This window comes from Clytia hemisphaerica, unplaced genomic scaffold (genome assembly GCF_902728285.1).
Source record: "Clytia hemisphaerica strain Z4C2 unplaced genomic scaffold, Clytia hemisphaerica genome assembly, whole genome shotgun sequence".
In the NCBI taxonomy this organism is placed as follows: Eukaryota; Metazoa; Cnidaria; class Hydrozoa; order Leptothecata; family Clytiidae; genus Clytia; species Clytia hemisphaerica.
Genome location: NW_027104406.1, coordinates 167,183 through 286,201, shown reverse-complemented (window position 1 = coordinate 286,201; position 119,019 = coordinate 167,183). Strand labels below are relative to the sequence as shown.

General features: G+C 35.2%; 6 protein-coding genes and 1 long non-coding RNA gene across 7 annotated transcripts; 2 read left to right on the top strand and 5 right to left on the bottom strand.

Moving 5' to 3' along the window:
- Positions 1-6,321: 6,321 nt before the first annotated feature.
- On the bottom strand, positions 6,322-10,600 carry LOC136820052 (uncharacterized). Its single transcript, XR_010848522.1, has 3 exons — positions 10,494-10,600; positions 8,800-8,911; positions 6,322-7,101 (listed from the first exon to the last, which is right to left on the bottom strand). It is a non-coding gene; the product is annotated as an uncharacterized lncRNA (long non-coding RNA).
- Positions 10,601-14,944: 4,344 nt separating this feature from the next.
- Positions 14,945-17,204, bottom strand: LOC136820029 (chromatin target of PRMT1 protein-like). The gene is made up of 2 exons (XM_067076267.1): positions 17,094-17,204; positions 14,945-16,632 (listed from the first exon to the last, which is right to left on the bottom strand). Exons 1-2 carry the CDS (start codon positions 17,153-17,155, stop codon positions 16,035-16,037), a joined length of 660 nt encoding a protein of 219 aa, XP_066932368.1. The 5' UTR covers positions 17,156-17,204; the 3' UTR covers positions 14,945-16,034.
- A 12,900-nt stretch (positions 17,205-30,104) lies between these two features.
- Positions 30,105-80,608, bottom strand: LOC136820094 (autophagy-related protein 2 homolog B-like). The gene is made up of 36 exons (XM_067076333.1): positions 80,354-80,608; positions 78,521-78,686; positions 78,059-78,220; positions 77,569-77,671; positions 77,221-77,373; positions 76,743-76,971; positions 73,555-73,651; positions 72,507-72,962; positions 71,997-72,053; positions 71,265-71,577; positions 70,442-70,583; positions 70,098-70,208; positions 67,137-67,334; positions 66,769-66,872; positions 66,169-66,347; positions 65,165-65,261; positions 63,445-63,613; positions 57,934-58,076; positions 57,230-57,420; positions 47,832-47,980; positions 47,263-47,631; positions 46,630-46,710; positions 45,911-46,017; positions 45,351-45,443; positions 44,422-44,713; positions 43,614-43,763; positions 42,585-42,704; positions 42,193-42,267; positions 41,741-41,868; positions 36,574-36,724; positions 36,222-36,389; positions 35,090-35,191; positions 33,512-33,925; positions 31,811-32,170; positions 31,294-31,428; positions 30,105-30,950 (listed from the first exon to the last, which is right to left on the bottom strand). The coding sequence occupies exons 1-36, from the start codon at positions 80,519-80,521 to the stop codon at positions 30,708-30,710; spliced, it is 6,375 nt and encodes a 2,124-aa protein (XP_066932434.1). The 5' UTR covers positions 80,522-80,608; the 3' UTR covers positions 30,105-30,707.
- LOC136820095 (uncharacterized) lies at positions 49,533-53,829 on the bottom strand. The gene is made up of 2 exons (XM_067076334.1): positions 52,229-53,829; positions 49,533-51,808 (listed from the first exon to the last, which is right to left on the bottom strand). Exons 1-2 carry the CDS (start codon positions 53,774-53,776, stop codon positions 49,703-49,705), a joined length of 3,654 nt encoding a protein of 1,217 aa, XP_066932435.1. The 5' UTR covers positions 53,777-53,829; the 3' UTR covers positions 49,533-49,702.
- A 4,524-nt stretch (positions 80,609-85,132) lies between the features above and the next one.
- Positions 85,133-86,329, bottom strand: LOC136820070 (uncharacterized). The gene has a single exon (XM_067076309.1). The coding sequence runs from the start codon at positions 86,327-86,329 to the stop codon at positions 85,133-85,135; it is 1,197 nt and encodes a 398-aa protein (XP_066932410.1).
- Positions 86,330-95,097: 8,768 nt separating this feature from the next.
- On the top strand, positions 95,098-100,415 carry LOC136820027 (uncharacterized). Its single transcript, XM_067076266.1, has 8 exons — positions 95,098-95,362; positions 95,696-95,756; positions 96,016-96,076; positions 96,356-96,433; positions 97,856-97,963; positions 99,287-99,352; positions 99,508-99,555; positions 99,798-100,415. The coding sequence occupies exons 1-8, from the start codon at positions 95,245-95,247 to the stop codon at positions 99,954-99,956; spliced, it is 699 nt and encodes a 232-aa protein (XP_066932367.1). The 5' UTR covers positions 95,098-95,244; the 3' UTR covers positions 99,957-100,415.
- Positions 100,416-110,238: 9,823 nt separating this feature from the next.
- LOC136820092 (AN1-type zinc finger protein 6-like) lies at positions 110,239-113,351 on the top strand. The gene is made up of 3 exons (XM_067076331.1): positions 110,239-110,592; positions 111,524-111,814; positions 113,111-113,351. The coding sequence occupies exons 1-3, from the start codon at positions 110,433-110,435 to the stop codon at positions 113,257-113,259; spliced, it is 600 nt and encodes a 199-aa protein (XP_066932432.1). The 5' UTR covers positions 110,239-110,432; the 3' UTR covers positions 113,260-113,351.
- The last annotated feature ends 5,668 nt before the right edge of the window (positions 113,352-119,019 follow it).

The window sequence follows — 119,019 nt, the reverse complement described above, 5'->3', positions numbered from 1 at the left end:
AGAGTGTGGGATTCAAATTATGATGTTCTCAACGCACAGGCTCTCTACACGCAGTTGAAATTTTGCATTTCAGTGTTGGAAAATGTTGATGAAATACAATGCAACTTATGAAAAGTTCGAGAATAATTCTTATTGTGAATTACGAGTGATGTTAAAACTGGCACAGCTCCGTCATTCCTTTTAACTAAGTAATTTAAAAAAATAAAATTGTGACTATATAAGTATTATCGGATGTTTTATAACAATTTTGAAATACAGGCGGTAACGAAGCTCAGTCGTTTGTATGTTCATGTTAACATGTTTTAATAGACGGAAGAAAATTTTAGAGAGTATTGAACTTTTGAAAAAATTGCTTGACGAGTTTAAATAGCCATGAATATTAAAACCTGATTTTTTGAAGAAAAAAAGTTTTTTAATTGCAGAAAATCTTATTCTTATTCGACGATCTCCTAATAGGAAAAATTTAAATAACTGCGTGGGGTGATTTAACCTATAATTAGCCCCTAGGGAAATAGAAATCGCTTCAAATAACTGAAAGTTCGAATAAGTGAAGTTCGAATAAACGAAAGTATTTTTGCCTAAGTTGGACAGATCCAAGGGGAACGCCATCTCACTTCAAATAACCGAATTATTTGAAAACATGCAGGTTCAGGTTGACCGGGAGTCTACTGTATTAAAAAGGGAAAATCAAATAGTTTGAGATATTTGGCCTGTAGAAGAGGCCCCCCCAGCGGACCCAAATTTCACGCATTCACGCAAATTTTTTTCGCAATTCACGCATTCACGCAAGTTTTTCTCGAAATTCACGCAAACCCAATTTTTTGGGAAATCGGGGAGATTTTCGGAAAAAATCGGGGAAAATGTCAAAATAGAGGTCTTGCACATTTCGCTAAGTTACGTAATTTACGTAATTTCCGCCATTATGGAGTAAAACGTTCCATTTGCATAAAAAAGTATGACAAGGCTGTACTCGAGATATTATTCGACCGGATCTGGTCATGCACTTGAGAAAAACTTAACTCAGTAGTGATTTTTTCCTGTAGACCTGACTATAAAACACCGTGTTTAGTAGGGTCATAAGAAGCCCCCAAATATAAAGCGTTACGTAATTTTTCAGCTTTAATCACATGCCATCACGCAAAATATTTGATTCTTCTAACTTGTCACGATCGTTTAGAAAAGGTGAAGCTTCTGCAGTTAATGTATCGCGATAGTAAGTGAAAAGATATGCGCCGCAGGCGAATTTTTGTACAAAAAATTGCTTAAACATTATCAAAAATAGGTCAAACAAACTCGAGTATGACACCGTGATGCTTAGCTCAGGGGTAAGGAGGCGCAACCATGGTTTACGCAGAGAGGAAATTTTTGCATTTCTGTCACTCGCGTTTGGCTAAAAATGCTCTCTTTAACACCATTGAAAAAGAATGTAGTCTAAATTCGTTAGAGGCAAGGTACGATCGCTTGATAGCTTGTAAAATGGGGTGAATGAACATTTGTTGCGAGCGAAGCGATCAAAAAAAATTAAAAAGAAAGGTTTTAATCAGGGCTCGCGAATTAATTTCCTAACGTGGAGGGGCCGAAAACATAGTGACTAAGGAGGCGCAACCATGTTTTGCGCCGACAGGAGAAAATTTCTATTTTAATCCTCTGATGTGCTTAAATACGACCAGGGTTTGATACGACTCCATTTCAGACTAATTTTGCCAAGATATCAGGTTATCGAAAGTCCACATCATGGGTAAAAATTTCTTTGAAATAAGTTTCTTTTTATTTGCAAAAACGTGGTGAAGTCATGGCCGCCTCCTGCCCCCAGTGACTCTGGCCCTGGCTGGCCCTGGCCCTGGCCCTGGATCACTCATCATGCATAACCATGGTTTTATCTTAAACAAACACTTTCAAGGGGGCAAATTAGAGTTATTTAAGATTCGAGGGCCAATACATGTTTGGCCCGAGCGAAAAAATCTGGAAATTTAAGGTGTCTAGATTGCTAGAAAGCGCATCTAAATCATGAATCGTCTTATAAAATAGAGAATTTGAAAGTTGCTGATTTTTTTTGTACACCTTCACCTGGCATCCCTTGAATTTGGAATAGGTGCGCACCTTTGTGAAAAGGAAAAATTCACGCGTTCAGGAAAAAAACAGGGCAGATTCACGCATTCACGCAATAGAAATATGGATTTTCACGTTCACGCAAGTTTTTTCAATTCACGCATTCACGCAATTTTTTTTCGATTTTCACGCATTCACGCAACCAAAACAGCCCATTCACGCATTCACGCAAACCGCTGGGGGGGGCCCGTAGAAACCTTCTGTAATCCTTAGTAAAACCTCCAAGGATTTTGGTCTAACTATTTTCCAAAACCGAAATATCACGATTTGAAATTACTAAAAATGGGTTCTTATTACAACGGTTCTTTCGTTGTAATTCTTAGCTAAAAGTAAGAAAACTTGTAACTTAAATATCTCGACTTAGGAAGATTGTAGGCAAAAATATTTTGAGGTTTCGTTCTTGGAAATAGAAGGAACCCATATGCCAAATATATCAAACCATCTGATTATCCTATATAAGTTTAGGTATTCAGTCGTTTTGTGGAGGGTTTGGTAAAACACGAGGTCCAATATTTCATACCCTCAAGAAGTCACCACCATCCGCCCCCCGCCACTCTTTTCACAAAAACATAGTTAAAAATTACCTGTATGACGAATTCTATACAGTTATACATTTTTGAGTCTGCTAAATCGCGTGCCACGCGTGCCAGCGTGCTATGCGTGCCTACGTGCCATGCGTGCCAACGTGCCTTGGCGTGCCAACGTGCCAGCGTGCCATTGGCGTGCCAACGTGCCAGCGTGCCATCCAATTTTGGCGTGCCATCCGAATTTCGGCGTGCCATCCGAATTTCGGCGTGCCATCCGAATTTCGGCGTGCAATCCGAATTTCGGCGTGCCATCCGAATTTCGGCGTGCCATCTGAATTTCGGCGTGCCATCCGAATTTCGGCGTGCCATCCGAATTTTGGCGTGCCATCCGAATTTCGGCGTGCCATCCGAATTTTGGCGTGCCATTCAAATTTAGGCGTGCTCGTCCGAATTTTTACCGAAATTTCGATAAATCTTGGGGGAGAAGATGACACAACTTGGACCCCATTGTGGACCCCAATATGGACTCCCTCAAAATTAGTGGGAAAGCATTTTCAAGGTTATTTTATGTAAATAATGGCATTATCACAAAATATGAGGTGTATACACCAATTTACAACAAGATGTTTTCTCATGCTCAATAGGATGCTGGCGGTGCAAATGGATATAGATTGTCATGCAATGAAAACATTAAATGCTCCAAGAGAGCTGTTTTAGAGATATGAAAATTGTAGTACTTTTATTATTATTTTATTAATTTCATTTTTATATGAACAGAGCATTACATAACTTTAAAAGTTTTGAAGGAGATACACGTGTAAGGCAGTAGTCTACCTGTCATTTTCTTGACAAAGCAAAATCTCATTTTCAGCTTTATATATATTATATGTTTAGATACTTAGCGTTATGCTTTTTTCTTGAGCATATGGTAATTTAAGCTGAGGCTGGACATATGCTTAATATGCTTAATTTTCTATTGTTATAAAACAATAAATCCATTGTATTCGAGCCAGAATCCCAGCTTTGTTATGCTTATACGCGTTATGCTTATAAATAAAAAACGTGTAGTGTACTTTTGGATGACGGTCAAGTATTCTTAAGAAATTGCCAAAATTGAGGGTGAATTATTCTTAACATGTTCTTACTTTTTTGGACTTGACTATTTTACAAACATGAGAAGTAATCATATTGAGAGTTTTGGACTTTTGAGTTTCACCCTGATATTTTTTATAGAAGATATTCTTATATAAAAAAGCGTTTATCTTAAATGCTCCAAACAACGTTAAACTACCTCCAGATGTTATGTCATTTTCAGTCGTTTTGAGCAGTTTGGAGTCTTGTACAGTAAAGTAAATAAAAAAAGTTTTACATATATGACATATATATATATATAGAAATGTAAAAACAAAAATGGGTTTGACAATAACTGATCTAAGAGAGAAAAAAAAACTCTTTACGATATATGCTACATGAGTAAGCAAACTCTGTGTTTCCCGAAATATACACCTTGGTCAATAAAAGTTCTATGTTTCAAAAAGTATATGGATACTTGACCTTTTCAACAATTTCGCAGCCCCCATTTATAGCACCTTAAGTGGATTAATTGGCAAACTTAGTGAATTTCAACTAAATTGAAGGTTTTTGATAAAATCAAAATTGAAGATAATGGATGAAAAATGAAGAATTCAATTTGGTTTGAAAATCTTATAACATGACATTTTGAGTATGTGTTCAGATTTCACTCAAAAATGTTCAAATTTTGAGTTCTTTCTTAATGAGAATGAAGGTTTTCTTCTGATGATTTCCTTAATTTGGATCCTGAGTAACCCCTTAAAGAGCTAAAAACGTAGCAACACGAAAACTTAGTGGCTAGAAGGATTTTTGCCTAAAAGGGCCCTAAAGTTTAAAAATTTCTAAAACGAGAGTGAAGAGTTTCAAGTATTTCGAATATTCTTATGACTCGTTCGTTATGTTTATGCTACAGCGGAGATTCCATAATTCGAACACGCAGGGGGAACAAAAATTTGTTCGAGTTAAGGAAATTTCGAGTTATGGAGTAAGGTTTATAAGGCATTATTAAACAAAGGGACAAGAAAAGTTATTTGAGTTAAGGAAGCATTCGAGTTATAGAGGTATTCGAGATAAAGAAACATTACTGTATATTTCTTTTTAGCTGGTATTAAATAATGCTTGAAATACATAGACACATCCTTCTCACAGACCCAGTAGGATTTTTTTCAGCCAGTTGGGGTGAAATTACCGGACCAAAACTCAATGGGGATTGATATTTCCATGTTTTTTATGGCTGGGAATTTGAATTCCATTGTTTTCGGGCCAGAAAATTCAGTGAGGACGGAAAAAAAGGGCAATATTTTGAAGTGAGGATTTGGTTATCTGATAATTTTCAGTGGGGACAAATAAAATTAGAGTATAATTTCCCACTGGGGACGATATTTTGGCCAATATTTCCAGTGGGAAAGGTTCCCAATGGATATGAGAAGGGAGTGTACATAGTTTACATAACATTTCATTCCAACCATTCTCTATTGGTTAAAGGTTACTTAACTGTAATCTAATAAAGCTATTTCCCCTTTAAAAATAATGTAGATACCATTGATCAAGGTAATAAAAGCATCAGCACTCATGCAATAAAATATGCCCAACCATAACCAGATTGTTTAAGAAACACATCATTTCTATCACCGTTTCATCCTTCCTTCAACCCTGCAAAAATAATAAATGATACAAGCGACACCAAATACAAAAGAAAATGCCAAAACTACTCCAATGATTTTTGGCGAGATGACATCTTTCAGTGGACGAATTAAATTCAGTAAACAGGCTGCAACGTTGACCAGCACTGAAATGATCATCAATGCTTGGACAAATTTGTGCCTGTTACTTGGATCACTGAAAAAAAAACAACACACCTTAGTAGCTTTAACCAGCAAATCTGCTCCAACATCCAAAATTTCTGAAGCCTTCGGATGTTCTTCATTTTTCAAGTTTTAATTTTCACCATTTTTTGAGTATTTTTGCCCATTTTCCTAAGAAATTTGGTGTTTTTGGGTCTGCAAAGCCTTAAAATTTTCTTAATTTGTTACCTATAAATAAATTGTGTTCAAATTTTCACCTTATCATTCTCCCGAATTGATACGCAATGTGCAATGTATTAGCGCTTATTTCCGTAAGACGGAGCATATAATTGGCTGTAGTAATTTAACATACGGAACTAAGTCAATGGCGGTCGTCGTGTTCTTGGGGCGTCCAAAATATGTTCAAAAATTCATTAACCGGGAAAGACGGTTTTTACAGGATCTTAGAGTAACGAAGAGAGGAATCAAAGCTTTTATGTGAAAATTAAATACAGTATAAAACTCGTGGTGTGTTTCACACTTTACCCTTACTAAACTGCTGAGTAAGCATTCGGCCGAAATATTGCAATGGTTAGCAGGCATTTTTGCTAGAAGGAGTTTGATTAAAATGCTATATTGTACATGGTATTGTAGTCATTTCTAGTAGTTGAATTTCTGTCAAAGAGATATTAAAAACTAAATGATATAAGCTGAGAATATTTTTTTGCCTTTGGTTTTAGAAGGTTTTGGTGAATGGTTCAAAAACTTGAAAAGATTCTAGCAGGGGGCGACACACCCCACGGGATGGAGAGCGTTAAAGAAATAAAAAATTTTGTGTTGTGAACGGTCAAGAATATTTAAAAGTGAATTTCTTGAAAAATAACTAACACAAGAAAATATTAGAAAAGTGCTCTATAAATACTACAGATAAAATCGATTCATATGGTTTCGGATATTGCCACCCAGATGTTACAAACATCTAAAACATTGTCCATTTTAACGGCCACCACGCCCAAAGCGTTAGGGCGGACTTAACGCGGAAACAAAGTTAAACAGTTTATCAACAGGGGATAAAATATGTGCTAATTATAATGTTAGAAATACCTAGAATGATAAATATTAGATATTTTGATCGAAAATTTCGATTCTGGGATAACATGAAGCTTACAGTATATAATTGTTCAAGATTTCTTTGGATTTTAAGTTTGAATCACCGTTAAATCACGACGAACGAAACAGTACAAAGACTAATACACCAACAATAAGGGCGGCTAGGGCGCCAAACCATCCCAATCCATAAGCCCATCCGTAATCAGCACTAGAGGCCAGGTCCTCTTTATTTGCAGTGAAGATTGCCAGACCAATCAATGCCAGAACGAAAATAACGACCATGAGCAAAGAGATCAGCTTAACAGGGATTTTGTCAGTGACCATATGTAAGATAGCAAAAACAACAGCTGCAATGGATGTTAACACAGACAAGATCATGAATGCTTGAACCGCTTTATCCTTGTCAGAAAGCTGGTCACTTGCTAAATCTGCACAATTGCTCGCACCGCCACTTTTTCTACATTTTCTAAACAAGCCACTACTACTTTCAATGCCAAAATCTAAAACAAAAAAAGAAGCATGATGAGTAAAAGAACTCCAACCGTCTAAAAGTAATTATCTAACTTTCAATCTGTAATGTTACTTTAATCGATAGATTATCAGAATACACGTTTTTTATAAGAATATCCAAGACTTTGGATGTTCTTAACTAACTTTTTTAACTTTTAAGCCTAAAAATATTTTTTGAGTATTTTTGTCTATTTTTCTAAGAAATTCGGTATTTTAGAGTCTGCAAAGCCTTAAAATGTTTTTGACTTAGTCTCAATATTTTGGTCATCTAAGCCTCATGTTCTTATATAGTTTGTTCTTATAAAAAAATACGTGAAATATGATATTCTCATTCTTACAGATAGGCTTACAGATCCATATTGGGCATGTCAATCTCTAGGCTGCATGCATCCCTAAATTAGTTTTGATATATCAAAACTTATCAGAGGGGATGTGTGCAGCCTAGTCAATCTCGCCTTTTTATCAAATATTATGATCGAATTTTATAATGGGTTCTGTACCGCGAGTTCCCTGTACATTTTAAAAACCTTAGTATCTTAGGATTCAAAATCTTAATTTTTTTTTCAATAAAGCTGAGAATATGACCTATCAGCCACTGAATCCCTCAGAATTCGAAATGTCCAATGAAAAAAAATTTGAAGTGCTGGAATCGCCATTCTTGCCCAAAACTTAAAATTCTAAAATATTACACGTTTTTTTCATAAGAAAATCCAAAATTTTTGAAGCCTTTGAATTTTCTTAACTTTTTGAGATTTAAGCCTAAAAATATTCTTAACATGTTCTTATTTTCACCACTTCGTGGGTATTTTTGTCTGTTTTCCTAAGAAATCGGGTGTTTCAGAGTCCCCAAAGCCTTAAAATGTTCTTAACTTGTTCTTAACATTTTGACTATCGAAGCCTTATGGTCTTAAAAATTTTGTTCATCTCGGGTAAGTTATGGCATGTCTCAAAAACTGAAAATTACCATAATTTTTAGATCGCATTAGTCGACAGAAAATGACCATACGATTGACTGAACATGAAGGGTATTATGATGTAGTTTCTAACCTGATGTGTAACCTAATTGTTTTTTCGCTGATTTTCGCGAAAAACCGCAAAAACTGATTATTACGTAATAATCGATGACGTCATCAAAACTAAAAATTGAATTTCTCAAGAATGGTTAATTCAATTGTCTTCAAACTTTCACCAAAGATGTATCTTACTAAAGTCGATCATTTGAAAAAAAAACTATTTCGAAATTTTGATGACGTCAGCAGAAATTAGTGAAAAACGAAAAATCCTATTTTCTGCTGACGTCATCAAAATTTTGAAAAAATCATTTTATTAAATGATCGACTTTAGTACGATACATCTTTGGTGAAAGTTTGAAGACGATTGGATAAACCATTCTTGAGAAATTCAATTTTTAGTTTTGATGACGTCATCGATTACTACGTAATAATCAGTTTTTGCGGTTTTTCGCGAAAATCAGAGAAAAAACAATTAGGTTACACATCAGGCTAGAAACTACATCATACTACCCTTCATGTTCAGTCATTTGTTTGGTCATTTTCTGTCGACTAATGTGATCTAAAAATTATGGTAATTTTAAGACATGCCATAAACTTACCCGAGCTTATAAAAAACAAAAATTATTAATATATTTTCAATTTCAATGTAAAGAAAGAATTTTATTTTTAACTTACTTTCAGATGTGACCCATCCCACGCCACCAGTTGACGCAGAAAGAAGGATAAAGACGAATGCACATGCAGCTACTACTCCAATTTTTTTCACATCCACCATATTGACAAAAATCTGAAAAAAAAACAGCATTAAATCAAATCAAATCAAAGTTGGCTTATGCAAGTTTTTTATTAAATCCCTTTAATATTTCTAGTTATAGTCCTTATCCAGTTAATATATTTAGCATATAAAGTTCATAACAAATTCTGAATAGGTGTATCTTTAAATTTGAAATTTGAGCATTCAAATCAATGTCATGTAAAATAGATGTCGATTTTCGATGACCTTACTGAATCATTTTCAAAACGATATTAAATATTGCAAATCTTCAAGGCAGTTTAAATTAAAACTAGCAAGTAGCTGTCACTAAGAATGCCCCGCAGAGCTTCCTTTCGAAATATCCCTAAGTAAGCAACATAACGCATGTGTAGATTTTAAATTCGTTTTATCGATAAAATTTAAGTCGGAGGAAGAAAGCTTGGTTTCAACTTTACTTTTGAGATGACATGCGATGGACGGTCGTTCACATCTCAAAAAGAGAAGGTATCGCTCATATGTTATCACAGTGGAAACGCCAAAAATTCTGAAAATTGATTTGATGCTTATAAAGTAGACACTTAAAAAGATGAGCACATCCTTTCTTTACTTTCTAATAACTAATTACCGAAAGGCATATTGCCCTCAATCAAGAGTTATTGATTTGATTCTTATAAAGTAGATGCTTATAATAAAAGAATATGCTCATCTTTTTGGCCATCCTTTGTTTACTTTCTAATAACTAATTACCGAAAGGCATGTTGGCTTCAATCAAGAGTTATTGATTTGATTCTTATAAAGTAGATGCTTATAATAAAAATAAATATGCTCATCTTTTTGACCATCCTTTGTTTACTTTCTAATAACTAATTACCGAAAGATATATTGCCTTCAATCAAGAGATATTGATTTGATTCTTATAAAGTAGATGCTTATAATAAAAATAAACATGCTCATCTTTTTCGCCATCCTTTGTTTACTTTGTAAGAACTTATTACCGAAAGGCATATTACCTTCAATCAAGAGATATTGATTTGATTCTTATAAAGTAGATGCTTATAATAAAAATAAATATGCTCATTTTTTTCGCCATCCTTTGTTTACTTTCTAAGAACTAATTACCGAAAGGTATATGGCCTTCAATCAAGAGTTATTGATTTGATTCCTATAAAGTACCAAGTAGCAACAAAAGAGATATAATATTAGGTGCGCGCAAACATTTTTAACCGCGGCGGCCCGCTCAGAATCGGAAGAAACAACATGAATCTGCTGAGCATGAATATTTTTCTGGCGAGCAAGTCCGCTACGTGAAACAACAAAGAAAAGACAAAGACAACGTACTTCAAAACAACATTAATAATGTAAAATTTGCCATAGGATACGGCTACTCAGAAGGCGTTAATGTCGTTAAAGATGTTAACGTTTTCGTCTTTACTGTCTCAAATGATTTGAAAAAAAAATTATTCATTGAGTTTATTGCCCGCGAAGAGCTAGAAAGGAATCTTCAAACTTTCTCAAGTAAAATAAAATGAATCTCTCGGGGGAAGAAGGGTTTTGAGCTGACGGGTGGTATTTAAATTCAAATAAACATAAGGAAAATAGCTGAAAAAAAACTTACCTGAATCAAGCTTAAATTACAACAAAACCAATGTGAAAGGTTGAATCACTGCTTGTTGATGCTCAAAATATGAACTGACGATCCCACAATTTAGAAATTCTATTTTATCACTTCAAGCATAACAAAAGAAAATTTAGATTAATTTAAAAGTATGCCTTTGATAATGAACATTTTTTTTCCATTTCTTTGTTACACACCCATTTTAATCGGATTCATATGGTAAAAAGTTGTTTTTTATTTCTTTCATGAGCTTATTGCATTTTTTTCATAGAAGCGATGAGCTGGCTCTATGACTGTTATCAGTTGTAATAGCGTACACTGTTAGAAAATGCTTTAATTAAAACAGTAGCACAGTACCTTGATAGTTCAGACACAAATCTTTTCTAATACATTGTATTCGATATATCTCACACCTCAAACCAGTGTAAAGTAATAGAATAGGGAAAAATGTAGAGTCTGCTAAATCGCGTGCCACGCGTGCCAGCGTGCCATCGGTTTTTAGGCGTGCCATGCGTGCCATGCGTGCCTTCGTGCCAACTGTCTTGGCGTGCCAGCGTGCCAGCGTGCCAACTGTCTTGGCGTGCCAACGTGCTAGCGTGCCAACGTGTCTTGGCGTGCCAGCGTGCCTACGTGCCATCCAAATTCCGGCGTGCCATCCAAATTTTGGCGTGCCATCCAAATTTTGGCGTGCCATCCAAATTTTGGCGTGCCATCCAAATTTTGGCGTGCCATCCAAATTTTTGGCGTTGCCATCCAAATTTTGGCGTGCCATCCAAATTTTGGCGTGCCATCCAAATTTTGGCGTGCCATCCAAATTTTGGCGTGTCAACCAACTTTTGGCGTGGCATCCTTATTCCGGCGTGCCATCCCCAAGTTTTGGCGTGCCATCCAAATTTTGGCGTGCCATCCTTATTTCGGCGTACCATCCAAGTTTTGGCGTGCCAACCAAATTCCGGCGTGACAACCAAATTTTGCGTACTTTTTCAAATTTTCAGAGTCTTTATTTTAAGCTCCTTATTTTTGGCTACAGCTCCTGACCACTTGATTTAAAAAGGCAAAAACGGTAACCGTAAACTCATGAGCTTTTTGGCTATTTTGAAGTTTTAGGTTTTCAAAAAAAAAAATTCCAGAAAAAAACTTTTTCAAAAGGTTTCAGAATGAAAAGCTTTTTCAATTTTTTAGAACAGTAGCGTAGACAGGGGTGAAGAAAGATCTGCGTATGAGAGTAAATTTTAACGTCAAAGCAGTTACCTATTCGTGACATAGAAACATCATTACTATGTCGTTTAATCTACTCTCGGATACCTAAAAGCCGGGGCGCTATAATTAATTTTTCGAAAATTTTCCATCCAGGATATTTTTATTCCACCCGCCCTCGTATATTAAGTTTTGACATCTTTTCCAACCCCCGGTAGGTACCTGAAAGTAAGCCAATATTGCTTCATCCTTGTTAAATATTTCCCGTTTTCCAAAAGGGAAATATTTGTTAAAACGGGTTTTCTCCATCATAATTTTCCGTGTAAAAACGCCTTTCGTACGCCCTGACTGACGCCCGTTTTTAATTTCACAGAGAAAAATGCATCAAGTGAAGTATAAGTAATGTATCATGATTCAAGTCGACTGATAAACTATATATATAATATATGTTACAAGTTCCCTACGGATTCTCAAGCCCGGTTATAATAAAACTATTACATGTTAGTAGCAGACCCGACTGGCAATTGTTATGTAGCAGGTTGAAACAGGTTTCATTTTTTGCTAGAAAGATGCAGCTTGTTTTCAAGTTGAATCTTTAAAATAAATAAAACTGTGTGGGTTTCTTTACTTCCAAACAACCTACCAATAGTTTTGGAACACTCCATAATAAAGGAAGATGGCTGTTCTTGTGGATTGACTTTCTGGTTACCCCATATAAACACGATGCGACATGAAAGTGAAGAGACATGATTTGTTGGGGGCCGTCGACAAACGACTTTCCTTTTTTTTAACGGCCTGAGGCCGTTAAGGTTCAGACCCCCCCCTACATCTTAGCGGCCAAGAAAATTCTTCAAAAGTAAATACTTTCACTGGTCCATGACCACCATGTTCTTTCAATTCGTAATCCTCAAAGTTCTTCTTTTCGCACGGAAAAAACATGTGGTTTTGAGCCGTGACCTTTCAATTTTGAAACTCCAAGCCCCGCAGCAAACCAGGGCGGGATGGGTGGAGCAAGGAGTCAACTGAGGCGGAGGGAAAAATTGCCGACTTTCGTCACGTGACCAGTCATTTTTCTCGTCGAAGCATTAATAGCATACCGCAGTGAATCTAAAAATAGACTTTAATTTTTCTGTTTGACCGAAATTCAATCCCATCACCCTTCGTGTTAACTACGCCTGCATGCAAATTACACTCAACTACAAAGAAAAAGTAATGACTTTCACGACTTTTTAATTAAGACGAAAAGGATTGTGGGATTGATTTTCGGTCAAGTGTTAAAAGTAATAATTATGACGTTTGCATAACGGTGTGCTATTGGTGACCGGGAATAAGGTGAATGTCGTGTGGTTGCTTTGGTCTTAGCCTTTCTTCACATGTTTCTATTTTTTGGACTGATGAAATTTGTAAGTGAGACTTTCCTTTTTTTCTAAACTTTTTTAACGGCATTGCAGTGACCCCCTCCCACCCCTTACGGCCCGGGGGGGTTACTTAGGCAAAATGGGTTCCGGGTATGTGCGAGCCATAAGGGTACCTTTTTTCATTCCTCAAAAGTCTCTCAAAGGGGTACAAATTCAAACGATAGTCTCTGAAAGGGTCCCAAAATCACGAAAATCAAAAATTTCTCTCTGAAAGGGTCACGATTTCCAAAGATTTTGACCAAAATTTGGTGAAAATCAAACCAAAATCTGGAAAAAATGGACCAAAATTTAGGAAAAAGTCTCTCAAAGGGTCCCAAAATCACCAAAATTTTGTCTCTCAAAGGGTCGATTTTCGATTTTCGGCTCGGACATACCCGTCACCTCGCAAACCTAGTACCCCCCCCGGGCCTTACGGCCAGAAGCCGTTAAAAAAAAGGAAAATCGTTTGTCGACGGCCCCTTGGTTTTTGTTTGATTTCTTGACTCGTATATCTCATGGCAAATGGGATAGCAAATGACTTTTCATGTATTGCTTGGCTCTACATATGATACCTCTAACTTTGAACACCTCCAGAATGTTGAAAAAAGCATTTTATGAGATAAGTTTCGATTGTAATTTTCATGGAAATTTTTAATCGACAGATTTGACTTGGCGTCAGTTTTGTTTGGTTGATAAATCTTTAGCTTCACCATGACTGTGGGATGATTTTCAATAAACTTTTGTTGTTATACACAGTCACTCTACACATGATGACTCCAGCCATGATTGGTATCAGACAGTCAGAATGTTGGAAAAAAAACATTTTACGAGAAATTGTTGATAGAAATTATATTGACTTATTTTTACAATTTTGGTGGTGTGGGTTTTGTTGGTTATAATGTTTACACCGTGGGGGGATCCTGTTAGGGTATATTGATTGTTGTTTGTTGGAAGACACCGTTTAACAGTCTCGCCATCTCCATACTGTGGTTAGAGAAATGTAAACATTGCCATTTTTTTTCCTTCCTTTAAAGAGAATGTTTTAGATGTTTGAACATGATATTAATGACAATTTTATGTATCTCTCCTGAAAATTTCACAAAAATTCACCAAGAGGAAAAGAAGTTATGATGAAAAGGAGTTCTTTACCTACCATTTCTCTGCTGGGTTTTCTTATGAGAACCGGCTGTTTACCTACCATTTTTTACGGGGGAGAGTGAAGTTTCTCGTGGTTGCCATCTTCCTAAGTAACTTCAAAATTTAGCTTCAAAATAAATTAGTTTTTGACACCTTGGCTTTTGACACATTTGTGACGGTAAAGTGTCATAAAAATTGACACATTTCTGATACAAATTTATTTTTATGTCAAATATATCACTCTAACCGGAATTTATTGAATATTTAGGATGAAATAAGCATTTTGGACTCAGAGAACTTTTTTTAAAGCTTCTGTTAAAATACAATAGCTATTTAATAGAACAAAGTAAATTTTTGTTTTTTTTGGTAATTTTTTTTGGACCGACTAGATCAAAAGTTAAGGGGTGGTACAGCAAAAGCCCTCCCTCCTTAGTTCTGAGCCGCCCCTGAAAGCCTAGTATGAATAGGTTTAACAACGTCTGTGGCCAGTTTTATTATTCTATGTCGCCAATTGGTTAGGGAAACGAAGGTTTTGGCCATTTCGTGCAAATAATTTGGCCACTGAACTCAATTCTAATTAAGATTAACGGAATGGATTGTAAAATTACTTTTTACAGTTGAAAAGTGGACGGAGTAAACTATTTATTGCCTCGGTCATATAAAAATTAATCCATCTAATGTGGCTACAGTAAAAGCAGTAAAAATAAAACCACAATGAGATTGTGTGTCATGATAAAGATGTCATTTTTATCTGTATTCTCGTAGGTAATTTAAATGTTATAATGCTATTATAAAGTTATACAATCTACCTCAACCTATTCAATAAAAAACTCAAAGTCAATAAAGATAGATGCAGAAATAATATATACGTTTTAAAACCCTTTTGCTAAAAGTTTATATACAAAGATCAAAATCTGCCGAAAATCTAAAATCTGTCCCAATATGATTTGCAGCGGAGATAAAAAATGGCTATAACTTTTGATAGAATTCTAATTAGATATTATGTGCTATTTGAATATTCAAAAAAGAACAAAATTATAAAAAATGGAAAAACGAAGATAAAAATTGAAGAAGAAGAAGATCAACTTCTTGTAGAATAATGCTATGCATATGATCTTAATTTTTATGTCAGAAATTCTTTAATCAAAATCAAAAAAAATTCGTTCAGTCAAAAAATACAGCTTAAAGCTTTGCCCTGGTTGACTTAAAAAGGGCTCTTTTGTGATGTTTTTGGATTGTTTTTTAAAGTCAATCAGTGATAAAATTTAGACTAAATCTTTCGATGGAAGAAATTTCTTTGAAAATTTTTTTCAATTCATATGAATGATGTATCAAAGAATCACTCGTGTGAAAATGATAATTTTAGCACATGCTATTTTCAATTCAATTTTCAGGGGAAAAAATGCACAAATATGTGCAGATCTCCCTTCAAGAAAGAAGTCGTCATCATTCAGTTGACGCTGCAAATTATATTGAGACAGAACTAAACTGATTTTCGATAAGGAAGTTTGCGGACTAAGTATTGTATGCTACAAGTATTATATTCTTTCAAAAACTAAATTTTAGTTAACCCCATTTCACTTGAATGGTTACAGATTACTCGAATCTTGCGAAAAAACGAAATCAAACGCAATTTATTGACATCCTTGCACAAGATTACTTAGCGAAATAACATGTGCATTAAGCAGCTTTCAAAACATAATGAAAGTCGCATCTGTGAGATGGTAAATATACAAAAATAAACAACGGAGCATAAGAGTTAAATAAAACGCACTTTTACGTAAACAAAAGTGATGAACAAAATACATGATCAGCTTTTTGAACCAGTCATATAACTATCGATTTCATTGTCTAATGCATCAGCATTTGGGGCGCCTTTTCTTCCACGCCCTCTACCTCCACCGCGTCCTCCAGCTACACGCCCTCCACGGCCTCTACCACGCCCACCACGACCTCGAGTACCACTATTTCCACCAGATTGACGACGATCATTTTGAGACGTTGTTGACGTTTTACCAGCACGACCACCGATTCGAGATAAAACGCCCCGTCCGCCTCCGCGACCACCTCTCGTTTGTCCACCGCGACCACGCGTACCACCACGTTGACCTAGGCGATTTTGAATACTACTGCCTCCTCTGTTATTATTACCAGAGCCGAGTCTATCTTTAACATTTGATTTGATTTTTGAACGATCTATCCTGTTTCGAATGTTTCCTTTTCGAGGGCTTCGGCTCTCTTTATCCATGGCGGCGGATGAGGGTACTTTTGAGGACCCACCGATACCAGTCCGACGACTCATTTGTTCGGCCAGACGTCGATTTTTAGCACTGGCACGTTGTGTGGTTCGGGAATCTTCACGTGCTTCTTGTCGCGCGGGCGCTTTATTGCGCATCAACTCAGTGAATCTAAGTAAGAAGAAAAGTGGTACGTTTATTAAAACATTCTAAATATTCAATCCAACGAAACAAACTATATAAGAACATAAGGCTTCGATCGCAAAAATGTTAAGAACAAGCTAAGAACATATTAAGGCTTTGCAGACTCTAAAAACGGCGAAAATAAGGACATGTTAAGAACTTTTTAGGCTTAAAACTAAAAAAAAGTTAAGAATCAGGCATCCACAGGCTTCAAAAAAATTAATGTTCTTATAAAAAAAAGAAAGACGTCTAGATGTAGCAGAAGAAAAAGGAAAATTCATACATATGGAAAAGAAACTTATCGCACTTGAAAAATAAGAAAATTAGGCGGAATTTTCGAACTAAAAAGAAGATATCTGGCAAAAGTATTAGTAGGGTAAATTTGCTTTCCATGAAAATTTCTATCTATGCAGATCTATGTAAAAATTCATTCCATAAAGAAACCATACCTGTCATTCAAAGTTTTAGTGGTTGTACTTTTGAGTACCACCTTGACTGGTGCCAAAGCCATTTTTATTGAGTTGTTTTTAGTATTTCTAACTTTAATGTTTTATTTACGTCTGAAAATAGAGAAAGAAAGCACATCAGAAATCATCACAATTCAACATTTTAAAGATGTAAGATGAGAGAAAAAGCCATAGACAGGAACAGAGCAATATCAACATGGTATTGAATAATTGAATTTACAGGAATATTTCTGAATTACAATGATATCTAAACTCCGATGAAAACGAGTATCGAATTCAAATTGTTATCTTTCCAAGTCAAAACCTGATATAAAACAACAGAAATCTCCTGAATCTGAATCATTAGATAGATGATAGATGAAAAGTTTGAACTAGAAGATTTTCCGTTCCTTTCCCCATTAAATCAAAATTTAACTATTTATCTAACTATTTGAAAATTATGTTCAAGTTAACAGTATTTAATTACTTCAATTAGTGCTCATCATCAAAATTTGCCACTAGGTGAGAAAGAATTCTCTCAGGTAAATTATGTGTAATTAAAACAGGTTGATAAGAGCTTAGAAATTAAATATAATTTGAAGCTGTTTGAAGAGTAATCTTTGAACTTATAAGTAACACATCAAAAAATCACCAAATACGCCATGATTTATTACTTTCCACTATTTAATAAAATATGGTACAGTATTGTGAACTTTCTATCTTAATAATAGTTACATTTTGATAAAATTTGAATTAGATATTATAAAAAGGACACTTAGGGTGCATAGCGTCAGCCTGGGTTTAGGTCCCAGGCAAAAATTAAATTCCCCTCTGAGTCCCCCCAAAGATTTATGAATTTTTTGTTAGCCCCCAGGACTTTTGACCCTAGACACTTTCAAAAAATTGAACCAGTAAAAAAGGGTTTTCCAATGTAAATTGCGTTCAGTTCTAAGTTTAAGATAAAATATTTTGCACACTTTCTATAAAAATATTGCGTCGCAGGCGAAAATTTTTCAGATTCATGAGCTTCAATTTGAGTAATTGATGCCAACTATTAAGCTGAATTATTTTAGCCCCCACGATAACTGATGAGATTTTAGCTCCCACCATATACATAGGTCACCCCAAAATAGTGGTGTACTTCCAACTCCCTCCTGTTTTGGGAAAAATTTAGGGTGTACCCCCAACCAGCAGGGGGGCTGACGCTATGGGGTGCAATGGTAATGCAAAGAATAGTAACCTTAAAAATCTATGAATAATTTTTTAACAGTGATCCTTGAAGCACATTAATAGCTTTATTGCTTCTTCTTTTTATACTTCATTGCATTAAAAATGTTGAAAATGTTTAAAATTTTGATACAAACCAAAACATGGCAAATGTTTTATATTTTTCAGCTCGTTACCTTTGGGTTTCCTTGTGATAAAACTCTTCAAATTTACATTTATATATATATACTCATAATTAATGAAAAACCTTGAGATGTATATCAAACTTAGCTGTCCTGGCGTCATCTGAGGCGACTCTTTACCATGACAATTAAGCTCGCTTCGCTCGCTGTCACGTGAGAAATATGTAAATAATTTCTTGTACAGTATTTTCTTGTATATTGAATGTATTTTTCATGGAAAATTTTGTATGTCTTGTATTTTCAAAGGAAAAACACCGTCAACAATTTGTTGTATTTTCCAAAGAAAATTAGACAGGACACTTTTTTTGTTTTTGGTAATTCTTGTATTTTCAAGGGAAATCGACCAAAACAATTTCTTGTATTTTTCAAGGAAAAGATAAGATTTTTTTTTTCTATAAGAATATCAGGGTGAAAATTGGCCAAATCGTAAGAATACCCTAAGTATACCCTCAAGGGTGAGTTCCACATAGTTTGATAAGAATACAGTCATTTTGTATTTGGTTAACAGAAAAAACTGCTTCTTTTGTTAGAATTATATTAAATTGAAACTTTCAGGCAATTAAAATGTAATTTTAGCTCCCAAAGTGCATTTAAAGTCCCTAACTCTCAAATTGATTATTTCTTTCTTTGTATAAAAGTTAATTCCAAAAAGTAAGAATATGTCATGAATATTCTTGATTTTTTGGTAATTTCTTTAGAATATTTGACCCTCATCCAAAGTACACTTATTCTTATAAAAAAGCGTGTATTTCGGAAGCAAATTGAATCGTAACTGCCATTTTTTTATCTAGTGGCAAGGAAATGCACGGAAAGTAGATTGCATTGCTGAATCTACCATAATCAAAATTATCTTGTAAAACTATTCTTATGCTAGGAGTTGTTCAGCCGTTGGGGCTAGCCATCGCAGATGGACATTTGAATAGCTATTGAAAATTTGAAAACTAGATACTTTAAAAGAAAAAGAAAAAGAGAGTGAGTAATCAAATTTCAAATATGTTCAAAAAAAGAAGATTAGAAAAAAGGAAAAAAAACATGTTTTCACAGTTTTCATTTTAAAGCTGAAAATTTACCAATTGAAAGATCAATACAGAAAAGGCACGAAAAAGAGTTTTCATGTCCTAAAAAATTGCTAGCAAAAAAGCTTCATGTGAGAATGGGAGAATTCAGATTGAAGGGTATTATAATACAGATTAAAGAAGAAAACAGCAGATTTAATAAGCAATAAGATAGCAATCAGAGATAAACCCTATCAAACAAACACCCACGGGTACTAAGTGGTGGTGGTCTCAGATAAATTTCAAAAAAAAAGAAAGTACAACTTTTCGGCACTGGTCCAGTACCACAACTTGGTACCCCCCCTGTTCTATGAGCAAAATAGTGGATGACATCAAAAATGTCACAAAACAGGGGTTAATTTTTTATTAGCATCACTCGCTAACATAATAATGACTGAACTAGAACAGAAAGTCATCACTAAACTCATCAATGATGGCACAATCAAATTTTATGGCCGATATGTTGATGACACGCTTCTAGTCATCAAACCCTCTGATTTAACTAAAATTCATGAACTTATGAATGCCTTTGATAAAAAGAAACAGTTTACCGTAAATAACTTCGATCAAGAATTACCTCATTTTTTATAGACCTTGAGATTGCTCCAGATGGGTTATCAATTTTTCGTAACGACACAAACACAGGACAATATTCTAATTTCAAGAGCTATGAAGATTGGAAATTCAGAACCGCTTGGATTCGAAGTTTGGTAAACCGAGTTAAACGTATTTGCTCAGATTGTAAACTCAAACAAGAACTGTCTAAAATTCGCAAATTCGCTTCTTGGAATTCATTCCCATGCAAAATTAGCAACTCAATCATTAAGACAACAAAAGTTAATTTCTTTACAAACAACAAAGACAAAACCCCTGATGATTACAAAGCTAACGCCGCTTTTCTTGTCCTGGTTGCTCCGCCACATATATTGGAAAAACTGAAAGGAATTTACAGAAACGTTGTGTTGAACATGCAACAAGAAAGGATATTGCCATTTTTGATCACCTAAGAGAATGCACCCAACTAAATTATCTCAGAACAATGTTGCTATTTGGTATAATAAAAGATTGGGTTTTGGTCAAAGACAATACAAAAATTATCGACTTCGCAAACAATTATACCTGAGCTGAATTATAGCATTTTGCTCATCAAAGAGGCTTTATATATTAAAAGACATACACCAAATTTGAATAGTGGCCTGAAAGCCTCGAGAGAGTTATATTTTTTTTCATAGCCCTCTTTTCTTTGTTTAGTTTCTTTCGAGAATAGTTTCTTTTCATCATAAGTCACTTGGGATCATTTATACTTAGCTAATTTTACATTTTAATTGCCTTTTTATTGATAACATTTTTTACGATTTTTATCATGAATTTTATAAATAGTAGCTTTTATTCTTTGTCCTTACTTTTTGCCTGAATGATGTATTAGATAGAATAAGAAATATAGCATATTTTACTTGAGAACTTCATCTGTTACTTCAAGATTTTTGATATCAGAATGAATCTTTTCGGACTTTCTTTTGTTTTGTGGTTTTTAAAATTATCGGCTGGTTACGGACACCCATCTTCATCCACATCCATTTCTTATTGAAATATCTTTAATAGAGCTTTATGTGTTTTATGAAGCATGTTTTTATCATCACTTACTCTATTTTGATGCTACAGATTTCTTCTTCTTTATTTTTATGGTGGGCAAGTTAGGGGGAATGTTGAAAATGGCACCAAGATTTAGCTCGTAGAACCTGCCATTCATTTAACAAGCTCTAGTTCTAGTTCTAGTTTTATATTTGCATAAGACATAAAATGCCTAATCTCGCAAATTCTACATAAAAATTCTAAAATGAAAAGGTTAGCTAAGATAAAGATATAAAAAATTAGAATAGATAGGTAATTTATACAATTTTAAATTAGATTTATTAGATTAAAAAGTTGAGCCCAGTTGAGCCTATAAAAAATGTATTTTCCTGATTTTGGCTGGGATTTTGTGGATTTTTGGAATTTCCCTAAAATTTTGCTTGGGATGAACATAACAGATGGGATGAACAGACTTACAGAAGCACCAGATGCTAAATGTCAAGTGTCAAACGAGAAAAATTTTTACCACCTGACAATTCAAACAATGAACAGATCCATCAGGCGGGTGCGCCCCAGTGCGTGATAAGATGTCCACACGTATAAACAAAAGAAAATACCAAAAGAGCAAAGGAAATACCCATAGCTGCCACTTCACAAGCACAAGAGGAATTGCAATTTTACAGAAATGGGGATCCGCATATCAAATAAAGCATCTTCTGAAAATTTCATTCTTCCCCTTAAGTGCGAAAATGAAAAACGAAGAAACTTTCGTTTTCTAATTGTCTTTTTAATCTACCATGAAGTGTTATAAAAATCCTTATTGAATGACACGTTCTCCTACTAAGAGGTTTAAAAAAAATGTTGTAGGAAAGAAAATGTGAGAATCGATTACAAAACCTACCAACCACGGAGTGCTGTGCTGACTTTTTGTTTTTATAAGGCAGGCTAGCTCTAAGCTCTAAAACAGCATCTAATAACATGAAAACCAGAATACCCTTCTTCAATGGGAATCAAAACTATAAAGTGCATAGCCCTTTTTGGCCACCAACGGATGCTGCCCTGCCTTTCTAAAATATGGCCTGGGGGTATTCCAAAATGATAAACTATGGCGCTCTGTAAGTGTTTATTTTCTGAGAGATACAAATAATATATTGAATATTATTAACTTAGTAATTTTTAAGTATTTTTGAGCGCAAATCAAAATAATATATGGTTAAATAAAATAGAAATGATAGCAGTTCTGTTTATTCCTCAATCCCCAGGGAAGAGTTTTTAAGCTATTTTACAAATCTCGGAAAAGAACTCCCATAGGAATTCCGATAACTAACCTGATTGGTTAATTTCGGAACGGCTTCAAGAAAGTCATAATGGCAGATAATTTTAAAAGTTTCTGAGGAAATGTGTGTAATTTATCAATGTTGATTGCTTGTTGATTTTTTAAAGAAAAAAGATAACAGGTACAGTTTTTTCTAATCCAGACGTCCGCGCTCGATAGGATCGATCATCGGAACGGCTCGATGACGGATCGATATGTGATCGATGGATTACTTAACGATCCGGATAGGAGATCGATGGAAGATTCAGCCATTAAAAAGTCTTGAGTATCGATCCTTCGTTGATCCATTATCAATATCAGTATTTCAATCGAGTATACCGATTCGTTATCATTCGTTAATCGATTCGTCATCGATCGTTAATCGATTTGTTATCGTTCGTAAATCGAGTATGAGTCGATAGGGTTGATAAGATCAATAAAAGATCGATGATAGATCGATAACGATAAATAATCGATAACTAATCATAACCATAAGCTTAAAAAAATCTTGAGTATTGATCTCCTATCCGGATCGTTAAGTAATCCATCGATCCGTCATCGAGCCATTCTGATGATCCATCCTATCGAGCGCGGACGTCTGGTCTAATCCTGGAATATCGAGGTTCCAGCTACACTGAACTTGCACAAGTTGAGGGTAAATCTACTGTCTTTCAAGTAAGTTTTTTTTAGGTGAGAACTAAAAAAAGAGAGTGTAGTAAAAAAAGATTATTTAGCTATTATATGTCCACCCTCTCACATTCACCAGGCGTAGTTAATCGATATAATCGATAATCTTGAGTAATCGATAAATAATCGATAAGTAATCGATGGATTAGATATCGATTAACCGATAGAATCGATAGGTAATCAGACCTTCAAAAAATCTTGAGTATCGATCAGCAATCGATGATTTCCAAGCTATCGATTACTTATCGATCACATATTGACTACATACAACCTATCGATTACTTATCAATCATGTATCGATTGTTAACAATCATCGATTACTTATCGTTCATGCATTGATTACTTATCAATTATTTACTTATCTTCGATCACGTATTGACTACATTACTGATCCTTTTTACGCCCGGCCCTTATTCCACCAACGAGCCCAAAAATAATGCTAATAAGGTCCGGCGTAAAAAGGGCCAAGATAAGGTATTTAATGAAGTAAAGAAAATTTCTGGAATTCGCCAAATCTCATACCAATTGTATTACTTTGAATAAACACCCGCTTTCGAATTAATAATGCTCCTCCAAAAAGGCAAACCATTCAATAACGCCCCTTTTTTTTTTGTTCAGCCTTTCAGAGGGTTTGAGAATACTTCAGCCAAAATTTACAGTATGCTTATAAAATAAATGAGTGTAGTAGCTTTTCTAGACCCTATGCGACCAGGGGATTGGATTCAATTCAAAAGTACATCCCAATCGAGATCAGCGAAAAATGTTGCTTTTAATTTCGCGAAAATGGCGAAAATTCGAGAAATCGAGAAATTTAATCTTGCGAGGGCGAAAGTTATTCCAATTAAAAGTACCACCATACCACTCCCTAAAATCTGATAAATAATCGATCACGAATCGATAGTTGATAGATTAACTATTTGATCGATCGATACTTAATTTAATCGAAGTATAACCGATCTATAAATTATAATTGAAAAACAATCGATGACAAAATTGATCGATAAATAATCGAGCTTTGAAGAGATCTTGAGTATCGATTACCTATCGATTCTATCGGTTAATCGATATCTAATCCATCGATTACTTATCGATTACTCAAGATTATCGATTATATCGATTAACTACGCCTGGCATTCAGGATTTTAAATTTAGGTTGATATATGACCAGTCAGGAACAAGTGCAAATTAGGATACCTGTCGGCAATCTCTCCTAATTTGGAGATTAAGGTATCCTAAATAGGACAGCAGACACTTTGACCTGAATTTTTGAGGTTACTGCTTCGATCCGCGTTTTGGAAAACTATGTAAACCTTTTCTTCATCGAGATTTGCACCACTGACCAAAATTTCAAGTAATTTCTCTGGCGGGTTCCTTGAAAATTAACATCCTTAATAATCTGCCGTTTAGAGCCTAAAATTTTGCGAACACGAGCTAAAGATTTGTTTTTCTTTTTATGGAACGGCCTGCTACGGTCCGAATTTCAAAATGGTAGCCGTATAGAAGGAAGGGGCCTGGTGATTTTCGTGCGAAAAAACTTTTTGCGTATGCATGCTAGTTAGCACATTTTGAGTGGTTTTGGGCTATAGTTTTTATTCCGCCAGCCAAACTCGATGAAATTCAGTACATAATCTCATTTGCTTATTATTTACATCTTGGTCTGTCTTGGAAGTGATATGGTACCATGAGATCGGGTAACTTGCATCAGTGGAGGCTAACATGCATAGACCTCAAATAAATGACCTGGCTGGTCATTAAAATACAAAGTTAAATCAAAACAAAAATGGTAGAGTAGAGCTGCGAGCGGAGCTTCGTAGTTTTGAGAAGAAGTCGTTGCAGGGTCAATCTTTCGCAAATTTAAAAACCCACTTTCCCTTGGAAAAAATAGATGTTTTTTGTTTTTTTGGGACCCTTGGGGCACAAGGTACCTGTTGACCGCAAAAATTTCAAATTTCGCGAATTGACCGTTGATAACATTAGGGGTAAAGGGACCAAATGCGTCACAGGTTTTTGAAAAACTTCAAAATGCGATATCTCGACCTTGAAGAGGAGTTGGGAGGTCGTTGACCCCTCAATCTATCGGGAATTTTATGGGGAATGAGATGGGAGGGTTTATAAGGCTGGAGTAGGACTTTCAAATTTGGCTGAATTTTCAGCCATTTTCAGTTGATGACGTCATCAAAATAGAAAACATGCGATATCTCGAGTTTGAAGAAGAGTTGAGAGGTAGTTGACCCCTCATTAGATCGAGAACTTTATGGGGAATGAGATGGGAAGGTTTATAAGGCTTGAGTAGGACTTTAGAATTTGGCTGAATTTTTAGCCATTTTTAGCTGATGACGTCATCAAAACAAAAAAAATGCGATAACTCGAGATTGGAAAGGAATTGGGAGGTCGTTGACCCCTCATTCTATCGGGAATTTTATGGGGAATAAGATGGGATTGGAAAGGAGTTTTGCGTAATCAGAGAACGTATGTCTCGCTCATTATAAAAAGGCCGACACAAACTTTCAATAATTGGATTGTAACATCGAGTTAAGTCTCTTTTGTTAAGTCACCAGGGGGTAAATAAAACAGACCTTGATACATTTATCGTTCGTTTCAACCTGACGATTCATTTAAAACTCAGCCTCCTAAATATTTGGGGTAGGTAAAATATGTACAAAGAAATTCATACTTTTCCAACCCGGCGAATCTTTAAAAAAGGAGCGAACAATAAAATATAATTACCCTTTCCAAATAAACCTCTTCGGTGGCTAGCATAGTCTACTCTGAGGTAATTGTAAAATTTATGTGATGGGAGTTTGACATAGTAATGTAATGTTGTTTGGGGAATTATGAAGTTCTCTGGAATTTCAATTGCATTTATTCAGGTTGATTTTTTATGACTTCTAATGGTACTTTTTCTAATATTTCAATATCTTTGTCTTTGATTAAACCATAAACCAGGTAAAACGAGGGATTTGTGTAAAAAGTCTCTTGTGTCTCTCCTAATCCTCCACAAAACTGTGTCTTTGCCTTTTCAGCATCAATTCTTCAACAATCAACACTTTTTACTTCGAAAATTCAACCCAATTAGTTTTTGTTGCAAAAATGTTGTTTCAGACCATTCATAGCTTAAACCAGTAAACATTTTCTCATCTATGCATCGAAACAAAAACATTGAAAGTGTTATCAATTTTGTTTACTGTAATGTATAATAATTTCACATCTCTGAAAAAGCTGCTGCATTTATTTTGAAGCTTCTGGATCGACAAAATTTTTCTTTATTTTGATGTGCATAATTTTGGCGGGAACCTCGGTCGAATGTTTTTGTTTGAATCTAAAATTCGAATCTAACAAGATTTTCGAACAAAAACATTCGAAATTATTATAGAGACTCGGAAGTTATTTTTCATTTTTTAACTTTGGAATTTTTGCTTCCTTTAGCTTTCCGAGTTATTATTGATCTTCTAACTCGGGAAATAGTTGGCTCTTTAGAATCCCTTTCGCTTTGCGAACACGAGAACGAGACTCGTTCTCCGTGTGCGTCGTAACGGTGAAGGCTTCTTCGTAAAAGCGAAAGACATGTACCTATTTTTCGGATCCGGCATGCGGGAATAGTGTCAGGACCTGCAGGCGACCTGGTAGGGTTGGGTATGGGTGTGTTTTGGGTGTGGTTACGTATCAGATTGGCTAGGAATTTGGTTATTATCAGTTAGGGTTAGGGTTGGAGTTCGAAAAAAGCACTCTTTTGTGATTTTCTCTTAATCTGGTCTGTAGTTTGTACAATATAAATAGCCGTCAGAAACGCTCTTTCGGCATGAATCCGTGGCGCAGTGGATAAGGCATTGGGTTTCAAAACATCGGAGCTTTGCATTTAGTGGAGGCCCGGAATTCCCGAGTTATTTTTTCCGAGTTAAAAAAACCGAGTTAAAAAAAAACCGAGTTATCCCGAGTTATGACGTCATTTTTGGAATTTAGTGACGTCATTTTTCATTTTTTAACTCGGGAATTTTTGCTTCCTTTAACTTTCCGAGTTATTTTTCATTTTTTAACTCGGGAATTTTTGCTTCCTTTAACTTTCCGAGTAATTTTCCATTTTTTAACTCGGGAATTTTTGCTTCCTTTAACATTCCGAGTTATTTTCCATTTTTTAACTCAGGAATTTTTGCTTCCTTTAACTTTCCGAGTTATTTTTCATTTTTTAACTCGGGAATTTTTGCTTCCTTTAGCTTTCCGAGTTATTTTTCATCTCTCTTTAAATTTCTTTTCAATCGACATGGCAAACTTTATGGCGCAATGGCGACAAACTTTAAGTCAAGATTATGAAATGAACACAACACGTTTTCTCTTCTTATTTTTGCATCGCACGTTTTTCAGTTTCGAACAAGTGTCCAGTATCTTTCACTTCACATTGCGCAGAATGGGGTTTGACGTTCGAATTGTTTTTATAAAAAGACGGGGGCAAACATTCGAATAACAACATACCCTCAGGTCAACATTTAAACTAAAGACTTTCCACTTTGAAAAAGTAGCGTATTTGACCCCCGGAACGTTTTTTAACCGCAAGTCTAATTAGAGCCTTATGACACAAAAAGATTCGATTCATAGTTCGAATGTTTTGCAAAGGTCACACGCGCGCGGGAAACTTTCGAATGTTTTTCTTTAAGTTGATTTGGTGAGTGTGTGCACTCTGGACAGTTTTATTTATTTATTTTTTAACATCTTTCATAAAGATCTACGAATAGTCTGTGAAATAATTGATTCAATAATCGTTGTTGGTGATTCATTCAAAATTGTTACAGCGAAGGAGGAAGGACTCAGTGAATTTTTCTGAGAATCTTACCATGTCATTTACAGTATTCTTTAATGAAATAGGGAGGAAATATAAATTTTGAAATAGCTTTATCTCATCACTTACCTACTGTATTTTTTGAGATTTACACAGTATTGATGCTGTAATATTTTTGAAAGGCTTACACTTTGTTTATCTAGCAGGTTTTAACTTCAGTTCTTGCTTTTCAATTATTCACTTGTTTGTTGATTTTTCATTTTATTAAGCAGGTTAAGGTTTTTCTAGTTGATAATGGATGGTTATGTCTTTGATTTAGGTTGGTATGGGATCAATAGATTAAAGCTGGTGTTTTTTTATGAAGAAAAATAACTCGGAAAGCTAAAGGAAGAAAAAATTCCCGAGTTAAAAAATGAAAAATAACTCGGAAAGTTAAAGGAAGAAAAAATTCCCGAGTTAAAAAATGAAAAATAACTCGGAAAGTTAAAGGAAGCAAAAATTCCCGAGTTAAAAAATGGAAAATAACTCGGAAAGTTAAAGGAAGCAAAAATTCCCGAGTTAAAAAATGAAAAATGACGTCACTAAATTCCAAAAATGACGTCATAACTCGGGATAACTCGGTTTTTTTTTAACTCGGTTTTTTTAACTCGGAAAAAATAACTCGGGAATTCCGGGCCTCCATTATTTAGTGGGTTCGAATCCCACCGGTGGCGATCTGTCGGTAAGTCATTCAGTAAGTTAGAAAATAGCAAATAACTCTCACAGAACCAGAAAGTCAGAAAAACTACGAACAAGAGACTGGAAAGTACGAAATAAGTCTAGATCTGTCTTTCATCTTTACGAAGAAGCCACGACCCGTCGTAACCCCTTTTACGATTGATTTGAGCTAATAATCCCTGACTGCCACCCCTTATGTTGTACACCTTCAGAAATTATACATGCTAAGAGTTTAGAACCATGTAGCAACTATTTTACCTGTTTTTGTCTTTTTCTGAATTCGTGATAGCATCCTATGAAGATTTAGACTATAATTCTTGACGTTCAAGCAGCTTGCTTTGCCAACAAGAACAAATTTGTTTTTGGCGCCTCGGCGCCCCATAACTAGCCTGTAATTGGGAAAAATGCCTGCAGGCTAAAATGTCAGCAATGAAAACGAAAGTGAATGAGAATTTGAATATTTTTTTAAAGAGTTTTTCGATTTTTTTCGACCTCTCCAGTTTGGGGAGTTGGGGACCCGAGGGGGGGGGGATAAGGCAAATTGAGCGGCTACGGTATGTGCCGCCCTTAAGGGTACCTTTTTTGGACTTCCAAAGTCCCACTAAGGGTCGGAAAAATATCTCAAATATATTTTTCCGAAATCCTCTCCTTGATACGCTTCTTTGGAGCTATATACGAAAGTTAAGGAACAATGGGAAGGGCAAAATGTATTTGGAACTTGCCTTAACTCACCTGAGTAGGAAAATCTCAACTTTTTACCCCCTGAAAGATAATTTGGTCAAAATTGGTCAAATTTGTCCCGCTAAAGGACGTAAAATTCCCAAAATTTTCCTTTGTTTTCTCCTTTTTAGTCCCGGTAAGGGTCCAAAGTACGAAAGTCGGGCGGCACCCCCCCCCACCGTCAGCTCGCAACCCTAGTACCCCTCCCCCCACGGGTTTGGGGCACTCTGAGAATTAGTTTGGGGGCCGTCCATTGAGTTTCAAGAGGCGAGACTCCTGGATGGGAAATGAAACCAACTGTTTCCCATCCAGAAAGCCTGCGCGTTGTTTCTACACAAACGCCGGACTGAAACTAAAATCTATCGCTAGATTTCAAAAAATGTAGTTCTCCAAAACAAACGAACCATTAGATACAATCCGTCGTCATGATTACGGCGCGTTTCTATGCGCGTTTTGGATGGGAAATAAATGGCTTCAATTTCTCTTGCCTGATAGAAGGGTTAAAGTTTCGCCTATCTAGCCCTTTGGGCTTGAAACTCAGGGGCCGTGTATATCATGAGAAAATTTGGGAGTTCACTATTTCAAATTTTCCTTCTGTTTTAAAAATTTGCCCACAAGTTAGGCTTTTGACTCAAATATTATGACCATGATTGTCAGATTGTAGCTTCATTGTTTTTATTGAACATTTGTAGCCTATGCTCTTTACAATTAAACACGATAGAGTGTCACACCAAAAGAGGGAGACAATTAGAATTTTAAAGTAGGAAGTACAAAAATTGCATAATTTTCTTTTTCTAAACGAAATATAATATTTACAAAAATAACTTTTTTACAGAAGAAATTGACTAAAGTATATAAGAAATTATTCTTTCATCAAAGACAATATAATTTTAATAAGCAGGGGCTAGAATTTCAAATAATTTTGACCAAATTCCAGAGCGAAATGTCCGGTAAAATGTCTCTCTAAGGCCCAAAAACGTAAAAATTTTCTTTCTATGAGAGTCGATTTTAAGAAATTAACATGCACTCTTGAAAACCCACTTTACAATGAAAATAATAATACGTATAAGCTTGCTTTCATTTTCCATCCAAAATCTGATCTCATTAAAATAGACTCAGTTTGATCAGAAGTCTTACCCCATATAAAATAGAGACAGTTAAATCAGGATTAATTTCGAGTAAAATTTTACAAACTGGTAAATACAAATTATAAGAAAGTTTTCTTCTTTTACTTAGATTTTTACCAAAGCAAATTTACGATAAACATCAGGACATCGCAAAACTTTAAAGTCATCTTTTCAATGGACTCAGATTGAAAAGGTTACCGACTCAAGTACAAAGCTTAGCCAGAAACGTGATCAACAGCAAATGTTATTTTTTCTCAGTTTTAGAGTTTTGTTTCCATTTCTGTAGCGCTTCTTCTCGTTTATCCGGTTGTAATTGGTTCATGGCGCCACCAAGCACATTCGAAGTGGCTTCAGTGGCCAGTATCAAGGGTTTAACAACCGTGGGTGGAATTTGGCGTAACACACCACCAACCGCCCCAGTCATCCCTTTCTTTTCGTGTTCTTCAGTTGCAACACGGACCAAGTTTGAAGCAGTTTCGGATAGACCCTGAAATCGAAGTAGTTTTGATAAGTTTTTAAAAGGATTGAAAAATAAACGGATAAAAATAACAACCAATTTCCCTAACCTTTAGAGAAATAATTTTCCGGTACTACGTTAGGAAATTGGCTGAGAAATTGATTTTCGCAAGCGAGCCTGAAATCAGCTAAAAATAGCCTTAGATATGCCAACTTTGTAAAAAAATAGAACAAATTGAGTGGATTCCGATAAATTATGATTTTGAAAATAGTGCGTGACGAAAATCAGCGAAAACTAATTTCGCCAGAATTTACTCCATTAAAGTAATGTAAGTAGTATTCCATACTAGTGTAACAAATACTCGTTGACAAACCTCAGTTAGTACAGTATATGCGTTGGCAATTCCTTCCCTCAATTCAGCAGGATGGGCAGCTTGTGTAGTGCTTTGTCGTGATGAAACATGACTTGGCCCTGAGCTCACCATGTCAAACGTCAATTCAGCCAAACCCTGTATAAAGAATAAGGAAATACCATTGAAAATAACAATTTGGTGAATAGTAAAATTTTGAAAGTTCGTAATCTTCAAAGCGCAAACACCTAAAGACACAAATTTTGCATATTCATGATATTCATGACGTAATGTTTTCCTACGGAAATACCCCGGTTTTAACCAATACTGCAGTAGTAGCAGATTTAAACTAGACGAAAGTTGTATAAAATTTGCCACTACTGGCAAAAACCAGGGTCTTTCCGTAGAAAACATTACGTCAGGAATATCATGAATAACGTTGGGTTATTGGGAAAAATAAATTGAAAACGGTTTTTTAAAAGAGCCGTATCAGTGAACTAAACGACTGAAGTAAGTTTTGCAATCAGAAATAATATCTTACTTGCATTGTGCTGACCAATTTATTGGAAAGTTCCAAAACAGCCATGGCAGTTGAAGTACTAAACGAGTGGGCTCCTTTCTGTATCCCTCTCACAATACGACCGTCCTGTCGATACTGTAGTACAGGCATCCAAAATAAATCTTTCAGTCCCTGGAACAGTTGCATTAAACTATAAGCAGGGCCGACACCTCCCAGGATGCTTTGCAGTTGATTCTGTTTTATATCATTAAGCCATTCGTTGATGATGAAATTCACAAGTTTGTCAGCTCCCAGTAAACCACTTCGTGAACAAAGACGCTTCAATTTGAGTTCGGAGCAGTTCAGTTGTGATAGTCCCATTATGAGGCCAGCTAATGTACCCTGAAAGTAAATCAAAAGTAAAAAGTTGACCCTTTTTTATTAAAACTCGAGGAGGAAGTCTTATCTATTCCAGGGATATGTAATAGCGGAGCTGGATAACGCACATTTGAAAAGGCCTTGTTCTATCTATGTACCCTGACATTAAAATTTGATATGAAATTTAACTTTTTTAATTACAAACTCGTGAAATTTGGATTTCCTTTTAGCCAATGATTCTGCTGCTGCATTTATCTTTCACGATTAAAAACTTTTAACTAATCAAGAGGGTCTGTAAAACATTGGCGAATGACAATTTAAAAAGATGAAAAATATTGTTTTCATTGTAAAGTTATAAGAAATTTTTTCTGTAAGATTATAAATAGCACTTTTTCATTTGAAATACCGCGCTACACCGCGGGTGCCTCACTTTCTAACTGATATTTTCAGATAGCGATAGTTGTCAAAATATTTACATCCGAAATGTTTAAAGAGGAGTCGTGAAAGCTTCTCAAATTCATAACACACGCTCATAAAATTACATTTCATTTACAAGGAAGCTTTTGGGGTATCTTCTGCAAATATTATTTTGATGAAAAGCGGGATCATCATAGCAAAATCTGTGAAGACGTACTGCATGACTACTTTTTCTGCTTCATTTTTCTTATAAAAACAGAACACTCAAGGGGACAGAGATGGATTTCTATTATGAACAGTTTACAATTGAAAAGACAAAGAAGCAATCCGCTAAGGAATTATCGTCCTTCATCCAGCTCCGCTATTACATATCCCTGTCTATTCGAATAGGAGAGATACAAATATATCGAAAGTTTCTTGTGATAGATTCTAATTGACGAGGATAGGCCGTTGTAAGCTTGAATTACTGTATATGAAAGTTTGAATAACCATTTGAATTAGAGAGAGAGCCCACTGTATCAGCTTCAATAAAATGCACAAATTTGTTATGAAGTTGATGAATAAATACCCAAGCCTTCACAGTTAATCTAGCATCACGTAGACCTTAGGGACGTCAAAAGAATGTTATTTTTAGCTGCGCGAGAGTTTTTACTTTGTACCAGAGTGTATCTTACGTTTATCGCTTCGTAATACATTCTGTGCGCATTGTCTATTTGATAAAAAAATTCCCGTACGCTTTGGAAACCTCTTCGATGAAGTATGATTTATAAATAGCAACACTTCTCTCATCGTTTCCCCTCTCTCACTAACACTCCATCGCAGCGGTCGGTTTGAAAAATCTCAAATGAGAAAAGACAATGACAACAGACCCTCTACGGCAATGAATATTGAAATAAGTCTTAGATACTGGTTTTGTGTACAGACAGGAGAGCTTTAGGCACAACTAACCTTTTCGATGTTGACATATTTCCCATGATAATCCAACCGGATGGGCACTTCCGGTGAAAATAAGAATGATTTGATGAATAAAGAAGGTTGTTCGGTTGATTTCAAACTCTCTGTTGAAGGTGTGTGTCTTATAGTAGGCGTATCTCCCACCGACGCCCTTTGCTGTTGCTGTTGCAAATGAGACATTTGCGGAGAGGCGGTTGAGGGTGAAGAAGAATGAACGCCACTGAAAGGTTCTGTACCCGTGGCGGGTGAACCTGAAAGATAGTTCACGCCACCAGGTGATGATGAGTAATCGACGCTTGATACTGATGGTGGGCGGTTGCCGGCGGATGGCGGTCTATTTGGGGCGTTAGTCGAAGATGACATGCCACCGACTTTGGTGAAAAATTCTCGGAGGAAAAACAAGGAATCCTGAAAATGAAAAAGGCAAATTCAAGCAATGAGTATACCGGGTGGTTCAAAGAAAGTGTCCATAAAATTCAAATTTTCACGTAGCAAGATCTATTGGCCCTATTGACTTGAAATTTGGTACAGACAATCTTTCACATAACTCAAAATTTTATTTTCAGTAAACAATTTTTGCTCATAATGATAATGATAATATTACAGTTATTTGGAATGTCAAATTCTTTTAAAGAAAAGACAAGATGAAGTGATCATGTTAAGAACTACCCTAAGGGCCCGGATAGTAGGGGGGTTCGAATAAAAGAGGAGGTCCGAAATTTTCTCAAAATCTAATTCATGATATGCACCACTGGAGAGTCTTCCAAGAATTTTCAAAAAGTTCCACCCAATACGTCACTTTTTCTATTTTTTAAGTGACGTATTGGGTGGAAAAATTTAAGAATTCTCGTAAGACTTTCCAGTGGTGTATATCAGGAATAAAAGGGCTGCCAACTTTATGTTTCACATTGGATGTTGATCTTTAATCCAACAAAAACAAGCTACATGCTGAATGGACCTACCTGAAGATTGATGTAATAAGACAATTGAAAAATGAGAACAATAGTATGAAAATGCAGAATAATACGAGAGCAACTCGAGAAATTCATGGAATCCGGCGATTCTCGGCTGTTCTGGCGATTTTTAGAAAGTTCCTGGACCAAAATCAGTTTCATTGAATCGGGGACATTCTTATAAATGATGTTTTTGTTTGAAAAGACATGAAACGAAAAAATCAAATGAAAATCCAGAAAAATAGCAATTTCCGGCATATTTCCGGCCGAAAAAAATTTTTCTCAAAGATCGGACTCCGCCATGTTTTGGGCATTGTTAATACGCATCGTTTTCCAATAAATCAGAAAAAACTAATGATAAAATCTCGAGAAAGTGCCAAAAAACCAGTTGTTCCGGCATATTTCCGGCATTTTCGGCCGCAAAAAAATTCTTCCGAAAATCGAGCTCCGTCACATTTTGGATATTGCCATTTTGCATCATTGTGCGAAAAATCAGAAAAAACTAATGAGCCAATCCCGAGAAAAGCTGGCAACAGACGAACGAACGAACGGACGGACATGGGTTAATTTAAAGGACCTCCACCGGGGTAGCCGGAGGTAGGTCCAAAAACATCCTTACCTGATCAACGTTGAATCTTAGCGGTTGTAATGATATTCGTAGAGCGGCCTCTTCGGAGCGAGCACTGTCTTCAGGTTTTGTCACCAATAAACGAATTGAAATCTAGAAACAATATCAATTTTGTATTCGAAGAGATAACTACGACAAAAAAACAGGTGGCACAGTAAGTAAAGTCAACTCCCTCTTTCTAATTTCGAGCCTCTTTAATTCGACTCTTAGCCGAATTAACCCTTTAAGTACCACGGTCATTTTTTCAAAAGAAAATCACTTATTCAAACTTTAAAGGCTTATATCTCCGGATCTAGAAGGAGTTACAAGCTCGTTAACAGTTCGTTGGATAGCTTAGAGTCTCTTCTTTCTTCTTGCCTGAATGATAGAATGGTGCCCAGTAGTAAAACTTCAAATTAATTCACTAGAGAGAATCAAGTAAAGCAGGGCCAAATTTGGAGGTTCTTGTATCACTCTCGTTGACCAAAAATGGTAAAAAAGCGGTCAAAATCTTAAAAAAGTGGATTTTTGTCATTTTTTTACTTTTTGGCTTAAAATCTCGCTGAAAAGACTCACTTTTGATTTTTTTTTTCTTGACCATGAAACCCAATCTAATTCCTACGAGTTAGACCAAAAATAACGATTTCTAAATCAAACTGGGCATTACAGGAGGGCTTCGCCTTCCTATATAGCCCATGTCTAGTATACTCGTCATTGGTACTTAAAGGGTTAACGAATAAGAGAGAGTTCACTTTACGTATCCTTAAGGGATACATTTTTACTGGGCTTTTTACTGGATAATTCTCAGAATTATAATCAGGCGTTACAACCGGTGGACGTTACTTTAATGCTGAGTGAGAGCTATGTCAATATTAGCTTGTTAGACGAAAACCGCTTTTTTATCGCGAAAAAATTTGGTTTGTGGGAAGGTACTGGCTATGTCAATATGTCATTTGTTTATATTGCTGGGAGGGATTTCTAATCAAATTTTCTTTTTCTTTGTTGATTTGCACGAAAAAGAATCAAGTAAACGAACCCAAAAGTGGTAATGTGCCTGACAATTTTAACACATTGTCGAAAATGATAAGCGCCTTTTGTGTATAAGATAGCACGAAGGTACAATTTCTTCATACTTTATACATACCATATTAGCACTCGATTGTTTGGGCATGTTTTCAGAGGAGAAACGGTAAAGAAATTTGTTGATCATTGATGACGTCAGACGATCACGTAACTCAAGGTCATACACCAAAAGAACATCACGGTATATCTGTTTAGCAGTCTCGGGGAAAACTTCATGTTGGAAACGAATCTAGAAACCAATGGAAAGGAAATAAGGATATGATAAGGAAAAGCACCTTGATATATCTTAAAGTTCTTTCGGGATTCAAACAAAAAATAACTATTACACCAATTTTTGTATGCCAAAGTTCGTTAATAAATAGATGTGCTTTCTCGGGGAACTTTTTCAAACATTTGCAAGATATTTCGCATACCTTATTCATTTGAAGTTCCATTAAAGTTTCCAAATCCCGATTTGGTCCACCAGCGACCCGATTAGCGCGATTCGCTTTATCGGATTTACCCTTAGACATCGGGTTGTTGTATTGAGGTGCTGACGTTTGTTGAGATGCTGAAGAAGGTCGCCTAAGAAGGAGAAATAACATGAAACAATAACAGAAATTATGGCATAAAATTATAGCATATAATTATAACCAGCGATATGTTATAGCATAGAATTGTTATAGCGGAGCTGGATGAAGGACGAGAATTCCTTAACGGATTGCTCCTTTGTCTTTTCTATTTATTGTAAACTGTTCATAATAGAAATTCATCTCTGTCCCCTAGAGTGTTCTGTTTTTATAAGAAAAATGAAGCAGACAAAGTATTCATGCAGTACGTTTGCATATATTTTGCTATGATGTTCCCGCTTTTCATCAAATAATATTTGCAAAAGATACCCCAAAAGCTTCTTTGTAAATGAAATCTAATTTTATCGTGTGTTATGAATTTGAGAAGCTTTCATGATTTCTCTTTAAAAATTTCGGATGTAAATATTTTGACAAATATTGTTTCAATTGACTTGAAATTTTTTCCATAATCGGGCATACCGACTTGCTATCTGAAAATATCAGTTAGAAAGTGAGGCACCCCGCGGTGTAGCGCGGTATTCCAAATAAAAAATAGCTATTTATAATCTTACAGAAGAAATTTCTTACAACTTTACTGATGAAACAATGTTTTTCATTTTTTTAAATTGTCATTCACCAATGTTTTACAGACCCTCTTATAATTAATAGTTTTTAATCGTGAACAATAAATGCAGCAGCAGAATCATTGGCTAAAAAGAAATCCAAATTTCAATAATTTGTAATTAAACAAGTGATACTTTTATGGACCTACCTGGTTATCAAAGAACATTGAAACAATGAAACACATAAGACATAACTGGTCAAAATACAAAAAAATAAAGAAAAATGAAAGCATATCTATTGGGAGAAACTATCAACACAATTGAAAAATACTTTTGAAAAAGAAATAAAAAAAGCTATTAAACGCTTTTCTTTATAAAAACAATCCACCATCAGAAAAATGGACAGCTTAATAAATAAGGTTTACAGAAAACTCAAACCATCGCACTCTACCGTGACATTTTCTCCTTTTAGAAATAATAATAATAATAAAAATAATAATTTGGCTAAGAACATCGATCTATGCTTATAAATAGTGATTCTTATAGATAAAGATTCGGTTTCAGCCAAAAAAATAATAAGTGTTTTTAGAAAACTCAAACCATTGCGCTCTAAGGTGACATTTTCTTTGTTTAGAAAAAATATTAATGAAATAATAATTTGGCTAAGAACATTGATCTATGCCTATAAATAGTGATTCTTATAGATAAAGATTCGGTTTCAGCCAAAAAAATAATAAGTGTTTATAGAAAACTCAATCCCTCCACCGTGACATTTCCATCTTAAAAAAAAAACTAATAAAAATAATAATAACAAGACGACTTAAAGTCGAAAATTTCGCCTAGAATTTAAACTACATAGGAAAAACAAGAAGTAGAGATTGAAGCTAATCTGAAATCTACTTTACATCGAGCCTTGATGAAACAATTTTACAAGAACAACGAGGCTTAGAACCGCTAAAAAAAGAGACTAATTTAAGAACAACTGTTGTTTAATTTTTAAGAACTAATAAACAAAGGTAATATCACCGTCTATCAAAAGTTATTTATTTGATTCTTATAAAGCAAATGCTTATATAAGAAAAATGAATATGCTCATATTGTGCGCCATCTCTTGTTTATTTTGTAAGAGCTAATTACCGAAAGGTATAAAGGTATATTGCCGTCTATCAAGAGTTATTGATTTGATTCTTATAAAGTAAATGCTAATAAGAATAATAAATATGCTCATAATGTGCGCCGTCCCTTGATTACTTTGTAAAAACTAATTACCGAAAGGTATATCACCGTCTATCGAGAGTTATTGATTTGATTCTTATAAAGTAAATGCCTATAAGAAAAATAAAAATGCTCATATTGTGTGCCATTGCTTGTTTACTTTGTAAAAGCTAATTACCGAAAGGTATATCACCGTCTATCAAGAGTTATTGATTTGATTCTTATAAAGTATATGCTTATAAGAAAAATAAATAAGGTCATATTGTGCGCCATCCCTTGTTTACTTTGTAACAACTTATTACCGAAATCTATATCACCGTATATCAAGAGTTATAGATTGGATTCTTATAAAGTAAATGCTTATAAGAAAAATAAATGAGCTCATATTGTGCGCCGTTCCTTGTTTATTTTGGAACAACTAATTACCGAAAGCTATATCACCGTCTATCGAGAGTTATTGATTTGATTCTTATAAAGTAAATGCTTATAAGAAAAATAAATATGCTCAAATTGTGCGCCATCCCTTGTTTACTTTGTAAGAACTAATTACCGAAAGGTATATTACCGTCTATCAAGAGTTATTGATTTGATTCTTATAAAGTATATGCTTATAAGAAAAATAAATAAGGTCATATTGTGCGCCATCCCTTGTTTACTTTGTAACAACTTATTACCGAAATCTATATCACCGTATATCAAGAGTTATAGATTGGATTCTTATAAAGTAAATGCTTATAAGAAAAATAAAAATGCTCATATTGTGTGCCATTGCTTGTTTACTTTGTAAGAGCTAATTACCGAAAGGTATATCACCGTCTATCAAGAGTTATTGATTTGATTCTTATAAAGTATATGCTTATAAGAAAAATAAATAAGGTCATATTGTGCGCCATCCCTTGTTTACTTTGTAACAACTTATTACCGAAATCTATATCACCGTATATCAAGAGTTGTAGATTGGATTCTTATAAAGTAAATGCTTATAAGAAAAATAAATGAGCTCATATTGTGCGCCGTTCCTTGTTTATTTTGGAACAACTAATTACCGAAAGCTATATCACCGTCTATCAAGAGTTGTAGATTTGATTCTTATAAAGTAAATGCTTATAAGAATAATAAATATGCTCAAATTGTGCGCCACCCCTTGTTTACTTTGTAAGAACTAATTACCGAAAGGTATATTACCGTCTATCAAGAGTTATTGATTTGATTCTTATAAAGTATATGCTTATAAGAAAAATAAATAAGGTCATATTGTGCGCCATCCCTTGTTTACTTTGTAACAACTTATTACCGAAATCTATATCACCGTATATCAAGAGTTATAGATTGGATTCTTATAAAGTAAATGCTTATAAGAAAAATAAAAATGCTCATATTGTGTGCCATTGCTTGTTTACTTTGTAAGAGCTAATTACCGAAAGGTATATCACCGTCTATCAAGAGTTATTGATTTGATTCTTATAAAGTATATGCTTATAAGAAAAATAAATAAGGTCATATTGTGCGCCATCCCTTGTTTACTTTGTAACAACTTATTACCGAAAGGTATATCACCGTCTATCAAGAGTTATTGATTTGATTCTTATAAAGTATATGCTTATAAGAAGAATAAATATGCTCATATTGTGCGCCATACTTTGTTTACTTTGTAAGAACTAATTACCGAAAGGTATATCACCGTCTATCAAGAGTTATTGATTTGATTCTTATAAAGTATATGCTTATAAGAAAAATAAATATGCTCATATTGTGCGCCATCCTTTGTTTACTTTGTAAGAACTAATTACCGAAAGGTATATCACCGTCTATCAAGAGTTATTGATTTGATTCTTATAAAGTATATGCTTATAAGAAAAATAAATATGCTCATATTGTGCGCCAAACTTTGTTTACTTTGTAAGAACTAATTACCGAAAGGTATATCACCGTCTATCAAGAGTTATTGATTTGATTCTTATAACGTATATGCTTATAAGAAAAATAAATATGCTCATATTGTGCGCGCCAAACTTTGTTTACTTTGTAAGAACTAATTACCGAAAGGTATATCACCGTCTATCAAGAGTTATTGATTCGATTCCTATAAAGTATATGCTTATAAGAAAATAAAGAAAAAATCAAAACTGTGGAGCTAAAGACACAAAGATATATGACGTAATCCAAAGAAAACCCGCGAAAATCGTCCGTGGTTATACGAGCGTGTAATTTGTAAATTAAATTTTGTGAGTTCGTCCACCGTATCAAGCACTTTCGTTTTCTAATTTTTTTTCCGATGACACCGCCGCCGCAGAAAGGCTATCGTAATACTTTCGCTAAGCGAAATTAATAATAATATGGCTAAAAACATTGATCTTATTAATAGTGATTCTTATAGATAAACATGCGTTTTTTTAGCCAACAAATTGTTTTGCAAAAATCTGCTTGAGCCATCTTTTACCTATGATGGTACCCTACTTTCATGCAAAAAATCAGAAAAAATTAATGATCCAATTTTCCACAAAGTCCAAAAAACCCGTTTTTTAGCCGTTTTTTGGCCCAAATTTACCCCCAAAAATTTTTTTTCGAAAATCGGGCTCCGTCACATTTTGGCCAACACCATTTTGCACCTTTGTACCAAAAATCAAAAGATTCCTATGATTCAATCCTGAGAAAAGTTGTTAACAGACGAACGGACGGACGAACACAGGTTAATTTATAGGACCTCCACCCCACCGGGGTAGGTCCAAAAAGTTTAATTTCATATCAAATTGTTTATCAAATGTCAGGGACAGAGATAGAACAAGGCTTTTTCAAATGTCCGTTATCCAGCTCCGCTATAACATATCCCTGTTATAACATACCGTTTCGTCCTCATAATAAAACATAAGCCCTATATCCGCCATTTCTCTTACTCGTTTCAAAAAGACGGTGAAAATGTAACACCGCATTTTAGTCAAACAAAACTCCATGTGTTTTTTGCCCATTCAACATCGGCCTTTAATGCCCCCCCCCCTTTAATCCACGGCAGGCCAAAAATAACGCTAATTAGGTCTGGTGTAAAAACAGGGTGGCCATTTTAGAAGAAAAAACGCCAGGTATTTTCAGCTTTAAAATGTTCCTTTCTCCAGTCTTCACCTAAAAATCTGTACCTTTTTTCCAGCTATAAGCGAGTGCAAAATTATCACTTTTAGATTTTCAAAAGACATTTTATCCAATCGATCATGCAGATTTAAGCTAAAAAGCCTAAACTACGACATAAAAAACATATGAACCTTGATTTTGGCAGCGTGAAATCGGAACCACCATACATTTGCCACATCAACGACATTTCTTTAATGGTGTATCGGTGTGTTGCGCATGGGTAGCCATCTGGTGAAAGCAGCTGATCGTGCTTCCCTTGCTGGTAAGATGAAGGGAATAATAAATTAATACAACTGTGAACTTGTGTCCCATACCCCCCAGTGATTCAACCTCCCCACAGGAGGGAGGAGATTTGCAATTACTAATTCATCATTGAAGATGGGTTGATGGACAAAGAAAATATTTCTGTGCGGGATTGTACTATATGATAAAGGATTTAAGTAAAACATCTTAGTTCGTGGATAAACTAGGTAGCTATTCAACAGATTTTGTTCATTCATTCTTCTAGCTAGGTCCATAAGGAAAGGTAAGTGTTAATTTGATTGGATGAATTAATATGGTATGTATGATAAACTACCCTTACCGGTATTGGAATGAAATTTTCGATCAAATTGATTCGTATGTCGGAAATTTGCCGTAAAACTGGTTCAAACTCATCCTGAAGATGCAAAAAAAATTGATGTCATTGATACAAATATTTAGAGCGGTGCATCTTTCTAAGATTGAATCAATTCAACAGAAACACTTCGAAAGTAGAAAAGCTAAGACCCATAAAAAAATTTCTTCCAGAGTCATCAAAACTTATTAAACTTTCTATCCCCCCCCCCCGTAGAAATCAATTGCAATCAAAAGCCCCTTCCTTATAACTCTAACACCTAACAGGGAACGCAGTAAAGAAGTAATAGAGAAAGATCGAGGGAAATTAAGTCATAGACGTTCAATTATGGAGTTAGAGAGAAAGAAATCCTTTCCAACCTGAACTTCAGCTTGTGCGTCGTCCAGTAAACAAAATTCATCAGCACTTGTATCACTCTCGTCACCAGTCTCTTCGTCAATGTGTTCGTCTATCACTGTCCCTTGGAAACGATCGTCCACCTGAAGGAAAAATGAAAAATCATTGACTTCCAAGCCCTAAGGGAGACTCCTGGATGGGAAATGAAACCACTTATTTTCAATCCAGAACACCTGCGCGTGGTTTTTACATAAACGCCGGATTGAAACTAAAATCTATTGCTAGATTTAAAAAAATGCAGTCCTCAAAAACAAAGGAGCCGATGGATACAATCTGTCGTCATGATTATGACGCGTTCTAGGCGCGTTCTGGATGGGAAATAAGTGGCTTCACTTTTTCTTGCCTGAGAAAGGTTAGAGATTGTACTCTAGCCCTTCGGGCTTTAAACTCAATTGTAATAACAATGTCAAACATGAATTCACTTATGTGATAGATAGAGTAAATAAACACTTATACCGAGCAAGAAGTTGACTAGCCATCTGACAAAAAATACCGTTCTATCGTCCATATAATTATGCTCTAAATAGTCCAACTTTATAGTGTTTTATGAGTACAATATCTAACCACCCCCTGGTAATTACGCCCCACTCCTCCCCCCCGTCTTAGGTGCCTTAGAGTAAGAATCGAATACTTTATAGAGAGGATTTTCAACGTCGGGAATTTTAAATTATGAATATTGTACGAAATATTTTCAATAACAGAAAATGAGTCCGCAAGCTTCAAACAGTACCGAGTTTATGTATTTGCACTTTTGAGGACGGTAAAGTGACTGAAGCGATTTGGAAAAACCCGCAATTCCGCCCCGCAAAATCGAGGACGGTAAAAGTGCTGATTTACCGTCGTCCTCAGCTGGTCAGGATCTAGTCAAATTAGAACCTTACCGTCTCCGTCGCTGAAAAACACACATACATAAACTCGCTAGTGCTCAACCAAGTAGGAGCGGATATACAATCAAGAAAAAAAGACAAATATTTTTAGTCTTTAGTCGTTACCATTTCATCAGTATCGTTCATGGCATCAATCATCAATGAATGAATATCAATGGAATCGTTTTCACGTTCTCCTTCCACAACTTCTGAAGTTGTTGGTAATTGAGATGGTGCTGGTTGTGAAAGCTCTTGACTGGCCAACTCCAATGATTCCTTGATAAAATAATCAGTATTAAGTCATTTTAATATTGCTTTTATATCCGTAACTATCTAGAATTAATTTTGGCTAGATCCATTACTCAACGGTAGAAGTTTTATTTATTACCGCAGCACCGAACTCTAAAATAACGACACTGGATCGGACATTTGCAGAGTATTTGCACCATAATGAATATACAGGCATGCTTTCTTTCCTTAAGTAAAAGGCTACGGGGATGTCCAATCAAGTCTTTTGTAAGAACTTGGCAACGCAGTAGCTAAAAGTGTTTCTCTAAGAAACTCCGAAAAGAAAGTTCGAAAGTCAGATTTTGATTCTAATTTAATTTTAATTTTAACTAATCTATACTCCTAGGTGCCAAATAAACGCCCCCCCCCCGCTTGTTAATTTTTCGAAAATTTTCAAACCCCCCGGACCTTATTAGGACCCCCCCCCCCGTTTATTAATTTTTAAGAATATTTTCAGTTGACAAAAAGAAGTACCCTTATTTGGCTCCAAAATACCTGATTTTAGCCTATATTTACCTCATTTTTGGGTTTTCAGAAGTACAATTACCAACCTAAGAGTACATGTCAGGGGTCTTCTATTTTAGCACAAAATATGGGAATTCGAAAAATATTGTCATTAAGAAGAATCCCTTTCAATTTTTCTTACATTGAAATCGCGTTCAATTTCAGCAGCAATTCCAGTCTGCAAATCGCCATCTGATGCAAAGTATTGAACCAGTTTCATCAACGCCACACACGAGTCGGCACATGTTCGAATGTTCAATAAATTATTGGACATAGTCATTTCGAAAACCGGTTGTTTCTTCCCTTTGTCGCTATTGAATTTTAGTGATAACTCGAATATGCCCATGTCTAGGACAGATACAAATTCATCAAAATCACACATATCGTTTAGACTGCGATCGCACAAATGAAGCGCTGAATCTTCAAAAATGAACCTGAAATGGAAACAACAGGAAAAATTATGATATAAACTGTGTCATCACAATCGACTTTAAATACATATAAAATGGAACGTTCTAGCAAAACGAACGATGGGGAACGTTCTCGAACGTTTAGGAGCGTTGTTAGAACGCCAGAGAACGTTCTTGAACGTTCCTGATCGTTCCCTGTTATTTACTACTAGTTTAGGAGTGTCTTAAAACGTTCAGGAACATTGCAGAAGAACGTTCACGAACGTTCCTGTACGTTCCAAATCGTTCCCTAACGTTCTTATTGAGTAATCTATTAGCTTTTGGACGCTTTTGGATCGTTCATGAGCGTTCTGGAACGTTCCAGAACGTTCTAGATCGTTCCTGAACGTTCTGAAACGTTCCTGAACGTTCTGGAACGATCTAGAACGTCCTGGAACGTTCTAGGAACGCTATGGAACGTTCTTGAACGTTCGAGAACGCTTGAGAACGTTCTATTTCATTTGTACTTCATATCTATACTATCTGAGTTTTTGAAATGCAAGATAAACTGTTACCCTATATTCCCGCCTATATTTGAAATCAAGGAACCAAAGATCTGCAAAGCAAAATCAAAGAGTGTACTGCCCTTCAAAGTTCCTACAAAATACTATAATTCTCGTACCTGAGTATGGACGTCGAGGAACCGGGAATGATATTACTGGACAAACTGAATGATTCCATTGTTAACAGTGAGTGAATCGGAATGTGGAGAGGTCTGAAAAATGAATAAGGTTACGTGTAAAAGTCACCACAAAGCGCAAAGCTCTCTTAAGTAGTGTAGTGAACATTCTGTATTTCATATATCGTACAATCAAAAGAATCTCGAGGTCGTGTAAGTTTAGATCTTTTCAGCCTTGATTGACATTAGCGAGGTGAAGCAAGAAGCTATCTACGAAGATTGGGCTGAACCATTTAGGGTCATTCATGATCAAACTTCACCCGAAAAAGAGTAAGCAAAAAAACTTGAATTTCTTTAATGGTAGGATTTTTCTAATTACTGACATTTGACATGAAGCTATAGGAGTCTAAAACATCTCGGACTCTGTCTAAAACCCTACGACAAAGAATTCATACGTCACAGATACCTCCTTGTTTAACCTAGTTATTATACTGTTTTTTGATGGTATTCTTGACAAAAAAAGTGGAAAAAAGTGACCTTTCCGTTTTTAACTCTCTCCTTACCTGTAATCAATAGCACATCCCCACAGATGCATGTGAAGCGTGGTGACTACTGATGGAAACGTGTAACCAGTGATCGCAAAATCTTTAATGTCCATAAAATCCATAATCTGTGAACAAGAGGATTATTATTTATTGAGTTATGGAAAAACCGGAATTTTCATAAATCGTGACGTCATAATCGAGTTTAGGATTTATGAGGCAATTTCGGGTCCAACGGTCATTCAGTACAACTTTCATGAGCTAACGAGACCATGTAACTTGATTAGAAAATAAGAGACTTCGAACTCTACGTAGTCTAGCATGCTAGACGACTTAACTCAGTAAAAAATAGGAAGTAGAAAACTTGACAGAAGCATCAATATAGTTTATTTTAACCATATCCCGACATAAAAATTTCCCGCTTTCAACAAAAACGTTATAAACGACTGGATTCCCAGTCTAAACTCTACGCAGAATTTTCGCCTTTAATCTTCGGCATAACCTAATTAGATGAGCCAGCGTTTCGGTTTTGAAAGAAAGACTAAGAAAATATATTGCAAAAAGGAAAGTATATCTTAACTTAAAATATTGGATTCCTTAGTCAGCAGCAGTAATTCGATACGTAGGTTTGATCAAAAACAGATTTTCTAAATCAACTCCTCTGGATTCAGTTAAGCAATTTAAAAAAATTGGAAATGATGTGCAAAATGACTTCTCCGAGGAGAATCGACAAAACATACTTGCGTCAACCAACTATGACCAGAAGGAAGGACACGGTGTTTCAATGTTCCACCACGTATTGCAACTGATACTGTGTTTTCCTGTATAGATACAAAATATCATGTAATAGATGAATTTGTTTATCCGTCAGTTTGATTCCTAGCAATTAAGAGCCAAAAACAAAATATTTTAGCTCTACTACTAATTATAAGTTTCAGTCGAGCGTGATCACTGTCAAAGTCTAGTATGGTTTTCCAAAAATCTTAGTCTTGATTTTAAGGTCTACTTAGACTACACAATATATTGACATACAATGTTTGACAATATCGTTTTCGGACCGTAATGTACGAAGTAAATAACATGTGCTCTATTATAAAAAGGAATTTACTTTCTGTAAACAATCCCCTTGTATTGTTAGAAAATTGCAAATCAAGCTGACAATATATTGTGGACACCTTTTCAATGTATTGCCGGCACTCAGCAATATATCATCAATATCTGCCTGACAATATATTGTACAGTGTATGTAGCCCTTTAAAAAAAATTCAAAACAATCTTATCGTCTAATAATCGGAAGAAATATAGACCTCGCGAGATCTGGGGCAGTTAAAGACCAGTTTAGGAAGAAAACAATTGTTTAACAAATACTCAACCTTTCTCTTCGATTCTGGATGCGATACGCATTTCATTGCCAATGATAACATTGCTGTACCTTCTGGCCGACATGACGCACGACATTTCTTTTGAATCGACGGCATTGACGGATAAATAGTCTGTTCAAGGTAGTCTATACACAATGCATCTTGCATTAACATGAAGTCTATAGATTCGTTTAAAATACTGTTATGATAAAAGTCTATTGTATTGGTGTACAACTCGATAAAGTCAAGATTGGTTTTCCCTTTGAAGCCTGACGCTACAAATAGATGAGCTTCCTTTGCGCTGATTACTACGTGACCGAGAAGGGATTCATCACTGTCTTCATGAAGCGTATCTTCTTTATTTTCTGTTTCGGTTGCCGGCTGTTTTAGAGAATGAAAACAAGATATTTCAGAGATAACTAGAAATGAGTCCTTCAAAAGGGTCAAACGTAATGCAAAAAAAATCTACCAAGCTTTTGTCAGTCTCTTTTTATAAATTAAGTTTAAAAAAATTAAGTTTTCCCTTGAGACTTGGACTGGGTAATCTAAATACCTTCAGTATAATAGTAAGCAAAACTTACATTCAAAGGTGGAAATAAAGCTATCTTTCCATCATCGATATGCAATGAAAAACTGAAATTGGTTTGTTGGTGTTGTCTGGTGTATGCATCGTTGTAAAAATCACCTGAGAACAGACTGTTGTCATCTCCTGTGGAGTGCGAGTCGTACGCTAAAAACGAAAAGAATCAATTCAGTAAGTTTGACTGTATAACGTTCGAATCGTTCGAAAAGTTGCGAAAAAATGTTGCAGGTTTTGAAAATTTCAACACGCATATTATTGATTTTCGGGTTAGTTTCGGGCTATTTTCGTCCAACCGGAACTGCCCGCCCGCCCTTGCAAAAAGGGGCGGGTAATTGAAAAATGATTAGATAAAGTATACACCTGTCAACACTTTGAGGCACGGTTGTTTTTCTAGGCGATTGGTGATGCATTTACAAGTAAGATTTGTTCTCTCGTTGCCAGTCTCCTCAAAAGCTGACCGCGTTGATAGGTGTTGATAGGTGTATTGTGCTGAAGCATCATACAAATAGCGTCCTGGACAGCTATTCTAATGTCAACTTAAATCGTTCTAAATATGCAGAATCGTTCACTCAGGACAATGCCAGACGATTTTAACACAGTAAACAAACCTAATAGTTTTTTTCATTTTTCAAACTGGGCACTACCGGGTGTCTCTGAAAAAGCTTCCCCCTGTTTGATTCAATATTGCGAAAAAGTGAAAAAATATATTAGCTTGATATTATCTAAATCGTTTAGAGGAGGGTTTAACTTAAATTTTGGTATATCAAACTTTAAAATTGTTTCATTAGATCAAAAGTTATGACAAAAAGAGTAAAAAATATTTTTTCAAAAAGAGCGTAAAAAGAGGAAAAAACAGGGTATCAAATTAGACAAGAACACACTGTACTTTATTGACAGTAAAGTTTTACTTTCGCGGTCTTCTGTGCATCTTTTTTGTTTTATTATTCGTTTTTAATGATTTTTATTGCCAATTTAGAGATCCTTTTGGATTCATTAATGAGCATGAAGTTTTAAACAAGCAACAAACTTTTATCCAAATTTTTCCAAAAGTTTCCAAAGCTTAGCGAGTCTATTTGATACCCTGTTTTTTCGTCTTTTTTCGCTCTTTTTGAAAAAAGATTTTTTACTCTTTTTGTCATAACTTTTGGTCTAATGAAGCAATTTTAAAGTTTGATACACCAAAATTTAAGTTGAACCCTCATCTAAACGATTTCGAAAAAATCAAGCAAATATATTTTTTCACTTTTTCGCAATTTCGAATCAAACAGGGGGAAGTTTTTTCAGAGACACCCGGTAGTTTTTTATTTGTTTTGTGTCCTATGATTATTTTGAAGGTAGTGAAGCTGAAGTTAGGCCGACCATATTCTAGCTTTGATTTGCTGTAATCCCCCCTTTTAAACCCTTATAAAATAAAAATTTGGTAATCATTAATGAAACAGTAAAATTGTAAAGGAAAATTATTATTAACAAATAACATAATTAAATAGAGAAACTAAGATTGAAATAACAAATAAATAATATTGTTATGGCATGATAAAAAGACTTTATTTAGGCGTATTTCGCAGCATTATGAAAATTAGTACACGCATCTGCATCAATATGCATCCATTAAATCCTATTGTATTTCGGTTTGATTTCAAGAAGCTTAATAAAAGGCAGGTCGAAAAAATCAAATACCATCAGTTTTGAAATAAAAAAATTATATATATTACAGTATATTCGGTTTCGGCTTTGAATGGTTTTCAAGTTAAGTTCTGAATGGGAAAATTTGAGGCCCCACAAATGTAATCTCTTTTTAAAACCCTAGAAATGTAAAATCAGACAATTTTGCGTAAATATATAAAATATTATTATGAATATGATTGGATGTCATATTCTACAGTTTTGGATATGTATATGTTTGTGTAACCAATGAAATTGTAGAAATCTTTTATCGTTGATTAAATTATTGCCCGTCAGATCATTCATGATTCCCAATGGTGTCACGTTTTTCCAACCTTCAATTTGAATAGTATCCGAAATGACAAACTCCAGATAACTTTTCAAATATAGGAATATATTTTCCTTCGATAATGACTTGATGTTTGATTTGAAAATTCTCTCTAATGTTATTTCTAGTACAGGTGCAACTGCTTTTAACCATTCGCTTTTACCTCGAACGTAATGATTATAACGATCCCTTATATAAACTGTTGCGTAAACTTTAAACATTTTCTGGAATGCAATATCCGTGTTCGAGAAATGTAATATATATAGTTTGTTTAAAAATTTGATCGGTACTGGGTTGCTTTCAAATTTATTCCAAAATTGAATCTCGATGCATGTAGGTTTTTCTTTTAAGATGCGCGTCAATTTATCGATGTCAAATGATTCTGAAAGCTTTAGGAGTTCTTCAAAACGCAAATATGAATTGAACCATTTTGTTAAATTATCGTCGTTTGTGATAAATTCTACGTTCATAATACTACCAATGGTATTTCTACAAAGGTTTTCTTCTAGATTTTTGTGTCTACCAACAAGGTCCTCGATCATGAAGTCCAGAAAGCCTAGCAACCGAGAGAACTTGTCATTTTCAGAGAATGTCAGAAAATTTGGTTCACAAATACCCGTAACTGTCCTTTCAAGAATTGGAAAAATATGGTAAAGCCATTGAGGTTGTTTAAAATGAGCCAAATGATCTAGGATGTATTTATGGGCATAATGTTTGAATAATCCCAAAAAGTCACTATCGTTGTTTGAGATTCCCAATAATTTGAATTCACTTGGTAAAACTGCGTTCAGATCATTGATATGGTTACCATTGCAAAATAAACATTGCGCTTTCTCTGACAGTCTCGATAACGGGCCGTAAAGATCATCAAAGGTATTCAATAAGAATTGAAAATTCAAATTTCGAACAAGGGCTTCTTTAAATTTCTCGTAGTTGTCACAACTATTAAGATCGCAGTTAATCAGTTTTTTAAGCATCGCATCCCCTTTGACTGGGTTTTTGTTTTCCCCGCTCAACAATTGTTCTTCCGTCAAATTACTGATAATAAACATAAAAAGTTCATTTACACTCGCAAAGACATTATCCAAGGAAAAATTTTTCATCTCGCATTTTGAAAGGTTTTGAACAGTCTGCTTTAAGATAGGTAAGATGTATCTTAAGAAAGCTCGTCTTTTAAATTGGTTCACGTGATCAAATATGTAGTTACTTGCCAAGATTTTGAACCTGGTTATAAACGTGTTGTCTTCGATGAATGGTTGTAAGAGATTTAAAATTTCAACGAATGGGATGGTGTCATCGGATTCAAAACTTTCGCCAACGACGTAAACCTTCGTTGTACACCTCATGGACACATTACATTCATGGTACTCAAGCTCTCTATCGATCGTTTTATCCACTTCATAAATTACCACTGGCCATTCAAAACCAGAAATGAAATTTCGAGAAGTAATCAAAATGTTTCCTTGACGTAGAAAGTCACATGGGTTATCCTTGATAAAATCGTTTTGAGATGAATGAAAGAATTTGACTTGTTCTTTTAAGGATTTCAATGGTACCAATGATTTAATATTGTTAGCTATAATGAGAATTCCTGTCTTCTGATTATGCTTTTTAGCTTCAAATACGGCTTCAGGAAATGTAGACACAAAAACGGGGGAAAGTCCACGTGGAAAGTGTGGCGGCGTATCTGCAACACCCTGACCATACTCGTAGAGATCTCGTTCAGCTATTTCTTTCGTTGCTTTGACAATTTCTTTCGTATTTCTCAAATTGGTTGTTAATTGAACAACTTTGAACTCCGTGAAATGACCCTTAATCAAATTGAGGTCTTTCGTTTTCGCCCGGTACGCGGAATTGGGAGCGATCCAGCAAACTTTGAAGTCATTCAACCAATCAACATTCAGTTTGTTTTGTATATCTTCATTCCATTCGTCAAAGAATATAGCTTTGAAGTGGTTCCTCAACCATGCCATCTTTAGGCTTTCCTGTAAAACAAGTAAAAGGTTGTTCATATCTTTCATTCAGTTACAATTTAACTTTCAAGCACGAAGGTGTTACTGCTGCATTGAAATGTAATTGGTAAATAAAATCGAACTTACAATTGAAATAAATCACTTTCAGGGCCACAATCCGAAAAATCGTCTTTAAATCCTAGGTAGGGTCCATACCTCAACGAAGCACCCAAAAAGTCCACAAACCCCAACACGCAAACCACGGCATGGTTACTTATTCATGATATGCACCACTGGAGAGTCTTCTGGGAAATTTTAAAATTTTCCATCCAATACGTCACTTAAACACTAGAAAAAGTGACCTATTGGGTGGAACAAAAACAGAAAAGTTGCATGATTTCGTGAAATCATTGCAGTGGTGCATATCATGAAGTCGAATGTGGCCACACTTACCTTTGCTTCGTCACCAGAGATGACAGTAACTCCATACTTTTGAAGTTCCACTTTCCTGTCATGGTATAATAAGCCTTTTCCGTTACAAACCACATATAATATGCGTTCTTTATATTCGTCTTCTTTACTCAAGAGAATTGCTTTCTCTTGAAGCAAAAACGTTTTTCCTGTCCCAAAACCAGCCATGAAAACTAACTTTTTATAGCTAGAATCTTCGCTGGTGATGACAGGGAGTTGCTGTTTTGAGTAAAAAACAATGTTTCGGCCATTGGAGAGAGTGTTAATCGCATTGCTGACATAATCTACCCAATACGATAAAGTTGTCGGGTTTGGTTGGTCTTTTCTGGATATGTGCACTGTGAAAATAATCAGCCGAAGAATCGCTTTGACTTGCTCTATAGGGTAGACAAAAGGTGTTGGGTATTGACATAATGGATACTTATTCAAGATGCTGGATATCCACGCTTTGATGTCAGTATCAAGATCGATATAATGGTGGTTTGAAAAGTTTGTGTCATCTTTTTCAACACATACCACTGGGAAAAAGGTCCATCCCGGTCCGAGTTGATCACCGAGTTGTTGCTCGAATATAGATTGATACTTTCTTAATTGCTCGAGTGGTTTAGATTTGGATAAACTTCGCTTGACCTCCACTGCAATGATTAATTTACGGGCCCCAGATAAGATGAGCATATCAAATTCTTGATGGGTTGCATTTGAAACATCTTTCATAAAATTGCAAGCTGATAGAATAACGATATCTTTGAGACACTCATCGTTCTTAAGTGAAAATAACCTTTCGAAGAAAGATTGTTCAGTTTGCATTCCTCTATCAGCAATATTCAGATTGAAAAACCAACTCATTATAGGATCTATTGGCGTTGATTTAATTGCAGCTTTTTTGATTGTCTGCCTCCATTTGGGAGAAGCCAAAATTGACAAAATGTTTGAATTCGGTGAAACATTTTTCAGTTCAGTTATAGAATCTTGAATGAAATCTTTTGATGTTGTAGAAGGCAAGTTTAATGTTTCAATATTTAGTTCCTGAGTAATAAGATACATCGCTTTTACTCTAGAAATCCATTTCTCGTATTCTGATTGGTTGATTTCAGTATTTGACTGTTGTGTCTGGAGAAAGAGATCCAAATCTTTAGTGAACCAGGAATCGGGCAATGATTTTTTAAGATTCTCAAGAGTATTTCTAATAGTTTGTTCAATGTTAAAATCCAGAATTGCAGTTGCCGAGCTTTTACAGTATTGATGACTAACAAACTCTGAGGGTATGAATATTGGTTTATGGCAGTTTGGTTTGAAAAGGAAGGATTCCCCATATTCTCTTTCTAAGAGATATTTAGCAGCTTGAATTGGATCGTTAAATGTCTGGCTGTTACCAAGGTTGAACCATTGTTTGGATTGTTGTTTGAGCAACGCCTTTTGAGCTGTGTTGGAGCCATTGATTTGTTCATACAGTGAAGAAGCAGTTGTACATTTTGTATCATCAATTTTTTGAGGGACCAGATTCCTCAATTCTTTTACATCTGTACCCATTGCGTTTCCGACATCATTGATCTTTGTTTGTAATTTGTATTTGAAACTTTCATTTAACTATATATTTAGAAAATATTTGAAGAAGAACAATGAAATTGTTTCAAAATGTATCGCGAATTACGTCTTTTTCGCGAAATATAATCCCTCTTAAAATGGCATTCTTAGCTTGAGTAGCCAAATCCCATGATGGCGATATTCTTATTTTTTTGGCCATTTTCATCATGGACATTCTTATAAAGTGTATTCTTATAAAAAAAGCGTGTAAAACATGAAAGAACTAATTTATTTCAGTCATTTTATAAATACCATGTAAAAATGCTTTTAGGTTTGAATTTCTTTTGTAAAACCCACAGTTCGAGACACCTTTCTTTCTCACTAGAAACATCAACCAAGTTTGAGCTATAGTAAAGGGCTATGCACCAAGCTCAGACACTTTAAACACACAAATCACATCCTTCAAACTTCAATTGTCCACAAACCTGTACGTATTGAAAAAATATATTTTACTCTCTCCCATTTTGTACAAATTTATCCTGTCCCATTAAATTCGTAAAATGTTGATTTCTTTTCTCAATGATCAAATCTTTTAATCATAGATGCAGGTTTAAAAGCTTTTTAATATTAGATTAAAATCCTTTGTATTTTTTTTCTCATTTTAATAAAAAGCTGATTTAAACGCTTGTCAAAATCAGACGGAATGTCTTTCCACAATTCTTTGACAGGACGTCAGATTTTGTTGAATACAGAGAGATAAAGATGAATTGTGTGCTTCCTTTCATAGTCTGAATCATTGATTTATATATCTGAAAAAGCTAATTAAAAATCAGAAACAACGCATGCTAATCTAAAAGTCAAAAACCTTCAAACCAAAAGAGCAATCATTTTACCAACTGAACGCGACAAGGACAAAAGTGTCAAACCAACAAATCAACACAGCGATAAAACTAAAAACCAACAAAAATGGCAAGTTAACCCTTTAGGTACCACGGTCATTTTTCAAGTTTTTTTAAGAAAATCGATAGTTCAAAATTTAAAAGCTTATATCTCCGGATCTAGAAGGAGTTAGAAGCTTGTTCATAGCTCGTTGGATAGCTTAGAGTCTCCTCTTTCTTTTGGGCTAAGGGGGGACCTGCTGCGCGGACCTGCCTGAATGATAGAAAGTTGCCCAATGGCAAAACTTCAAACTAATTCAATGGGGGACAGAATCAAGTAAAGCAGGGCCAAATTTGGAGGTTCTTGCATCACTCGGCTTAAAATCTCGCTGCAAAGACTCACTTTTGATTGCTTTTTTGCTTGACCATGAAGCCCAATCCAATTCCTACGAGTTAGACCAAAAATGACGATTTCTAACTCAAACTGGGCATTACAGGAGGGCTTCGCCATATAGCATGTCTGATATATACGACATTGGCACTTAAAGGGTTAAAGGAGTTTCGAAAGAATTTCCAAAAAAACAATAAACAGAGAATCCTACTCCATCACAAAGCATACAAAGTAAATATTACATATCTGCTGCTCTATTGAGGGCTCCAAAGTGACAATACGTTCTTGTTCAAACTTAAAAAGAAAATCAATCAAAACATCAGCAAAATCAAAACAAAAAAATCTAAATTTACAGAGTCGTAGGGTAGGTCAAATTACATATAGTTCCAAGAAGTTAAAAAAATGAATATTTTGGAAAAAGGCTTCTCTTAGTGATCTACAGTGTCCGTCGGATTCCGTGTCGGCATTCAAATGAATTTTATGCAATAAAACAGCAAACTTTTAAATCATAATTTATTTCCACTGTTTCTACCTTGTTTCGCGAGTGAACCTTTCGCTGTCAGGCGGCTTTCATTTTGATAATCCGATATCTTAATACACTAATCTCATGGTTGATTGAAATTCGATTGTCGTTTTTGCTTACGTTAATTTCTAATTTCCTGCAAACTTGTAATTTCCCTCCTATATTTTGTAATTTCCCGCAAAAGTGAAATTACCATCACCTTTTTCGAATTTCTTACTAACTTCGAAGGCTTAAGTAAATGGAATACTATCCAATTAAAACTCGATTCGCGTTTCTATGACTTTTTGAGACCTCTTTTTAAAGTTTCAGATTGATTCCCAGTGTTAAATTGACGTCTTTCAGAATTGTTAGAATTTCAATCCAAACCATGAGATTAACCAGGAATCCCATGCTTGTTTTCGTGAAATTTATCCCGAATTTCCCTCATAACCATGAGATTACTAGTACAAATTTCCTATTAGCATATTCATGCAAAAAAGTCGCGAAAAAACGTCGAGTAAAGCTCTGATTGGCTAAAATTGTTTACATTAACATATTTTTTTCAAAGTATGAGGTAATCTTTGCATGTCTCGGCCAATCAGAGCTTTACTCGAGGTTTATTCGTGAATTTGTTACTTGAATCTGCTAATAGGAAAATCGTGTATTAACATCACCCGATCTATATCACCCCGTTGACTTAGAAGCACCCTTTTTTAGCTCCTTTACACCAAAATCGGGGTAATAGCTAAGTACAGCTAGGAGGGGGGGGGTACATACAGCATAAACAGCACATCACCTAGCTTATTTCTTTCACAGTTTTCATCAAATTGAGCCTTGAAAGCTGAGCTAAAATTATTTGAAGTGCCCTAGTAAACTTTTTGAGTTTAATCTGAAATTTTGGGGTCAAATCCAACTGACTTTCACGTCACATAAAATCAATCGTAGGAGTATAATACTAAGCATCAAGTTGTAGCCTACTGCTTTAAATTTATTTTAAATTTTCAGCAAAAATGAAGCATTTTTCAACAGTCTTTCATTGTTTTTTGTTTGCAAGCTTCTCGGTTGTTGTTGTGAAAATAAACATTTTGGAGTGGTTATACACTGTTTTATAACTCGATCAAGACATAAATTATTTTAGGGGCAAAAAATCGTCAAACTTTCTATATTTCTTATTGAGTCTTCAGGTTAAAATAAATTGAATTCTCTGACCAGAGCGAATTTCTATTAATCGCATTAACCAGGTCAAGTACACGTGACATTTACTTGTAGGGTGCGTGGTCATTTTTTTGCTACTTGCCGGTATCGAGTATTTTACAGACCGGCCCAAAATTGTTCTTTTTAGCTAAATCAGCCTTAGTACTTTTTAGGATAAAAAAAAAACTATTGACTTGGAAATTTACAAGTTTATGATGATAGAAGCTTACAGTCAAAAGTTCAGCCAAAGTCAGACCGGTTAAAAATCGGGCGAGCCAATCGGTCAATTTGTGAGATAAAATCGTATCGTCTGTGAAATATCAAATAGACATGTGGCTTAACTAAAATTTAGCAGATCATCTTCAATTATGATGGTTGCCCTACTAAAAAAAATTGGAAGTTGCTCGAAGGGTTGAAGAAGGTTAGAGTTCACATGATGAAAAAGGATGAGATATTGTTGAACACTTCAGAAATGTAATTTCAAAATCACTTACTGTCACCTCTTACAGCTGAACGACACATGAAGAATTTGTCACCAGCATTCAGGTTTGCCATACCGCTATCCAGTTGACCGATATGACTTGCCAAATTGATGTGTACACTTTCGTAAGGGTTATTCATTTTGGAGGGCAGTTCAACAGGGGCAGGGGCGGTCGGTTCAAACATCACCAAATCACCAAATATCCTAACAACAAAAAAGAGCAAAAGATTTGAACTTCTCAACAGAAATCTTAGGGCAGAAAATCTTAATTCTAGTCAAAAGATTTTTCCAATGAAGCATTTCATATGGTTAGATTTTCTCTTGAAAGAAGGTTGGCAATTAGACCATCTGATCAAATTAGATCAAACATTTGGGTTTGTTGGACTCGTCGCACACACGAACTCTTTCAAATTGGGTGTGTTAAGGCCTGTAATTTTCTAGAACGAACAGCATAAGCTTAAAAATAAGACACAAATTTAGGAAGCTTGCTTTCAACTCATTTTAGTGTCATTAGAATCGTATTAGATCACCAGATTTTTACGGTCCCTTATCGTAGTTGGGTCTGCCCTGCGCTTGTTTTTTCACCCCCATTAAAAACTGAGATATCAAAGTTGAGGGAGCTCCAACCATTTGAAATAATACAATATTTAGAAACTTTAAGTTACGAGACTAAAATGAAAATAATTAGGAAAAAAAAATTGTGAAAACGTTTATAACCTGTTATAAAAAAGTTCGAATACTTCATTGGTGTGAAGGTTCATGCGCATAGAGGGGAAGTAACAGTTGACCGCCATTGAAGTGTTGGATGAAACGAATTCTTGGAAAGCGTTCATCTCATTCACTGACCCTGGTGTTACCATCTGAAAAAAAGGGGAAAGTCGTTTTCTATAATTAGAGATTTTCAAAAGATTTTACGAAAGTAAGTTTTAACTTTTAAAAACCATAGCTAAAAAAATACTGACCTCTCAGACTGAACTCAAAAAGGTATTCAAAAACAAAAAGGTGAACTCAAAAAGGTAGTCAAACTGAAACTCAAAAAGAAGTCAAACTGAACTCCAAAAGGTGTAAACTGAACCTAAAAGGATTCAAACTGAACTCAAAAAGAAGTCAAACTGAACTCAAAAAGATAGTCAAAAACTCAAAAAGTTAGTAACTGAACTCAAAAATTAGGCAAACTGAAAAAAAAGTAGTAAACGGAACTCAAAAAGGTAGTCAAACTGACTCTAAAAGTTTCAAATGACTCAAAAATGGAAACTCAAAATGTAGTCAACTGAACTCAAAAGTAGTCAAACTGAACCCAAAAGTAGTCAAAGACTCAAAAAGTAGTCAAACTGACTCAAAAAGGTAGTCAAAACTGAACTGTGTCAAACTGAACTCAAAAAGGTAGTCAAACTGAACTCAAAAGATAGGTCAAACAACTGAACTCAAAAAGGTAGTCAAACTGAACTAAAAGGTAGTCAAACTGAACTCAAAATAGTCAACTGACTCAAAAGATAGTCAAAACTGAACTCAAAAAAATGTAACTGACTCAAAAGGTAGTCAAACTGAACTCAAAAAGGTGTCAAACTGACCTATTCAAAAATAGTCAAACTGAACCTCAAAAGGTATCAAATGAACTCAAAAAGGTAGTCAAACTGAACTCAAAAGGTAGTCAAACTGAACTCAAAAAGGTAGTCAAACTGAACTCAAAAAGATAGTCAAACTGAACTCAAAAAGGTAGTCAAACTGAACTCAAAAAGTAGTCAAACTGACCTCAAAAGGTCCAAACTGAATCAAAAAGATAGTCAAACTAAACAAACTGAACTCAAAAGGTAGTCAAACTGAACAAAAAAAACTGAATCAAAAAGGTAGTCAAACTGACCCTAAAAGGTAGTCAAACTGAACTCAAAAGGTAGTCAAACTGACTCAAAAAGATCAAAACTAAAAAGTAGTCAAACTACCGAACTCGAAAGATAGTCAAACTGAACTAAAAAAAACTCTCAAAAGGGGTCAAACTGAATCTAAAAGTAGTCAAACGACCTCAAAGGTAGTCAAACTGAACTCAAAAAGATAGTCAAACGGACTCTAAAAGGTAGTAGTCAAGGTAGTCCTGAACTCAAAAGGTAAAAAACTTGAACTCAAAAAGTCGGTCAAACTGAACTCAAAAGGTAGTCAAATGAACTGAAAAAGGTAAAACCAAATCTCAAAAAATCAAAAAGTAGTCAAACTGAACTCAAAAAGTAGTCAAACTGACCTCTAAAAGGTAGTCAAACTAGTCAAAACTGAAAAAAAGTCAAGGTAGTCAAACTGAACTCAAAAAGGTAGTCAAAACTGAACTAAAAAGATAGTAAAAACTCAAGGTATTCAAACTGACTCTAAAAGGTAGTCAAACTGAACTCAAAAAAATGTTCAAACTGACCTCAAAAAGGTAGTCAAATGAACTCAAAAAAGGTAGTCAAACTGAACTCAAAAAGATAGTCAAACTGAACTCAAAAGATAGTCAAACTGACTCAAAAGGTAGTCAAACTGACTCAAAAGTAGTCAAATGAACTCAAAAGGTAGTCAAACTGAACTCAAAAAGATAGTCAAACTGAACTCAAAAATGTAGTCAAACTGAACTCAAAAGATAGTCAAACTGAACTCTAAAAGGTATTCAAACTGAACTCTAAAAGGTATTCAAACTGAACTCAAAAGATAGTCAACTCAAAAGATAGTCAAAACTGAACTCAAAAAGGTAGTCAAACTGAACTCAAAAAGATAGTCAAACTGAACTAAAAATAGTCAAACAAAACTGAACTAAAAGGTAGTCAAACTAAACTCAAACTGAACTCAAAAAGGTAGTCAAACTGTCAAACTCAAAAAGGTAGTCAAACTGAACTCAAAAAGATAGTCAAACTGAACTCAAAAGGTAGTCAAACTGAACTCTAAAAGGTATTCAAACTGACCTCAAAAGTAGTCAACTGAACTCAAAAAGATAGCAAACTGAACTCAAAAGATAGTCAAATGACCTCTAAAAACTCAAAGGTAGTCAAACTGAAACTCAAAAAGAAATGTAGTCAAAACTGAACTCTGAACTCAAAACGGTAGTCAAACTGAACTCAAAGTAGTCAAACTGAACTCAAAAAAGGTAAAACTCTAAAAGGTAGTCAAACTGAACTTCAAAAAGTAGTCAAACTGAACTAAAAAGGTAGTCAAAACTGAACTCAAAAAGTAGTCAAACTGACTAAGATAGTCAAACTGAACTCAAAAAGATAGTCAATGAACTCAAAAAGTAGTAAACTGAACTCAAAAAAGTAGTCAAAACTGAAACTCAAAAAGGTAGTCAAACTGACTCAAAAGGTACTGGTAGTCAAACTGAACTCAAAAGATAGTCAAAGAAACTCAAAAGGATAGTCAAACTGACCTCTGTCAAAAATAGAACTCAAAAGATAGTCAAAACTAAACTCAAAAGGTAGTCAAACTGAACTCTAAAAGGTAGTCAAACTGACTCAAAAAAGGTAGTCAAAACTGAAACTCAAAAAGTAGTCAACTGAAACTCAAAGATAGTCAACTGAACTCAAAAATAGTCAAACTGAACCCAAAAAGGTAGTCAAAACTGAACTCAAAAAGGTCAAAGTTCAAAACTGAACTCAAAAGGTAGTCAAACTGAACTCAAAAAGATAGTCAAACTGAACTCAAAAAAGTAGTCAAAAGACCTCTAAAGGTAGTCAAACTGACTCAAAAAAGGTAGTCAAAGAACAAAAAAGTAGTCAAAACTGAACTCAAAAAGGTAGTCAAACTGAACTCAAAAAGGTAGTCAAACTGAACCTCTAAAAGGTAGTCAAACTGAACTCAAAAAGGTAGTCAAACTGAACTCAAAAAAAAGGTAGTCAAACTGAACTCAAAAAAGTAGTCAAACTGACATCTAAAAGGTAGTCAAACTGACACTCTAAAAGGTAGTCAAACTGAACTCAAAAAGGTAGTCAAACTGAACTCAAAAAGGTAGTCAAAATGACCTCTAAAAGGTAGTCAAACTGAACTCAAAAGGTAGTCAAACTGAACTCAAAAAGGTAGTCAAACTGAACTCAAAAAGGTAGTCAAACTGAACTCAAAAAGGTAGTCAAACTGAACTCTAAAAGGTAGTCAAACTGAACTCAAAAAGGTAGTCAAACTGACCTCACAGAGGTAGTCAAACTGAACTCAAAAAGGTAGTCAAAATGATCTCTAAAAGGTAGTCAAACTGAACTCAAAAAGGTAGTCAAACTGACCTCCAAGGTAGTCAACTGAACTTCAAAAAAGGTAGTCAAACTGAACTCAAAAAGATAGTCAAACTGACCTCACAGAGGTAGTCAAACTGAACTCTAAAGGTAGTCAAACTGAACTCAAAAAGGTAGTCAAACTGAACTCAAAAAGGTAGTCAAACTGAACTCAAAAAGGTAGTCAAACTGAACTCAAAAAGGTAGTCAAACTGAACTCAAAAAGGTAGTCAAACTGAACTCAAAAAGGTAGTCAAACTGAACTCAAAAGGTAGTCAAACTGAACTCAAAAAGATAGTCAAACTGACCTCACAGAGGTAGTCAAACTGAACTCAAAAAGGTAGTCAAAATGATCTCTAAAAGGTAGTCAAACTGAACTCAAAAAGGTAGTCAAACTGAACTCAAAAGATAGTCAAACTGAACTCAAAAAGATAGTCAAACTGAACTCAAAAAGGTAGTCAAACTGAACTCAAAAAGGTAGTCAAACTGAACTCAAAAAGGTAGTCAAACTGAACTCTAAAAGGTAGTCAAACTGAACTCAAAAAGGTAGTCAAACTGAACTCAAAAGATAGTCAAACTGAACTCAAAAAGATAGTCAAACTGAACTCAAAAGATAGTCAAACTGACCTCACAGAGGTAGTCAAACTGAACTCAAAAGATAGTCAAACTGAACTCAAAAGATAGTCAAACTGAACTCAAAAAGATAGTCAAACTGAACTCAAAAAGGTAGTCAAACTGAACTCAAAAGGTAGTCAAACTGAACTCAAAAGATAGTCAAACTGAACTCAAAAGATAGTCAAACTGAACTCAAAAGATAGTCAAACTGAACTCAAAAAGATAGTCAAACTGAACTCAAAAAGGTAGTCAAACTGAACTCAAAAAGGTAGTCAAACTGAACTCAAAAAGGTAGTCAAACTGAACTCAAAAAGGTAGTCAAACTGAACTCAAAAAGGTAGTCAAACTGAACTCAAAAAGGTAGTCAAAATGAACTCAAAAAGGTATTCAAACTGAACTCAAAAAGATAGTCAAACTGAACTCAAAAAGGTAGTCAAACTGAACTCACAGAGGTAGTCAAACTGAACTCAAAAAGGTAGTCAAAATGACCTCTAAAAGGTATTAAAACTGAACTCAAAAAGATAGTCAAACTGACCTACATTGATAGTCAAACTGACATCTAAAGATGGTGAGACTGACCTACCGGGTGCGTCAGAAAAAACTTTGGACGTTTGGTGAGCCACTGGGACCGAGCAAAGTCTTTTTGAAACTCAAAACCACTTTTATTAGAAAGAGGATAGTCTAACTTAAATTTTGAGGTATCATTCATTAAATTTGAAACAAAACTTTTTGAGATATTGCTATTTGAAGCTCAAAATTACTTATCAAAAAGAGCAAAAATGCATCAAAAACAGGTAATTAAATTTGTTCTCTTTTTTTCTATCTCTCTCTTTCTCTTTTGTTCTGATGTGCACGTTTTTAACGATGTCATTAATGTTTCCACCGGGTAATAAAACATACCAGAGCGGGAATTTGTAAAACAACAATTAAAATTTTATTTTTAGTGATTTTGAAGAGAATCTATCTGTGAAGAGTGTTATGTATGGAAAAAAATCTCTCTTTCTCAAAATGCCGCGACAACACTGTCTATTGTCACAACATTTTAATTACCCATTTTTGACGTTTTTTTACACTTTTCGAAAAGTGAATTTTAACTTCAAAAGCTTATAACTTGAGAAATACTTTACCCAACTTAAAAAGCTATACCTCAAAATTTAAGTTAGACTATCCTCTTTCTAATAAAAGTGGTTTTGAGTTTCAAAAAGACTTTGCTCGGTCCCAGTGGCTCACCAAACGTCCAAAGTTTTTTCTGACGCACCCGGTACAAAGAGAGTCAAACTGGCCACTGAATAACGACCAAACTGACCTAAAAAAGATAGTCGAACTGACCGCTAAAGGATAGTCGAACTAGCCTCTACAAGAGGCAAACTGGTCTCTTAAAGATAGTGAAACAGCTAACCTCCTCATTTTCATTATACATGTTGGGTTGTGTTGAGAAAGGTGAGGGTTCAGATTTCATCCATGGATATTGATCTTCTATAGAGTCCGGTGAAGAATCGTCTTTTGATAGTCCTTCACTCGTTTCGAACACGGATCGTGATGACGGTGGTGTTAAGTTGATCAAAATCCTGATGGAATAAAAACAAGAATAATTTTATAAAAAAGTTTTAGTTATCCGGCCCGGGACGATATGGTGTTTTTACAAGCTCTTATTTAATTTGGTTGGTCGTTAACCAGTAATAAAACAATTTTGTTACTTTTTCTATAGAACGCCTCATTTTTATTACTTCAAATGACCAATTATTAAAGTATCTCATAAAAACTCCATCTCATCTGATCGACCCAGTGATATTCATATTTGAAGTTTATTGTGGCTTGGATCACTAGATTTACGTTTGGCTACGTTTCCAGAGATCCTTCTCCAAACATCGGGCAAGGTGGAAGATTTCCCCTTTTTTTATGCTAAGACCTTCTGATTATCCAAAAGAAATTTTGTTCTCGAGCTAGCAACAGAATAGCCCGTGGTCCACTTAAAGCTTTTTTATAGACTGGATGGCGCGATTACTGGACTGATAAAAAATTATCAAAAAGCAAAATTCAGCCAAAAGTAGACTCTAGTCTAGCAACAGAAAGGATGCAAGTCTCTAACATCAATCCAATGGACTCGATTATCGCATTGAGACTCGACCTTCACTTATTCAAATCCTACTCGAACCAACATCCATTCTGCATTCTTGGTCTCTTGAAAAGAATTGAATAGACCTTATCGGAGTTTTTGATTTTCTAAAACAGCGATGCATTGTGAGATTGTTTCGGGGGTATTACAATAGAATTCCCTCGAGGAATTTCTGAGAGATTTCTATTGTAATACCCCCGAAACAATCCCACAATGCATCGCTTTTTTAGAAAAATCAAAAACTCCGCTAAGATCTATTGAAGAAGGATTCAAATGAATTTACAAAAGTTGAAACAAATATGAAAACATTAGGGGTACTTTGAAAGGATTGTTTTTAATTATAAATAAATCAAAAATTTAAGTTTCAAATTTCATTTTCTGATGATAAGTATGTATCTTTGACAATTGAAATTTTATCATATCGTCAAAAGGAAGCAAAATACCAACTATCTACGACCTGGCCTCAGTGAAAATTAGGTTTAAATGCCTCTATTTGTCTCAACCCTTTACGTTTATTCGCTAACAGTACGTTTATAGGACCTTGAGAGTAGACTTTAATTCAGTTGACACCAACAACCACTACCGTCATTTTTGCCAATACAGTGGAGTCTCCACAACTCAAACAGGCACTGGGAACACAAATTTGTTCGAGTTATGGAAATTACGAGATATGGAGTAAGGTTTATAAGGCATTATTAACTGAAGGGACCAGCAAAATTGTCCATGTTCCAAGGGGACATTCGAATTATAGAGATTGGTTAAAAAAATCTCCCGCGCGTTTAAACACTTCGCGCTCTACAAACGCCGACAGAAAACTGCTGACGCACCATCACAAAACGGAAATCATAATGGCGGCGTAGCGGTGTACAAATTTGCCATGAAGCTATGATCTTTTGACATTGAAATTATGGATTTGGCAAAGTTGGTGAGTATGGCAAATTTTGAAGTCAATCGAATTGGCAGATACAAACCGCTTGAGCTCTAATAAGAAAACTCTACACACCTTGGCATGTCCACGCCCATAGAGCCAGATTCACCTTCTTCAGTGGTTGGTCCAATGTCAAACACGTGATATTTGTTGGTAGGCGTTATGAAAGTTCCTGTAAGAAGAAAAAAATAAGAAAATAAGAAAATTACGTTGGTATAATTTGGTAGGAAAATCTTTTCTGTCAAAGATATTGGTTTCAATGAGGCCTATACTTCCAATAACGTATTAATTCCTCCTTTTAGGCTTCATTATAGTGGTCTGGGGACTACCATGCACGACCGCGATTCTTCGCCAGGGGGTGGAATCCATCATCTCGACCGCGGTCGAAAGATGATAATGATGATGACTTTCTCCTATTTGACGGCCACCTCTAACGACAAAAAATGTTCTCTTCGAATAAACGCACCACTCTAGGAAGAGTATATTTAGTTGAACAAGTACCAAAGAAAACTCTTTTGAAGTATTTAAACTAATTCTGGTACATTTCTACATCTCTTAAGCACGAAAAGCACAACAAGGCTCCCATTCACTTTACAAACATAACCTTGATTGGAAATTATTTCATGAAAGCCCCCTAAACGCCCCTCGAATGAACGCTCCTACTTAAAACCAAATAATTAATAAACAGCTCATGTTATTCGAAGTGATACAGCATTTTAAACAAGACCTTATTTATAAAATCAAATTAAATGGGCGAAAAATCATTACGTTGTAGCAAAGCTTTGCCTAAGTCTGCTTGAAGAATTTGCGTCTCTAAATCAGCTTTTACAGCGCTTAAAGTTTTTGTTTTTAAATTAGACTGATGTCGTTTGCTTACTCGTCAATTTTAATTTACAAGCTTTTTCACATTGGATCGACACGGATGTGGAGCAAGATTGGTCAGAAAGATAGAGAACAAGAAAAAGATTATCAGCACAATATATATAACAATAAACAGACATTGTCCTTAGATGAAATATGTGTCTGATATGAAACGGGATCACTTATGTAAAAAGAAAACCTTTAAACAAATTACATACCCTTTGCTTCTCTGAAGCCCAAATCATAAGATGAAGAAGTGGGATGATTAGATGAAGCAAGAATTGTTTTCAATTCGAAACCATGTAAATCGATGAGTAAACTTTCTTTGTGGACTTGTCGGCGCCACCACGGCTTCTTCTCTAGATTACTCGACGACCGTAGGTCCGGTACCGGAATTCTATACGGCGTAAAGAAGAAATCGCTTTCTTATTTTTCAAATCAACTGGTCATATCGAAAGATTAAAGATGATCTAACCAACACAGAGCAAGACATATAAGAAGTTCTGGAAGAAAAGAGCGAATCTAAGGAGAGCAGATGATAAGATATTCTTAATATAAGTCTCGGGAGTTCAAGAAAGTCCACGCTATATTACGTTACTTTTAGATAATAAACTAGTTAACACTTAGCTCTAAAAGAATATATTCAGTTAAAACAATCATAAACTCAACTCCAGAGAGCTAGAGCTAGAGAAGTAAAGAGGATCTCAAGGTAGATAAAATTTAGGTGTTATAAAAGTCAGGATTCTTTGGAGAATCGTTATGTTTAAATTTATAAGTCAAAGAAAGGCTAAGTTAATTAATATTCAACTTGGAATTACCTTAAAAATATTTGGGATTTGGCACATTTACAGACGAGGTCGGTTTTGTAATCACTGTTCATCGGGCTATCGTACATGGCCTGTCTGTAAGCTGTTTCGTGGTTCTGAAAAAACATAGTAGTTAATAAAAATCTCTGAAATTTCGGTGTGAATCCTGGGAGATTTGACCTTCAAAAAGGACATTCTCGCCATAGGAAGTACCTTAAGTGGATAAAATTTCACGTGGATAGATTTTCACGATTTTCGCGAATTTTGGCTGAAACCCTCAGGATAATGAATAAAATTAGTTAGAAAAGAAACCACGCAAAAATCAAAAAGTTTATTCTATAAATAAATAAATTATATTATACAATCGATAAATGACTTACAGCCGATTTACCAGTGGCCAACGAGTTATACATGTCTGAATAATGAGGATGAGCAGGTGAAATGGTCTTGTACAGAGGCTCTTGAGAAAGTAAAGCTGCAATACGATCCATCAAAGTCAAATCGACATCAAGTATTATTGTCCCTAGTTCCACAGTGATTTGTGATTTGGGAGCCATTGAACCACGTGAGTGTACACCCTATGGAAAAACGTTTTAATAAAGATTTTTTAGTACTCTTAGGTTCTAAATAAACGCCCCCCCTGCTTGTTAATTTTTCCAAAGTTTTCCAACCCCCCAGACCTTATTAGGACCCCCCTCCCGTTTATTATTTTTTAAGAAGGTCCCTTATTTTGCTCTAAATAGCCTGATTTTAACCTATATTTACTGTATTTTTGGGTTTTTGCAAGTACAATTTCCAACCCCCCCGGCAATAAGCCCCCCCCCCCGTTTATTATAATTTTGAAAATTTTCCAACCCCTCACCCGTTTATTCGAATCCCCTCGTTTATTTGGAACCTAAGAGTAATGTTCCGCTTCCTCTGAATGCAGAACCGCTGATCAATCTATATTAGTTTTTTTGTAAAATTCTGCGATTTCTTAAGTCCAATATACTAGCAGGGGAGTTGTTAGCAAGTTTTTTCAAGTTCGGGAAGTTTTAAAACAAAACGAAAGAAAAATCACGTTCCTTTCGCCATCGAAAACAATAATTTCTTGATATTGTTAAAAACACAGAAGAAATAATGACGGAGACCTCAAAGAAAACAAACACACGCGGAAATTACTAAGAAGCAAAAAGAAGACTTAAGCTCTGCCGAAAAACAAAAACGGAAGGAAGAAAGTGAAAAGAGAGACAACTGAATATCATCGTTCACGCATCTTTGTGAAAAAACTCAGAACAAGTGATACTTTTATGGACCTACCTGGTTATCAAAACTAATCAATGAATATTGAAACAATGAAACACATAAGACATAACAGGACAAAATAAAAAACATATAATGAAAGCATGTCTATTGGGAGAAATTATCAACCCTATTGAAAACCAATCGAATCATGATTGATGGTGGGAATTGCTATCAATGATGTTTTTTATTTTGAGAAAAAACAAAGAAATGTTAGGAAAAAGCCCAATGAAAATCTGCAAAAACGGCGATTTCCGGCATATTTCCGGCATTTTCGGCCGGAAAAAAAATTTTCTCAAAAAATCTAACTCTGTCATGTTTTGAACATTGCGAATACGCATCTTTCTGCAAAAAATCAGAAAAAACTAAGGATGAAAATTCGAGAAAATATCAAAAAACCGGTTTTTCCGGCATATTTCCGGCATTTTCGGCCGGAAAAAAATGTTGTTCGAAAATCGGGCTCCGTCACATTTTTGGTATTGTCATTTTGCATCACTGTGCAAAATTTCATAAAAAAATATAAAGCACAGCTCGAGAAATTCAAGAAATACCGTCTTTCCGGCGATAATAGGCTGTTCCGGTGATTTTCTGATAGTTTCTGCTGTAAAAATCTATTTAATTGAAAATTGAAACATGCTTGATGGTGGGCATTGCTATTAATTATGTTTTTGAATGAAAAAACAACCAATTATAAGGAAAAAGTCTAATGAAAATCCAGAAAAACGGTGATTTCCGGCATATTTCCGGCATTTTCGGCCGGAAAAAAATTTTTCTCAAAAATCGGACTTGGCCATGTTTTGGGCATTGTTAATACGCATCTTTAAGCAAAAAAATCAGAAAAAACTAATGATGAAATCTAGAGAAAATGTCAAAAACCGGTTTTTCCGGCATACTTTTTTTTTTCGAAAATCGGGCTCCGTCACATTTTGGGCATTGTCATTTTGCATCTTTATGCCAAAAATCAGAAAAAACTAATGAGCCAATCTCGAGAAAAGCTGGTAACAGACGGACGGACGGACGGACAGACGGACGGACGAACAAAGGTTAATTTATAGGACCTCCAGGTAGGTCCAAAAAACTAATGATGCAATCTCAAGAAAATACCAAAAAACCGGTTTTCCGGCGTTTTCGACCGTAAAAGTATCTTTATTGAAAATCGGGCATTTTAGGAATTGCCATTTTGCATCAGTGTCCAAAATGTCATGAAAAATAGGGTTGTTTTAAAAGGTGGTGCTGCACCATGGGGTACCCCAATGGTGTACCTTATGGTGTACCCCGATTTCTCATTTCCACAACATGATAACTTACTATCTTTGTAGATAAGCTGACTGTTCAAGTTTTAAATACTCCCCAATAGCAATAAAAATGGTTCCAGAGTAAAATTTCGCTGAAAAAATAACATTTTCTTGTTTTGAATACCATACGCGGAAAAATCTAGTGTAGCACTGTCGTTTCACGAAAAATCTTTGTGCGGACTTTAAAATTTTACCGAACTGAAAACGTCTTGTTTGTGTTATTTTCTGATATTTTCTGATTCGGGTTAGACAGCCTACTATTTTTTGCATCAAAAGACTACAGCAGGCTAGTGAGTTCCATCAATTTGAAATTATTGTTATCTTGTACTGTGGCGAAATGTTGTCTGCACTAAAATTCAATTTCACGATTTCATCCCCAGGGAAATTGATGAACGGGTAGGCAAAATAGTGAAGATTAACCTATTTCATAAAGGTAAGGTTGTATTATTCGCGCATTATTTTCCAGTCTGGTCTGTAAATCTTTTTTCGGGGTAGACCATAAGGTACACCTTTGGGGTACCCCATGGTACGGCACCACCTTTTAAAACAACCCTGAAAAAGTGCAGCTCGAAAAATTCAAGTGAAACCGTTTTTACGGCGATTCCCGGCTGTTCCGGTGATCCGCATCTCCATTTTGCATCTTTGTGCAGAAAAAAATAATGATCTTGAGAAAAGCTAGTAACAGACGAACGGACGGACGAAAGAACGGACAAAGGTTAATTTATAGGACCTCCAATAAGATCATGGACATGATAAGAAATTTACCGTTGCGCTTCTTGCAGTTTTGGAGATTTTCAACTTAACACAAGGTGATAGGCTTGCACCAAAGGAGCCAGGATAAAGTGGTGATACATCTTGCTGATCAAAACTAACCACCTGAAATAAATAATTTTTTAGTCTCATTTCTATAACTTGAAAACTCACAGAGTAAACAAAAAAGTTATGGAGAGTTTGTTTAGAAGAAAAAGCCACTTAAAAAAGTTCACGAGTTGAAGGAGTTAAGAGATTTTAGAAATTTTTTAACGATCCACCAAAGTTCGTGATTAGGCTAGAAACTCAAAATTTCGAATAATATAATCGACGACGTCCGTTTATCAAAATATTCTAACCTGGGTTTGAGAATACGGTTTCCTCCGATATCCGTTATCTTCGAATAAATTTTCATCGATAGACAGTTTTCCAAGAATCAAATCGATTGATTGTGAATTCGAATTGAATTCTGCTTCGATGTTCAATGCAGACGATAAAATCCTACAATGACGACAATAGATAAATTTAAGTATAAAGTATAGGTATAGAGAAAACAACAGCGATATCATTATCAAAGACTTACCATATTGTGCCAACACGTATATCTATGCCTTGTAAATATACTTAAAAAGTAAGTAATATAAGCCATTGACCATTGTGGAATCTTAGGAATGACCCGGTCAGGGATTGATCCCACTATCTTAGATACTGTAGCCGAATGCTCTACCTTTACGGCTAGCATAAAACGCGAAAAACTGCAAGAATTGTCAATTATCAGGCCTGGCGTTTCTGTTAAATCATTTAATAGGGTATCAAGGCCCGAGTTTTGGGTCGATTGTTTGCGTCAATGGAGAAGCCTTCGAAAAGTAGGTACGCTCGAAATCAGTCTCCAAAACATCTTTTTAGGTCGACTGATTTGTTTTTGAAACCTGTACCAGGTGGACACGGCTCGACACGCTTCCATCTCTAACTTTGTCTTGGCTCCTGGGGGATCAGTACTGTTCGAAAAAACTGACGTCGCTTCAATGCTAAGCATCATCACGTAAAACGTAATAGACCAACAAAATGATAAGAAAATCGCGTAATGGGATAAGGATAAGGTAATTTAAATCGCAAATAATAAGTAGAAAGTGAAATTTAACAACTTCAAGGGAAATGAAAGAAAACATTCAAGATAATTACCTGAGATGGTCATATGTGCATATGCTCAATAAATTATCTTTCACATCATCCGCATTGATGCCAAACAAACTCTGTATAGAATACTGACTGACATGATTGAAAAAGTTCGCTGAAATCTCTTCCAGGCTACAATCGACAGAATCGACTCCTTCTAATGGATCTCGATGTAGAACAATTATGATAATATTACTGGCTCTCATACGAACTCTGGTTGATTCGCCAGTATCGTCAAGCTTACCAACACCTGCCAGACCAAGGTTGGTGGTAGCTGTAGCGGTAGGCGATGAAACGAATCCATGTTGTGTCCTTTGACCTATAAAACAAAAGAGTAATAATTGACTCTGTTGAAGACTGAGAGGAAGAGGACGAGGAAACTGATAATAGCATACGACTATACTGGCAGAAGAGAGGACTTAAAAGAAAAACAAGTATATTTCACGGTAGAAATGAATCAAAGACTGATTTTAAGCTCCATAATGGCTTCCCGTTGGTTTGATGCAAAGAGACTGACCCAAAAGATAGATCTAAAATTTTGAACCAGTAGAAAAGTCATTATCAGAGCGCGATGCTCCTGATGACCTAGGATTCTTTTCGACCTGTGAAATTCATAAAAGGTCTGTTGCATTACTATTAGTACATGAAGATGAAATAACCTTTTTTAATGGCCAATAGAAGCTCTACTTTGCGTACTCAAATGTAATTTATTATTGAATCACCCATAAATAGTCATACCTGGTGAACCAGAAGTCGAACCACGAAATATCGTACTGGCTTTTTCCGTTAGTGTTCCTTTTAAAGAAGAGGAAAATGTTGATTTAACGTTATCATAATTATCAACATGCAAAAAAACATTTCATGCGAGTAATATTGATTTGAATTGTTCAAGGTTGTATCGCAGGCAAAAAAAAGTGAATATCGCAAGAAATATAGTTGCTATTGCTTTCGAAAATCCGCGAATCTTCTGATTAGTCAAGCGCCGAAATTCTATTGTAATGTCACGTGACCTAGGTAAGATTTCCTACTTAACCACGGCACACTTTTCAGCCTAAGCACAACATCTAGCCCTTTGGGCTTTATAAATCTGTGGTCCGAGTATTCAAAGACTGCGTTTGCGAAGCATTAAGATAACGATAGACGATTCAAAAACCTTAGAAAGCCTTCATACTAAAATATTAGGAGTATAAATAAAGTCTCAAAAAATATTTATATTACTGTTTAAATAAAAAGGATCCAGAGTTTTACCTTTTGATGTTAGAGAGCCGCTGCTTCCTCCAAGACTGATATTACTAAGAGTTGATCGAGGTGAAGTCGGGGAAAACCGGCCAGTTGATATATCCTCTGAACCAGTCAAATTACATTGTTTCACTGTATTCAATAGAGTTGGTTGGCCCAATTGTGGTAACGGATAATCAGTCATGGAGAAGAATTCTTCTTCGCTACTAGCTCTGTTCATTGAAGTCCCTTCAGTAGAGTTTAAACTGTTGATTGCACTTTTCCAATCATGCGAGTCTACACTTGTAAATTGTTGTTGTAAACTTTCTTCAACTTTCGTGAAATCTTCCGTCCTCATTTCACGCATTTTAGGTCTGTGGTGATGGTGATGTTGTTGTTGTTGATGCTGGTTACCATGGTGATTCTGACCGTTGTAGTATATGTTGTTATCACGTGATGTAGAGGATGTATCACTGAATGATGAGGCTATGGTGATAGAAAAATAGCTTGCTGCGTTGTAAGATTTTTCATAACCGAAAACTAAAATTTTCTTTCAATAAAAGTACATAACTTAAAGTTTCGTGCTTCTGCACTTGTTCAAATGTACAAGAGAAGTGATTTGCACAAAACTTTAAGTCATGTTCTTTTATTGAAAGAAAACTTTTAAATTTTACTTGGCTCTGGTATCTTGTTTGTTTATCATCGAGCACTATTCAATATGATTTCATGACAATGATTTAACCGAAAACTAAGCAGTAGACCTAATGCAACAGATGAAGAATCTGGCAAATATGGTCCGAAGATTTTTTTTCGTCACGGGCGTTAAGAGTAAGCCTCAATATTATACGCAGTTTTCTGACCATTTTTTATCTCTCGATTTTTAGTGTTTTTCTAGTCCTTAATTAATTTTAGTTTATCCTATGTAAAGACAGATTCTGGACCTCTCTGGACGGTACTCCAGTATAATGTTTACAAACATTAATTTACATTTTGATCCGAAATTATTCTTCTAAAGCACTTTAGGTTATATAAAGAGCTAAATGTAAACTGCTATCATGGCATATTGCCAATATATTACCTGCTTCAGATAAAGAAGTGACAACATCATTCAACAAATGAAATTCTCGAGGCGTCAAAAACATGTTCAATGCTGCAATAGAGTATTCCAAATCGATCTAAAGTGAAACAAAATATTGATTCCAAAACAGAGCAAGATGGTAATAGTCGAAACCGTTAAAAAAAAGTTAACCGTATTTTAGTTTTAACTTACGAGTGATTGAACCCTAGTCTGTTTAAAAGTAATTAGGAGCATGAATCTGGTAATGTCACCCAAATAGGTGAAAAAATTTGGAAAAAATAAAGTTTTGAATTTCACTTTTATTCCTGGATAATATTTTTATTAATGACTTCAATTTTCAGAAAACATAAATATCAGGGCTTAATCAAACTGGCTTGGTCCAGAAATTTGACCTATAGTAGTTATAATCAGACAAATTTGGCAAAAACTCTTTGTAGTTTACACTTCATTTGAGATAAATATGCATAATCTAATACTTGTCTTAGATTTCAGTCCATGGCTAATATATTAAGCTGCATTGAAAAGCAATTTTTACCGTCCAGTATGATATATTTTTCAAATTCTGACACTTTTTCCAGAAGAAAATCTAAAATACTAAAAAATATTCCCATAAAGTTTGACTTCATGAAAAGAAAACTGGCTATGATCAGGTAACTTCATTCTAGATTTGAAGGACTCATTATAAGCTTTCAAAAAAACCAAAAGTTTGCTATATCTCAGTTGATCAATAAAAAATTAGAAAATGAAACCTTGTTGGTTGCGGACATAACTTTTTGTCAAATTTACTTTAAAATCAGCAATAAACATTAAACTGAGTAATTATTTGGCTTTTAATACTTTGCTGTACTTGAACCAAAACTTAATCATTGAAATTTGTTGTCTTGAAAGGTCTTTGTAACTATGATTTCCTGAAAATTGAAGATTTATCTGTAAAAGAGAATCCAATCATATATCATTTTTTGTCATAATCTAATTTTAAAAGTTAAATTTTGAGCTTGACATTAACTTTTGTACATCTTCATAATCAGTAAATATGATTTTTCATCGAAAAGCCACTCAACCTTTTCAATAGAAAGGGTTAAATGGGTAATAATGCTATGTTGCGGACATAACTTTTTTTTCTTCCAGGGTAGAACCATAGAACATTTTACTTCATTTATTTAAAATTTTGGAGTGTCTCTTTCTGTTGCCAAAATTTAAGAAATATTTGAGACTAAATCAATATAAAACCAAAAGATTTGGTTTGGTTTGATTTCAGTTATTACATGTTTTTCTTTGAAAAGAACAAAAGAAGACTCAACAATGATATTAAAACTTTCTAATATTTCTAATAGAAGAACGACCCTAGAGAACACAAAAAATTGAAAAAAGCAAGGAAATGCATGGTACTTACAAATGTAACTCTTTAGTATTGTCAAGGTGTTAGCATAACTGCTTAAGAGGGTTAAAAATCTAATAAATACTTTAAACAGTTATGTCCGCAACATACAATTTGCTACAGAATATGACTCTGTTTTGAACTATTGGAGCAATTCTAACTAGTCTGTAAGTGAATGTGTAGTAGATTATGTTGTGTGAACACTACACAATGAATTTAATATGCAAATTAATGCATGATTTATCCTTTATTCAAGCTCACAAGTTCAGAACCATCATTTTCAACGAAACAAAAAGTTTATTTTTCTGTTAAAATTTTCATTTTGGACCTTAACTTGGCATCAGAGTATTTGTTTTCTATTTCTAATAGCCTAAGCATTACTTCCATATAATAAAACATCATGCCAGCTTGCAAATACACTTTATCAGCAACATTTTAGACGAAATAGTTATGTCCGCAACATGAAATACATATGAAAAAGGTAAATAAACTGGAAATCTTGCCAATGGAAAATTATGAAACTTTTTTCTGGTTGCAACCAACTTAAAATGACCTTGGATCCAATAATTTGTCAAAGAAACCTAAAATTGGTGTTTGGAGGTTGAGAAAACTTCATGATTTGTTGCGGACATAACTTTTTGTCCCGGACATAACTGATTTTTGGAGAAACTGTTTTGTTTCACCGTCTCCCAACAAATAGCCTTTGAGACTTCAAATGTGTATAAAATGACCCCAAACGTAACCATTGACATAGAAAAATGATTCAGCTGAGTAAGGATAACTCCTTGAAAAATTTAAAGGATTAAATAGTGTGCGGACATAACTCAAAAATGTGAACGGAAACAAGACGCTGTTCACTTCAAAATAATTTTTCGCGTTGACCAAGATAACTGGCGTTTTTTGGCAACTTGCTCTAGTTTCCCATTATCTGGGAAGGATTTAAAATGTAAAAACCAGTGAGCTAAAGCTTTTCAATTTTTTTCTGTGTCAAATCTGTGCGGACATAACTTTGTGAACGGAAAAAGTTATGTCCGCAACATTTTTGATTTTATATGCCAAAAAAACTTTTTTTGGCGGTTCTTACTGTGTTTTTCATTTTTCATATCCTCTGACTGTGAGAATAACAAAAACCAAGCTGGAAAAAGCATGTTGTTGATGAATTATTATACAATGATGTTGATCATTTTTTTTAAAACCTTATTTTCCGTTCACATTTTGAAAGAAAGCCCCCTCTAGGAAAATTTGAGTACCTGTTATATCAGAAAAAATGACTGTTTGAGCTTGCCCATATCAAGATTGACCAGAAACAATAAGATTTGATATGACTATATGCCTATAGAGATTTCACCAAAGCCTCAAAGTAGGAAAATTAATAAATCGAAAAGTGGGCCACATTACCAGATTCATGCTCTTAGGCGACACTGCTACAAAAAAATTTCTCTCTGATGCAAAGTATCAAAACCCTAGCGAGTTTTCTCTCTGTAAACAGACAAATACATGTAAATGTAAATGTCCACAAAAGACTAAATTCATTGCAATATAATACAAACCAAGAAAGTCTTCCCTCCACAAATCACTGTCTTAAAAGATTGGGGCTTGAAATAATATGGTCGAACAACAGACATCGTCCGAACAATCGCTTCTTGTCCAACCCAAAAGTTTTCAAGTTAAAGCAACCTGGTCAGAAATTTTGACCCACTTGAAATTGTTATTTCGAGTTATGAAATCAATTCTTATTATTGAAAACCAATTCCCTTAAGAAAAGTTAGTCAAAAAAACTTTTGAAAAGGATAAAGATAAAGAAACTAACCTTGTGACCAGGTATTGCATCGTTTTGTTTCAACTTCAACTTGATATTCTGTTTGCCACACGAAGAAAGAAATTTCACTTTGGGTAGCAGGTTAGGTGGTATGTCTTCATCTTGGTGACTTCGGCTACTCCCAACACCACCACCAACATAGCGTGTATAATCCTCTTTGAGTGGTGAAAGTGGACTTCCTGAAAGGTCCTCGTCTTCATCGCTATACATACTTCGAAGCCTTGGAGAAAGACAATTAATTTATAGACTTAGAGTCGTTGTTAAGCCTTGATACATAAAGAATATCAATCTATTAAGCATACATTATAATTATAAGAAGCGTTAAAATATCAGAGCTGCTTGAAAAATTTTTACTATAAAAGCACTAACAAGTTTGATGTTTTATAAAAAAAGTATACATCATTTTGAAAAGATACTATACTATCTATGTTGGTAATGAAGCAGAAAAAGTTAAAACAAGCAAACACACCTTGTTCTATTTTGTTTTGGGAATTCATCAATGAAAAGGTTAGCACCAATGATTTGGAAGTTCTTGATAGCAACTGCAACGGGTTCATAAACACTATGCTGAGGTGTGTTATCTCGACCGATCTCCTCGTGAGACAAATCCCAATAGTCAATCCTGAGAGAGAAAGAAGAAGGGAAAAAATTCTACATCAGATTCAAGAATATTCAAGTTTAAATTTTGAAGGAAATTTTGTATTTATGACTTCTGCATGATCTACATATATTATGGAAAACTCACAATGAATTCTAATAACACCATGACATAGAAAATAATTCTAACATAAAAATATCAATATCGTAAGTATCTGACCTGTCAATGGTTAAATCGATTCCGACACCACTCTTGGCAGCAAAAGGTAGATGCTCCAAGCGTATTTTTGTGTTGACAAATGATAGACGTACTCTTGCAAGAACTGAAAGTAAGTATCGTGTTCTGGTAATTATTAACATATATGATTGACATTAAAATATTGTTTTCAATGATGTACAAATAAGGCTCATATCTTAAACTGACAAAGCATTCTCAACAAAATAATTTTCCAAATTTGTGATCATGTGTAACAAGGTGGGAGAAAAAAATTGTCCTTTCTTTTGTTTAGAAATGCAGAAAAATTCTGTATTATAAGTAGATACGTTAAAATGTGCCGTTTAAAACATAGGTATAAAATGAAAATTAGAGAATGGAGAATGATGAAGAAGAACTTAATAAAGACTTTCTTCAAAAACTGAAATATTATTTTGTTCAATGAAATAGGATGACAATGAAACAATAGTAACTAGAAATGATCGTTTTTAAATACCTGATTCAATAGTCTGTGCAAAAGCTTCTAACCCTTCAAAAGATTGACCACTCTCTTGAGGGTCTGCAAGCGTGGGATCTTGTTTCAAACATTCTTGCGCCATTTGGATGCTTGTAGTCATGCTCATCGAACTCCAAGAATGAATACTTTCAACAAGACTTCCTGAAAAAAGATCATAAGTCATTAAATAAAAATTGTTATATGAACTTTTAAAATTTTTTGGATACAGAATAAGGTTGTTCAATGTAAGATTTTCAAAATTTGAGATTTGTGATGCAGGAGACAAAGATTTTGAGTTTCAGAGAGTTTATAATATATATGCCAATGATTCTTTCAGTATAATTTTTAACAAAGGAATACGATTCTGCAATACTGTTTTAATATACAGCACTTTGATATTACTTTTCGCTTTTGCATCATCTAAACAATGATATAAGAAAAAAGTTCTTTAGCAGCCTTTACCTTCTGATTTTTGTCTTCCAGCAAAAGTCAGTTGAAGTCCATGGATTTCAATTTCACAACTGTCATTAAGCAGTGCTTTCCAAGGAACGAGGACAGATATACTTTCTATAAATCCATCAACTAATTCAATGGGAACACCAGAGTTTGATAGCATCTCATTGAGGGCCTAAAAAACAAAAAACAAAGTTTGTGTTTACAAATCACCAATGTTTACCTATTATAAATCCGCTTTTAAAATTTTGTCATTGAGATTTGCCTGGTGAACATGCTGGTACTTAAAAATTATATAGCTTTTACATTTTCATATAGTCGAACGTGCGCACCGCACTGGGCTCAACTTCAGATTTTCCCGTTATTAGAAGGCCCAATTGTAACATTTCAAATATTTAGTATTAGGTAGCAAATATACTTTGTCCGTTTTGGCTGAAATTTGGTACACTTGTTCCTTGGGTGAAGGCCCCAAAAATCAAAATTTTCAAAAAATGAAAAAAACACCCCCAGATATTCACCCAAGGAACAAGTGTGCCAAATTTCAGCCAAATCGGACCGTTTTTAAAGTCTCCAAGCTGCCAGCCTCGTTTTGGTGAAAAACTCGTCCCCAGGCCCCAAAAATCAAAATTTTCAAAAAATGAAAAAAACGCCCCCAGATATTCACCCAAGGAACAAGTGTGCCAAATTTCAGCCAAATCCGACCTTTTTTGAAGTGTCCAGGCTGCCAGCCTCGTTTTGGTGAAAAACTCGTCCCCAGGCCCCAAAAATCAAAATTTTCAAAAAATGAAAAAAAAAACCCCAGATATTCACCCAAGGAACAAGTGTGCCAAATTTCAGTCAAATCCGACCTTTTTTGAAGTGTCCAGGCTGCCCCAAAGTTTTAGCCTCGTTTTGGCGAAAAACTCGTCCCCAGGCCCCAAAAAACAAAATTTTCAAAAAATGAAAAAAACACCCCCAGATATTCACCCAAGGAACAAGTGTGCCAAATTTCAGTCAAATCCGACCTTTTTTGAAGTGTCCAGGCTGCCCCAAAGTTTTAGCCTCGTTTTGGCGAAAAACTCGTCCCCAGGCCCCAAAAATCAAAATTTTCAAAAAATGAAAAAAAAAACCCCCAGATATTCACCAAGGAACAAGTGTGCCAAATTTCAGTCAAATCCGACCTTTTTTGAAGTGTCCAGGCTGCCCCAAAGTTTTAGCCTCGTTTTGGCGAAAAACTCGTCCCCAGGCCCCAAAAATCAAAATTTTCAAAAAATGAAAAAAACACCCCCAGATATTCACCCAAGGAACAAGTGTGCCAAATTTCAGTCAAATCCGACCTTTTTTGAAGTGTCCAGGCTGCCCCAAAGTTTTAGCCTCGTTTTGGCGAAAAACTCGTCCCCAGGCCCCAAAAATCAAATTTTCAAAAATGAAAAAAAACACCCCCAGATATTCACCCAAGGAACAAGTGTGCCAAATTTCAGTCAAATCCGACCTTTTTTGAAGTGTCCAGGCTGCCCCAAAGTTTTAGCCTCGTTTTGGCGAAAAACTCGTCCCCAGGCCCCAAAAATCAAAATTTTCAAAAAATGAAAAAAATACCCCCAGGTATTCACCCAAGGAACAAGTGTGCCAAATTTCAGCCAAATCCGACCTTTTTTGAAGTGTCCAGCCTGCCCTAAAGTTTTCGGACGGACATACATACATACAGACATACATACATACATACATACATACATACAGACATTCTCAGATTATAGCTCAACTGAAGTTGAGAATAAGCTTAGGTCGAACCATGTTAATTCAGTTTCAAATAATAAGGAACCAGTACTCAAAAAGATAAATAATAAGCTAAGTATTTTCTTTTACCCAGACGTCCAGTGGAACTTCTTTAATTGTCCCTTTGCCATTGTAAAGATCAACCGAGAGCTGATCTAGATCCAATTTCTCCTTTAAAAAATCTCCTAAATAGTGTTGGAGGAGGTAGCGACATGCTCGCTTCTTGATTGATTCTGACCAAGGAAAATACCAAGGCATTGTCTATTCACTTTGACTGTCTTCTTTGTCTTTTATTCATTTCAGGTCAATATTTAATATTTTTAGGGTTCAATTTATAGCTGAAAAGTAATGTAGGAAGTGTGGAAAAACTAGGGATAAAAACAGATGAAGGGACTTGTCAAAACCTGGATAAGGAAGCCCACCAAATGTCGCACATGTCTGGTTTACTCTCAAACAGAGTTGTAAACCTTCTTTGAGAAGGAATGGTCTCCAAAGTTTACCTTTGTCAAAATTAAAAAGAAAAACGACAAAGTTCAAATATATATAGCAGTGTTGAAAAGTCCTAAAAACAACAAAATGCATATGCTGCTCTGCCACCCAAAACTCCTGAAAGAAGATAGTTGGACAGAAATTCTTTGAATTTCTTCACATAATATATAAACATTAATAAAGGCAAGTTGGTCAAATTTAAAAAGTGATAGCTCAAATTTTAAGTTAGGATATCTACTTCCTAAATATCAAAACTCCAAGCACTTTGGGACATTTGTTCGGCCTCAAGATGTCGGGAAACGTCTGAACTTTTTCGTGGGTCACCTGGTACTATATTTCCTTAATTCAAAAATCAAAAATTCATTTTTCATTCGCGAAAAATAAAAATAAAAGAATTAATGAATTAATATTACATACTAAGACGTCCCCGTCTTTAACTCTCGTTTAATTGCCGATCTCGGAACGTGCAAAACGCCCGTCCACCCAATATCTACCCAATCAGCTTAAATTCACTTTAATTGTCATTTGACTTTCAAAAAATAGTATTTAAAAAATTATGAATTTATAATAATTACAAAAAACAAAAAGTTTGATAGGTAGTTCATTAGTAAAATATTTAATAAATTCCTAGTTTCAATTTTCAGTGGGAGTTTTTCTAGGGCTTTGTTTATCGCGCAATTTTTGCGTCACACAAACTTTCTCGGCCGCTCGTAATAATTATGCATTGCCAAATTTGGTTCTCCATTGTCAAGTCAGGATCGATGGTGACGTCACCTAAGCACAAAAAAGAAAGGATTTCGTCAGTTTTATGCATATATTAATTTGCGAGATATTCTATTCGCCGCGCGAACACACTTTTTCGTAGACTAGTCGGAATACTTTTTTTTACTTGCGGGAGTGATGGTAAATTTTCAAAATGAAGCACAACCGAAAAAAAAACGAAACTTCAGAAAGTTGCGTATTTCCAGTGAGTAAACGATTCTGACAATTAACAAAATTGATGATGATGATTTTTTTTCGGTTAGGCAAATGTCTCGTATTGGGGGTCTTGACCCCTAAGCCTACGCAAGATTGAAGCGTTTGGATAAATGAGACAAAACTCCAAAAAAGCTGGTGTTTTGAAGCGCTTCCGTGCGATCGAAATATTGCTGTTTGTGACGCACTGATCATGCACATGCATATTGTATTAATTATGCATTGTTTTTCTGCTGGACTACATAATTATTCAACAGGGTGGCCTCTTTAAAAAAAGGTCTATTGTCAAGTCATGATCGATGGTGACGTGGTTATGCAATCGTCTTGTATTGGGGGTTCTAGTCTTGACCCCTAAGCCTACCCAGACGTCCGCGCTCGATAGGATCGATCATCGAAACGGCTCGATGACGGATCGATATGTGATCGATGGATTACTTAACGATCCAAATGGGAGATCGATGGAAGATTCAGCCATTAAAAAGTCTTGAGTATCGATCCTTCGTTGATCCATTATCGAGCTAGTATTTCAATCGAGTACGACCCTCAACATGGCCCAAGAATTCTCGGGCCAAAACTTTTATTGGAATTCGCGTAAAGCCTGAGTATGGCCCGAGCTGGCCCGAGAATTCGGGCTGTGTTCGGGCCACACGCGGGGCACGCACGGGCCACACTCGGGCCGATTTTTGAAAACATGATCTAAACAGGCGTGTAATTTCAGGACTGATTTTTTTTAAACATTTTCTTTGAGAAAAACTTGGTTTCTCTTAATTATATTAAATTATGAATGTGTTGTAAATTCATATAAATATTAAATGTCTTATTTGGTATGAAAACATAGTTATAAATATACTTAGGGTGGAAATATTTGCTAGTAAACTGGTCCTGGTTTTAAACTGAAGCGTGTCCACGGGAAGCTCGTAAAGTTTTTTTAAGCGATATAAACAAAACAGACAAATTTTATTTTGTACTATTTTGTTTGACTATTTATTATTATTATTATTATTAATTTATTTGTCAACACAGGTCAGGTTCTATATACAAAACTATATATACAAGCTATATACAATTCTATATATATTGGCAGTAAAAACTGATGTGGACCTGCAGGCTAAGAAACAAAAAAGTAAAACCACTGCAAAGACGAAATGTGTTTTATGCAAAAATAAGACTAAGACTAGGTTAATTAAAGTGTGTCTGAGAAATTAATGAAGAGGATTTAGAATATGTAAATCTTATGTGTTACAAATAAATAATTTAAAATATGTATATATGTTATGTTTTTATAAATATATAAAATATAAAAATAATAAATATGTTTTCGGTTATGATATATGATATAACTTTAGTAATAAATGAAGTCTTCGTGAAGAAGAGCTCTTCCTGTCATTTTAAAATTAACTTTTTCAAGGCAGTCTGATTTTTTCAGATCCTTCTTGAAGAATTTGAAATTGTCCATATTTTTAATTCTGTCTGGAATATTGTTCCATACAATAGCATTTCTGTAGCGAGATGAACGTTTGAAAGCAACATATTTGAATGGAGACATATCGATTTTCAGTGTATTGCGAGACTTTCTTGATTTCGTTTTAACAATCAGGTCAGAGAGTAATGGAGAACCAAGGTTGTTATGTATCTTATAAACTTTACATGCAATACTTCGCTTGTAATAATAGATAATGGGTTTCCATTTGACACTGGCTAGGACAGCATTATCACGAACAGACTTTTTGACTCGATTTATGAACCGTGCAGCCTTTATGTGGACATTCTCGACATACGACATAAGATTCTAAGAACAATTTCCCCAAATGAGTATACCGTAGATAACAGAGGGTAATATGCCTTGAAAATATATTGTTGATAAGGTAGGGTATGGCATGTTTCTCATTTGATAAAGTTTCTTCAGTTTAATACTAAAAGATTTGGTAATTTTTCGAACATGCTCCTCCCATTCCAACTTGTCATCAATAGTAACTCCCAGACATTTGGTGGAGCTAACAATCTCAACACTTGCTCCAAACAGAGTAATATTTTTGTATGGACCAATGAAACGATTTCTTGACATGACCAAGATTTTGCATTTATCAGGGTGAATCGTTAAGGAGTTTCGTTTGGCATAACTCTCTAATTGACAAGCACTGTTTTGTAGGCTGTCAAGAACATCATCAGCAGTTGGTCCAGTAGTATAGGTTGTTGAATCATCTGCAAGCTGGTCTAAATCACTTTCAATACAATCACTCATATCGTTCACGTTGATAGAAAAACTTGGTGGTCCAATTAGAGATCCTTGCGGAACACCATATTCGACTCTTTCAAGGTTGGATTCGATTCCATTTAGTGATGTGAATTGCTTTCTGTTACTAAGGTAGCTCGTTAGGTATGAGAGAAAATCTCCAGATATTCCAGAAGCACTCATTTTCTTTAATAGGATTGGGTGTGACACGCTATCAAACGCCTTGCGAAAGTTGATAAGCAGGACTGCGACTACCTCATTTTTGTCGATAGATTTCCTCCACTTTTCTGTCATATAAAGAAGTATATCTTCTGTGGAGCGTTGGGGGCGAAATCCCCATTGATGTTCTGTCTGCAGGTTTTGTTTTTGCAGGTGTGAGTTTAGCTGTGAGCAGAGCAGGTGTTCAACAACTTTGCTAGGGATTGACAATAGCGATATTGGTCTATAGTTTGAGCAGTCTGATTTGACATAGTGTCCTCCCCCCCCCCTTTATAAAGGGGGGGATTCTGATTTTGGCCCTTTTTTTAAAGTATGGGGGAAAATGAAAAATTTGAAATTTGCTGGGGGAAAATAAAGAGGGGGGAAAACCATAAATTTAGGAGATTTTGACTGGGGGAACTTCACTGATCTCAAGGTGATCTTGTTGCAAAACCTGTTTAAGCAATAAAATCAGCAAATCTTTTGGGATAAACCAACTTTTCAATACAATTTCATTTTTCCAGCACTTTCAAGGCTATTTTTTCAAGCTTTCCAAAATTTCAAACTTGATTTAAGGCATTTTTATGTTAACCATATGGGGAACCGCAAAATCTTCAAATAGCTGGGGGAATTCAAAAAAGAGGGGGGAACTGAAAAATTTTGAAATATGGTGGGGGAAATAAAAGAGGGGGGAATGGAGAAAAATTTTGATTTTTAGTGGGGGGAACCAACCCAGGAGGACACTATGTTTGACACCTTTTTTGTATACTGGTGTTACTTTAGATGTTTTCCACTTTGCTGGGAAAGTACCTGTGTTTAAGCTTTGCTTGATGACGTAATGCAAACTATTGATTGATCCATCAGTATGAAGACAAAGATCTTTGGCTGATATTTGGTCTGGTCCACAGGATTTACCAATTTTCACAGCAGATTTAAACGATTTGGTTAAAAGTTCTTTTGAATAGTCAATTTTGTCAATTGTTGGGGTAAACATACGAATTGGTGGTCCCATCTGAATCGATCTCTGGGGGAGTAGATAACTTTTTCCCAACAGTTGCAAAGAAATTGTTCATAATGTTTGCTTTTTCATTTTCGTCTGTAATAGTCTTTTTATTACTCTTGAGTGGTCCAATATGAGAGTCCTTTGACTTTCCTTTAAACTTTTTGACTAGTGACCAGAACGATTTCGAAAAGTCGCTTTGGATGAATTCGTTTTCCCAGTATTTTGCTTTTTCTGATCGAATTAAACTGGTACATCTATTCCTTGCTTTCCTGTACTCCTTCCACTCTTTTGAATGTTTTGGGGTAGTTCTAGCAATGTTCAAGAGATTAAACCTTTGGTTTAGCTGTTTCCTCACTTCACCATTCATCCATGGCTGATTTTCTGTTCTTACTTTAACCTTCCTTGAAGGTACGTGATCAGCTATGATGCCTTTGAAGAGATGTTCCCAGCACCATAATCTGTCATCAACATCATCAAATAGAGACATTATATCCCATGGACAAGCATCAAGGTCCTCCTTCAATTTAATGATGTCAACGTTTCTGTAGTTTTTAAAGAAGATGATTTTTGGAGGTTTTCTCTTCCAACGTAAACCGATAACAATGTATATTAGATCATGATCTGATATCCCGGGAGCATAAGTTCCACTCTTGGTGATTTTGTCTGGATTAGCAGTGATTGCAAGATCAATTAGTGTCTTGGACGTCGCTGTGATTCTGGTAAATTTCATGATGACGTTAGTGAGACTATTTGTTGCAAGGATGAATTTAAAATCTCTTGTTAATTTATCATTGTCTTCCGATAAGTCTATATTGAAATCTCCGAGAAGAAAAATGTTGGATCGATGGTTTATACCTTCCAGGACTTTGCTGATATCTTGGAGGAATTTCTTGAATTTTGGTGGCCGATAGATACATCCAAAGAAATATTTTTGTGAATTAACAATAATATCAAACCATATTGATTCAATTTCAGTTTTAATATCAATCTCATCAATGTCTAGGTCTTTTCGGTAATATACAAGAACTCCTCCACAGGTTTTCTTCTTTCGATCATTACGTAGGAAAAGGTAGTTATCAATTTTCAGATCATCGTCATCGTGCTTTTCTTCAAGAGTTTGTTTCAGATAGGATAATTTCAACATCCTCGAGTTTGGCAAAAAGTCCATTAATGTTGAGGTGAGCACATTTGAGTCCAGGAGCAGGTGATATCAACTTATTGACCAACAACAGGATGACTGTACTTTGGATTGGCATTTTGATCTTGCTGCTGTTGATCCATCACAATGATAGGTGATTGACTATTTAACATATATCTTCCTGTTACATAGAAATAGATTTTGATCGCTTCTTGCTGTCTTGAATTTGTGAATCGTTTCTTAGACATGGTTTTTTAATCAGCTGGACATGCTGAATCAATTTAGCATTTAACATGGCCCGAACATGGCCCGAATGACTCGGGTCATGTTCGGGCCAAAAGAATTGATAGGGTCTCTCGGCCCGAACATGGCCCAAAGAGGCCCGAGAATTCTCCGGCCGTGTCGAGGCACGTGCGTTTGGTTTGGGAACGCGAAACACGAACGCGAACTACCCATGCCTAAACTTTTCAATATATCTCCAGAACTAACAGATTTTTTGAAATTCTGTAAAAAGGTCTAAGTTCCTGAATAGTTTTACTATGTTCTGTGAAAAAATCATAACCATCAGTCAAATACTCGTTCGTCTATTTAAGATTGAAGACAAAAATTTGCAAAGAAAAATAAACCTTGAGCACAAAAAATGCTTTTTTAAACACTTTTTTCCACCGAAAAACAAATAACTTTTACAGACTTACCATCCCCAAACATTGAAGAAGCCTCTACTAATTAAAGTAAATGAGATGAGATAAGATAAAACCTTAAAATCAACCAGAATTTACAACCTTTTGTCCAAAGCAGAAGACGTGCTTTTCTCGCCGCCATCTTGTTTTTCGAATGAGAATTCTAGAGAATTCCATTTGTTTCCAGCTCCCGCCGTCTTTTTTCATCCAATCACAGTGAGGCTCGAACTTCAATTTTTGAGGATTACGATTTTACCAGTTTTTTAGCAATTTTTGCCTCGCTAGCCCAAATCTCGCAACCTCTTTACCTTGAGGAAGATCGAAATTAGAGTTTTTCAGCATTCCGAAAAAAACGCATAGCAGAAATTTTTTCATCTTCACAGGATCGATTCTCAACAACAAAATACATCTTTTGGTGTTTGGGTTTGTTTCTGACGTTTTTTCTTCAAAGAATATCGATCACTTTCCTTTTCCCCTTGAGCCCGCGAGAAAAAAATGACTAGCTCGTTTTCGTGGGGGCGAATAAAGATGAGGCGGCAATCTTGCACTGAGGGTGCTACTTAGTTTCAGCCCTATTTTGCGCCCACGATAGAATGGTCCAAACACGGGGGTAGTCTAAATGATAAACTATGTCGTTCTGTAAGTGTTTATTTTCTGAGAGATACAAATAGTATATTTGAATATATTAATTTATTTATTAAAGTATTTTTGAGCGCAAATTTAAATATAAGGTTAAGTAAAAAACGAATGATAACAGTTCTGTTTATTCCTCAAACCCCCTGGAAAAGCTTTTTTTGCTGACTTAGCCATTATACAAATCTCGGAAAAGAACTCCCATAGGAATTCCGATACCTAACCCGATTGGTTAATTTTGGAACGGCTTCAAGAAAGTCCTGGAAAGTCATAATGGCAGATGATTTTAAAAGTTTCTGAGGGAATGTGTGTAATTTATCGATGTTGATGGCTTGTTGATTCTTTTTAAAGAAAAAAGATAACAGGTATAGCTTTTTCTAATCCTGGAATATCGAGGTTCCAGCTACACTGAATCAGATCGCGCGATTTCACTTTCGCTTTCTCTTGTCTAATAAGACTGCGGGATTTGAGTCATGTGACATCTCTATCAAAAACCCGCGCGAAATACAGGGGGTCACAAAATTGAAATACAGGGGGTCACACTACTGGCTACAGGAACTGAAAGCAAGCAATTAAGGCCAATATTTTTGGTTTTTCTGAAGGACAAAAGGTATAGGAAGCTTTACTGAAAGAGGGATAAGGCTGGGACAATCTTTTTAAAAGATATGGACAAAAAAAGGCATTTTTTTGGGTGATAATTAAGATTTTACTTAAAAACTTTAATTCTCTTACCCCCGTCTCGGGCCCCCCTGATATGAGCAAGGGAACCATGTTGGCCACCCCTACTGAAAATTTCAGATCAAAACAAACAAGGAATTAATTCCTGTAACTCGAAGAAAATTGGAAAAAGCTGGTTTTTGACCAGTTTCTGATCCTAAAGTGCTATTTTTTGGTAAAAGCTATGCAATTTATGTTTGGAATTCTAGAAAGCTTACCCATTCATTGTTAGTACATTTTTTATTTGAAAGTAATCTCTTCATGGAATAAAAAGATATAGTCAAATCTTGTAGGGTCATTTTTCAAAAATTTTTTGCCAAATTCGATTTTCGCATTTCTCCATTTTACCCTACGCAAACGCACGTGGAGGGTCGTAATCGAGTATAACGATTCGTCATCGATCGTTAATCGATTCGTCATCGATCGTTAATCGATTTGTTATCGATTGTAAATCGAGTATGAGTCGATAGGGTCGATAAGATCGATAAAAGATCGATGATAGATAGATAAAATAAATAATCGATAACTAATCATAAGCATAAAAAAATCTTGAGTATCGATCCTCTATCGATCTCCTATCCGGATCGTTAAGTAATCCATCGATCACATATCGATCCATCATCGAGCTGTCCGATAATCCTATCGAGCGCGGATGTCTGGGCCTACGCAAGATTGAAGCGTTTGGGTAAAACAAACAAGACAAAACTCCAAAAAAGCTGGTGTTTTGAAGAGCGCTTCCGTGCGATCGAAATATCGCTGTTTGTGACGCACTGATGAGCCCCCCTGCAGCACCTTGGACTGACTACCCAATTCCTCTCACATGGCATGATGGGTTGACCTGGGCGAAGGCTCATTTACTTGCCAAGGTGAACCGCTGCAATTAGGAATCGAACCTCAGTCGCCTGCAGAGCATGTGCAGCAACCAAAGGTTAATGACCAGCTTTTTTAATGGTCGAGTTTTTAAATCATTCTGTATGACTTTGTGATTAGGAAAAGGTCTTTATCAGCAGAATCACATCAAGGTACATCTCAAGGTGTAAAAATGGCAAAGGTACCACAATAAGCAGTCAATTCCAAAAATTTTTGCTACCATGTTTATTTTTGTTTTGAACAGCAAAGTCTAAACTTGTAGACTGGGTACGAAGGTTACGTAATGGGTTAGTTCCGTTAAATACATAGCCCTAATGTATTTCATAAAGAAAAACCTACCGGGTAGTCGTAATAAGCACGGACAAAATCACGTGATAAAAAATCAAAACAAATCTAGACAAGACCAACTGACCAACAAACTGCAAGTGCAAAGACGGGAGAGGATAATTACAAGGTCTCAAAAGAAGGTTGTCTATTGCTCATTCCGACATCGACTTATAACCTGACTGAAATTCGAGCCGTTACTAGCAACCCTGCGGGGCCCAAGGCGCCGAGTATGCACCCGGCACAGTGACAAGCCGTTACTAGCAACCCTGACCCTACCTAACTGTTAGTTAATCAATTCCAAACAACAAAACCCCTGGAAAATTTAAAATGTCGGAATGAGCAATAGACAACCTTCTTTTGAGACCTTGTAATTATCCTTTTCCGTGCAAGACAAGGCATCCAGACATCTGATTTCTGAATCTGAAGATTATCAATGATCAAGGGACTCTTATGAAAATGGTAGATAAATAAAATAGCTTTAGGGGACATTATGCTTATTGCTAAGGGGAAGAAGGTTAGCCAAATGCAAACAAAAATGAACAGGAGAGGAGGGCAAGCAACGTCAAGCAACCAACCAAGTGTCGTCCAACAAATTTCAGGTCATGTCCGTGCAACAAATAGCAGAACATTCTTTTGCTGTTCAGGTATCAGGCCACAAAATTTGGGATTTTTATCTCCAAATATTTTTGGGTCATGTTCGGAGCTAGGTATTTCAAGTTTTAAAATGCCCAATAATAAATGGCCCGAGCTATTATTTACACCATGGCACGCGTGGGCAGGTCTGCTGGTGGTACTGCTAGCTAGGAGGGTAGGTGGCAGTGCAGGGTTGCTACGTCTGTCTGAAATGTCTGGAATTAAGTTTAACTCTGTTCTGTGTCTGGAAAGTCTGGAAAAAGTCTGGAATTGGCATCTAAAAACTTACCTGTCATTTGGCGAGTTCCTGTAGACACGCGGCCACAATCAAAAAAATTATAACGTCACTCAATAAAAAATGAGGTTCGTGTCTTTTCGCACTTTTTTTAGCCTAGACGATGTAGCACAAACATAGTCAGTATAAGCACACTGTCGAAAGCATCCAACGAGGACCTTTTTTTAAATATCTGTTTCCCAGACATAGCCTTCCTGGAAAATTTGATCTGTTGGCCGAATATTTCAAAAATCTTATTCCTAGAAATGAAGATCTGTTTCTCCGCAAAACCTAAATTTTTAATCTCAAAGTATCTTTCCTAGAAAATTTGATCTGTTTCCACAATTTTCAGGATTAAAATTTTGATCTGTTTTCCCAAATAGGATATCTGTTCCCCTCTCCTGGAAATTTTCATCTGTTTCCCTTTCTTTTTGTTATTGATATCTGTTTCCCCCATAAAGTTCAATCTGTTTCCAATGCAATATCATCTTTTTTTGGAAATAGATATCTGTTTCCCAATTTATTATGTCATCTCCTAGAAATATTGATCTGTTTCTCTCTGATGACGTCATAATGAAAATCATCCAACGCATTTTTTATCTTCTATACCTTCTTCGTCTTTAATGAAGCACTCAAAGTTTACTCAAAGTAAGTACATGAGATATTCTTATAATTAATGATATTCATTCAAACACGCTTCGTTATGCGCTGCGGTGGAGTGCATGACGTAACTCGCGCGGCATCAACTAACTCGCCTTCTGTTGGAAGATCATATTGGGCGTTTTGGCGTTACCACCCTCGACGCAGCGAGCGCCTTTGTCTTTCCGCAACTCTTTCCACCATTTTAGATGGCCTCAACAATAGATCCAAAAGGGTGCCATAATCTTGGAAGATAATTTGTTTTGGTCTCCGGCTTTGGGAAGTAGCAATGTTTTTGGTTGTTTTCAATGGAAAATGGTAAGAAACTTAAGTTTACAAGTGTCATTTATTTTTGCTGGCTTATAGAACAGTCAGGAACAGTCGCCTTATTAGGAGACGCCTCCTGATTAGGAGACCCGTCTCCTAATCAGGAGGTTCACGTCTCCTAATCAGGAACGAGCAAACTGCGCATGATTTGATTGCTCCCAATGGAAAGAGCACAAAAAATTGATTCCATATGGTGATTTTCAGAAAAATCCACCGGTGGAATCAATCACAATTCTAATAATCCATAAGAACCAAAACAATCAGAAGTAAGAATCTGTCTTCTGAACAAAAGCGTCTCAAAAAGAAAAATGGCGGACATGAAAAAAATCAAGAGGGGCTTCCTTGTAGTGCTTTATATTAGGATTGTGATCGATTGCACCGAGAAATTTTGATAATTTTTTTAAAACTGTACCAATTCGAGGCTGCTCTTTCCATTAAAACTAGTTTCAAAATGCGCGGAAAAGCCTAAAGCCCTTAAAATTGAGATAAAAGTTTTATGTCTCCTAATTAGGAGACGGGTCTCCTAATCAAGCGACCCCAAGCGACCTACATGTCTCCTAATCAGGAGACGTCTCCTAATCAGGAGGCGTCTCCTAATAAGGCGACTGTTCCTGACTGTAGAATGGCAGGATCCTGGATGGTTTCCCTAACTGCCTGTCTGGAAAAAAATTGTGGAATTTGAAGGAAATAGTCCTGAATAAAGCTAGACGGTGTGTCAACCGAGCGAATTGAGCACCGAATCAATTGAACGCAACTGAATGCAATCGAATAATTGCAATTTGATTGTCGAACGCAATCGAATCGCAATCAAATATTACCCAGGATTTTCCGTTCGATTGCTTTGATTACGTTCGATTGTATTCGATTACATTTGATTGATTTAATCAATCAAAATATGAGATTTAATTCGCTTTGGTACGGTACTTAAAGGGGAATTAACGTTTGGAATTAACCCTGAAATTTTTTTTCGAAACATTACCTAAAGAGGAAGAAAAATTTGATCGAACAAAGAAAGAACCACTTCAAAATGTCTTTTATTCATTGAGTTATTTAATCTTTTTTAATTTCTCACATTTTCTCACATTTCTTTCTTTGGCTCTCCAATGGAGAAAAACTCCCCCCTGTGTATTTTGTGACGTAAAGTGCGTTCCAACTATTCTCACTGTTACACTCTATTTGGTTGTAAAAGAGATATAAAACGTTAGAAATGAGTCATCCGGTAAAGATTTTTTGGAAAATTGAAAAATCAAAATGGCGGAATTCCTGTTGACCCGAAAAAAAATTTTTCATCAAAAACTGAAAGATAGTACCAAAATCTACCAGTGTGCAAAATTTCAGCTTAATCGGATCAAAATTGGCCTAGTTATTAAAGTTTTGAATTCTGGTCAGTAAATTACTGGTCTGTAAATTACATTTTCGTAAATTGGGCATAACTTACCAACCACGGTTGCTAGAGAGCTGAAATTTTTTGTGTGTGATCCACCCAAGATATGTGACCTTGTGTCAAAATTTCAGGAAGATTTGAAGACCCCCATGATCCCACTTTTTCTGATTCTTAGGTGCATCTGCTCTTAAGTGCTCTGCCTAACAAAGTGATCCAATTTAATTGAATTGCAATCAAACTCATTGAACATAAGGCGGCAATCACAAATATCCTCATTTTGCGTCCTCGTTGGATCTAGAAAGTGAGTCGGTCGGTCGGTAGTAAAAATTTCGGGTTTTCTTAAAATTGGTTTGTGAGGCAGTAAAAGGTAAAAGGGTGTTAACTGAGGCAGCAGGATGCCCAATTGCATGTATGTTTTGCGTGGTTTCAGATTATGAAGTTTAAACACTGTGATCATTGACAAATAATGGCACGTGTAAAGATAAACAAAGTTACACACAAAAATCGGCAATAATAAAAATTTTGAGCAAAGAAAATGTCATCAAAACAAAAAGTCTGAAGAATTTACCGACTCTCCGACTCAATTTTACTCAATTTTACTCAATTTTTAGGAGTCGGTCGGGCAACGCGAAACGAAGATATTTGTGATTGCTGCCTAACTGCCTAATCATAATCGAAGGAAATTGAAGATTAATCTCGTATTTCTATCTCTATTTGATAATTCATACTGTCAACTGCTCCAACTTGAGACTATCTTACGCAACATGGGACGGCCATTCCACCACCATTTCACCGAACCTCCAAAGTCATTTGATTTGAGTTAAATGAACTGCGTATTTAAAAAATACATGATTTCTCTTTTGCACCGAGTAGGCTTTTAAATCGAAATATGAAAAAAATCTGTAGTGGAAGACGTGCGAATGTGAGCGTTTGACGTCACTCGCGCAGCAAGTTGCACACTCGCTATTTGTCAATCTCATCGGGCGGTAGGCGGTTAGGCGGCTGGCGTTCTCTAATTCTCTATTCGGCGTCCAGTCATTTTAAATGAAAACAAAAGTTAAAAAGGGCGCGCCATCAGTGAAAGTTATCGTGACATGTTATTAGGGGGGATGTTATTTTGCAAAAATGGCATAAATTCTTAGCCCATTTGTCAAAAGTTGCCTTTGGGTATAAAAAGAAGAAAAATTCATGTAAAAACCCTGTGGTACTTTTTTCAAGGTTGCCACGGGTAGGGTGCCACCGCTGCTCCGCCAGCAAAATCGAAATTTCAAAAATTTTCAAAACATAGTGAAGTGACCCCTCATTTGAAAGGTATTTTCATGCTGATTAAGAAAGTCAATATAATGAGGTTGAATAACACTGTCACAAAAAGTAATTTCCGACAGTTGGCAAAATTTTGAGGATTTTGCTAAAAACGCAATTTTTTGATCGTTTTTCTTGAGTTACTTCTTGTTAGAGTGTTTCACACCCTTACAATATTGATTTTCTTAATCAGCATGAAAATACCTTTCAAATGAGGGGTCACTTCCCTATGTTTTAAAATTTTTTGAAATTTCGATTTTGCTGGTGGAGCAGCGGTGGCACCCTACCTGTGGCAACCTTGAAAAAAGTACCACAGGGTTTTTACATGAATTTTTCTTCTTTTTATACCCAAAGGCAACTTTTGACAAATGGGCTTAAAAAATTAGTCTTAACATCCCCCCCTAATGTTATAACAGAAAGTATCATTGATAAACTTGGTGGAGTTTTCAAAACAAATTTGTTGTCAAAGAGATTTAACAGTAAGTGAAAATACAGGCCAGATATCAACAAGTCCCATGTTGCGTACACTCGTCCCAAGTTGGAGCAGTTGACGGTAGAAGGTTTTACAAAACCTATTCTCTTGAATATAAAAATAAATTTAATACAAAAATAAAGAAATACTAAAAAAATCTAGGATTGAAATATGAAAATATATACAATGAATGATGGGTTTAAATGATGTTAATGTTAAAGACAATCAATTGAACCAATCTAACCTTACTCAAACGCAATCGAACATAATTGAATATTACCCAGGAATCGACCGTTCAATTGAGATTCGATTACATTCGACTAAACGGGGGGACTAAACCCAAATAAATTTATCAAGAATTTGCATGCAAAATCCCTTTGATATTTTGCTTTGTCAAGGTGGGGGCTATGTTTCTAGAATTTAGCCTGGGTCTATTTTCCTTAGCCCCCCCCCTGAAAAATGCTGGGGGCTGGACCCCACTAAATGATGATAATAAAGTAAAGTTTGATTTCAGATGTGATTTTATTATTTACTGGTGTTCTTAAGTAAAAATTCTACTCAATAGTCGGTCAAGAATATACAATACAATACAAATTATAATGCTCTAAACAGCACAAACATCAAATATCAACAGATTGGGAGGTTATTGTCACGAAGAAGGATCAAAGAAAAGTTAACCATTCAATCATGTCAAACGAATATGAATTCAAAGTGATTATGGTTGGGGATGCAGGCATAGGCAAGACAACCATGATAGCAAGCTTGATGGGTGATCCTCTCCCTCATACTTACGTACAAACTCAAGGTATTGAAATACTCTCTGTTTTCCTTCCTTGGACTTAAAATAATGTAACAATTAAGAATAACAATCTTTCCTTATTTGATTGTTTTGACTCCCATTATACTGTTCATAGCCCTTATAACGTTATTTCCGCAGGGTTGTGAATGGTACTAAAAGCACAAAAATAATGCAAGTAAAAGCTAAAATCAGTGCATTCAGAACAAAACAAGGGACTTTCATTGTTTCAATAAGATCGACATATTGAATAAACAAAATGGCATTATTCCACTATCAATTTTAACTTTTACATGAATTTTGTTTTGCTTTTGACATAATATATATCATTTTCATTTTTAGGGACTAAGGTTAGCAACTATGTAACAGAATACAGAGGGAAGAAAGTTACACTAAAACTATGGTAAGAAAGTCTCCCCTTTTCATTGAGTCTCATCGATCAAAAAAATCATTGTCTGTTGAATTACATTTCCAATTAAGTATGAATTTCAAATCTGCAAGATAGGACATTTTGTGTGACCCTCCTGTTTTTACACTTGTTACCTGCATGACAATAGTTTCGAATATAAAGTCTCCACATACTATTGAAACAGATTGTAGAATTCTTCAAACACATTTCGGATAGACCTTAGATAGTAAGATTGTTTACTTTTCTTTTCCAGGGATTTGTCTGGTGGGGATACATATAGAACTTATGTAGCCGGTTGCTTTGGTGGTGCTCATGTAAGTCAAATATTTATACTTTCTCTTATAAATTTTGTATGTAGAAGGGAAGAGAGCTACAGTGCTAATGTATAATAATCGTTATATTTTTCCCTAATGTTTCACTCAGGATTAACACATTTCATCCAGAAGCTATGTATATTGCAAGCTGGCAGAGAGTATAAACCTTTCTGTAGACCTTTCTAGGGAGAAGACCCTCTCAAAAAACTACCTGACATCTTTTGTAAAAGAGTAGATGGCCATCAGCCTATGTAACATAATTATTTGTTTTAATTTTAGGCAGCTATAATTGGATACAGTATGACAGACAGTGAAACACTGCTCCATTTGAGGGATTGGCATGATATGATGAAAAATGTAAGTAAATAATTGATAATGATAATTGAAATCTTTCCATTGATTAAATGTAAAACAATCTATATTATAATCCGAACTCTCACATAAAGCTTTTTCGCTAGCTGTTTTTAGCACACGGCAACTCTTTTTTGCGCCTTTTCTATATTTGATCTTTCAATTGGCAATTTCAACATGTATTTTCTTTTCATTTTTTCTAATCTTCTTTTTTGAACATTTTCAAGAGCACTTTGAAATTGAACAATCATTCTCTTTTTCTTTTTCATTAAAATCAAATATCCAACTTTCAAATTTTCAAAGCTATTCAAAGTCTTTCAAAATCACTGTCGAATGCCAACCCAGGATGGCTAGCCACGATGGCTGAACTGCTCGCATAAGAATTTTACATGGTACTCTTGCTTGTGGTAGATTTTAGCAATACAAGATATTTTTCCTTGTCCCTAAATTAAAAAATATGGCAGTTTCCATTCGATATGCTTTCAAAATAACTCCATTTTTTACCTTTCTTGCAAAATCAGCTTGGTGAAAGTAGCAAAAAATTAATTTAGACAATTTTCTTGAAACATATCAAAATCATCTTATCTAATTTTTTCCTTGGAAAATGCAAGAAATTGTCTTGGTAGATTTTCCTTAAGAAATACAAGAATCTGCTTTAGGTTGTTTCTATTACCAAAAAAAAAAGAAATGTGTTTTTCAGGAAATTATTTTAATTAATGTTCCATTCGATATACAAGAAAATATTGTAGTTCTTTTTGGAACTACCTGGAGGTCCTATAAATTAACCTGTGTTCGTCCGTTCGTCTGCTGCCAACTTTTCTCGGGATTGAAACATAGGAATTCTGTGATTTTTGGTACAAAGGTGCAAAATGGTGATTATCAAAATGTGACGGAGCCCGATTTTCGAAAAAAAGAATTTTTGGGCCAATTTGGGACCAAAAATTGGGTTTTTTGGACTTTGTGAAAAATCTGTTCATTAGTTTTTCCTAATCTTTTGTACAAAGACGTAAAATTAAATTGTGCTAAATATGAAAAAGGTCATTTTTCGAAAAAAAACATTTAGGCACCAACTTGCAAAATTTTAAATTATTCAGTTTTTGTTTCTACATGGCTTTCATTAAACAGGTAGGTCCGTAAAAGTATCGCTTGTTTTCCTTGGAAAATACAAGGAATCATTTACATATTTCTCATAAGGAGAAAATACATTTAGTTTCTCAATAATTACAGCGAGCGAAACGAGCTTGATTATCATAGTAAAGAGCCGTTTAAGACGACGCCATGACGGCTAGTAAGTTTAGATTTTGCTTTGAGCTGAGCTCGAGTGCAGACGCATTAGATTAAAACAAACACTCAAGCCTTTAATTATTTGAACACAATTATTGGAAGCACAACTTTTGAAACGATGCAAACTTTTTCCTTTATTCTTAGGTGTATGATATAAATGGACCAGACTCATTTGAGAGTTTACAAAAAGTTGTTGTTGGTTTCAAATGTGAAAGTAAAGTTGTCACTGTGTCTTCATCACAGGGAGAAGATGTAAGAGAAAATCACTGAACTTTATAAAAACTTAGATGATCCTATCGTCTACAAAAGGTCACTAAGAAGAGAATAATTTAGGAGGAAGGATAAATTTGAAAATGTAGTTTAGGGGTGGAGTAAGCAGTGGCGGAGGTGTTTACAGTGTTTGCTCCAGACCCTACCGCCACTATTTTTCCCTTAACCCTATTCAAACTAGGCTTTTAGGGGCGGTTCAGAACTAGGGGGGGGCTTTTCCTGTACCACCCCTTAACTTTTGATCTAGTGGGTCTTTTTGGATGAAATTTGGCACACAAGGTCCTTGTCACGTAAGGTAACTTTTGACAAAAATTTTTTGTGATGACGTCACTCATCATGCCCAAAGTGAGCAAAAACAAAAATTTTCCATTGTTCTTATAAATAGCTATTGTATTCTAACAAAGGCTTTAGAAAAAAGTTGCCTGAGTTTAAAATGCTTATTTTATCCTAAATATTCAATAAATTACGGTTTAAACGATATATTTGACATTAAAAATAAATTTGTATTGGAAAAGTGTCAATTTTTGTGACACCTTACTGTCAGAAATGTCATCATGCTCAAGGTGTGAAAATATTTAGGTGTCAAATTTTTTTTTATTTTGAAGCAAAATAAAAGTTAAGAATTTACAGAAAATTTCACGGTAAAAGCTCTATTATTTCAGGAGCTATTACCAATAGTTTGACTTCCGAACAGAAAGAGCCCCCCCCCCCCGTAGTACGAATAGGGTTAAACCGCCGTGATGGCTGTAAACTGTGTGTATATGTATTTCTCGCGTTTACTATCCCTCTAACGGACGATAGCATCGTCTAGTTTTTCATAATCCCTGAAACCCGAAATCTTTGATTGGTTTTTTTTTTGAAAATACCTTAATTGTACCACTACTCAATGTGGGTGTGAATGAACCTAGAACACTAGATCTAATTTTCTTGAATACTTGTGAAGTAGCGCTGCTAGATGTTTCACAAAGTTTTAACATTGCAATTTTCAAAAGAACTCACGATCAAAGATGGCGTATTAATTTAGCCTGACCTCTCTAGTGGAGGAAATGTTATCGCTTGCACCGTTTCAAGTACTATTTTCTTAGTAGCTTTCACCTCCTTTAGACTTCTTTTTGTTTTCGAATATAGAAGCAGAATTTCTTTCTTTCCTTTCTCTTTCGTATCATCAATCAATAAGTTATTTTCGCCGTGATACTCCTCTTGGTTGGAAACAACCAAACTGTCTAATTAACATATGTCAAAGATTATGCCACACCATATTTCATTTTCCACTACTTTTCAAAGTTGCACTTTTCTTTCTTTCAGTGTGCCAAGTCACTTAATTGCCCTTATTTCGAAGCAACAAAAGTCGACGATAAATCATATAAAGACGTAAGCCATATGTTCATCTTCCCAATGTCTAGAAATTTTGTTGTTATGTATTGATGATTCATTTTTTAAGACAATCAATGTTATTACCGAGGCTGGCAAGTTCTTTCAGATTTTGGTAAAATTATAACATAAGTTTCTTATTATTTTCCTTGAAGATTCTTTGGAAGATCCTGGACGCACTTTTTGCTCGTACCTCTGTTAAAGTAAGTCTATTGTTATCTTTCTTTGTTTGAAATAATTAACATCTTCCCTCGTTGTGCAGATCTTCAGATATTGAAAATAAATATTCGGACATCATTTTGAGAATCTAAGGACAACTCGGGTAATTATTTTTAAGGTACAATTTATTGGAACACCTGGTAAGCATTGTATTTATTGTGACAGTGAATGATGTAATTTTGGTTTTCTTCAGAACTTGATATATGTTCATAATTTTGCGTTATAGGATAGAAATAAAGAAAAACTATACTCTGAGCGCAAGAATACACCTCGAGTCGTTGATGATGATCCTTCACAACCCTTACTAAATAAAAATAAAGCAGCTCCTCCTCAAGAGAAGCAAACACCAAGTATTTGTGGCTGTGGATCTTGTGTTATATCCTAGGACAGTTTTGCTCTTTAAAAAGCTTTAGGTAGGGGGTATTATAATGATGGTTCAAGAATGAAAGCTTTCCTTGCATCGTTGTAGATTGATCGGTTTAGGGTTCAATGTGTGCTTGGACCGTAAATCCTAACACAGGGGAGGTCTACGCTCTTTTGTAAGAATATCCTCTGTTAGAGTATCGAGGGAAATTACCTCCAAATGGAGTTTGTATGAAAAGAGGATTTTGATAAAAATATAATTGATTTTGTAATGAACAAGATAAGATTATTTGCTTCAAATCTTTAACAGAGAAATCATGCATGAAATTTAAATAGCTCTTATATACACCCCCCCCCCTTTTCACAGATTTACTGGAAACCCTTCCCACTGGAAAATTGTCCAAAATATCGTCCCCGATTGAAAATTATCCTCCAATTTTTCTCCACTGAAAATTTTCAAATAAACAATATCGTCACTGCAAAATATGCTTTTTTCCTCTCACCGCTGAATTTTCTGACTTGAAAAAAAAAGAATAACAATCCCCATCGAGTTTCAGTCCGTTATTTTTATCCCCGCTGGCTAAAAAAAATTCTACCGGGTCTGTGAGAAGGGGGTGTTCTTATGTTCTGCTCTTATGTAGCTCGAGGTTTAAGTTGAAAGGAATAATCAAATGGGTTAGGGCTTTTAGCCAATAGAAACTTTCTGTGGTTCTGCTTAAAATTTTTGCCTATCTCTTTTCCAAAGTTTGTAACCTTAAAAAAAGGTTTCTACACCTTATGTTGAAGTTTTACTGTTTCTTTCCAATGAATGCGAAACTTGTAGCTTGAATATCGTTGATTACATTTGAAAGCTTTTTCTCCAGGACCACAAACAGAATTAATCTACAGTCCAAAGGTCTGCAACATCTAATTGTCTCACTATGAATTAATTTTTTTCTTACAATTTTTATCCAGTTCGATAATTATTTTTATACTTTTTTTAAAAAACGAACGCGAGACATTTTAATTTTATAAATGCATTTATAGTGAATTATACATAATTTATAGTACCTTTTCTTATCAAATTTTATAGACTGAAACAATATAGATTATATTTTATTTAAAGAAGAATTTAGAATAGAGTTTCATAGAACGCAATAACATTGTAAAAATCAATTCCCTCATTTAAATTCACTCATCGAGTAAGTAATATACTCAACGGGAATATAAATATAGTAGTATTCATGATATGCACCATACTAAATTTGAAGTCGATAGCACAATTAGAACACTCTACGTTGAAATTTGAAATTTATGGAAACTCTTTTAGACCACCCGATATACTCAACGGGAATAGAAATGTAGCATAGGAGGAGGGCAATAAGTAACCTTGGTCTGGGAACGGCTGAATCTCTGAATCGACTGAAACCTCTATAATCTCAAGTACAAAGCGCCAAAGATACAGAAGTTTGTTCAAGTGTGTTTTACAGCATCAGGGAATGGAAGGGTGCCAACCGAATTCGAAAAATTTAATTTTTTTTATCTTTTGCTTAAATTGGAGTTTCTTTTTTTAGGAAAGTAATATTACTTGGATGATATAAGCGCTGTTTGACGTTGGGTAAATGTATAGAAAAATGTATCATAATCGATGACCGTCATAAAAACTAGAGATTGAATTTCTCAACAAGGATTATTTGTCCAATTAATTGTCGTCAAACTTTCCCCAAAGATCTATCTCACTAAAGTCGATCATTCAATTGAAAAAAATTATTTTTGGAAATTCTGATTACGTCAGCAAAAAATAGGATTTTTTCGTTTCTTCCTAATTTCTGCTGACATCATCAAAATTTCGAAAAGTTTCTTCTTTAAAATGATCGACTTTATAGTGAGATACATCTTTGGTGAAAGTTTGAAAACAATCGGATAAACCTATCTTGAGAAATTAAATTTTTAGTTTTTATGACGTCGTCGATTATGACGTCATAATCAGTTTTTGCGTTTTTTTGCGAAAATCAGCAAAGAAACAATTAGGTTAAGGCTGGCGCAAATGTTGGGTTCGTTTGCGCAAGTCATAAAAGGGCAACTTTTTAAGAAAATTATTGGAAATCATGTTGGATGAAGTTTGATCATGCATTTGCGTAATCATCTTGGATGAAAATGTTTGACGTTTTTGCGCAAATGACTTTTCATGCAACTTTTCGAATTTTTCCACGAAACTTTTCTTCCAACATTTCGTCCAACCAACGATGTAAAAATAATAGATAACCAACTACCTCTAGAAGGCACTTTTCCCAAGAGAACAACCATTGTTTTCCTATTGAAATGAGCACTCCTTTAAATAGCTCTGTGTGCAGTGCGTGTTATGCTTTTAGCTAGATTTTGACACACTTTTTGACATCCACTGAATTGATAGAAAATTTCAATTGTTATTTACTGCCAATTTTGGATTTTTTTTCAAAAGATAAAGGTACCAATCTTTAGACAAATTGACTACGGATCGGCCTGATACCACTTAATCTTCATCTGGATATATAAACGCTCATAAAATGATGTTATCTGAAAAATATATGTGTGATTTGAAGTGCGATATCTCACGAATAAAAAGTGCATGAAGGTTGCCTGATACAAAATAAACAGATGAATGTTTATAGAACAATAATATCTAATTAAAAAATTATCCTTCTGTGAGGCTGCCTATAGGAAAATACACTTTTTCTAACCCAAATTTTGGAAAAATGTACATCACGTGATCGATTCTGTCCAATAGAAGGTTGCAAATGAAGCAAGTTTTTATTTAATTGCACTTTTTACGATGCAAAATGTCATTAATATTTTTACAACCGTAACACGGATGTTTTTTGAGAATCAAGGCAAGTTGGTTATCTATTATTTTTACATCGTTGGTCCAACAATGAATTGGAAATGTTTGGATTGAATTTGGATTCATTTGCGCCGGCCTTTACACATCAGGTTAGAAACTTCATCGCTTCATCATAGTACCTAGACAATGCTATCGTCCGTTTAAAAGTCAGTAAAAACGCGGGAAAGAGTTAGGGCGTCAGGGCGGTTTACGGGAAAAAAGTGGCGGTAGAGTTTTGGAACAAAACACTGTAAACATCTCCGCCACTGCTTACTCCACCCTAATTTATCATGTATAGGATCGTCTACATAGTTTTTTTTTTTTTTTTTTTTTTTTCTCTCTCCGATGATATATATAACTCATTGATTAAAATGAAGAATAAAACAAATATGCAATAAACTATAAAGTGACTGCAAAAAAGGAATGACAGGTAAGACAGGAAAAACAAAACAAAACAAAACCATACAAAGAAAACGACCCAGAGACTTTAGCATAACCTTGCGGTCACGCCGGGCTGAAAGAAAACACACGGAATACTCATGCGATAAATGATAAAAAGTATAAAAATTAATAGAAATTTGATTCGCATTAAATGTTCTGGTTTAAGTTATTTGCCATTTCGGCGAAATCAACATCAGCCATCTCGATGGAGTGTTGATTCCTTCGTGTTCCTCTTATGCAAAGCAAGCAGGATCGTAATAAGGAGAAGTTTAACTTTGCGCGTATGGAGTTTATTACCATAGACTTTGGAATGTTGCGCTTCTCCGAGATTCGGGTCGCCGCATGCGAAAAGAAACGATCGCATTCACGACTCATTCCTCCGAAACAGGTGAAGACCAGCGGTGTGAACGATCCTCCTTCCACGGTCCGAATTCTTTCATTGTAGCACCTCTTTTTTTCGTTCTCGTTCTTCTTGTGTGCAGCCTGAAGACTCTGGTTAAGGTGGCTCTTAGCTAATGGGTTGAAAACCCTTATGTCTACAAATGCTAATTGCCCCTTCACCCAGAAATCTTTGACTGCGACATCCGTTCTCGATCCTTCCGTCTTGATGGCTGTCTTGTATGTCATCCGTTCGCCAGTCAACGGAGTAAGTGTAGGTTCGACTATAACATGGTTGCTGATTTCTTTTGCGATCTCGGCGGTAAGATCACGAAGCTCGTTGTGTCGGGAGATGATGAAACCGCCCCGAGGACAGTTCATTGCGTGTTGGATGTCGAAAGCCAAACCACAGACACATGTTGTTGGTAGACGCCTCAACGGGATGTTATAACGAATAAAGATTGCATCCCAGAAGGCTTGTTTCTCAAGATAGAATCCATTTGACTTGATTGGCAGAGCTGTCAACCAAAGGGAAGCACCATTCTCCGTAGAAGCTTCAATCGATTTTAGCTTCAATTGGCATTGAGTCTCTTCTTTGATGTCATCAAGTTGTTTTTGGTTGTCCCTCCGTTTGTCTACCCTGATCGCTATTTTGATCTTCATTTGCTCTTTGGCATCTTCCTCATACACTTTTTGGTGATCTTTTAGCTTTTCTCTTGAAGAACGAGTCACTTTGATGGAATTTATGTACTCTCGTTCGCACATCTCTGACGGAATGATAAGTCCCATCCCACCAAATCTTGGTGGAAGGGAGAGCAGTTTACGATCCAGAGAGTTGAACTCATGCCCTTGGAAGAGAGTCTTGATCAATGCATCGATGGCTTCATCTAGAGGTTTAAGGTGTTCTTTGATGTTTGGTGTCGTCCTCATGATATATACATATCTGTGTCGTAGACCGGATAAACGCAGCGAAGGCAAGATGTGGTTGAGTCTTCGCGATATCTTGAAGAAGGTGGAGTTCTGATACCCACTCTTCGACTTTCTTCTCCATAAAGGCGTCTTTTGTTGGTTCATCACTGATGATAGTGCCAAGATGTCTTCTACCCCTCGTTGTTATATTGATCGGCGAGCTTTTGAAAAGCTCTCTTGCAGTGTCAGAACTTTCTTCCTTTACAATTAGCCTACAAGTACCCTTCATGACCAGTGATTTGTTTAGTCATTTTCTGATTTTTTTTTCTGAAAGCTGTTATTACCCTTATTAGTAAAACAAAATCCATAATGAACCCAGGCGGTGTAGTTGGAGAAAAGCGCCCTCGGTTTTCACCACCCTGTATATGAAAGAATCGTCTGGAAAAAAATTCGAGCAAAAAAGATGACGTAAAGCTAGGTTACACGGCGTCGTTTATTTCTTACATGTGATGTTCATGGAAAGCCGGCAAATTTCTGTTTCGTCGTTGTTGGTATAAGAAACTATCAATTTGTCGTGTTTTTTGCCTCCCTGTACATTCTAAAATCAAACTCTCATCTTTTTATACCGATTGAACAAGCGAGTCAACTTTTTCGTCAAATTTTTATTTTCGAAGATCTGGGACGAGTTTCAAGCCAATCAAAAAAACGAAAGAAAGAAAATGTGACGTCATTGCATGACAAAGTGTTTTTATAAAGAAAACACATCGAAGCTTGTGGCAAGAAAAAAATTGTTTGAGCCGGTGAGTTGTCGTATTTTGAGTCCTAAGTTTTAGTTGGAAACTGGTAAGTATTTTGTGAACTGTTTTTAGTTTCATATGAACTTTAACTTATTGAGTGAGGAAAACTTTTAGCCAATAAATTAAACGAAAATAGAATGCTAAAAAAGCCATTTTACCATCTTGTTTTCATGTTTTCTTCATTCTGTGTTTCGCATGATTAATTAACTGCTTTGGATAACCAATGATGTTTTTCAACAATAAGATTTTAGATATCTAAATATATGTGATAAGTGGTGGATTAATACTTGTGTAGACTTTTGCGTATTGGAGAATGGGCTCTTCCCGCCCATCTCCAGCGTCCAGGCCAGACCAGTTAGGCGGATCTTTAAAAATTGTTTGGTTCCCGTCATTTCAACTTTAAAAAGTGGGTCATTCGGTCGGTCGGTCGAAAATATTTTTTATTGAAGGTACCTGCATTGAGCCCATAATATCATCATGCAACATCTTGTTTTTTAGAAAGTGATGCTTCACGAAATCGGGTTAAAAAATCAGGAAATCATGGAAAAACTGGTTTTTGGTTCACTTTCCGCTGGCGCGCCACGCTTGCTATTTTGATTTGAAAACTTGTAAACACTGAGCGCGCAGAGGTTGACAATTAGGAATCCAGAAGTGGCAGAAGGGGTCTCCGACTCTCTGACTCTAACTTCAGAGTAAAAATCAGGGTCGGTCGGATGACAGGAACCAAACAATTTTTAGAGATCCGCCTTAATGTCTGTTACAGGTTGGTGGCAGCAGGGAGGACCCTCCTGGCGCTCCGGAAACTTGTAGATTTTTCCAGAGCAGCTAAAAAACACTATTTTTCTCTCCAGAAAGTTCCGGAGCTCTTCCGTTGCTTCCAGAGCTCTTCCGGTGCTTCCGCCAGAGCAAGTGATTTTTAACATGTTAAAACCGTTTAAACGTAGTTACAAAAAAATTTGTCCCCAGGTGATGGACTTTGGTAAAAAACAAGAAATTATATTAAGCGCAACACTTGAGTTGAAAACATTGTTGATTACATATATATTGATCACTCTGTCTTCGAAAGCATCACTGGTCGAAAATTCAAAAAAATTAAAAAACGTGAGGTTTCACTACCATGTGTCGGCTGATTTTTTTAAAATACGCACATGCGCAGTTAGTTTTCATATGATTAGCACAGCGAGCCCTATTGTAATTATATCCGGATATCTTGTTCCGAAACACTGGAAGTGCTCCGGAATCTTCCGGTGTTCCAGAGCACGAAAAACAGCCCTTTTTGCTCCGGACGTCTCTGGAGCACCATTGGGGTAGACGAAAATGGAATTCTGAGGTAAAATGTTTTTTTAAATTCCAGGATTTCCGATAAAAAGTCAATTTTTTGATGCCAAAATCTGAAATTGTCAATACTTTTTTGAAAATTTTGACAAATTCTACAGTCCTGTGAGTTTGTCTGGTGCCAAGAACTATCCCTCAGCCACACTGGAAACCTTTTGTCCAGTGTTAGTTCCGGTGCTAATTTTTCGAACTTCTGGACAAAAATAATGCGCACCGGACGTTGAGATTGTCCAGTGTTAAAAAGTATCCTCATCCAACACCAGTCTTTGCGTGTCCGGTATTCGTAAAGTTGGTATGTCAGCAGGGCCGTCCCAAGAAAAAGATCTACAGGGGAGAAGACACCAACCTCACTTAAAATCCTGATTATCAAATGTCCATTGATTATCAGAATCAATCGATATCCAATCAAGGAAAACGTTATTGGTTGCATTGAGTGGTAGAGTCTGGTTATCATTGATTCTGATCTTCCTATTATCTCTAAAGAAGGCTGTTGGAATTAGAAGTTGATGTTGGCATTAGACCAGCTTACTCTAGGGCTTTCAAAGTTTGCAAATAACAATCAAATGGCAGCTTTCATGAGCTACATCTTGGCGCCATTTTCAACCTTCCCCCAACTTGCCCTCCTCGAAAATGGAGAAGAAAATTAAAAATGACTGATTATTGATTACTAACGTGCAGCAGCAAGATAATCAAACAATTTAGAATTTGTTATTTAATGACCAAGATAGCGTTTTGATTTTAGGCTTTGATTCCTGTTACTTCCAGAAGTTTTGCGGTGAATTCTTTGCTTCCAAATCAAGTAAATATTAAAGTGTTTTCGCAGCATCAATCTTTGATTTTCGCCAGTGAAAAATTGCCTATGGAACACAATCAAACTTTACTGGAAAATATTGTTGCATGACCATAAAAAGGAAAAAAAACTAAATTATTAGTTATCTATTCTTTTAAAGCTACTTTAAAACTTCTTGTTACCTTGCGCTTAAAAATCAGAGCTAGTAGGGAATTCATGGACTGGTGTAAAAGGACTGCACTATATATGAGTTTGAGACTTTAATGTCATCTTGGTAAAACGATGTCAATTCTGTATTACTGTATTTGAGTGTGCCATTTTAATAGCTTTCAAGATTTAAAATGTTATTTGATCAAGTGAACATGAAATGTTTCTTATGGTTGTATGGTGTATAATATGAATTAAATGAGTACATATTCTATAATGAACGCGATGTAACGTATTCCTTCCTCAGGAATGGCAGTACCTACTAAATTGAAATTAGTCAAAATGTCAAGGATTATCGTGAAATACACATGTTTACAGTCAAGATTCCATAGTTTTTTGGTCTCCATCATCAGCACATATTATATGCCAGGTAATGATGAGGGTAATCAAAGTTTGCTTTGTTTAAATTGCTCAAAGTGAAGCTAATTTTGTTTTAGCTTAAACTTTTACTTGGATTGTACAATAAATGGAGTAATAAAAACAAGTGCTTTGAAATAATTTGTCATTTAACATGTTTCTCATCTGTGCACTGATCAAATTTTCTTTGCTAGTGGATGTTCTCGTCTTGTTGATCCTGGTAAATCTATTTATGCTGCAGTTTATTGAAATTGTTACTTTCTGATTTCAATTCAGATGATTTCACTTGTGACATGTTTATAAAAGAAATTCTCTTTTTTTAATATGAGTTTGATGTGCTCATAATCTTTAGTTGATTTGTTTTACTTGTGTAATGTCGTTTTAGACATTGTTGTTAATGCATCTTTAATTGTCAATATTATTAATCAACAGTAATCACACTTTTTTCATACTTTGTTTCAATTAACAGATCAGCATTTTGAATCTATCACTTTTGACTTTACATTCTAACGCATTTGTACACACTTCTTTCTTTCAAGATGTTTGTTTTGTATAATCATGAAATAAGCTTTGTCATATGATTGTAATTTGATCAATGGTCTAGGGAGACAGCAAATCAGCAAGTGAACAAAGTATCATTTGTTGAGTTACAATAATATGCTTAGATTTAGGATTGAAGGAGATAAGGAGAGACCATTTTTAACAACGTGGAAAAATAATAACAATTATCATAATTGCCAGTTTTTGTCACTTTTCACCCTAGATTATCCCATTGAAAAAAGATTCTTCATATTCTTCATTTTATTAGTGGTTTAGCTCCAACATTATGTTAAGATTGTGAAACGATAATAAAAAGCATTTCCTTTGATGAAGGACAATTAAACAACTTTATATTGAATTAGTTTTAAAGAATGTTTCTTTGTTACATAATGGAAATCTAATTTGCTCATGTCAGATGATTTGCAGCTGATCTGTCAACTGGATCTTTTCCATAAGATTTGCTAACCTTTGTGTGTAAACAAAGCAAAGATAATAAGAATGCCTCTCTTCTTTGGGATAATGCTTTACTGTATCATTGTACATTGTGTTGGGATACATTTTGGTTAACAAATACTAGCTACTAGCTATCCCATCTATAAAATTCATGTAAACATGAAAGACTTGTTATGTACCTTACAGCAAAAACAGTACTTCAGTTATGTTCTAAAAGCAGATTATTTTTTCTATAAATAAACACACTAAACATGTTTTATTAACTCACTGAAAGTCATCACAAATTTCATGAGAAGACATCCCATAAGTATTACAGTAAGCCCAATAGCAGCATACATTAAAATAAAAATACCACTTAACTACATTTTTTAATTGTCATTGTTTCTGTACCTTATTACACCAAGTATCAAAGTCTCAACCTTTGGAATTTTGATGTTAGATATAGATAGAAAGTTTAAACAGTTATATAATTATGAAAAGCCTCTGATAGCTCTCTACATTATAATCTTGTGTAAATGCTTTGTTTTACATTTAAATGTTCTACCTTTTCTCATTTTTAATAGAGTCATGTGTTTATAAAGTCATATTTTTGTTCATGCCTCTGTAAAAATACTGTCAAAACCTTCAAAAGAATTTTTCTTATCAATAACTTTCTGTTTTTAATATTGATGAATTTTCAAAGAATGTTTGTTTGGCTATCACAATCATCCCAAAGTAGGTTGATTTTGTTTCTTGTAGTAAATTTCCTTATCATTATCCTATCCACGTCCTTTTAAGAGGTGTAAGGAGTACTGTGAAGTGGGAACTCGCATGTCTGTGCTGTAAAATAACTAGTCCACAGGGTTTTTCCTTATCGTTTGCTAAGAGTAAGAGGGGAAGTAAGAGTTTCATTTCATTCTGATATAAATTAGAGTGGTTTAAATTGAAATTATTTCAAAGTTATTTTCTAGCCATTATAGTTTATACACATTATCATAATATACAAAAGGTGTAATCTTGTTATGGCGCTGCCTGAAATACATGATCTAGTTATTATATTATAATATGTGATCTAGTTATTACATGTTTGTTTCTTCATCACCTCATTGTTAAGCTGTAATTTAATTGAATCAACCATCATTATATTACAATCTGACAGTTTGAGATTTCTAAATGCTAATCAGTAACCATTATTGATTTTTTTGTTATTTCAATATGAGCTTACAAAAACAAAAGGCATTTAGTTACTCAGATCTTTTAATTGATGTCAACTTGTTACTATATTATAGAAGAAGAAAAAAATTGAATAAAAATATATTGAAAAAATTGTCACATTGAACAACATTTTACATCAATTCTGGCAAGATATCAATAACTTCAAGCTGTTTGGTGGTATTAATTTCAACTCAACCCCTATTGCTATTGGTCCACAAAAACACATCAAATAAAAATAATAAAAAATATCTAATAAAAATGGAACAAGACTCAAAGACCAATTTTTTATGCAAGATGGGATGTGGTTTTTTCGGAAACTCTTCTTTTGATGGTATGTGTAGTAAATGTTATAAAGACCATCTTAAACGTCAACAACAACCATCACCATCAGCTGGCCGCACTAGCCCTGGAACTGCAGGTTAGTAAAATTTTAGCTTTTAGTTCATTTTATTCGTATGTTATTTTTCAGCTTTGCTTCATATTAAAGAGTTGACCTTTGAAAATCACATTGTCTTAATTTTGCTAAGGAACTCTTTTAGTTGAACTTTTGCAAAAATTTACTCTCGAGTTTGACAATGATTCATTTTAAGTCATCTTTAGTATACAGATAACTTATTACATATCACCTATTCTGAGAGCATTTTTTTCAATAAAATTTTATAAGATTCAATATTTGAGAGAACTGTCCTCCCAAAGTGAAGTGTTACAGTTGTTTTGAATGTCATAGTTTTGTATTTTCGTCACTTCTTTTCGTAAGGATTTGTTTTGTTTTGGCTTGTTTAAGTAAATTAATGATTTTTTGTGTTGTTAAGATGGGACATTTTTCTAATCAATAGAATGTGATTAGACACGATTGAAACAGTTATTGAATTCTATTCCTACAGTGTGACAGACTTTTAACTGATTTTTATGATTGTTATTTTGTATTGAAATATTTCTGTTCACAGCGATTTTTTTCTTTCTCTCTTGCTTACCAGTCACAACATCAATCCACAGCTCAAAAGCCTGAATTTCTTTTAGTTAAAAACAGGAGGTTATATGAATTTTTTCTCTCATCCCACATCACACAAAATGATTTTCATAATTTATCCTACTATCCTCTTTTTCGTCGTTGATTATGTATACATATTTGAATGAGAAAAGGTTCTGAATAATAGATTATAAAGCTTAAATATGGGCTAATATCAGAATCGATCGAATCATAGCTTGCTTTCATAATCTTAAAAAAGAATTTATTTTCTATATCGTTGTATTGTTCTCCATGGCATTTCTACTTAATATTTTAAAATCTATTTAGATACATGAAAAGTTATTTTATTAATTTTTGATTAATATTTTTACATCAATAGGATCTATCGGTAGCATTATTGCCAATAGTCTACCTACACCATCACCCAGCCTCCCAACCGAGGTCTCTACAGCTACAACAACTGTTGCCCAGGCAACCCCACCAATCAATATTCCATCATCAAGCACTGGTCTAAGAACACCAGAAAAAGGCCTCGCCTCAGCTTATGTCGAAGAAGATACCTCACCGAACCCAGAATCACCTTTGGGTGAGAGCCTCGATTCAGCATCCCCTGGTAAATTAAAGAAACGAAATCGATGCTACTCTTGTCGCAAGAAGGTCGGACTTACCGGTAAGTGACATTTTACTTCGTTTGATTGGTACTTATTTTACATGAACCTTCATGTTTATCATAATGGTCAGTTATAAGAAAAAAGTAGTGACAAGTAATATAATGAAAAGTCTTAAAAGATGGTTAACGCACTTGAAACTTTGATTGAGCCCTTCGTAACGTCCTGGTGTTTTAGGAAGGGTTCCGTTAAAAGATGACGTCATTGATAATCATGAATTTATTGTGTAAACAAGGATATCCATGATTTAATAAAATTCATAGTTTTTATGTATTTTTTTAACTTTTACACGCAGATTGTTTCACATACAAACAACATCTCTTGTACATTTGAACAAGTGCAGAAGCACGAAACTTTAAGTTATGTACTTTTATTGAAAGAAAACTTTAAAATTTTAGTTTTTATGTATTAATGAAAGCTTTAAACCGTTGAGCCATTTCACTAGATAAAGAATTTGGACACATATTATCATTTAGACTAGTTAATCATGCGTACACAAGACACAATAGGAATTAATGATAGCATAGCGCAAATAGCCCTCTCTGATTGAAACAGTTATCTTTGCTTGCTGGCGTGTCAATGTTTACGCTCAATAATGTTACACGTTTTTTTTTTTATAAGAACGTCAAAAATTTTCGAAGCCTTCGGATGTTCTTAGTTTTTTGGATTTGAAGCCTAAAAATGTTCTTAAAATGTTCTTATTTTCAGCATTTTTGGAGCATTTTGATGTAATTTCTTAAGAAATTGCATGTTTTTAAGTCTCCAAAGCCTTAGTATGTTCTTAGAATGTTCTTAAATTTTTGGGCCTCGAAGCCTTATGTTCTTATATAGTTTGTTCTTATAAAAAAAAAACGTGTATCGACTCTACTATTGAAGATATGATTTATCCAGCTCTGTTATTTGACGATGAAAATCTTGATAAAGCTTGTTTGTTTTTCAAAATTCTATATTTTGGAAACCAAATCAGCCTTTGCTTGTCAATTGTATATATGAATTTAAATCAATGTTTTGAGTCATGACTTTGTTGATCGATGAAAATCTTTATCTCTATATGAACTAAGAATAAATAGCGACCTCGAAATACGGCGATATATCGTTTAAGACCGCAAGCAAACCATGTTTTTAGATAAAGAAACTTGTATATGCATGTTATCTGTCATACAAACAGAAAATTTGTTTGGCATAGACTTCCCACTTTTTAATCTGGTATTTTCACTTTTTAGAGCTCATATCAACAGTGATTTGAGTGCTTTGTTACCTTAGCAACGAACTAATTCATGTTTATGCTTTCGTCATAGGTTTCGAATGTCGATGCGGTGGACTTTACTGCGGAATTCATCGATACTCAGATAAACATAATTGTACTTTCGATTACAAAGCTGATGCTCGCGAACAACTTACTAAAGCCAATCCAGTCGTCGTTGGAGAGAAAATCAAAAAGATTTAGAAAATATCAGATTGTCGTTTGCCGTAAATGTTGATACAATGTGCCATAAAAAATAGTAGGAAACAAAATGTGTATAAAAAATCTTTACGAGAGGAAAATATATATAAAAACTTTAGCAAAAAAATGTGTAAATTCCACGAACTAGATTATCACTATCCTACTATTATTTTTACGTGCATAATAACTTGATTGACCAATGGCGTTTGGAGGAATAAGGAAGGAGGAGAAACGCCTTGTTGTTGTCTTGTCGAGGCTGCGTCAGCGAGATAGCAGTCTCATAGAATAACCGAATTGACATAAAAAAATATCTTCAAAGATTTTCTTTGAAAGATAGGACGCTAGATCTTAGGTATGGTAGCTCATACCTAAAAGACGTATTCGAAGTTTGTTTTAAAGAAAAAATGGTTGATTTATTATTGGAGAGGATCGTTTTAATCATAAAAGAAGATCCATTATAGTAGTCGGTATTTTTATTACAATTTCTTTTTAAAAATTTGTGTTTTCTGTTTGTTGTGATTGATTGATATGATATAACTGGAGAATGGTAGAGACTCTTCCCAAAAGAATGTTTTGATCTGTTGATGGCTCGTACGATATTGTCTTGGTTCCCAAATCTTATAACTTTTAGTTTATATTATTTTGAACCTTTTTTTTTACGAATTTCTTTTGTTGTTTTTTTCATCCTTATCGAATCGTGGGACTTAGCTTGGCTTTTTGTCTTCGAGGGCATTTGACTTTTAGGGGCGTTGTATTAAATGATTTATTCGTGTAATAGAGGTAGTATTTGGTGTTGAACCTTTTCCTAATTGTTTGTTACAATCATTGAGAACCTTCAATCATTTTGAGCAATAATTTAACCAACCATACCCTTTCAACTTTCAAATTCTCTATAAACCATACTTGACTTGTTTGTACCCAAAGCCTCGGAACCTTTTTAGCCCCCTTCCCATCCATTGAGCACCAAAACTTATCATCAAAGCTACAATATTCTAGTTCCCAGTGTCCATTGTACCTAGTACCCTCCTTGCCCTACCTTGTAAAAAATTGAGGCCATTTCCTGAAAGAGCTATATATTTTGATCAATTATGATTAATTCACCCCCAACCGGTATCCTTTTTTCCATTGAGCATCACCGTTTTATGAGAGATGCTTCTTATTGACTTGTTATTATTTTTCATTACAATTATATTATACCAGAAAAACAATATGCCATCTTATTATATGTCAAGAGAGAAAGTTTGTAAGAAAGTATATATTTTGTCAGCAATTCCTTTATGTTATGTTATATTCCTTTACCTTACCTACCCCTCTATCTTTCCAATAACTGGGACCTATCCATGTATACGTTTTTTTATAAGGAACCTTAACTTAGCTCCGAGCCTGGAGTTTCTTATTTTTCCAAAGTTACCTCAAAGTTACTAAGATTGGATTCACTAAGTATGTAACTTATGTTCTATCCATACCCTGGGTACTAGAGCTCAAGTTTTAGAAGTTTTCATAGAAAATATTGACATGATATATTCGATGTGATACTCGATACTCGTTTCTGCATATTATCAGCTTTTTGATGCTTACTGATGTGATAGCGCCTTAGCAACCTCGTTCCCGTATATATTCTAGGCTCTATTTAAGTTAGCGAGTGCGCTGGACGCAAGAGAATAGGTTAGTAGGGGTCCCTTATTCTTTAGAATCCATGACAGCAATCTCCGAAGAGGAATGTATTGGCTCATATTCGAGAGAAGAATGTATTTAAAAACTTGATTGAGAGGGGGTAATCAAATAAGGCCCAGCACATTTTTATGGGCAAAAAACGACGTTTTACAATCAAAAACCCCTCGAAAAACCCCGCGTGACCCGAAATTTGACTAAATGCAAAATTGCTAGAACAGAGCTAGAACCCAAAATAACTTATACAGTGCCGTAGGAAGCATTTTCATATTGGGGGGGCTGAAGTTTAGTGGCACCGCGAGGGCCAACCATGGTTTGGGCCGAGGGGGAAAATTTTGAAAATTTGGGCTCTAGATTGCTTAAAAATACACTCAAAACATGCACATAAAAGACAATTATGACAAATTAAAAAAGAAAAACTTTGCATTTTGCAAAATAACCATTTTTGAAAAAATTATTGGGGGGGCATAGCCCCCCCCTTACCCCCCAGTTGCTACGGCACTGTTATACCATTGGAAGGCCCTCAAAAAAACAATATTACAGGACTTTTTTGATTTCTCAGAGATAATGAACGCCAGAAACATTGATAAAACACCACTTCAAAGCCATTTTTCTCGAATGTTGAGAAATTGACCATATCTGACCAGACATCTAGTATGAATAAGCACCCCCTCCCCGGGCTAGAAAGAGTGATACATGGGGGGGTTGACGTGATTGGCTCGTTCGCTCGCTCTCTTGGCTGGCTCATCGGGCGAAAGGGCGTAGTAAAAGAGGAGAAGGGGCGGGAACCAAACTGACCATCATAATAAATTTTAACATCGCAGTAGGAAACTACGTAGCTAAATTATCTGCCGTCTTAGGAATTATTTTACAGCAACGAAGCTTAGATCTTCTCTAGAACTGTTGTGCTTTTGAACGTAGTCCGCTCCGATGTCGATTTCTTGCACTTGCCTTCAAAATTTCGCACCATTCGCACACCAGTCAAGTTTTAATTTTAATGGCCACCACACCACAGTAAAAATATTTGTGCTTCCCTCTGTCAGTCTGTCAAAATGGTAAGCTTTATATGCATCTGGAAACTTGAGTTTTATTTTATTTTTTGAAATATCAGGACTTTTTATACTTTGATCCATGGTCCATTTGGTTTGGAATATAAATTGGGAGAATAATTAGAACTTTTCTGCTTTTTTTGAATTTTGACCTGTTCCTGATTTGGGTATTTAGCAAATGTCTATAAATTTACACTTTATTTTTAAATGAAATGTAAGTATTCTGCTAATCAATACCGTGAAGTCGGGTAACTTGCATCATCATAGCTGTCAACTTCGCCTTGCAAAAATGCGGGAGAGCTCAAACAAAGTCGGAAAAATTTTCTCGATAATCCAATTTTTCCCAATCGGAAAATCAGGAAAATCGAGGGAATTTTACCGTGAAATCAGATTTTATCAGAATTTTTTTTCTGGAAATGGGGGAAATTGGGGAATTTTACGTCCCAATTTTCCAAATTCAGGAAATTTTGCCATTCTGCTCTTTCAAATTCTGGATTTTTTTCAGAAATTCTGCGTAGCGAAGCTGCGTATTTCATTTGTTTTGAAATTTTGCTCCTTTGATTGGTCACAGTCATTTGATGGCTATTTCAAGTTTCCCTCCACAGCTCTAAAGTTCTAAAACAGCATCTAATAACATGAAAACCAGAAAATGATTCTTTGATGGGAATCAAAACTATAAAGTGCACTTACAAACATCAATATATATGTCAGATCTAACAAAATTAATAACGGCACTGTCATCATTGACAATAAAACAAAGTAAATTATGTCAAGAGTCTTGTAAACATTCAACAACTTCCATCGAAATGATCTGTCACAGCTGAAGTCTACCATTTATAACACGGTCCGAGGATTGAGCCGAGAACCCTCACAGAACGCCCGTGAGCTCCCGCCCGAGTGAAAAATTTAATCTGTCAATCAACTTCTCAAGCGAAGAGTATGCAAAGCGATTCTAGCTTTACAATAGTGTCGCGGATCATCAATGGATATTATTCAATTATCATTATCCCTTTATTTTCATTCCTAGAACCTTTGCAAAAAAAAGGAAAAATAGAAAAGTTGTATTTTTTTACTGCTCTATTCTCATACCGTAGGATCGTCTAATCTCGACATACGTCTTGCAATCTCGACACCGGATCTGTAAAATAATCAAAACAAACCTTGAATGAAATTCTTGGTATCATTCTTATGGAACAAGTTCATCCATCAAACTAGAAGTTCAGTAAACATTGCAATCCTTTCAATAAAAAAAACAGCCAAATTATAAGCAGTTTTACACAACACACGAAACGCATGCAAACTTCCTCGTAACTTTCTCGTGTCCATCATTAAAATTTTACAACTTTATTACGCTTCAAGTCACGTGATAAAAATAATTCGCGCGCTTAGTCGACCTGGTTTCCATTTCCTTATTATTTATTGCAAGCACATGCTCTAGGCGCTAGGAGGCCACGTTAAACTTCTAGGCACCGCACCAAGCACACCCGGTCCCTTTTCAAATTCATAAGGAAACCGGGTTCTTTTAATTATTTTCGGTTCACGGTAAAAAGGTCTACTAAAAAATTCCTCGCGTGCAAAATGTTGTTGTGATTTGGGCATCTTCGTTGAAAGCATGCTAATTAGTTTTTTAGTGATTACTACATCGTTAAAGTGTTCTTTTCAAATAATAACAGTTCACATTTCTCATATTATATTAACAATCTGTGACGTGGATAGAGAGAGAGAACAATTTAGTGATTGATTGATAACTTTGGTATGTATTTGTTTATGTTTGATTTTTTATTTCGAAGACCAGCCTACAGCTATGTCGAGATTGCAAGACGTATGTCGATATTAAACGACTCTACGGTACTGAATTTGAAAGATCTTCTATCAGTGAGGCTGGAACTTTGATTTTTGAGGATTACGATTTTACAAATTTTTTAACGATTTTTGCCTCACTAACCCACATCTCGCAACCTCTTTTCCGAAAAAAACGAATAGCAGTTAAATTTTTTTCATCTTCACAAGATCGATTCTCAACAACAAAATACATCTTTTGGTCTTTGGGTTTATTTCTGACATTTTTCCTTCAAAGAATATGGATCACTTTCCTTTTCCCCTTAAGCGCGCGAGAAAAAAATGATTAGCTCGCGTTTTCGTGCGGGCGAATAAAGATGAGGCGGCAATCTTGCACTGAGGGTGCTACTTAGTTTCCACCCTATTTTGCGCCCACAGTGATAGGTTTGATCACAGTTCAATGACTCAATTTAGTCAGGCTAGCTCTAAAGCTCTAAAACAGCATCTAATAACATGAAAACCAAAATATGATTCTTCAATGGGAAACAAAACTATAAAGTGCGCTTACAAACATCAATCAGGGTCCCATCAGGGTCTGAAATAACAATATTTTGATTGTCGGATATGTCCGAATGAATTTTTAGCTAATAATTGGTCAGATTGTTCGATGTGATCGTTTTTGGTTCGAAAAAAAATTAGACCAGCTAGAAATTTAGAAAGATATTTTTTGCGCTATGATTTTGACTTGATGCAAGCTTGAAAAAAGATTAATTATTGTTTGCTTTCAAACACAATGCATTAGAAGACATTTTTAACTCCAGAGAGTTTCTCTGTGTAGATAAGAAGGTTGCTAATTTCAAATTTACGTAAATAATCTTTTAATATCTGTTTGAATAGACCTTTTCGCCTTTGCGTCCGCCATATTGAATTGTATGCAAAAATTATGGTTGCCGAATTGCCGTGGTGAAATTCCCTTAGAAAGTATGCAAAACATATGCAAAAAGAAAGTATTAAATAAAAACTTACATGCATAATTGGCATTATATTAAAGTGTAATCTTGTAGAAGAAAGATTAAATTTGCTTCTCTTGAAAACTAAAAACAATTATATTCACTCATCTCTTAGAACAAGCACTTCAAAAGACCATAACATTAGACAGAATCTCAAACTGAAAAATCACCCGCGAAGGTAAAAAACAATCCTTATTCGGCTGACGGCAAATTATTCTCCTGGGAATAGAGCCGCCAAATGATCAAATCAAAAC

Excerpts from the sequence above, each read along its gene's own strand:
- LOC136820029 (XM_067076267.1), bottom strand. The coding sequence starts at position 17,155 with ATGGCTTTGGCACCAGTCAAGGTGGTACTCAAAAGTACAACCACTAAA. Across the intron at positions 16,633-17,093 it reads ACTAAAACTTTGAATGACAG|ATTCACTGAGTTGATGCGCA; the intron begins GTATGGTTTCTT and ends CTTCTTACTTAG.
- LOC136820095 (XM_067076334.1), bottom strand. The coding sequence starts at position 53,776 with ATGGGTACAGATGTAAAAGAATTGAGGAATCTGGTCCCTCAAAAAATT. Across the intron at positions 51,809-52,228 it reads TCTCTGGTGACGAAGCAAAG|GAAAGCCTAAAGATGGCATG; the intron begins GTAAGTGTGGCC and ends CTTGTTTTACAG.
- LOC136820094 (XM_067076333.1), bottom strand. The coding sequence starts at position 80,521 with ATGCCTTGGTATTTTCCTTGGTCAGAATCAATCAAGAAGCGAGCATGT. Across the intron at positions 76,972-77,220 it reads CCAAAACAAAATAGAACAAG|GCTTCGAAGTATGTATAGCG; the intron begins GTGTGTTTGCTT and ends TCTTTCTCCAAG. Across the intron at positions 73,652-76,742 it reads ATGCAATACCTGGTCACAAG|ATCGATTTGGAATACTCTAT; the intron begins GTTAGTTTCTTT and ends GTTTCACTTTAG.
- LOC136820070 (XM_067076309.1), bottom strand. The coding sequence starts at position 86,329 with ATGGACTTTTTGCCAAACTCGAGGATGTTGAAATTATCCTATCTGAAA.
- LOC136820027 (XM_067076266.1), top strand. The coding sequence starts at position 95,245 with ATGTCAAACGAATATGAATTCAAAGTGATTATGGTTGGGGATGCAGGC. Across the intron at positions 96,434-97,855 it reads GGCATGATATGATGAAAAAT|GTGTATGATATAAATGGACC; the intron begins GTAAGTAAATAA and ends CTTTATTCTTAG. Across the intron at positions 99,556-99,797 it reads TTGCTCGTACCTCTGTTAAA|GATAGAAATAAAGAAAAACT; the intron begins GTAAGTCTATTG and ends TTTGCGTTATAG.
- LOC136820092 (XM_067076331.1), top strand. The coding sequence starts at position 110,433 with ATGGAACAAGACTCAAAGACCAATTTTTTATGCAAGATGGGATGTGGT. Across the intron at positions 110,593-111,523 it reads CACTAGCCCTGGAACTGCAG|GATCTATCGGTAGCATTATT; the intron begins GTTAGTAAAATT and ends TTACATCAATAG. Across the intron at positions 111,815-113,110 it reads CAAGAAGGTCGGACTTACCG|GTTTCGAATGTCGATGCGGT; the intron begins GTAAGTGACATT and ends CTTTCGTCATAG.